The sequence below is a fragment of the Xiphophorus maculatus genome, chromosome 24 (assembly GCF_002775205.1).
Source record: "Xiphophorus maculatus strain JP 163 A chromosome 24, X_maculatus-5.0-male, whole genome shotgun sequence".
Classification (NCBI taxonomy): Eukaryota; Metazoa; Chordata; class Actinopteri; order Cyprinodontiformes; family Poeciliidae; genus Xiphophorus; species Xiphophorus maculatus.
This window is the reverse complement of record NC_036466.1, coordinates 12,211,931-12,326,925: the sequence shown is the minus strand read 5'-3', so window position 1 is coordinate 12,326,925 and position 114,995 is coordinate 12,211,931. Positions and strand designations below refer to the sequence as shown.

General features: G+C 41.5%; 1 protein-coding gene across 4 annotated transcripts; it reads right to left on the bottom strand.

Annotated features, from left to right (window-relative positions):
• Positions 1-25,886: 25,886 nt before the first annotated feature.
• zeb2 (zinc finger E-box binding homeobox 2) lies at positions 25,887-107,591 on the bottom strand. 4 transcript variants are annotated; one of them, XM_023329954.1, is made up of 10 exons: positions 107,296-107,591; positions 106,096-106,319; positions 47,999-48,253; positions 43,427-43,495; positions 40,701-40,889; positions 37,973-38,187; positions 35,816-35,924; positions 32,879-34,887; positions 29,499-29,679; positions 25,887-27,906 (listed from the first exon to the last, which is right to left on the bottom strand). In XM_023329954.1, the coding sequence occupies exons 2-10, from the start codon at positions 106,166-106,168 to the stop codon at positions 27,338-27,340; spliced, it is 3,669 nt and encodes a 1,222-aa protein (XP_023185722.1). In that variant the 5' UTR covers positions 106,169-106,319; positions 107,296-107,591; the 3' UTR covers positions 25,887-27,337. The 4 variants fall into 4 exon arrangements, with proteins under 4 accessions (XP_023185722.1, XP_023185724.1, XP_023185723.1 ...); XM_023329956.1 differs by having other exon boundaries at positions 29,577-29,679; XM_023329955.1 differs by having other exon boundaries at positions 47,999-48,250.
• Between the last annotated feature and the right edge of the window lie 7,404 nt (positions 107,592-114,995).

The following is a 114,995-nucleotide window of genomic DNA, read 5'->3' as shown; positions in this document are numbered from 1 at the left end:
TAGCTACCTTTACAGATTTCTTCGCTTTACCCAAGATTAAATAAGCATTTTTTTGTAATGTAGCTAACCTTAGCTTACCATTAGGATTTATTTAGTTTATCGTCTCCTACAAAGTATATAAACTCATTGGTTTCCATAGTTATGTATACTTTAGCATATCTTAGTTTTGCTAATGCTAACCTACATGCCCCTACTTTATTATAGCTTAGGTAATCTTAGTTAGCCCTACATTAGCTAAACTAAAATCAGGAACCTTTGGTTAACTTGCATCTGCACCAAGACAACTGTCTTCATGTGGTTGATGTGTATATAAGTGAACAACTGTTTGGTCTCTAAAGGCAAAACATTTTCTCATAATTCAGACACCAAAACATTGTGAGCTAACATGCCAACTCAGGTAAGTCTAGCAAATAAAAATGAAAAACAAAGAGTTAAGATCTCCCAGGTTTCTCTCTGCCAGGAGGCGGGTGGTTGGGATCCGTCAGTCAGCGTCATGAGTCCTCAACCCTTACTGAAGAGCCTGTTCCTCTGTGAGCTCGTCACGGGTGATTACAGGCCTCGCAAGAAAAATGAGATACTGGTTGACCTATTTCTGAGCACTTTGTTTCACACGCGCCCCCTCCAACCAAAGTTGCCTCTTCCTTTCATTTTTTATTTTATTTCAGCCTCTCTGCCCACCGGTCCTCTCAGAGTAGAGGTCAGGTCAGAGGCCACCTGGCTCTTCCACGTTGCTGAGCATGAGCAACCTGGCAACAAAGGCCTCCTCTTGTTGGGGGATCCGTCGCTCGGTGCCAAACTTTCACCTTCACCCCCTCCCCTTTAGCCCCTGTGTGAAGAAAACCCCTGCAGGGATGCTTCAATGGGGGCCTGTGAGTCCCCGTCCCCCCATGGCAGTGAAGTTTTAGACGCTGTCATGAGGCGAGTCACACTGAGATCTCATGAGTGAGGAAGAAAGGTGGGAAAAAAAGAGAGGTGACGCACCTCTGCTTTGACTCGAGGACAAAGACACCCGGAGGCGACGCCGCAAACTTTATGTCCTCCATCGGATGATGAACCGCCGCATTCGGCTGTCAGGATTTATTTTCTGAACGCGTTTAAATGCCACTTGAACAACTCCTTTTTCCTTATTTCAAAGCTGAATTAATAAAGAAAACGCCTAATTGAAACAATACGCTGTGTAAATAGATGAAAGGGTGTTCGTTTCCCGGCGCCACTGATGTCCTAAAAGAAGCCCGTTTGTTGAGTTTTGCAGATAAGAGTTAAAGAAACGGCGGCTGGCAGCGGGCCCTTCGCTTCTCAGATCCTCAGCAAAGCAACATGGGAGACCAGGGGTTTGCTCTTAAGAAGAAGTAAGTAGAGTTTGTTATTCCGCCGCCTTTGACTAAGGTCATATCAAATTAACAGACGGCTGACTGAATAAAAATAGCATACCATTAATTCATTTTTTTCCCCTCCACTGCTCATAAATCTTAAAGGTTGACCTGATTTTTACCATTAAACTGTGGAGAAATTAAAACAGACGAGCCACATGGACTAATTTTAACCAGCTCCGGTTTCACGTGGGAACTAAAACCCTTACAAACACAATACTCTGTTACTTGCATTTTCAATTATCCGCTGGCGTGGAATTTCAAACTTTATGGTGAGAATTATAATCAATTTTCAGGTGATAAAAAAAGAGAAAAATAAACAGCAGAATTGAGGCTGGACGACGCATTTAATTGCCACCACATTCGTTAACAAGCTTAACTCTTGTCTCGGCGCACTCAGCATTCAAATACATCCTAATTATTTCTAGTTGAAGGTCTTAAGATTGCCAACTCTCGTGTTGGCCGATGATAAAAAATGTCTCTTTTCAAACTTAATCATTACAAGTACATTCAGCGAGTGTAAATGGCTCAGAGGTTGGAGGGATGCATTAACTCTCGTGTCCATTTTTGGTTGAATGGCAAAGAAAGAAGAAGAAGGAGAAAGCAGATTACGGCCCTAAAATCCCACCCTAACTGATGATCGCGCTCATAAACAGTCAATTATAGAATGTTTACTGTGGCGTCTTTTTGTTTCTCTTCGCTTGATAACGTGCGAGAGTGGCTTTAGATTGACAAGGATTTATGGGAAAGGGGGAAAAAAGCCAATCATGTAAACAAGTCCGCAGAGGAGAATTAAAGCGGCTAAATCAAGATTTCTTTTTTCATTTTTTTTATGAAAACAGACAAAAAAGACGACGAGATGCCCGACGTTTAATGAGGAGAAGGGATGATGGGCAGTGCTCGCATTGTAATATGCAAATCAGAAATAGTGTCTGATGGCGCTCTGTACCACAGCCGATATGAATGAGGCCAGAAAACTGCGGCGGTAATTGAGTTTCAGGAGGAGCAGTCAAACTTGTGCCAAGAAGATCCCTCCATACTGATAGAAAATCATTTAGAATAAACGAAGGGTTGAGCAGACGGTACTGATAATTTAGGTTTTTCAGAGTAAAAGTACTGTTGGATGTGAACTTGCTTTTCTCCAAGTCACTTCAAAAATGTCCGGTCCAAACAACTTCCTCTTCGCAAAGGTGGAGACCCAGGATAGCTGGATCTTGTGTATTCATTCATTTCTAAGAATAAAAAAGACTCATTTCTGTTTCTTTTATTATTGTATTTATTATATCATGCAATATCTATATATAAAATAAGCATTGCCCATGAAGAGCCACCCTAAATTAACAGAAGATATTTCAGGTCAGGATTTACAAGAAAACTTGAAAAACCAGACTGGATTGGTGGAGAGACGGACAACTGAATGAGTGGGAGACCATAGAGAGGATGGATGGATGAACAGAGAGACAGACTGTTGGTTGGATGAACAATTGGTTGGACAGACGGACAATCAATTGGTTGGATGGACAGGCCGATGAAGGACGGACCATTAAAACATCAGATTTAATTCTAGAAATAAAAATTTTCAACACTGATCCAGACCTGGAACACACTTTAATCAAATTCCACACTTTCCAGACCACCAGTTAAATAATAAAAAAAAAAAAAACAGTTTGGGTTAAAATGCAGACGTCTCCAAGCCAATGATTTTTTATTCTTTTTAAGAATGCCAGATGTAGTGGAAAATGTGAGCATGGCGCTTTTATCAAGGTGGTAAAGAGTTTTAAATTAGATTAAAACAAAAGATGTCAAACAACCACAGGCAGTAAATCCTTCAACGGACTCCCTCCTCTTGTAATCAAGGTGTAATTTGCTGTGCAGCTTTGAAGACTCCTCTCATCCCGTCTCTACGCTGCCGTGATTGTGGAACAATGAAACCGGCTGAGAGCAGAAACTCTGGCGAATGCTATTAATAAAAGACACGTCTCGTCACTCTTAATATGGCAGGAAAACCTAAAGGCCTTTGAAGTCCTACCCTTTCACTTAACTTAACCCAGTCTCCACTCATCTCTCGCTCAAACTCTTGGCTTTAATGTGGCGAGCCAGCCGGCCTCCCCCGCACCGTCCCAACAGTCACGTCGCTGGACGCCTTCAGAACCGGGATTATTTGCATTTCCTGGTCCGTTTGAGCTTCAAATCACAAAAGAAGACGGGATGGCTCAGCATAAAATAAAAAAAAGGAGAGAGGGAGATCAGGGAAGAAACCACCCCTAAAGTAATGTGGTGCTGCTGAACTCAAACCAGATGAATCTTCTCTATTTTTACCTTTTCCTTTGCCAAGGAAACATCAGGCACATCCTGTACACTTTCCAAAGAGCAGAAGGAAGAAAGATGTTCAACCCCCCCTCCAAAACATTTCCCTTCCAGTGTTTGCCTGATCCTGTTGTGTATGATCTTAGAGAGGGGGATATTGAAAGTGATATGAACATACTCAGATGAATATGCCTCTCTCAGTGCAGAGCCAGGTACGAGACACTTCAACTCTCCATGTGGCATCAAAGCTTTACAACATGGTGAAAGACAAAAGGCAGAGATGTAGCAAGAGAAAAATTCCTCTCAATGAGTTTGTTCATCTAATTTTAGCTGTTTATTTAATGCCAAAAACATACAAGGACAACCAAGGGGCATTGGTCAGATCAGACCAAAACAACAATCAACACCATCTTTAAGGCCAAACATGGTGGTGGCACTGAAATGCTGTGGGGATGTTGAGGCCTTTATGGTACAGCTGATTAAATTACACCCAGAGAAGACGGTTCAATTCTGTACCTTCTTGGAGGAACACTACTATTGGGCAGAACTAGATGCCATAACCCAAATATTAGCTTGTACCAAGAGGTAATGCTTAAGCATTTTCTTTAAAAAATTGTAATTATTGTCATTTAACTCCCAAATTATAAAAAGGTACAAACGGTGTACCTACACTTAGTAAGTACCAAGGATATCTTGGTACTTTGGTACTTACAATGTGGCACCTTGCAAGTATTGAGGTGACACCTTGGCACTTAAATACCTTTAAGTACCATGTAAAAGGTATTCGCATGGTACTAAAGAGGTACTATCAGGGTAATTGAAGAGTACCAATGGGAGTACATCCAGGGTACCAACAAGACTACTTTGAGATACTTATTAGGATATCAACAGGATAAGACTTAAACTGTAATTTTCCAGAATAAACATTCAGTGAAAAATGCAAGAGCTCACTTTTTAAACTTTAGATTTTGGGTAAAATATCAAGTCTTTTCAAGAAAACAGTTCCAAGTCCTAAAACATTGGTGTAAAAGTTCAAGTCAAGTCAGAAATCTGGGTCATTTTATCCTGGTATTCTACAATAATCTCTACAATAATCTCTGTTGATGATTTAGATGGAATCATGTTCTTCATGACTATTTTTTAAACAATCTAAATGTTGCAATTAAACCAAGATTACATCAGATTCTGCACTATTATTAATGTTCTTGCATAAAATCAGGTTTTTCCAGCAGACTTTCCAGTATAAAGCATACAAACAGGTATCATACCGTCCTTTGTGTTGCAGAACTAATTACTGTAAATCTGACTTGCTTTTCACAATGTGTTGATTAGGAGATAAAATCCCCAGTAAATGCTTCTCCCCTCTTTTATAATTTGCACACCTATTATAACCTGAATTCCACTTTGTTCAACATGACTTTACTTGAAAGCTATGTTTGTGAGAACCTTCGTTAATATGGCCCTGTGTTTTACTGGCCTACAGCTCCGGTGATGTTCCCAAACAACAGTCGCAGCACAGATCTTCACCTCCGTCTCAGCCAATCAGATTGCATCTCCCTGCATAAAATGTTGGTGTAACTAAATCTCCAATCCGCTAATGGTCCCATAAAACGGCGTTTCAATCTAACAGAGGCTCGTGTTCGCTCTCCTTCTGCGCGCTGGGGATCAAAAAATATAAATAAAAACCACTCTGGGTATTTCTGCTCCATTCAAACAACGTAACACCTGTGACTATTCAGCGACGGCGCTTTCTGCTTGCTGTCATCGGTAAAAAGCTGCAATTTCTGCAGCCGCCATCATTGTAATCACACATGCACAGCAGGGTGAAATCAGCAGTTTATTATTGATTTACGTCATTCCTTTATCACATTTGGATTAAGCTGATTGTTTATCATCAATCTATGAAAACACTGGGTGAAGATTGTTTTATATCTGTGGACTTTTCTCCATTTCTCTAATTGCTTTTTCATATTTTGCTTCATAACGCCTCACATAACTCACTCAGCTCCATAAACGTGCAGCAGAGATTAATGCGATGTGTTTAAAGCTAACCTTTTCTGGGAGTCAAGCGGGTTATTTCTACTTTAAAACTGGAGCTGCACCCTCCCTTTACATCCTCATCCTTATTAAAGACATTCGAGGACGCGTTGTAGCCAGGAGCCACGGCTATGATATATATGATTCAGTGTCATTTGCAGGGGAAATCTGGGTTTTACAGCAGGCTTATTCTGCTGTTTCTGACTGCAGCGGAGCAAGATTTTCTTATTATGCATAGAAAACCTTCCAGAGCAATTAAAGAAAACAACCAGCAACACTGTCACATGAGAAGGTAGTGAAAAATACGTTTCTCCTGCCAATACGGGCGTCAGGCAACCTATTTTGTCATTTATTCTGGGAGGACACGCCGACTGTCGCAGTGACGGTCGGCTCCACAGCAAAGCGCGTCTTTCTAATTTATGTCCTGAGTTTTTTGCACACAACTGGCGAACATCCATCTGTGGCCGGGCCTCGCTTGCAAAAGCCTCATAATTTAAACTTCTGAGAGAATCAAAGGGGTGGAGTGTCTCTCGCTTCACTTCTCAAAATGTGATTTTTTTCCCCCTCTCTTTAGTGGTTGGAGGAGAGAAACTTTCCTCCTTTGCTGAACGCTGCAACACAAAAATGATGAATTATCAAATTACAGCCTCCACCTCAAATTATTGCTTATATGTGAGGTTCATTTGGTTAAAAGACGTCCAAACTAAATATGAGGGGTTTCTTTAGACGCTTTTTTGATTAATTGTAAACATTTGCCACCCAAATTTTTTTTAAAAGTGGCAAAAAAAATTTGACCCACTCTGCTTTGCAGAATAGTTTTCAGTTTCAGTTGAATAAAGTTCTGTGTTGAAGTTTTGGTTATTGACCGTTAATAATACTTCAAGTAGTTTGACATACTGTAGCAGCGCATTAGCACTAGCTTCTGCTAAATACCATGTTGATGTAGCTCCAATGTTTGTCAACTAACCTTTTAGCTAACTTTGTTTTTTATCTGTTGCTGAATTTCTTTAGATATGTTGGTGTTTGATACCTTTTTGTCTACTTCCTGTTGCCAGTTTGGTTCCAGTTTGAGTCATTTCTTGATTCTGGATGTCTAACCTACAGAGGAACTTGAAGTTTGATGTCAAGGTTAGCATAGCTGTGATAAAACAAAACGAAAAACAGAAGAAATTTGTTTGTGACCAGATCAGTACATAAATGGTGAAGCAGAGCCACAACTAGGTCTGTTGCAACAAACAATGAATCAATTAACTGAATGATAAATTAAAGCAGCTCAATCATTTCCATTTGGATGATTTATAGTTTTTGTCTTTTCTCTCTTCCTACCAAAAAACAGATGATAAAAATCTTCTGCTTGGTGCTTTGGACTTCATTTTTTATGTCGTTTTTATTGTTTAGTTTATTTGTTTTGGATATTTAAGATGTCTTCCAGTTACAGTGTTATATGAATTTAAAGTTTATTCATTCTTGAGAATGTGTTCCTGCATTACTATGCCATTATATTACCTGAAATTGGTATCAAAACAACAATATTATCATTTATCACAATAACTTCTGGGAGAATTTATCATCCAGAAAAATGTGTCATTGCAGCCGAACTTGCTACAACCAGAGTCCTGTAGAAAAACCTTAGGAAAAAGATATTTTTATCTCATTTTATTCATTTGCTGATATTATTTTAAGGCATTTTAAATATTTTTCCACTGTTCCTTTGATCACGTTCGCGGCCACTTAAAGCAAGAAGCCTCCTTGATGACAGAAAGAGGGACGTAAATTATTTACAGCTTTCCCTCCTCTGTGTTTGCTGTCCTACATCCTCGGTGTGTTTATTTGAAGTGAAAGGGTGTGGCAAGAGTCGGGTAAATGAAACCCAGCTGTCCGCCGCAGAGACACCGAGCGGCTTCCTCCGCCAGAGCGAGCCGAAGGTTGGGGGGAGTTCTCCGACATGTAACACAACACGAAAATCAGAAAACACAAACAAAACGAGTCATTCGCACACCAAAAAAGAGAAGGGTTGGTGTAAACAAGCGGCCGTGCTAAAACAATACAGCTGGGTCTCCTCTTGATATTCATCGCTCACTGTTTACCGCAGAGGAGAAAGGCTCCGGCCCCCAAACAGCCTCAGGTTCCTCAATAACACAAACCAAGCTGGATTCACTAAGTCCGGCTCTGTGTTGATGCATTTAGAGACTGCGACTTGGCACGCCGCGACCTGCTACTGTCCAAACACATCAGGAGAAATGGGAATCATGTGTCCTCTTACTGTGGAGATACAAGGAAAGTTTGGCTTCGCTGGATTCAACGAGAAATCACAACTTCCTCCCAACGACGACGAAATTCATCTACATTTTATTATCCAGGACACATTTTCCTCAGCAACATTTACTAAACTAATCATTCCTCTTTATGGAGGAAGAGCTTATCATATGCAAAGTGCTCAACATCAATGTCTTCATATCCTCGTTTGAGAAATTCATTGCGCGGTGAATTCCCTCGGGAACGCCGCTGCCAAGTTTCTGCCTCGCTTAAACTTTTTTTTTAATTCTTTTTATTTTAATTCTCTCACTTTAATTCAACTTGGCACGTTATTTCTCAGAAATACCGTCAGGCTCCGGGGAGGAACATAGACGTGGTCTCACTTGTTAGTGCGGGTTTTAGTGCTGAATAAGGATCAGACAATGGCTGAGGGGAGAAGGGGGCTGCAGTCTGGCGAGGTATTGACACAGGAGATATCGCTCCAACAAAGTGGATCCGTGAGAAAAAGAGATCCAGCGAGCGGAAAGAAAGAAAGAAAGATTATCTTAATTATCATTCAGGAGCTGCTTAGTGCAGCACCTGTGCATGAATAATGTCATTTATAGGCACATTGAGATGTGCATAATTCCCCCTTAAATCATGCACATTAGCGGCATAACAAGGGATGAACAAGTCGGCCTCTGCGCGGCTCAACGAGGAGCGAGGGGGCTCATTGTCAGCGCTTCAGTTCAACAATAAGAATGTATTTCTCTATTCAAAGACTCGTCTCCTTTAATACTTTCTGCTTGGTCCAGAGCAGATGTGAGGTTACATATGCTTCTTCATGTTACATATGTGGCTTTAACTGGGACACCTCTGTAGCATCAGGTTTTATGATCAGCAGTGGGATGTTTTCCTGGATAAGAAAGTTGTATGCAATTATTTTGATGGTTAACTGATAAACGGACCTTTCTGTTTTGCACCTTTTACTGTATATTTAAGAATTTTTTACTGAAAACAAACTCCTAAAAGTTGCTGAAAAATGACTTGTACGTTAGTTTTGTCTTATTTCAAATGTACTAAGATATTTGCTAAATACTTGCGATTTTGTGTTTTTGCAGTGTAAAATCAACTTTGTGTTTCAATATGGCCGCTCTCCTCAACAAAAGTAGGAAGATGTGCTGACTAGACATGTAAGAGTCTAAAATAAATGTTACGTGTAGCAAGTCTACTCTGAACCATTTTAAAATGGTGTTTGCTTATGGAAAGTAAAGCTTAAAGGCGAAATATTATGCAAAATTAACATTTTGTACGTTTTTATATTTCCATTTCGGTCTCTACTACTTCTAAAAACAGTCCAAGCACTTATATAAAAACATAATTTATTAATATATTTTGGTATCTAAAGAGTTTCAAAAACCTCCCAACTGTTAAGTCACATTCGACAGGCTCTGCGCTGTTACCTAGCAACCCCAGGGGAGTTCCACCCGTTACCTAGCAACCGAAGCAGGGTTCTAGAACGTCTGATCAGAGTTGCCACTTCCAATGTAACTGGAATGCAGCATTTACCTCAACTGATGGATAGAAAATGGCCGACACAGGACAATGAGGTTTGTTTTTACGGTTCGTCATAAAGCAGTGACGTGAAACAACGACTAACCAAAACTCTGTTCTAACCTGTGGAGAATTAGTTTGATCTATTATGCATTTTCATGTTTTTTTGTTTATATTCAGAGAAATTCAAAAGAGGGGAATCTTAATTTTAACTTTTCTGTCTTTTCAAAAAGGTCCAACCAAGAACTAAGTTTGCAAATTAGTCTGTGGCTATAAAACAAACCAATGGTTGCTCTGTTTTTAACATGAAATATTGTTTAATGTGCTGTCCTTTATGTGAGCAGAGCTGAAAAGGTGTGTTTGAGGAAAACTGGTCTAATAATTTGTGGTTTTAAAGTGAAAAATGTTTAATGTTTTGTAGCCGTTTTATTAATAAAAGCAGCAGCTATTAGCAGGTGCAGCTGTTACCACACAGTACGAATCTCATCGGCTGAATTTTACTTTCAGATGATTTCTGCTAAATGTCAGGCACTCTGAATAAGAGCTTTGTTGGCCTGCTTTGGACTCTGGGTTCATCTGAGGAAGGATTCCAGGTCACTAATCAGAACATCAGGAACATGAAGGGTTCTGCTCATGCACCACTTGCAGAAACTTAAAAGGAAAAACTTTCGATTCACGCCCGTCTTGTGTCAAACGGTTCATCTCCAGCTTTAATTTGAGAACACGGGGTGGAGTCTGCAGGAAACAGACGGCGCCGGAAAGGATTCGTCATCCAAATCGGATTCTGCGTTGCCACAGGAGATCGGGGCGGTGAAAGATGCGCGCTCCGGCATCAGGAGTAGTAACGAGGCTGTCATCACGGAGAAATGTCAAGTATTCCACCTCGCTGCCGACTCCTCAGCGCGGCCCGCTGCCATGGAGGCCCGGCCCACGCAGTCAAAAGTTCACAACAACAACAGAGGGCATTGTGGGTTCTCTCCAATCAGAGCACTTGTGAATGCTAACTATGCCAGCAGAAATATGCAGTAGGATTGAACTCGGAGTGTGCATGCTGGGGTCAAACTGCAATTTTAAAACCCTTTGAGCGTTCCCTTTCAGCCTGGGCGGAGGACCCTGTGGGCGGGCTTCGTCGTTTAGGGAAAAATGTCAGTCGGTCACAGAGAAGGGAGTGATTGGATCGACTCAACACATTCTGATGCTTTGTTTGTAAAACATAAAACATCTCTCAAGCCAAAACCTAGAAATGTTAGCGGCGAAGAAAAGGTGCTTTCACGCTGAGCATGATTTAAAGTGTCTGATGCTCCTTTTGACACCAAAAAAAACCATCAACATATTCATTTTCAGACATGAGTTAAAATATACAAAACCACAGAGGCAAACAAAAGCTGACCACAGCAGAGCTGGAAAAATAAAAACAGGATCAGAAGGCTCCTCCGGTTTCAGCAGAGATGGAAAATAAATGCCATGACTCTTCTGCTACATTTAAAGTCACAGTACAACCTTTTTGTCTTGAGAAATGAAAAACATGCTAAATGAGCATTTAAATTGGGAATTTGTTGCCTTTTGCCCACCTTTAAAAAACACAGAAGTAACTTTGATGTCAACAAATGTTAAATCTTGAGGGCTTACTGCTGTATAAAACTTTATACATAGAGTTACCATTAGGTTTGGCATTATTTTGTTATTAGTAGACACAAAGACCGGACTGAATTTTTAGTTTAGCACTTCTGCTAATTTTAAAAACATTTACCGCACTTCGGTAACCTTAAAAGTAACTTTTCCAGATAAACATTATCATTAGGTGAGATGTTTAACATCCTTAAATCAGGAAAGCCTGATAAATTGTTCCTTTCCGTGTTGGATGTTTTCCTTTCTGGGTTTTGTACCTGACGACATCCCAAGTCAGAGTTTCATCTCTTTGCTCTCCTCCTCAATCCCTCGATCCCCGACCTCAGAAGCAACATAATGATTCACATTCGGATCATTATTCTTAATACCTCTGAGTATTCTGCTAATATCTGATAATTGCACTGCAGTGACCTTAGGACAAACGTCATTATGAGTTTAAGAGATGACTGCTTTTCTGAGATTTTATTCCCTCTGAACGGTTGGAAGGGTCCCGTGTTTGAACTCAACTTATATTTATCAAGCGTTATTCCCGATATTTAAGATACTGCAATACAAATAAATTATTCATGTCAATTAGCTTTTCATCTTTCAAGATACAAACTTGTGTGATCTCCTTAACAACTATTTATTTCATACCAAAACACGGCTCTCCCTGGAAGCCCACTGCTATCGCCCGAGGACATGTCTTTTAAATAAAAGCATCAGAGCTTTGCATACCTACGATTTGCATATTAAAGGCGCCGGGAGACAGATGATAGAAGAATCAGGCGCAGCAGTTTAATCATCACTCAACTCTGACTGGAATCCTAAACTCTTTCTGGCTTCGGCCTTCAGAGACGGCAGGATGAGCCAAAACCTTTTCAAGTTGCTGTTGTTGCAGCTTGGTGGTTGCTCTTTGTGTTTGTGACGACTCCGGTGATGGAGCACAATAAAAAGCATGACGCCTATTTTTAAGATTATTCTTACACACCTTCTATTTACTCTGCTAAGCTTCAGGAAATGAACGGATGCAGGTCAAGTTTTTCTAAAAGAAGAAGCAGAACTTCCTCATCTCAGCTGTGCGTCACGCTGATCTCCTCTGATTGGCTGCTGCCCCGTGGCGACACATGCCCCGTTTAATCCGAGGAGACGCGGCAGCGACTTGCATCACGCCGTTAAACTTGCAGCGCTGCAGTTTTGGACTGAACTCGCAGAAAAAGTTTGTCCTCTTCAACTCATCACCAGACCCAATGAAAAGATGATTTAACCATGAAGGTCTTCAGGAAACTAAACCAGATTAGAAACAACCTGGATCTCTTCAGCAGAGTCGACCCCTCCTCCACGTATTGCTGCATCTGAATACACCAAACACAAACAGATGCCACAATGATTGGCAACCTGAACATTTTTAGAAAATAAGGCCAGATGGATGGAAAGACGGACGGACTGATGGACAGACAATCTGATGGATGTATGTCCGATACCACTACATAAAAAGCAACCAAAATTTGTTTTTCTAAATCTAAACTTCTTTCAAACGCCTCCTCAAAACATAAAAGACACCCCTGGCCTCCCAGGTCCAGGACGCCATGAGATTCATTCAGTTCAGCAGCATCAAACCAGGAAACACCTCAAACACCAAGGATCCTGTTGCTAAGCACGGTGGAGGATGTGTGATGCTTTGGGATCTACGACTACCACTCTTTGGAATAAAAAGACATTTTCAATAGAAATGAGTTCAACCAAAACAACCAACAGCTCCGTTCCAACATATCTCCATCTGTCTCCATGTTTGGGCGCTGCAGAGGAACTAGCTCACCTCTGACTCAACAGGAGCTACAAGCCGCAGCTCAGTTCCTTCAGCCGCCATCACCCTGACTTCCTGTGATGTTTGCCCCGTGGCGACCGCCGTCCTGGACAAGTCCGCTATCCGGTCGCATCACTCGCTTCGTACCTGACCCACTTCAGCCAGTGACCCGCCCCGTCCCCAGACCCTGACGCTGGAGTCTAATTAAAGCCTTCATGCCATTACACTCATTGGCACCGACAGCAGATTGATGCTTGGTGACATCATGCAAATGAGGCCGAGGCAACTTCTCCCACAAACTTCCCCGGACCGCAGCAGATCATTGAATATTTACGCTAAATCTTTCATATGCAGAATTAAATGTTCACAGGAGCTGGCTTCTTTTGAAAAAAACGGCTAGCCACTGAAGAATTCAAGATGGCGACCATTATTCAAGATAGTCATCAGGGAAAAAAATCTTTTTGCACTACATTTGTCAATATTTTGGTGTCAAATTATACACAAATGGAACGATCGGTACCATGTTTCCTCATCATTTTTTATTTTTCAAGATGGCCGCCATGGTTGTCATGGAAAGTTATTTTTGCACTAAAATTACCAGTTAAACAAGTTTGGTGTCAAATCTTACATATTTTCAATCATAGAAGTCATTTGATCTTGTGTTTCCTTTGGTTGTAATGGAGAATATATATTTTCACTAAAATGATTATTATGATTATTAGCCACAGCTAACCAAAACGTTGGGTTCAATAGCCAAATGTTAGCGCTGCAAACATTAAACCCGCACAAGTGGAAGGTTAAACCACTAAGCACATTTAAATATTAGCAGAAAATAATGCTAAGCACCTAAAAATAGCAGAAGCTAATGCTAAACACTGTAAAAAATTTGCAGAAGCCAACGCTAACGACTAAGTTGACTGTCTCAAGTTAGGTCCAATAACCACAATGTACAAAACAAGAATAACGTTAAGCTGCTTAACCTAACAGAAGCTAATGCTAACCACTAAACACAAAATTATTGAAAGCTAAACACAAATTAGCAAAAGCTAACACTAAACTGATAAAGAAATATTAGTAGAAGCTAACATTGAGCACAAAGAAAAAAGTAGAAGCAATTTTGAAACCGCTAAACACAATAAAACATTAGCGGAAGCTAACGCAAAACAAACATTTAACAGTAGCTAACGCTAAGCACAATAAGAAATTAGCAGATGCTAATGCTAACCATTAAGACAACTCTCAGTCTGTCAAACATCTTCATGTCCTTCAGTTTCTGATTTAGCAACATATTATAACTTTAAAGTTGGATTAAAACATTTGATGTGACAAATTTGCTTAAAATACCCCAAAACGGCGGCCATCTTGAAAAAAGGCCGTGATCCTGATATTTAAGTAGGATATCCAATAATGAATATACACATTTTTATGGTGGTATCCACACTTTTTACAGTATGCTGCGCTTTGCATGGACGCCTTGATCCAACATGGCCTCTCTCTTGGAAGGTGGCACCTCGCGTCGCCCCGGGGACGCCGCGCTCTCGCATCTCGCAGGCCGGCTGGACCCCCCTGATCGCTGTGGCTTCTGCAACACACACGAATTTACACCAGTGAGCTGCAAACTGCTCCAAGCTGCCCAAACAACACGCGGGCCTGAATGAGACGCGCAGGACGACGCCAAGAACACGGCGGTCCTCACAGGAACTGGACGTGACTGAAGAGTGGAGGTAGAGAGGAAGACGCAGGAGTTTCTCTGCGTGGTTTTATTCTGGCCAGGAGGTTTATGAGGAAGATGAGACGTCTTCTGAAATACCAGCAGATTTTACTGCACTGAACAGTTTAATCATTAAAACTGAACATTTCTCACTTAATTTGGGATTTAATTAGACGCCATAGCGATCGGTTTTCACTGATTATTGTTTAACATCAAGTTTTATCTCCAACCATCAAACTTGAGAAGCTGCTTCAGTAAGAGGGAGGTTACTGAAGCGGGCGCCGGTCCCGTCATCCTGATGATGTCGTCTTTTCTTTCCATAGAGTCCCACATGCATCCGTTTTTTAATCTAAGTTTTCTCTCAAGTTTGAAACTTTTAAGTTTCCAAATTCAAGTTTCATTAGTGAAGTTCACAAAGAGGAAAGGAAGGAATGATGGATGGATGGATGGATGGATGGATGGATGGATGGATGGATGGATGGATGGATGGATGGATGGATGGATGGACGGACGGACGGATGGATGGACAGAAAGAAAAATCAAACTCAGAAATTTCAAATCTGGAAACAATATTTTCCCACCTTGTGAAAAACTGATTTTTTCCTTCCAGTGAATTTTCTTGCCGTTTTATCAGTCATTGTTGATGTTTATTTTAAATCTGTTTTCAGATAGTTTTTTCTGCAGCGTCATACAGATTTTTAAACTCTGACTCCTCGTTTTGAGGTTTCCCCTTCCGGGCTGCCATAGTTTACACTGAAGTCTTCCGACTCTGTGCATCCTTTAAATTGATACTTGGCAGCCGCTCTTCCTGGTTCCCAGAGCCAATCAGAGCTCGGCGTCAGAAGGTGGTTTGGATCTGGGTAATCAGGAGTCGGCTTTTTGTACGAGGAAGAGAAGAAAAACACCCACACGGGTTGACACGGCGCTCCCCTTCCCCCTGCCTTCCTGTGCAAACTTGGACTCGGTTCCGAGTGAGAAAAGCCGAGGGGGGTCTGGCTTCACGGCGGAGATGGAGGATGCAGAGTCCATCCATGTGTGTGTGTGTGTTTTTTCTTTCTTGTGCACAAACAGAACAGACAGTCCCAGAAATGTGAATTTCCAACAAGAATTAATATGCAGAGTTGCACAAATGGCATGACTCGGAAAGCCTCCAAAAGTCTCTCAGAGGTAAAAAAAAAAAAAAAAAAGCTCCTGTAAGAGGTCCAACAACGTAGCGGCGCTGACTGAATAATACTTTTTGATCTGTAGAAACACAACACCAACCTAAACTCTGCAGATTTTCTCCACCTTGCAGTGAAAACCTGCTGGCCTTCGCTCTGAAAGCCCATGAAAAGTTAGAAATTCGCCTGATTACAAACGCTACAAACTCTGAGACAAAATGGCGGCGGACAGGCGGCGCTCAGCAAAGTGTTTCTGCAACCCAGAGATCCGAACCCGACATCTATCTGCAACTGAATATTCCCAATTTTATCCGCCATTACCCACAGAACCCCTAAAAGTTCCCGTCCACCATTACTCCTGTCCCACATGTTCATTTTCTTAAGATATTAGGCAATTTAATTACAGTTAAGAGCATTAAGGAGCAAATTTAAGTATAATTTGCAGTTCATGAACTGTTTTTGAAAATTACTCTTAATATAATTAACTTGTGTCATTAGGGCCTAATCCCTGCAGGCTACAGAGGGAAATGCTTCCTTTAAGAAATTACATACGTTCAGTTCCTGTTGGACTGCAGAGGTGGAGTAATTATCCGTTTCCACGGGAAACGGGCCGTTATTAGCTCTGCAGAAAACCACAGAGAGGCCCGGTTCTGACAGAACACACCGATCCAGGTGAAATAAATCTCTGTAAAGAATCCTGCAGATCAGATTGTAGCTAAACATATTCCTGGAAGATTTAGTGGAAGGAAAAGCTAAAATGATAGCGAAATGGACTCAGATTGTCTGCTGTATTTAAGTAGGTATGAGATGCTGAACTGCATCAGGGGTTCACAAACTTTTCAGCCTGTGATCCACAAAACAAAGTAAAAAATACATAATGAGGAAAACAAAATTTACTTTCTTTTCCTTTAGTGGCCCCAATATTCTTCCATACATTTCAAACTAAATACAGTCCAACAATTTTATGCATTTTAAATAATTTTCTTTGACAAAATTTTTTAAATGTATGTTATTTAATGTGACATGTATTTATTTCATGACATTTACGTAATTTTGTCCCTCTTGGCCTTCCATACGCCTCAGTGTTCAGCTCCCTATATATTTATCTTGTTCTGATTTGGTGACGATTCTTGCAACAGAAACATCAAACAGCTCAGTGAAAACGTCGCATTAAAGTCCGAGCTTTGTTACATTTGTGACGGTAGGACAGGAGAGGTTTGATAGCAGCGGTTAATTCAGGTGTCACATATTTTTACCTGAAGGAAAGAGAAAGTAACGAATGACCTAAAAATGACTAGAAATAATCAGTTCTGTTACTTTTGAATGAATAATTTAGTATTTAGTGTTTTTCTTATTTAATAAAGTTGAATTTTTTTCTCATCTAAATAAATATTCTCAGAGTAAACGTTGGATTTCTCCACCTCTTCACCAGGAGTCTAACGGCAGCCATGTTTCTTCAAACTTTTCTCCACCGAGGCAGAATAAAACTGGTTTTGGTTTCTGACTGGAGCAGCAAAAACGCCCCAGAGAAGAGGGGCAAAGGGCAAGACATCATGGATTTTTTATGAGCACATTAAAGCCAGCCTGTTCTTCCTCTGGTGAAGTACGCCGCTTAATTAGAGCAGATATTTCCTTGTCGAAAATCGTGGGGGCCAGTGTCTAATTAAATCAAGAGGACAGTGGCGATCTCAGCGATGGGAACGCCCAGGCAGCCATCCACCAGCTTCATAAAACATGCATGCAGAAGAAGCGCTCATTTAGCAGGAGCTGCAGCTCTCTGAGGCTCTCTGAGCGTCGCACCTTGACGGTTAGCGACGGTTTTCTCGACGTGTCGCTCCGTCTTTGGCCGGGCTTTAATCAGACTCCAGCCAGCTAACTGACCGCTGATTCAGAATGATATGATTACACCTCCACCGGCATGCTGAGCAGCTCTGAGTCAGCCCTCCACTCTCTAGAAAACGTGTAATGAGCGATGTTCCCTGCACCCAGCTGGGGCCTCGCACATCCAGCCATGATCCGGCATCCTAATCAGCCGTCAGCCAGGAAAACGCCGCCGCCGCTGCATCAGGATCTGTGTTTGTGCATATCAAAAGATTTCCACAAACGCATTGGCAAAACACATAATCACTCTTCCCTTGAAGGGGAGACGAGAGCCGGACAGACGGACAGATCGTTTCTTTTGAGTGCAGTGGGACACGTGACGCGCCGGCTGCCGCTTTAATCGAACAATTCCAGAAACTTCTGATCCGACAGCCAATCAAAGGAACAAGATGTTCCTCCAAAAGCAGCAAAAACAGTCTGCAAATGCAGTTAGAGAGAAAAACTTTCATATTCATAGACATGGGAGACGTTTACACGCAGACTGCAGGAGGGACTGGTGCGCTTCACGAAACAGACGCAAGGAACATGTAGACACATCTGACCAAAGTTAAACCAAATGCAGAGGAAACTTCTGAACGATTATTCTGGTATTTAGTAAGTAGAAATAATTGTAGTAACACTACCTGATCTAAAAACCAGGAAAGATTTGATTTCAACTTCTGGGATGAAAAGATCTTTATATCCTTTAATTAAAATTAAAAAAGATATATTAAAACGTTTCTTTAGCCATTTTTTTCCTCTTATTTAATCATTTTGTTTTTGTAGCCCTTTGAGATCTAGAGATATAAATAAAATCTATTACTATTCTTATAGTAACAGTGGAAGGTTTCTTCTTACCCGACTCAGCTGGATCTCTTGACAGGCTGCTCATCTGCCATCTGAAAGTACAAAATTATAATGAATCTCTGCTTTTTTAAAATAATTGGATACATTAACAAAAGTTAAACTAAATATTTAGAAACATAATTTTAAAAAAATGAATAAAAATAGCAAAACAATTTTGAAAACTTTATTTTTTTTAGAAAAAATAAAACAATAAAAAAAAATAATTAAAATTTAATTTTAGAAAATTTAAATAAAAATTACAGATCGACTCGCTGAGCCACGATGGCAAATACTTCCGGTTTTAGGGGTAGAAAAATACGAACTAAAATCTTTTAATCACACAAAGTTGTGTATTTATCCACTATTTTACCTCCAAAATATAGAGAAAAATTAAAGAGTGAAACGGGATCTAGTTCCAGCAGGTTTGTCATTTTACCAGAAGTCTACCACGCTGCTTTACTAAAACAATAATCCGATGTTTGTGAAGGAATGTTACACTGAACCACCTTTCACCTTTATCAACTACTGCAAAATAACAACTAATTATGAATTTATTGCTTACAGGATGGTTGGTTAAGGGGCCAGACGGAGTTAAGTTTGAGAACAAAATAGCTCTTATTTTGAAGGCTGCCGCTTCACACATTCCGCTAGCTACTCGCTAGCTTCAGTGAAGTACCGAGGCTTCCGGTATTTAAAGGCAGTTTAACGATCACTTCAGAGCAAAACGTTATGATGTGAAACGTGTTCTCACCAGAAACACAGAAATTCAACATGACTCTCCTTCCTCCTCTTCTTCCTCTTTAGTTTTATTGGCGCTTGGAAGGAGGATGGGGAAACAAAGTTAACCATTACCGCCACCTACTGGTATGGAGTGGTACATTCAGTTTATTCCTTTTACTCTTTAAGTTAGTTTCCCACATGGAGGTGCCTCCCAGTTCACAACATGAATAAGAGATGATTAGTGTAGACAAAGAGGCTAGCAGGTGGCTTCTTCTTCTTCTTCTTCTTCCTTTTTCTAGGAAAGCATCTCGTTTTAAAGGAAAATCAGCCTTTCTTTGACCTTTTTTCTAGCGTCCTGTTTGTCACTTTTCTCAGTGAACAGCTAAACTTCCCTTTGGGAGGATATTTCCAGCAGCAGAGTCCCAGATCTCAGCAGGGGTCCGGTTAGCTGCTGCCAAACAGGGTGTTTCAGTGACAGCAAGCTCATAAAACCATAAATGTAAATTAATAAAAATCCACGCGGGGGTGCTTACAGAGCTGTCCAACACCACCAAGGTGTAGCAAGCCCCCGCCTTCGTTCCCCCTTCGACAGGGACTGCATTGTTGTCTTTGTGGTGCTGTGCAGCTGCCGTATTCCCGGGAGGAGACGGAGACGTTTCTCACACCGTCTCGCCTCCAGAAATCCTGCTTACAGGGAAAATGTAGGAAACAATCTGTGAAAGAGGCCTGAGCCATGTTGGAGAACCAGCAGGTACTTTCTTTAGAGATGTTCCCTGGCAAGGCGCGCCGCAAAAACCTTACAAACACAAACGGCAAGGTTTTAATTAGGACTTCATGTGAGAGAAGTGGCACAAAACTGAGAAGGAAGGAGGAAAATAATTTATGGTTTTCATGATTTGAGAAAAATCTTTGCAGATTAAAGTTTGAAGCTCAGTTTAGCCTCTCCACTAACTCAGTGGAGATACGAGCTTTAGCATTAGCTTTGGCTAAATATTGTGTTGGGGTAGCATTTTAGCATTAGCTTCTGCTAAATACCATGTTAGTATTATTATCTAGCATTAGCTTCTGCTACATACTATCTTGGTGTAGCGATTTAGCATTAGCTTGTGTTCAACACCTTGTTGGTATCATTTAGCATTAGCTCCCGCTAAATACCATGTTGGTATAGCACTTAAGCAATGCCTTCTGCTAAATATTGTGTTGTTGTAGCGATTTAGCCTTAGCTTCTACATACCATGCTAGTCTAGCATGTTACTGTTGCCAGAACTAATGTTTCTGATTAGTGAGGCTAACGTATTAGCTAGCGGTGCCCACCACTGGGATCGCTGCAGATACAACTTCCTCCCTGACCCATCTGCATCGCTCCTTGACCTCCAGGTTGTCCAATGTTCTCCAACAATCCTCTGAGGCCTTTACAGAACCCAGAGGGTCGACGACGCCGGCTCTTTTTGTTCCTCTTCACCATCAAGCACCTCAAATCTCTATAAAATACGCTAAAAATCGAGAAACAAAGCTTGAGTGTAAGAGTGTAGCAGTAAAACACCCACTGTAAGTGTATTTTATGGTGCTCTCCTTGCCCTCTGTAGCACCGCTGGCACCGGGCTGCACCACCTGCTCCGAGCCTCTTTCCAGTCCAGCCAGAACCAACAGCTGGCTGCTCTTCTGACGCTCTGATTGGCTAATCCCTGCTGGTCAGTTGCACTTTCTTCCTCCTTGCGTGTCATTGAACTTTCTCCCAGCCAGTGCCAGGTCAGACGAGAGCGATCTCTGCCTCCTCCGCTCTTCGCCCAGCCTCGTCCTTCACCAGCCCCCCCGCCAATGGACCGGCCTGCACACGTGAATAATTTAATGAGGTCGAAAGTGAGAGTCTCCTCTGCTTTCTCCTTGTTCACACCCATCAGATGGGAAAACAAAGACCCCACATAAACCTGATGCTAACACCTAACAGCTCTTAGCTTTAATCAGGAACCAGCTTTTCATTAAATCCTTCCTCTTCTTCTTTATTCAACTAACATGGCTGTAAAAGGGAAATAAAATGTCGTAACTTCAGTGAATGGTGATGCTCTCCTGTAGCAGTCAGTCTTACACTCTGAAGAGGCCTCTGACTGAAGATAATTGCTGTATGACTGTATGAGATGCTACTTGCTCAAAATCTGGGCAGTTGTTGGTGAAAACTGTTTAAATAGAGATGTTGGGGTAGGGTATATTATCCTCACCCGTTATGATTGATGGAAGAGATGGGTTGAACTTTCTGGTTGGTCCTGTTCTACATCCAAGATTCCTCCTTTTCCGACTCCTCTGGGTCAAAGTTCAGATGTTATTTGAGATGCTAATCAAATTCACCTCATTTGCTTTTGCCACTCTGTCAGGCAGAGAGATGTTGGAGTAGGGGATATGATCTTAGCCTGTTATGATTGATGGAAGAGGTGGCTTATATTTCCTGATAGGTCCCGATCTGCATCCATCATCCCTCCTTTTCAACTCCACTGGGACTTGGGGTCAAAGGTCAGGTGTTATTTGAGCTTCCAGCTAAAGAAGCTGCTCCAAAACTGAACACCTTCTGGAGGGTATTTGAGCTTTATTGGTTGAAGGTACCTGTTTTTTTCTCTTTTCTGTGCCGCCTGGTCCTTTCTTCATCCGATTCAAAGCTGTTTTTTTATTTCAGGCACTAATCTGTTCTCCAGCAGAGCCCACCCTGACTTTAAGATGGAAAAAAACAAACATCGTTTCTCAACAAAACCTCAAACCTATTTTCATACACTGGCTTCCGTTGTGTTCTGTCATGCTCTTACTTTTCCTTCTTTTTTCAGTCTGTAGCTGAACTTCCTCCATTTTTCCATTCTGCAACACTTCTCCTTTTTCCCAATAAATGAGCAGAAATGTGGATTTTTCTCCTTTCGAGGACGAAGGGATGCAGGTGAAAAACCAAAGCTGGAAAAGATGAGTAAGAAACTGACAGATGAGTGTTTTTAAAGCGGGTCGGTTTCACTGCTTAGATAATCAGTGGAGGCAGAAGAGTAGCCTGAGGCAAAACGTACACTTAGCTTTGGTCTAAGCGCGGCCCGGCAGTGAATCATCAGAGCTCAGCTGTCTAAAACACACCACCAATCTGGACGGGGCATATGGCGGCATGACTCTGGTATGAATTACTACTACACTCCTGCTTGTTGTTTTTCCTGCCTTTTGCATGTTCTACGAGCTCCCAGCGCCGCCGCACATCACGGCCAATCAGCATCAGAGAGGGCCGGGCAAGATGGAGAGGATGAGAGCGGAGAGGGGGCGGAGCCAAGGAGCAGAGAGAGGAGAGGGGGCGGAGCCAAGCGGCAGACACCCTGCAGGACGTCAAGATGTCCTCTGAGGACTCAGTCCCAGACAGAAACACAAGACTGGACTTAACTCACATCCAACCATCAATCAATCAATCAATCAATCAATCAATCAATCAATCAATCAATCAATCAATCAATCAATCAATCAATCAATCAATCAATCCGTCCGTCCGTCCGTCCGTCCGTCCGTCCGTCCGTCCATCCGTCCGTCCATCCATCCATCCATCTATCCGTCCATCCATCCATCTGTATGGTTTCCTTCTCCATGTTTGTATTGAATGTAATGACTGTAATGAAAACTTTCCCAGAGTGAAGCATTCCCTCCATCACTGCAGTTCAAGTCATTATTCGTCTTTCCGTCTCCGGTCCAAGACGCTGGGATCCTTTGACCGTCCACTTGAGACGGTACCTTCCCCCCCCTCCAAACCCAGAGGGACCGGTCCACCTTTCTCCATCTGAGAACCTTCAGAAATGTTTTGCATGAAAAAGTCTCTTTCTTCCACACCTTTTTTTTCCTGCTTCTCCCTCTACGCCGCGCGGTCTAATGAATGTAAATTTCCTCTCCCCGTTTCCTAATTCAGCCTCTCCACCACTCTGGGGTTGCAGGAATGTTTCATCACATCCATCTCCCACCTTTGACCTCCCTATTAGTTGCCTGTGAAGTCAGAGAGTCGGAATCTAACAGATGTAAAATGTAAAAGCAGAGGAAGGTTGAAATTTCTCCCCTAATGATAGCGATGTACTCCAGAGGATTCCCTCTTTGCCCATCTCTACACGAGCTCTCACTCTCTCTTCTTTTTCTTTGCATTTCTAATTGTTCACAGCGCATCATCAAATTCATCAGCTAATCATTTAAGACACCCCCTTCCCTGCTTTTATCACAAATGACCCAACGGCAGGACGATCGATAGGAAAATCAGAATATGCAGAGCGTGTTCTGGTCTTTTGGCATCGCGCAACCTTTGGCGCTTTCATCTCTGCCTTTTGAAGTTGCTTTCGCTCCGCAGAGCGCGGCTCGAGTGGCTGATGGAGACGGGCATCTCCTCCACCGGAGAGGACCTCTCAGCTGGAATCCACCTGCCATCAGCAGGGGAGCATTTCAGGAGGAGATTTGCAAAACGAGGCACTCCTCTGAATCAGACACCTGAATTATCACCTCTGACCGTTTGGAACCAATGATGAACAATAAAAGCTGAAAATAAAAACTCTATAAAATCTCCTGTTTTGTTGGATTCACACACAAATTTAACAGATGTTCTGTTTAGGTTGATGTAAAGTCAAATATAAGGTTGAGAAACTTTATATTTCGGGAAAAACCCGTCTGGTTTTGCTTCTGAATAAAAACAAACGTTTCTAAAAAGAACATAAATTAGTTGTTGTTTTTGTTATTGTTATGTTATTGACTTGTGCATAACAGTTCAACTGTAAACAAAGTAAAAACTAAATTGCTATATTTAGTGTATTAAACCTCTAAAGTGTCCTCACCAATTATGCTTGTTTTAACCAACAAACTATTAAACAAATAGATTACTCCTTGAAAACTTTACAGTATAATAAACAAAAGTATGAACGACCACTGCGCAAACAAGAGCTAGCGTTAGCAGCTACTTGTGCTAAGTAGCGGCTAATGTAGCTACAGATTAACCCATGAAACTAGTATCATTTTATGAGATAAAAGTTAATTTAGAGGTGGAACAAACCAAACAAATCCTTTCACTGCTTATGACATTCAAAGTCAACCCATGACGTTGAGAAATACTCACACAAGCAACAAGAAGTAGTTTTAAAGCTAATTTAGCTCTCTTGCTTCAGCTGACGGCAGAACAAAATCACTTCCGGTTCGCCATGAAGTCACTTCCGATCCGCCGCCAAGTCTCTAAAACCAACATAGATCCAGCTAGTGGGAAAGGCGGACCAAAGCAAAAGTTCTTTCTAATGAAATTTAAAAGCATCACAAGAGTTTTAACTAATTCCAAAAACAAAGACTGAGGAATAATCTGAGAATGTTTAATCATTCCACTGTCACAAAATGTTAATTTTAGCCTCAAAGTACATACATATACTATATTATTATTATTATTATTATTATTATTTAATTTTACTGAATGATGAGGATTTCATGAGAACTAAACAGACTTTCTGGGCAGATTTGCAAGATTTTGGTCATTAGGTTTGTGTAGAAATAAAATAAGGTCTAATTTTCTTTAAATACTAAATTCAACTTGTTTATTAACATAAAGTAAAAGGTTTTCTGCATGTGTGTGTTGGCACAATGCTTGGACTAAGATATTAAGATTTACCAGCTAAATATAGTCAAATAAAACTATATGTTTACATTAACAAAAAAAATTAATTGACTTTCCAAAAAGAAAAGATGATCAACACAAAGTGTATCTTTGAATTTAAAGTTGTGCTTTAAAAATGTCTAAAAAGAAATATTTTTAAATTGATTCTCTGTTCTTGGTTTATTCATAATTTCTTGTAATTGGTGAAATAAATGCACCAAAATTTGTTCCCAATAGAAAACAAACATTCTCAATACATTTAAACATGTAGATATAGTAGCTTTAAAAAATCAAAATAAGTAAAACATTTATCATCTCTTCTTTTTAAACGTAAATTTTTTCTGTTTAAAGGAAAATTATAAAATTTTTTGGCAAAAAGAAATCCTTCACAAAATAAAATTAACTGAAGTTGACCCAATTTAAAAAATTTAAATAGAAAAATAAATAATTTTTTTAAAGTAAAGTATTTGGGCTATTTTTAAAATTTTGAACTTAAAAAATAATTTTCACCAAAAAAAGATTCTTGACACCAAAAATAAAATTTTCTCTAAATAGACATTTTGTAATAGTTATTTTTACAATATGAAAATAAGTGAAACGTACATTTTTTTTAAGTTACTCCTTTTTTATTATTTAAGACAAATTATGAAACGCAAACTAATTTTGCAACACCTGGAATGTAAAATGTTCTGGAAATAGAAGCTTTTATGAGGCACTATTTTCTGCAGCGGATTAAGACGTTTGTGTTCATTGCGTCTACAGAATCCTACTGACAGAGGGAAGCATATAAATTATTAAAAACTTGTTGATTATTATTGTTTAAAGCATAAACAGGTGGAAAAATCTGGAAACTATGTTTAGCTACATCTAAATGAGACGTAAGCCGCAGCACCGAGGTCAATTCGCTTTGATCCGCCTGAAAATGAGCACCGAAACTGTATCTAATTAGCATAATAATGAGCAGCAGACGCTTTATCCACTGCAGCTCTGGAATAATGTGGATATGAGAGCAGGAAGATGCTGCAAGTGAGGAAAAACGAAGCGCTGAAGGGTTCGGTACTCTGTAATTTGGCTACTTTTTATTCGAGCAGGGTCATCTTCAAGAGAAAATTACAAATTAAGAATTCATAATACTTTTACAAAGACATTTCAGGAAAGATTTCTTCTTCAGTCATCATATCATACATAGTATTTAACAGTCCCTCTTCATTGTTTTTTCAGCTTAAAAAAAGAAAACAAAGATGAAGAAAGTGGAATTTTTTTTCAGTCGAAAATACAGTGTTTTCACAATTGTATAAAAGTTCCCAAATTTTGGATTTTTTCTTCCAGTAACTGGAAAGTAAAAGAAAAACAAATAAAATAAGATTAAAACTTCACAATGTTTCAAAACACAATAAATGCTCTTTTTTTACGTAAAATTTGCCCCTATGATCGACAACATGTTCCTTTTTACTAAAATATATCTATATATTGAAGAACTATAGTACTGTACACAACAGTATGAAATAAATAAAATTAGGAAATATAAAATGGGCCACATAAATAATCAAAATAAAAGAAAAAAACGGTTTGGTTGTAATACTGAGAGAGTTTAAAAAGAAAAGAGCTGAGAAAACATTGCACAACATAATGTAAACTAAAGGAAAACGGCTGCCTATACGTCTTTAATACTGACACAGGTGCTTCGGAGAACAACGGTGAACCATCTCATCATAATACTGAAGCTGGTGAAGAAGAACAAAACAAAAAATAAGAAACCGAACCGTCCTTTTACACAATACGAGGGTGGCACTTGCAGAAAAACACACAGGTTAAAAGGTTTGCATATAAGGCTTCTTTTTTCTTATCAAAAAACACCTTACAAAGGCTTCGTCCTTCATCGTTTTCTTCTTTTTATCCCGTCCATAAAGTGTAATTTTCCCTTAAAACGAAAGTCTCTTTAAATCTTCTTTAAAAAAAAAAAAAAACACAGTTTAAATTCCTTCATTTGATTCAATTCAAGAGGCCTAAAACAGTGCGGCTGGAGATGTTTGGAGAAATAAAGACGACACCGAAAAACGCAGGTAGGTGGTAATACTGAAGGACTGCAGTGCAGGTAATACTGCTTTTCCAACACTGTATAAATATATACATAGGCAATACTTTTTATTATTTTTGTTCATGATTATAGAAGCGGAGTGCAATTTGTACAAGTCACTAGTTGTGCTATAAATACTATGGAACACAGGAGGTTAGCACCACACGTTGATTTAGGCCTTAGTACTGTACATTTTTATTCATTTATTCGTTGTTCGGTTTGCATAATGCAGCTTATTTCACAAACCCGCCACTGATTTTTGAGTCCTGCGTCCCGCTTCAGCAGACGTCGTCCCAAAGAGAGCTTCCCGGAAGCTTCAGGCACGTGCAGCTTAAAACGCGGCGGCGGCGTTTTAAACCGAGCAGGTGAGAATGCCGAACCGAAAGACAAACTGAAAACTGTAAGATGGGAAGCTTCCTGAAAACCGTCCGTTACATGCCGTCCTCCATGGCGTCCTCGTGATCCGATTTGGTTTCCGTTTTGCCGTCCAGCGAGCTGTCGTCCATCGAGTGCTCCCCGTTCTCCTCCTCGTCCCTCAACGTGTCCGGGTCCGTGTCCATGCTCTTGCTCTCCTCCTCCTCCTCCTCCTCGAACTCGTCCCTCCGTCCTATCTTCGCGTACGTTCCGTCCACCTCCTTCCGCCCCTCCGCCCTGATCCCTCCGTTCACGCCGTCGTGCCTCAGGATGGCCTCGTGCTCCGCTGGGTAGCCCTGAGGAGTCATGCCCTGCAAGTACGCCCTGCTCATCAGCAGCTCGGTGGGCTCCAGGTGGCCCTTCTCCCGGGCCTCCCTCTCCGCCGCCTCCCGCTCCTCGGCCTCCCGCTTGCAGTAGGAGTAGCGGTGGTTCATGTGCTGCGAGTAGGAGCCCGAGTGCGAGAAGCGCTTCCCGCATTTGTCGCACTGGTACGGCTTCTCTCCGGAGTGCAGCCGCGAGTGCTCGATGAGATGGTGTTTGTGTTTGAAGGCTTTCTTGCAGATCTGGCACTGGTGCGGCCGCTTGCCTGCGGAGACGCAGAAACAGAAAGCGGGACGTGAGCGAGGCGCCGGAATCGCAAAAAACAACTCAAACAAATCACAACAAAGCAAAAAAACGGATTTATTGAAGCTAACAAACTGCTGCATCCTGGATGCACAAAGGAGAGTTACAAGAGATCCTTCCTGTTTTTCATTTTTAAATAGTAAATGTCTTTTTCATTTTCTTAGTTCATCAGTAACAGATGCTCCATTTAGCTTTAAGCTACTTTCCAACAACATAAAACATAAAAACATCAGAAAGTCAACAACTGTGAAAACCTGTAACAGATATTTTTACATTTTGTAAACAGACATTGTTAAAATCATCAACACACATCAAATATGTTGGTCCGTGTTCCACTTATTATTAAACAAAGGCAAATCTAAACAGTCTTGGTTTATAGGAACTCAGTGTTTCAGCTGTTTTGCACTTTTATGGAAGAATATATGAATAAGTCTCCATATATTCTATATAAAATCTTTGTCTAAGGTCATAAAGTTACAGTATAAATAGTACTAAACGCCAAGATTACAGTTATTTTTCTGTTACTAACAGCTGTTTCCTGATATTACAAGAGAAGTCCTTTATTTTTACATTTTGTAATTAATAGTCCAGAAAAAATGTACATTTTACTTTATCTTGTATGTTATATTATTGTTAATTATTCTTGTTTTTTTTAATATACGTTTTTTAACACTTTTTGATTTTGTTTTCTGGACTTGCAATCATCGTTGATGCTGTTATGCATACATTTTCCCACAATATAGGATATTTCTATTCTATTCTGTTTTTTATAGTATTATTCATATTATATACATCAATTCAATAAAAGTGTCCCAAGAACACAGCCTTGAGGAACACCAGATGTAAACAAGAGATGTTCCACCATTTTAACATCAATTTATCTTTGTTTAGTTGTAAAAACAAAGATAAATTGAATATTAGTGTCCCGAGATCACAGCCTTGAGGAACACCACATGTAATTAAACCCTTTGCTTCCACTAGCTGCTGAATTTCTAGCTGCCGGTTCAACAGGAACCTAAAAAGCGGCAGAATTCAGAACCAAAATGGATCCTCTGTGCCTTTTCATGTCCGAGCCGATAACTAGTCGGCTCCATAAAGCTTTGAGAAAGTCTGAGCTGCTGATACTGGACAAAATAAATGATGCAACTTGGTGAAAGTAGGTCTCTGTATCTCATCAGGAAGCTCCTGCAGTTTGGTTGATATGATTTAATACCAATAAATAATTATATATCTAGGTAAATTAATGTCTTTTAAGATAACAAAATAGTTTTAACATGATATGATTTGCTCCCTCTTCTTTGGCTACCTGCATTAATTTAATTGCAAAAAGGAACACAAAGTTTTAAGACATCACATCCCTGTCAATGAAGAAGCAAGTTAGGTGTTGGGTTACATATACAACTTAAGGATTGAACAGAGAAGGAAAAAAAGGAGGAAAAAGGGAAATAAAACAAAATATATAAATATATACTTGGAGGATTTGGCAACACAAACATTTAAAACATAAAATAAAAAAGCATGGGGTTTAAAATAAGGGTCTAGAACAGTATATACCTGTGTGTTCATATTTGTGTCTTAGAAGGGAACTGCTCTTCTGGAATGTTTTGTCGCACAAGTCACACGCGTACATACCACTTTCGGTCTTCTTAATCTTCTTCCGCGACAGACAGGAGTCGGGGTCTGTCATGTCGTCCAGCCCTGACAAGTAATCTGGTGTACCGTCAAGCAGGTCCCCCTTAGAGACAAGAACAGAGAGACAAAAGGCGAGAAGTAATAAGCAACGCAGCACCTCACAAACCCTCAAACGCTTAAAAATGGTTTAAACTAAAAGTGAGAAAACTGGAGCTGTCATTTATTTCAGGAGCTGTAGCTAAAAAATGTATCTGTTCACATGCTAAATGTTTGTTTTGTCAAAATATATTCAATTGCAATGTGTAGATGGAAGGTAAATGTGCTAAAAATTTAAATTATACAATGTAGCTAAACCAAACAACAAAACATACGTGCTAATGAGCTAAGTGCTAAATGTGACAAAACACCAAACAGTCAAAAATCACTCCAACAATCTCAATTAAGCAGTTAATTGTATTAAAAATAAATGTGATGCTGATGTTTAACTGAAAAATGCTAACTGCTAATCATGCTAATATGATCAGTCAAAACCCACTTTATATATTAGACATTTTATTTTTTGTGTTGCTAAATTATGAATATGGAAAAGCTGAATGTAATCAAATTTTCCAATTATTTTATAAACTGCAGCTCTCAGAGAGTAAAAAAATTACTAACATGCTAACTGTTAGCTTTGCTAAGCTGATAAAGCATCTTTTTAAAAAAACGTTGAAAAGTTCAAGGTCAATTTTAAACTGGTCAATTTTAAAGGCAACAATTTTGAATTCAACTAATTATCCATCTAGTTTAGTTACTGTGATTTTCTTGTTCTACAGAATCAGCAACATTTGCTAATCGATGCTAACTGCTAAAGCTACTACTTTGATCAAGGGTGAAAAAAACAAAAAACCAACAAAATATCTTTTTAATAACGTAAAGTCTTAAAAAATAAGACATCTTGGAAAAGAGTTGATGGAATTATTATTTTTAAACATAATGCTATTGCTAATTTACATAAACACCAAACGTCATGATATAAAGTAGCTAATTGATTTTAAATACACTGTTGAAATAATTATTCATCAGGAAGTTTTAGTTAGCTGTTTTATGCTAATCTGACAACCTATAAAAAATAAAACATTTATATAAAAGACTAGAAAAGCTTATAGAACAAGAGCATTTTTCAGAATAAATATATTTTTATTGCAGATTTATTTTAGAATTTAAAATGTTTAATATTTTCTTGTAACTGGTTTGCTAAAATGGAAGCTAATATAATATAACACAATGTACAGATGAATATCTCATGTTTATGAAGACAAATTGTTTTACTGGACTTTTGCAAATACATGATTTAAAATGAATATAATGAATGTTAAATGGAATAAAAATGTGAGTTTTTATTACATTTTGGGAGCAGAAGCTTTGACCAGTTTAAAGTAAACAGATATTTGAAAAAATTCTGGCTACTTAACTTTTATTATTAACCAAAAAAAGAAAATATAGATTGACTTTTAATGTGCGTGTAGTTCTATTTCAAAAGTAGAAAATATGGGTTTTAGGAGCTATAATTTATTTAAGTTAATGTTATCTGTGACAATGTAAGTCCCAAAATAAGTTAAAACAACCAAAACTGTAAAGTTTTTTTAATAGAAGTATTATTATAGCCAACATATTACATATATGCTATATATATATAAATAGTGCAATATAATACTGAGTATTTACATAATTAACGTAATATCTTGTCTGAGAAGTTAAACAGAAACACATCTTTGCTAACATGCTAACTGCTAACTATGTACCAATTGCTAATTTGATGAATCCACTTAAAATGATCCATCAGCACACACACATACACAGATATATCTGCTCAACATAATGTCATAAAATACTAAAATGAAATAAATACATAATAAAAAAGAGGCAGACTCTTGATTTGAATAAAAGACATGCTAACATGCTAATATGCTAACTGCTAAACATGTACTTTCTTACAACTCTGAAAATGAAATAAATACCTACTTTAGGAGTTAAATTATTCTATTGTAAATTGATTAAGATTTTAAATCTGAGGTAAGTTGAGTTTTTTGTCTTTTTCAGCAGCTTTAAATTTGGAGCTAACAGACACACAGCTAAACTGCTACATTTAGTGCCAAGGAAACAAAAAGAAAAAAGACAAGCTAAAGAAATCAGAGATACTTTAGATGTAAATATTTTATTTTGCAATCTGCTGCTGAATGGCAATAAAAAAATTATCTGTGACACCATTTATAAAGCCCTAAACTCCACACAATGCTACAAGTTCATGCATTTTTGATTACCAGCACCCAGCAGCGTTTATTTCTTATAAAACTTTCAGCTCTGGAATAATATCTCCCATTTATAACTGACAGCTTCCTCATTATGAAGCGCAGCTAGCCCAGGCTAATTTTGAACTCGTGTTAATTCTGCACATTCCTTTAAAACCGTCCCCTTTTATAATGAAGATTACTCTTAAATTTAAATTAATGGAGAACAATATTACAACATTAGAGGAGACGCGGTGAGCCATTCTTGAAATTGCAAGCTCATATAATGATTATAATCAGAAGGTGCACCTTAATGGCCAATATTGAGTCACCAAAGCCTGCTTTAATGAATATGTGTGTGATAATGTGAGGACCGTGTTTTAAGAACGGACCACTATCACTCTGCAATCAATTTGAACTAAACGCCTGTAGCTGTATTTTTAAAATCTAATTTAATAACTTAGAATAGGAAACATTATTAATACTTTTTTTCATCAAAATGGTTCCCTCTATGTTAAACAGCCTTCAGCATTCGCTGGTAATGAACATGGAGACTGTGCATTATTAATCCACATGTAGTGAAGAAGCTCATTTTGGCGTTGGCTCGCTTTAAAATGCAGGCGAAACCCGCAGCAGGAAATTTTAGAGAAGTGCACTGCTCCGGGCTTCACCTTTGTCATTTTTACAAAGGCCTTTCACCCATATTTAATAACAAATATCCCAGCTCTGGACGATAAAATTTGATGCTCCTTTCTTTTCAGGCTGCAAGGAAAATACTGCTACGATTCAGAGAAAATCTCCTGCTCGTGTCATTATCATAAACCTTTACACTGCTAATGACTTCTCGGTTTGCTCCCACCTCAGGGTGGTGTCCCAGCTGTTTATCTCCGTTGCCTTTGCCAGTTCATCCTACCTCAGGTGAGCGTTTCTCTCTCCTGACTCTTTTAATTAGCACAGAAATTAGTTCAGCACATTTCAGAGAGTCTAAGAGAGCCTGGGGCTTTTCACGAAAATCACAGGTGGCTCATTTACCTGGAAACCCGGTTTTCGCTGGTACTTTCTCCTCTGCTGCATCTCGGCAAAGGTAGCCGCCCCTGCTGCGTAAGTGTAGGCCATGTGCGGTAGGAAGCCCATTTGATCCATGCCCGGGTATGGCCTGAGACCCGGTATGCTGGCCTGCATGGGGGGCATGAATGTGGCCGGGGGGAAAGCGCTCTGTGGTGGAAGTGACGTATACAAAGGTTTGGCAGCAAACGGATTAATGCCAAAGATGGGGCTAGTGCTTTTTTCAAGGTTCCCATTGCTGGTTGAGCCTGAGAAGTCCTTCTTGAGATAGGCCAAGTTCAGTGGCTCTTCAAAGTGCTCTCGGGGAGACGGGATGCTGCTGTGGTCGATGGTGATGCTGTTGACCTTCGGCCTGCTCTTGATGGTCAGTGCGTGCTTGGGTTCCTTCATGAGTCTGGGCAGAGAGAGGTCGAGCGGCTCGGCTTGCAGGTCCTCCGACGTCAGGCTGTTTGGAGTGTAGGAGCTGCTGTGGGAGTTTTTGGAAGATGTGGACGACAGGTTCAGAGGCGACGGAGTGTTGCTGCGGGAGTGGTCCAACTTATCGCCGGCGGACTTGCCGTTGCTGCCGAACTGGTGGTTCTTCAAATGTCTAAGCGAGTTGTCACAGTTGCTGACGTTGTTGTGGAGCTCCGCGATGGAGGGGGACGTGATGCGGTCGGCAGGCTTGATAAGAGACATGGGCGACCTAGCTGCCAAAGAGTCTTTTGGAGGAGTTTGGTGGTTATTTGTTCCGACAACCATTTCCGTGTTGTTCCTGTGCTCTAGTGGTGGGGTCCTGGTAGTGCTATACTCGTACATCTTTCGCTGCTCAAACCATTCCTTGACAAATTCCTGAGGAAGGCCGACTGCTATGGAAATTTTGAGCAGCTCCTCTGAGTTGGGCTCCATGTTCATGGCAAAGTAAGCTTTCAGCACAGACATGTGGTCCCTGTAGGGGTGGAGGGGGCCGGTGAGTCCCTTCTCAGACAAAATGGAGGAGTGGGAGTTCTTCTCCATGAATATCCCTGGTTTGTTAGCCATCAGATTCTCACTGGGCTGCAGCACAGCTTTGATCTCCTCGTTCATTTTGCACAGGTAGCGTTCATGTTGGTGCAAAGGTATTGGCCCTGGGAAGGTTTCTTTGCAATACTGACAAGCATACGGTGTAAACATGTTTTCCGGCACCTTCTCCTCCACACCTCCTTCGAGCATGTGGTTGGATTTCTCTCGTTTGATATTGCTAATCTGTCTCTTTGAGTCTGTCGTCAAGCTCTGGAGGCAGGCTTTGGCTTCGTTCACTTTCTCTAATGTGTAGTCGATGATGCTTTTGGTGGCGCCGTTGTGATTGACCAATGGAAGACCAACCTGAGGCCCCCCTGGCGACGTCAACCCCTGCTTCTGCTCCTCCATCTGGTTTCCCAGCTCCTTCATGTAGGCCTTGAGCTTGGAGAGCTCCTCTGGCTTGCAGTCCATTTTCTGCCTGCACACAGTGTTGTCCACGATCTGGAGGACCTTCTGCACCTCGCTAAGGTTGTTCGCCAACTGACCTGGGTAGCCGCCAAACTGCGACTCCAGGCTGGCCATGCTCAGATGCTGCAGAGGGCTCTGCGCCGTCGAGTTGTGGTGGTTGACGCCCAGCGGACTGTTCCCTCCCATCCCTCCGTTCATAAACGGAACAGGAGCGCCGAACCCGTGGGAAGCCATCATCAGCTTGTAGTCGTTGAAGTCTAGCGGCTCCGTTTTGATGCTCATGTGGCTCCCGTGATCGGCGAGGCCCAGTGACTTGCCGTTCTCGATCTTCTGGCGCAGCTGGGTGATGGCAGTGTTGGTGGGTGAGGCGGAGGCAGAGGTGGGGGAGGAGCCCGCCTTCAGGTTGGTGCGCATGCGGCCGTTGACGGCGATCAGACCGATGCACTTCTTGCTGCTGATGTGGGAGCTGTAGGAGCCCGAGTGGGAGAAGCGCTTCTTGCAGTTGGGACACTCGTAGGGTTTCTCACCTGAAATGACAAACAGGAACATTTAGAGGAGACTTTTCTTTCAGAAAACAGACTTTTCATCACTTCTTAAGGTTTTTTGAAGGTTTTCTTTAGATTTTGGCAGCTTTTTATCTGGAAATTTTAATCTAGGGAAGACTAAATGTTCTCAAACTTAGCAAAAATGCTAAAGTGCTGAACAAATCATGTTTGGCCAATACTTTTGGTGTCCTTTGTTTTTTCCTAAATATCCAAGAGAGTGATTTAGATTTTCTTTGGATATTTGGTCCCAATAGTTGACCAATGAATTACAAAGTCAAAAAATTAACAAGTGGCCAGCAGGTTTTTTGGAGATTTTATTTGGATTTTGGCAGCTTTTTCACTCTGTTTCAGTCAAGTAACTATGGAAGTCCATTTCTGCCATGAAAAAATAAAAACAAAACAGGAAGTCATAAATTTGAGTTCTAATTATGAGTTTTAATCATATTTACGAGAATAAAAGTCCTATTTACAAGTTCTAAAGTCCTACTCCTGACTTTTATTCTCATAATTGTGACTTTAAGGCTCATAATTATGACTTCCTGTTGGATTTTTATTTTTCGTTCATGGCAGAAATCTTAACAAAGTTGCTTTTTGGAAGTTGATGCATCTTTTAAATCCCACTTTATGGATTTGCTGCAGTTTTTTTTTCCAGTAAAACATTCAGAAAATATTAGTCAACTGGAGATATTTTGGCGTCTGAGAACATATTTAATATCCTGTCATTGTACAAAGAAACAAAGATTGCACAATACCACAAATTCCTGCTGCTACTAGAAGCTGTTTTCCCTAAATATCTTCAATAAAATGGACACTTTCTGTGATTTATTCATATTTTCTTTAGATATTTGGTCCCAATACTTAAGATGAACAAATCAATCGGACCTAAAGTCGTGTGGTGTGTAAATCTCACCGCTGTGAATCCGGAGGTGCTCCTTCAGATGGTGTTTGTACTTGAAGGCCTTGCCGCACTCCGTGCATTTAAACTTGCGGTTTCCGGCTGCTTGGTTGAGCAGTTGGTGCTGCGCGGAAAGACAGACGGAGGAACGATTTTAAACACAATATTTTATTTCATTCTTTTAAAGAAAAGAAGATGCACAAACATGGCGAGGGTGAGAGTTCAGCAAATATTCACAATTGGTCGGCATGACAACCGGCCAACGAGGCGTCTTGGCTTCCTGTTCCCACCTCGGCGATAGCGGAGAGAATCGCATACCTTTTAATTTCCTGGACGCTCGGCCAAAAGGAGGACTGCCTTTACAATCTGGCAGCCCAGAAAACAGAATAAATGAAAAGAGGCTTTTTTAGAGCCTTCATTAGGAGCGCCGATCTGATCTAGTTTTTCATTAATTTTGGCCTAATCAGCTCAGAAAGTATCACCTGTACGCTCGCAGTAATTGGGTCGGCTTGTGGGAACTTGATTCAAAGGTAACGCTTTATAGAACCAAACAGAATTAATTTCCGAGTGGGACAACGCCACCGACTCTGCCCACATTCCTGGGGAGACAGATGGCGGGACACTGGGAGGACCTGGTGGGTCCAAACCTTCAGAGATCCAGCGGGGTGGGGGGCGCGCGCTGCATAAACAAACAGCAACAGCTGCTTGGCCCCCCCCAGAGGGGCCCTACCCGGTAAAGTTTCATCTGCTGCTAATAGGACACAATTGCACCGTCAGGCTGCTGGTGGGCGGAGACTGGATGTTTGCATATGTATAAGCGCTAATTAGTCATATTCTAGCTAATTGGTTAAGAGAAGGAGGAGTATTAGCGCTTGTAAACACAGAAGACGGCGCGTCGCAGCGCCTGTTTACCTATCAGGACGTAATTCTTTATGTAAATCTGAATCACTCCTCCTCAGTTTGGCTGTTAATTACCAAATGTACGTTTAATACACATGCGTGTTGGTTGTGTCTTGACTAATCAGCTTGTAATGAGAACGAGCAGCAGCAGGAAGAAAGGACCTAAAGAAGACATTGTGAAATCGTCTGGCGGATAAATAATGGTTGGGTTTTGTTCAGGCTGCTGACCGGAGCGCGGCCCGGCCCGGCCCATCTGCTCACACCCAGCTGGTGGGTCAGGTGAAAGCGTTTGGATCAAACAGCCTGAGCACGTCGTCCTCGCTTCATAGGGCGCCATGACGACCGCAACGCAGCTTGGTACGCCGCATGATCTGGTAGAGCAAGAGCGTTGTCTCCTGCCTGGCAGACCACGCTCAGGGGAAAATCAGCCCACAGGACGGACTCTCTCATTGGTTTAAAGAGGAACGACTCTGAACAGAGTTCATAAGGGTTTTTAAAAACAACTTTCACAAATTTTTAGAGACGGCAGGACTTTATGTAATTTATAAAAACAAACATTTGGAATGAAGCTGAAGAAAATATTTCTGAGGTGGAAGAATGGATGGATGGATGGATGGATGGATGGATGGATGGATGGATGGATGGATGGATGGACAGATGGATGGATGGATACCCTGTAAATTCTCTCTCTCCCTCCCTCTCTCCTCCAGTCTTCATCTGCTCTCAGATTTACGGCTCTAATTTCCAAACTTATAATTACTGCCAATGTGCAGAAAGTGGAGTTAAACATCCGTGGCTGCCGGATGCTCGACTTTAAGGTGATTCATGCTAACTTCCAGCGGATCCGCGTCACATCCCGGCCGCGCGCGACATAAATCGCGGCAGAAGATCCGAGCGTACACAGATGTTGATGCGGTGCATGAAATTAGAAGTGGAGGGAGGGGGCTGAGTGATGGAGAGCCCCCCAATACCCCGCCGCCCCGCAGCACAGCAGCATTAAAGGCCAGGAGTGGAGCGAAGTTAAGGAGCTGATAAAAATTTCCAAATTGGAAATTAACACAATCATTCGATCGTGAACACGAGGCTGGAAAATCATATCAGAGAGGGCCATCAAAAAACCATTTAGGGCCTCAATTAAAGTTATTACCATTAAAGGATCTGCATCTTCAAAATGCCATGAAAAATTAATAATGATTGCCAATCAGAAAAAAAATGATCGGGGCGCGATGGGGATGAAATGAAACAGGCAAAATGGAGGAAGCTCCGCCTCACCTGATCCCTGGCGGGCTTGTGTGTGGCCATATGCCGCTCCAGCTGAGTGCGGTAGGCGAACGTGTAGTTGCACAGGGGGCAGGCGAAGTTCTCCTCGTTCTTCTCATGGCGGTACTTGATGTGCTCCTTGAGCGAAGTCAAACGCTTGTAGCCCCGGTCGCAGTAGGGGCAGGTCAACAGTTGGGCGAAGGCATCTGGCGTTCCAGGTGGCAGGTCTGTAAGAGAGACAGCAGGGGGGGTGAGGCAGGCCAAAAGGTCAGAGGATCAATGGCAGCTAATGGGCAGCGTGCCCACAGTGCTATCTGCTCCAAGGACAGCATCCGCTCAGAGCTGGCCCAAGGAATATATGAGCTAAGCGACTGCTTGGCACCTCCACACCATCAGGGGGCCCCCAAGAGCAAAAATCTACAGTTACAGACAAAAAGAATGTGTTCCTTTTGACCGGGTTGTTAAAATCTGGGCTCCTTTTCAAAATATTTGGTGAGTTTTTAGAAATATTGTATCAAAATAGATGTTAGAAATGCTCAAAACTTCTAGAAATGTAAATTTTAATTAATAATAAAACTTTCTTTAAATGTCTAAAAATCGGTCAAATGTGATTAATAGTCATTTCCTGATCAAGTCTCACTATGTAGTAGGAATCCCAGTACAACTTCATGGTTTAATAAAACAAAACGCCACAAAAACAACAACATGTCTCATTGTGTTTTAAAGTCAAAACCTTTGGGGTCCCAATGGGAACTGGTTCTGTTCAGGATGTAATTCAGGAGCCCAGGAGATGAAGGTATTATTAATTAGTGCTGTGCATCACAGCTAAGGGAAAATAACGCAGAAAAAACAGTGAAGAACAACTCAAAACCACTTTTTTCTCTTGCTCTTTTATGCTACACACAGACCCGTTGCCATAGCAACTGACTGACAACAGCTCCACTAGCTGCCAGAGCAGAAATTACATTCAAATTAACACACAAAGAACAGAATATTTAGCCTGTTTTCAGGCTTGACGTTTGTTGTGTGACTATTCTGCAGCATATTGAGTTTGTCAAAGTCAAGCTAGCATAGCATATTTTTGTTTTTAATTAAAACTTTACTGACCTGTAACACGTGACACCTTGGATCTTGTTTTCTAGTTGTCTTAGTGTTGACAATTAATAGGAAAACACTGTTTCACTTTTTCTTTTATATATCATTTGTACATTTAATATTTAGCGCATCATGTTGACAATGAGACAGCTGCAACCAATGGTAGTCATCGTCGTTTTTTTTTGTCAAACATTTAATGTCACATTGTGATGTAACATGTCTATATATATTTTTTAAACAACATTGAATAATATAAATGTTATTCTTATTTTTATAATTGCTACACTGTTGGAGAAATATATTAAAACTAAAACAAATACTGAAACTAAAAAGGCTGATTTCAAAATCACATTGTTTTGGTTTGCTACACCTGAAGATTAAAAATCAATATTCATATCAACACCAGTATGATGGGAGTTAATTACAAATGATGGTTTGTTACACACTTTGACTAGAACAGGAGTGCTGAGGCGTTTGGTGAGGACCTGTCGGTTTGGGGCCCACAAATGAAAATCTGCCGCAGCCCCCAAAAAGCCTTGGGTCGGCCCTGCATCGGCTGGACTTCACCCTCCTTTCCTTTATGACCAACCCGCCCATAAACTGACATTCTCCATCCACCCCTCCTGCCACAAGATGTCTGCCGCATGAATCACTGAGGCGTTCAAATCCCGCCTCAGAGGTGCTGCTATCTGATTTCAAGAGGCTGCCCAGCTGTTGCTGTGAGGCTGTAGGTAAACACCCAGGCATCCGGCGAATCTGTGGGACCAACAGCTGCCCGCTCGTGTCAGCGGGAAGAGCCGCTGCTCGCTTTTCCACAGATTCCAGCCGGACAATCTGTTACCGCGGGATTCACGCTTTCTCACGGATTACCGAAACGCTTCGTTTCGGGAGGTTTTAAACGATAAAACGCTGATTCTGGGGTTTCGCAGCTGCAGCTTTTCAAAACAAAACTGAGTAAATACGGAAATGTTGAAGCTTGAAAGACTAAACTATATTTTAAACATGCTTTACATTTACACTTATATTACTAAAACGTTAAATAATTTACATATTATGTTTTCAAGCCTTTATTTCTGTTAAATATGACGATTTTCTACTTACAGTTGACGAGAACGCAACATTTAAAACTACAATATTACATTAGATCCATTAAAAAGAACATTTTAATACAGAAACATAAACTTAATTTTTTCATTACCTGCTTAAAGATTGTTATTTTGTCTGGAATAACTCTATTAACCTCTTAATAGGTGTTTTAATGAAAGACACATCTAAGGACGAGCATTGCAAATTGCTAAAGTATAAAACATGTTAAATGTATATACTTTACTGTTTTTGGACAAAATATAAGTTTTCTTTCAATTAAAACCTTTAATAATCCAGTAAATCTTCCATCCTGATATTAATTCAGATCATTGTTAAAGTTTAGTAGAAAAAAAAAGTTTTTTAAAATATTTTTTGTAATAAACATTAGTAAAAATACTCCAAATTGTTCTGAGAGAAGATTTTATAAAGTTATCAACTTAAATATAAAAATAAAATGAATAAACATGCTCAGAAATATTTTTCCATCACATATTTAGAGTTTAAATGTCCAAAGTGATGCAGAAGTGACCATATTTCGGATGTTTGACCGGAGTCGTACCGTTTTCCTCGGGTCCCGTTGCCTCCGGCGTTCCCAGCCGGCTCAGCTCCTCCGGGGCTTCTGGGTAAATGATGGCGGTGTCGCCGCGCTGCAGGTACTCGGCGATGCTCACCACGTGGCTGTCGCCGTCGTCCAGCTTTCGCTTGGCGAAGAAGTCCTCCAGCTCTGAAGTGCAATCCATGCTTTTGACTGCAGACAGGAAGGAGGAAGAAGAAGAAGAAGGAGAGGCGGTGAGATAAATCGAATTCACTTTTTTTTTCCTCCTCAGAGAAATGTCTTACAGGAGAATATTGGGAACATTGGGGAGGAAATGCGATGAAGATAGCCACCCTGAAACATTGCAGCAGTGCTTTGGGAGGGATATATCTAAATTACCGGGTTTGCTTGTCATGCCATGTCTGCTAAAACAAGAACTGTAACTTAATCCGGGCAAAAATCAGAGATAAATGTGCCACTATGAGCTGCTGAGGAGAAAACTTCACTGACCTAATTTACCTCAGACAGAAAATCTGATTTTCATGTCAGGAAAATAAAAAAACAGCACCCTCATTCACGTATAACCCCACATATATACACAATCACGGCTTAATCAGCAGCAGTGCCACGTTTCTTTCTATCAGCTTTCACATAAAAGGTCAATCAAGAGGCCGTGGCTTTTGTTGGTTCTGTGTCGAACAGATTACCGAGGCCAAACCACAAGCCGGAGCACGAAAGGAGAAGAAAAGAGACACGCTCTGCCATGGCTGAGCCCAACGTGTCTTAAGCCAGCCAAAGTGCTGAGGCCACACAATGTGAAATTATTTCCCAGTCCCCTCTCTTCAGGGAAACTCTTAAGCTGCAGCCTGGAGATAGCTGCAAACAAACAAAAAACCCAAAAACCTGAGCAGAAAGGGAAACGGCAGCCTTCATTAGTCGAGCTGACTTTCAGAAACACACAAACATTCGACGTTTGCAACCTGCAGATTTTCTTTTTTCCGCTTTGGCGTCTCATCAGGCGTCCTCCCCTGTTAATGAGGCTTTTAAACCGCGAGCCAAGGTGAGGTTTAAAGAGCGGTTTGTTCGGCAGCCAATTTGCAAAAGGTCAAGGTAGTAGATATTTGGATGTCAAAAATGGCACTGAAATGTCACCGGTGCCAATGGATCACTTTGGAGACGTGTGACGGCAGGATTTACAGCATTCTGCTGAGCTAATTGAGATTGTTGCATTGACGATTGATCATTCAATCCAATCTAAGAGCAAACGCCACGTATCGCGTTTGGATGGAATACATAAGGGGAGAAACCTTTATTCCAGCAGCGCAGGAAATCACCTGGATCAGAGTGTGCTTTGGCACTGCGACGTGATCGAACTGCTCATGCCTTTAAACAGAATCACATGTGATCCAGTGGCGGAGAGCTCCGACTGCATCGTTTCCAGAGAAGAAAAACTCCTTTAAAGCGGTTGAAATGGAAAACATTTGCAGCATTTGGAGCGGGAGAGAGAAGAGAAAACACCACAACGAGCGGAGAGTAATCAAAGCTGAAGTTAAGGCTTTGAGGCGGGCCTGCGTGGCGTTCTGTGGGGTGAATTCGGTTCAGCAGAGCAGCGGTCCAGGCCAACTGTTGAGGTGGCCCGGATGAAATCATGGAACGGAGGGGCGCGTGGCGGCAAATCAGCCCCACACCTCAGAACGCGACATGGCAGCTCGGGTTCAGTTCACCAGAACAAACACTGTTTAATTAGTGGTTTGTTTTTTCTGTTTTTCAGGGGCCAACGTTAAGACATGACCGGCCTGTGGGTGGCACAACGTCTGACGTGTTGTTTTCTATTACAGGATGGTGACGTTTGGCTACGTCCCTCTCTGCTGCGCTACGGCTCAGCGACTAGCATTCGCTAAATATTTCTTAGTTCTGGTTGGTTGACACAGTCTTGTTTTTGGTGGTCTTTTCTTTGTTTGACTTGTCCAAATTTAAGCTAATGTTAGACTTCCGGTGTGTTCGGGTGTGACTCGGTTCAATTGGTGATCAAAGTTGCAACATTTGCTACTGTGCGGTTCACTTTCACACTGCACTGTGTCAAACAATCCAAACTAACTGAAAAACCTGTTCCCCTCCTGGCCTGTGGGGGCGCTGCAACAAGAACTACTGAAGGAAACAACACAAAAACCCCTGAAGACACTGAGGCAAACTACCTTCTTCACAAAATGGAAACAAAAATGGAGTAGCGTCAGATTTTAGCGGTTGAATGACTTCTACAATTGGCATTGCTCTTGTTAGCTCTAGGCTAATATGTTTGTTTTGGTTGAATTTACCCAGAATTCCCTGCACTGTAGTACACTTCCTGCTTTTGGAGCGGTTTCCGGTTCACATATACTTTCAAACCGAACCAGACTTCCCTTCAACTGAACCGAGACAGAGGTTTGTAGGCGGACCCGAGGTCATTTTTTGTTCCGCATCAGAGTTCACGCCTCCCCAAATGAACCAAACTTTCTAGCCAAACAAGCTGGAGGTTGATGAAAGTGGACTAAACAGGACTGGTGTGAATGTTGTATGACTGAAAGGTAGGGATTTCAGAAAATGTATCAAAAGATTGTAGAAATTGAACATTTTATGCTTCAAGTTAACAAAACACTTTTGTGCAGCAACACTTAATTGTTTTTCAGGTTATTGACGTTTGATTAGTCCTGATTGACCCAACATATCAGTGAGAGAAGATCAGAGGCCAAAGACAGGAGGTCTTAACTCACCTGTACCGTTTCCAACTGCCTGTAAGGTGGCTTCTGGCCCCAGGGCATCAAAATCATCTTTTATTTCATCTGCAAACACAGAAGAGACAGAATAGGTAGGGAGGGTGAGTGATGCTGACAACGAGGCCTTTAAGAAGAAGAAGAAGGTATGGAGAAAGCAATAAAAGCACCGCTGTGCATCGCAGCGTGCCGCTGCTTTGTTCAGCATGCCTAATGAATGCTATCAACGGGGCCAGACAGTGACTTATTTACCTTTAACATGACAACAAGCGGCAGGGGAGGCGAAGGAAGCTTCAGTCGCCAAACACGGCGATTAAATACAACACGGAGCACATCCACCTGAGCAATCACAGAGCTCCAGCCAACACGCCGGCTGAGCTTATTACTCCCCGGCTGTGACGCCGCTGCAGTCCTCTGCATGCACGATCACGCCTGCTTTATCGCTCGTCACGTGGTGGATGCCTCTCTATCCGAGCCATTGTGAAACGCGCTCGCATTTTTGTGATTCGCCGCAAAGCCCCGGCAGAGAGTCGGTGCCTCGCTCCTGGAACTAAAAAGAATACAAACCCTCGACCACAAATGAGTAGTTGTAGCTGCAGGAACATTTCTCGGCGGCAGAAATAACCTCATCGGTTCAGGGTAGACCTCAAGTGGGCGGGGCGAAGGAGTCGGTGTTTTCAAGCAACAAAATGGGCAGGCGAGGCCTTTAATTCTAACTTTTACATGCATGATACTGAAGGAGGACGTGAGTTTTTGACCATAAAGAGACAGAAAGACAACCAGACAACCTTTTTGATCCATCGCTAGGTCATAATTAAAGAGCAAACCTCTAGAAATCTGTGTTTTTGTGCCTGTGAGGCCACACGGAGCAGGCCTAATCAGGGTAATGGCAGCATGCCCGTGCAGACAGACTCATATTGTCCTGGCACAGGTGAGGCAGCTGTAAATAAACAGCGGTTTGAGAGAGGCTCATAAACAAACCCTCTCTTGACAAATTTTTCCTCCACACGAGGACACCGGGCGGACAATCAGCCTAAGAAGTCGCCGGTCCCTCCTTCCCGCCCTGCTGGTGCAAATCAAATCAAGGTGCTTCCGAGAACATGTGCTGCTCAAGCACAAGGGCAAGTTTCATATCCATACTAATGCATCCGTTTCTGGAGATCGGAGGAACCTGACGGGGATAATACAGGAAAGGGTTGTGGGAGTGCATGTTGATAATAATGTCGTCCTGCTTACATTACTGCACACAAAGGCCAGAAACAGCAGGAATTTTTATTTTCAGCCGAAAACAATGGGGCTTGATAGTTTGTGGAGCTTGCAATTCCAGGGTTTGCTCGGAATTAGAGGCCTGGCTTCGGCGGTGGGATGATAAATATCCTGGTCGAAGGGTTTACAGAATAATGACAGACTCTTCAGATGGGTAGGGTAACTTCTTGCTGTCTTTTTTCCCTTCCTGTACATGTATGGGAAACTAAACACATAAATAAAGGCAGTCAAAGCAGATTAAAATAACCCCACAGGTATCAGATATCTGCATGTATGAAAACCTCCCAACAGGGGCAAGAACTCCCCCGCATTTCCGCGTCCTCATAGGCACTGTGTTTGCTTTGGGTAATCAAATTTGCCTGCATGCTTTCGGGCTGACGTGGAGGGATGACCGGTGGGATTAACTGGCCCTTCACTCTCCCTCTGTTTACCTTGGAAAACTTTTGGTTATCTGCGGTTGTCTGAGAGCGGCTGCTTCCAGTAGGAGGTAGGCTAACACCGCGCACACCTCTCAGGCTGTGGCATACACACACACAGGCACAGATCTGTGGGCTGGATTCAGTGTCATTGTGGTGGAATCACCAGGAACTGCAAAAAGAAGCCAGAATTTCCACATCTATGCCGAATATATGCGCATGTTGTGTCTCTGGGAAGCATTTTTGGTGGTATTTTGTCAGCAGTAAATCACAGGCGACTCCAGACACCTCCTTGAAGAGTGATGTCGGGGTCTGAAGGGGCTCAGGAGGAGCCCAGACTACCTCAGTGGGGCCCGACTGTAATTCCACCTATTTTCATAGCGGCTCTGATGGTGTTTATTTTCAAAACATTCCTATTTTTACGGCCAGTCCCTGCAGTCGCAGGATCTTTTAAAGTCTACCCCCCCGACTTTAGTGCGTTTTAGCCTTGAGTATCCTGAATCTGTCAGGTTTGAGTAAATGGTTGTTGAACTGCAGGTTATATTCTGTGTTTTAAAAAGCAAATAACAGGGAATCTAACTCTTGGCGGGGTGGATTGACGTCTAAAACAGTACGTCTATTGTGAAATGCCTTACAGAGGTATCCATATCACTTTACTGTCCAGGTCTTGTCACGTTGCCAACTCAAATTTAGGTAAATTTCTGTACAATTTTACAGACCACCCCAAACTATAATAATTACTTAAGGGAAAAGGACAGAGTTTCTATTTCAATTTGTGTTTTTCTTTTTTCAAATAAACAGCTGAAAGTATTTCACATCTAGACACTGAAATGTAGGCGTTAACTGAGCCATTCAACACATCTTTCCTCCAGAATTGTACATCCATTTCAATCAGCTTCCCTGCTAGTTGTAGCAGGAGAAAATGAGAAGAAAAGCTAGGCACAGGAATATTTTTGTTGAATCAGGAAGGGATGCACCTTTTGTGGGAACAGAACATGCCCTCTTCCAGAAAACAACCAGCCAAACAGGCAGAAATCTTCCTGACCTTCTGGAGAACAGCTAGAAAAGAGCAGGTGATTTATTTGAGAACGTCTGTCAGTGATAATGATGTCATGCTTTCCAGCACATTGCGTCCAGCTTCGCTGTGGGATTGAGGAATGTCAAGGACAACGCCAGGCGTAAGATTGTACCCTGGAATCAGAGAGAGATCCTGATAAACTTTACTTTGCTGTCTTTATCGTCTTCTTTCACCAGAAGCTCAAAGAATATGTCAGGAAGGTTTCACCTGAAAGCAGACCCTCAGAGACCCAACAAACGTCTCTATCCTCTACACTCTGTCTTACTCGGAGACCTGTAGAACAACTCCTGATAGGGGAATGACAGCAGAATCGTGAAGCAAGGAGGGAGGGTGCCGACTTATCTCAGGCCCGAGCTATGTGCTGAGGTATCACTGTAGACACTAAGGCACCGTGGAGGAAGAAAAAAGAAAAAAGTCCGGCTGGGAAACACAGCAGCCGCAAGATTGGGAAAGAGACTCCCAAACGCTCTAATGAACTTGACTTGCTCTCCGAAATATGTCAGCCAGTTTATCACACAAGAAGCAGATTATCTGGAAATTGCAACATAGTTGAATTACAGACATTATGGCACCGCAGGTCTTTATCAAATAAACAATTACCGTATGCAATGACAGCTTGTTTATCCTTTATCTTGATTTATTTACCAAACCGTCTCCTCTTTCTTCCACCCCTTAAGGAGCCAACACAAAGCGTTATTTAGAAGAAGTTTTTTCTTTCTTCCGTCCCTAATAAATGCGCAACTCCACCCCCCACCTACACCCTCCGTATTAAAATTTAAGACTGGTGAATGTTCCCCCGTTTTTCGGCACCGTGCACAGCCAGTTCATTAGCAGAAATGAATAGCGAGGCCCGGCTCATTTAGATGGGCTGTCTTACATGACTTCTCGCCATACTCTGTTCCTGTCACATGCTTCCAAGAATCATTGACTCTTATTATACATGTAAATGGCTATCATAAAAATAAAAATTTCATTTAAGATTGTTAATGACCTTTTTTTGCAGCAGTCTGCCTTCCTTTAATGATTATACCCTGCCCCCTAATTAAAAGTATTTATCTTTCAAGCATCCGTGACTGGCACCCCCTGAAATGGGAGCTGCTCAACAAAAGACCATCACTCAGTCAGGTTTGGGGAGGTATCACCTGCCAACCTTTAATGTCTTGCATCTCCTGCAGAATCTGCAGATTTGACTCCTTCCTGCATTGTTTTTTCCCCACTCCTACATTACTGTAAATATTTTCTGCTGTTTGGCTCAGAGCGGGGTCTTTTCTCTAAGCGCTAACCAAATGGTCCGCCGCCGCTTGTGGAGAAACTGTTTATCACGTCTGTCTGCCGAGATGGAGGGGGGGCGTCGCCGTCAGACCTGGCTTTGATCGCTGTTTGCAAAATGCTCCGTGCCGTTTGCTTGAGTCTACACCAGCACCAGATGGGTGGGGTTTATGGCATAAGATAAGTTCCACAAGTGGCAGGATGTGCACACAAAGCGCCCAAGATTCAGCTTAAGGGGTAGTTTTAGGGGATTGGAAGCTCACCTGAACCTCAAACATCTGGTTTGAAACTAAGAAAAGCAAAAGAAAGAATTAGTTTTGTGGAATATCTTAGACGTTCCACCTGTCTCATCAGGGACAGGGCACCGCGCAATGGACTCTATAGAAGCTCACCATGCACCTGTTTCTTCATCAAATCCACCTTGTTTACCATCTACCATCAACCAAGCTCTTAAAATTGGTTTTCAAACAAACATATATGGTATAAATGAGACCATGTGCAACATGAGTTGCAGATTTCAGAGTTGAGGCTTCAGACACTCACCAGTACCATCGACCGAGGCACTCAGGATGTCGTTGTCAGGCCAGATGTGCTCCACGCCGCTGTCCCGCATCTCGTCGTCCTCTTCGTCCTTGGTCAGCAGGCCGTGGCTGTCGGCGCGCGGCGACACCTCGGGGTTGGTGAGGCTTGCTGGGCTGCCCGTGCCGTTGATCAGGGGGTCTTCCTCGGACACGGGCAGCTTGTCCTCCTCCTCCGTCTCTGAGCCCGTCTCCACCACATTCTCATAGTTAAGAGCTGCAAACAAGAAAGAGAGAGTGGACAGAGAAAAGCCGGTCAGTACTGGAAACTTATTTGGACTTCGGCTGGGGGGTTTACAACCCAATTACAGCATCTGCGACAGGAATTTGTAGCTGAACCGCAGCGGTGGGCAGACAGCTGTCCAGGAGATGCGGGCCAAAATAGCCGCTAATTTTCAGTCCTGCTCACATGCCTCAGATGCCGCTGAGCTGCACCTTTCAGAACGGCTCGGCTCTGAAACATACCACCCGGGCTTTAGATGCTCCACATAGCAGATAAGGTACCACAACAGGGTTAACTTGTAGTCATTTCGATTCTTTCATATGGTACTGTAAATCTAAATGCTTTTTGATCATAAACACAACACACACATGGCTGTTTCCACACAGGTCCCTGACATATGCCCAGCTTTCTTAAAATAGACAGCCTGTAAATAAGGGCTGTGAACTCAATCAAAGGTGGCTCTCGCGCAAATTTGTCACCACCGACGGCTGTTCTTCAGCGCATACACGCCTCGGCGTAAATCACTGCAGAAAACGGACGTCGGTGGGCTTATTGGAGCGGCGCAGATGCAGCACGAGGCGAGCCAGGAGCTCATGGCATCGCACTGAGACACACCTCGTTGGCAGAGCTTCAAAATTCTGCTGCAATCAATTCATTCATATAGAGTTAATACTACAGAATAACTATGCAGGACAGTGAACTTTGTGGCCTTTTTAGGACAACAAGGCTGATTAAAGTGTCTTTATGCAAAAGTAGGAGCTCTTGGGTCGTTTCAAAATAAGAGTGCCAACCAAACGATGTCCACGCATGACATTTCTGAAAACATCATGCATATGAAAAGATAAGCCTCCCCACCGCTCCTCCTAACACGTCTCCCTGCGACTGGCCGGTCTGCACTTGCCTCCAGCGAACAACTGCACAACAGGTGCAAATTAAAATGAAAACGGGGCTTTCAGACGGGGGAGCGAGGAGGGAGGAGGAGGAGCAGGAGGGTGGGAGAGCGGTGACCTGCCTCGAATACCAATCGGCGGAGGAAACAAAACCTTTTCAAGAGGTGTGATCACAAGGGTTTAGGCAAGTTCAGACTCAGTAATGCTCCTTACGGATGACAAAAAAGGCAACCCAGGCTGGAGATGCTGGGAGTTCCTGGGTGGTCCACATCCACCAAACAGCTCTGTACCTGTTCAAATGTTTCATCAAAAGTTTTCTCCTGTTATTTTAAAGTTTTGCATCCTTACAAATTTTCAAACCGTTCTCGACCATGTCTGTGCCATCAGCTCTGTATCTCTGTATCCCTCCCTCCCAGCTTCCAGAGGAACGAGGGGGGTTGCTGCTAGAACAAAAGGCGGAGAGGCTTGGGAAGCTATCAACCCATCCCTGTGAACCTGATCCCTGGATGCAGATTCAATGACGGCGGAGCAGGGGCCGGCTGAATGAAATTATCTAAGGCTGGACAGGTTTTAAAGGGCCCATTCTTCCCCAATAAAAGGAGTGAGGGAGCTTCTTTTTGTTTCCGCACACATCCAGACACAGCAAAGTGCACCGTTCCTGACTTCCCACATAAGGAATGAGGGGAACGCTGCCCTTGCCGATCCAACTAACTTCTCAGGACTTTCGGATATTTTTGTCCCAAGTTTCCAGCGTTATATGCTGCTTCCGAGCAAAATGGGGGTGGCGCTGAACTGTCTGAACGCAAAATCTTCTCCGAACGTCAGCTGTCAACGCGCACCTCCAAGAAGGCAAAATGACAGCGGGGCGCTCGTCAAGTCAAACGCGTAGTCTTAACACGGAGAAAGCTGCCCATTGTTGAGGTGCCACCGCTGACAGGAGCCGCTCCCTCTGCGAGCGCCAAGCATCTATTGGTATTGTGTCACGCAACAAAGTAATTCTAACCTACTAATATTTCGCAGGCAGCTTTTTCATCTCCCCCGAACATCGGTCTTAATCAGCCTTTTGTGTCTTTTGGGAGAGAAGAAGACAAAAAGGAGATAATGTTTACTCCTCAAAATGCCTCTTCTGTCCTTTTCTTACCTTAAGTGTCATCCTTGACAAAGGCAAATTATGGATGACGCTCGTTTTTTCTTCTGCTACCTGTTTCTTTCCTTCGAGTTGAGCTTTGCAGATAATTAAAATGACATGCTTTTAGAGTATCTGACATAACGTGGTATTATTCTGTCATTTAGTGGAGAAAGGGAACACAGCCAGGGCTAATATTTTGTATCGATTAGGGTGGTTGGAAGGGAATCTGACTGGAGAGACTTGGTAGAACGGCACAGACAGTTCAGCTATGACAAAGACGCAGGGGGAATTAATGTAACAAACCTCAGGTCTAAAATAATTGTGTTTATGAAGGGTTTGACAGCAAAAAAACATGCTGTCAATGGTGGAGTTATAATCAACTGCGGCTAAATGGTTGGAAGCATTCAGAGAAAAAGTAATTTAAGGAACAAACAGTGACCAATTCTGGTACTTCTTGCATTTCCAGCTGAAGGTTTGGCATCAAGGTTTCTACGACTGTCAATCCAGGACTGAACACCCAACAATCCACCATTAGCAGTAATAACTCCGACTGATGCAAAGACCGACTGATGCAACAGCATTTCAATCACTCTGAGGACTGGACTTTGATTAGGCCATTGGAACACCTTGATTTTTCTTTTATAGCCCGTCAGGCGGCGGACACGATGGACTCACATGGTCAACCGAATCCCTACAAAACAAACCCAAATCATGAGCCAGCCGCCACCGTGTAAGACAGTAGGGATGAGGTTTCCTCAAGAAAACCCTTCCAAATCTTTTTCTGATTGACCTGTAAAATTTAAACTGTTAACTAAGGCCAGTGGAGTCCAAGATGGTGGATTTTGAGCATTATCCAGTTTGATATCAGGGTGTTTTAGCTGCAATGTCGAATCAAGTTAAAAATGAGCATTAAAGCGTCCTTAAAATCTGATCCAGAAAGCTTTTCACACATTTACATTAAACTTTAGAGCAGCACAAACTCTTGGTATCCATACATTTGGAAACGTGGTGATGATTAGTCACTACAAGGCATTTGATTTGCTGCTACTTTACTCCTAAATCTTATGGTAGCAGGAGGAATGGACGTGTTACACCAGCCAAAACTTGAAATAAAACAGTTTTCAGCCTAAAAAACCTCAGCTCAGCTGTGTTTTACCTGCAGGGTGCTGGGGAAAATCATTTCACCAAACTAACAGGTATAATCAGATTTATTTAACAATCCCCAAGTAGCTAAACCAGAAGCCACAGGAGGCTGTGTTAAAAGGCCTTCCTGCTCGAGTGTCAGAGCCAGAGAGAAACAGAGCTCTGTGGAGGTGATCGCTGCAGGGAGAATGACTAACACCCACGTTGGCGCTCTCGCGCTCACCCCGGCTGACTTTTTTACCTCTTTTTTAAAGTCAAGTGTCGAGGCTTAGCTCCAGGTGACACGCTCGGCCTCCTACGCCGATAATGAGCCGGGACATTCTCCCTATTGGACGATAACTGCTCGCGCTCGCTCCCTGTCTCATGAATGTGAGCCAAGCGGATCACCTGGATGGCTGCGAGGGAGAGACGGGGATGCGGGAGCGCTCCGTTAGAGCGGGAGCCGAGTGTGTGTGTGGGAGGGCATTAAGGTGGAAGCAGGGTCGCTGCCTCGTGGCTACGGCCGGCGGTAGCGGATTCTCATGATGACCTTTTGTCTGCCATTGTTCGCGTCTGCAACAGTTTAAGCACTTCCTCGGGTAACTCTGATAGAAACCTCACACCGACCGAGGGCAGCAGCTTTCCTCCACATTTTTACACTTTCAGACAACCTTCATCCTGTTTTTTTTCTAAACTGGCCAAACCAGTAAGAATAATATATATATAAAAAAGAAATAAGCTGCCCGGTGACGTGAGCCGAGTCCAGACAAAAGAAAAGCAGACATGTTTGGATATTTTGTGCTATCTTGTCTCAGTATAATGGCGTGATCGAGCACAAGGGGCAAATCGGGGCCAAGTCGGTGAAAGGACGGTGGCAGAGGGCAAACAAAAGCTCTGAAAAGAGACAGCGAGAGTGAGGGGAGGCGGAGGGGAAGGGGCGACATGAGGGAGACGATGAATGGTGAAAACTCAGTGAAGTGTAAACGCAACCTGGGTGTGTGTGTGTGTGTGTGTGTGTGTGTGTGTGTGTGTGTGTGTGTCTGCAGAGTCGGGGGAGTGAAGTGAGTAAGTGTTTGTTTGACAGATAGAAGTTTCTTACAATTTGGGTGTTTAACAGATGTGTTTAACCTTTATTACACCCAGAACAAGCAAACGATTTCACTTTCCTTCAGGAAAAACAAAAAGTTTTCATCCACCAAAACGTAAATTCAGAGAATAAAAGCGTTTTAAAGCTTGTTGGAAGCAAAAAACACAAAAAACAAAGTTGAACTACATTAATAAAAACATATTTTTGATTCAGAAAAATAAAAGTTCAGGTAAACCTGAGCTTTTTTTATACTTCCATAACTTTCTAAAAATTATTTTTCTTATTTTTGAAATGTTCTCTGACTATTTTTATTTATTTTTAATATTTATTAAATTTCTTACGTAGTTTTTCTTTTTTTTACTACAACTTAATATTTCTAATCTTTTTTCCTGTAATATTTTATTTGATCTTACATTTTCCATTAATTCAGGCTCATATTTTATTTATTCTTATATATTTTCATATTGTAGTTTTTTTTTATTTTGTTATATTTTTTATGTGTAGTGTCTTTATCTTTTCATTTTATTTTTTTACATTATTTGGTTTCAGTTTTGACCAGAAAACACTAAAAATCCTTGAAGTCAGTAGAGAGAAATGTCATTTTTAAAAGTCTGTTTAACCTCTTAATTTTATTTTATTTTTCTCCCAGGTCATAATACATTAAAGTCAGGATTACATTTAAATCTTTATGGTTGGAAACTTACATAAACGCTTAGATTTTTGGGATTTTAAAAAGAAAAATTGTGTCTTAGCAGAAGTTTTTTGTAAACAAACACCAGATTTCCAGAAGAAAAACAATAAAAACCAGATATATTTTCTGTTTTGCATCATGCTGTCCGGTTTCTCCTGCTTCTCGCCTATAAGGAGACCTTCACTGCAGCACTGACTAATTCAATTAATGTGCCATTTATTTGCAGAGGAGGCCCAGGCAACAGGCTGGGGAGGGGAGGGGAAGCTCAGAGGTCCCACCTTCGCCGGGTCCTGCACGGATTCACCATCTGTGCCCCGTCCCCTCCGCCTCCTCCTCCCAGTTCACACATGTTCCTCCCTCCAACAAATGTTCCAAGTAGACCCTCCTCCCACCTCCCCTGTCACACAAGCCAAAGAAAAAGAATAAAAAAGACACACAAAAGCTTCCCCTGGCTGCCCCCAGGACTCCCAGGCCAGGAGAGGAGAGTGGGAGGAAGGAGAACAGAAAGGCTTACAGAGCTTATATCTTTTATCCCGACTCAGGTGAGCTTCCGGATGTTGCACACGTCAAGAAACGGGAAGAAGGGAGAGGAAAAAAACTGGTTAAAATTAGAAAATTTAATTTATTTGATAATTTCCCAGAATAATTAGAGTTAATATGGGTTAATTAATATGCAAATCTCTCAGCAGATGTTCAGCAGCGAGGCTGAGGAAAATACAGCCCCCTTCTACTTTCTCCTGCCTGGTTTTGGCTGTCAGTTATTGGGCCGTAATTACTGTAACTAACCAAACACACACACACGCACACACACACCGAAAGAATTAAAAAGAAACGTTTGCTGGATGAACCGCTTCCAGTTTTGGAGTCGTCGCCAGGCGAAGTGGGGGCTTCTTCACGTGCACATAAAAGGGAGACCATCACTAATTTCCCCTCCTTTATAAAAAAGCCCCATTTTTTCTGCTGCGAATGAGAGCAGCAAGTGCTTTAAAGTACGTGAAATCTGCGGGACTTTGTTTCTCAATGTGCGTGTAAACGGAGATTGTAAGGGGAGAAGAGGCACCTGCAGGTTAATAGTGTAGAAACACAGCTAATAAAACAGATGTGTGCAATCGATTTCGAGTCAAGACACGTGTTTATGTGTTAAAGCTGAATATGAAAGCATTAAAAGGCAAGATTTTCAAAATAAAACATTGCATGACTGCTTTTAGTGTCATAATTAGCATCTTAAGTAACTGATCAGGTGGCCTATAATCAGGGAAGTGATTAGGCTTTGAATATTTTCAACAAGCTTTAGCTGTGGACCGTTTTAGCACACATACAGAGACTGTTTACACTAAAATGAAACATCATCCTAGAAGCAGCATTAGCATGTACTGTCAGCTAAAGTTGTAGCGCTAATTTAGAGTAAAATCTACTGCTTTTTAAATGTTTTTCTGTCTAAAATGAATAATATTTTCCATTTTTTACTTCACAAATACTGTTAAAATCAGCGTGAGCTAAAACTGGCATTAGCAAATGACGTGACTGTTAGCATGCTAATGTTATTGTCACAATGTTAAATAATAAAATGTAATTTAAAATGAAAAAGTATCTGTCAGGGCTCTAAAATGTAATAAGTGTGTTAAAATTTCTTAAAATATACAGCTAGCTTGTTAAAATTAAAGCAGAAAACTGCTCTAAAATTACAATTAGCATGCTAACATCACTGCTAATATTTTAAAATTACAATCGACATGCTAATATTACTGTTAAGGCTCTAAAGGAATAAAAATTACAATCTGGATAATAAAACAACTATTACCATTTTACAGTTAATGTTAATCAAATCAGTTCAAATCCTAAAGAATTACTGTTAGCATCTTTAAACACCAAAAAAACAAAACAACAATATACCTTTAATGCTCAAACATTACAATTTGATAGTTTAACTATTTAAAAAGTCTTGTTGGTATGTTAGAAATAAGAACTAAAAGGCAAAACAGAAATAAGAAATTTTGTTTTAGCATGCTAAAATTTCAGTAAAGATATCTGAATTTGCTTACTTATGAATACAAAATGTATTAAAATGAGAGGTTTTAAAAATAAAGCAATACATAATTGGTTTTAAGACCAAATACAAGCCTCAAGTCACAACTTGAACCCATTTTATGTTTATATCGTTGAATATTTTCATCAAGATGTCTGACTTCGTTCATGGATTCCTCCCTGGAGAGGAGGGGAAAATATCCAGGCCTATCTCCGGACGACCCGGCGTTCTCCTGTGGTCGGCTCTCTCCAATAATAAGGAACAGTGTGTGTTTGTGTGTTATCTAAATCGCTTCTCTTCATCTCCTCCTCTGTCTCAGAGGGACACGGTGGCTCAATGCCACGGCGTCCACGCCCCACACCGACAGCAGCAACATGATAACATGGCATGTGGAGGATTTTTATTAATAGGAGCACACACTCAGGTGGTGGAATCTGCTGACTTGTAGTCAGGTTTTTGAGGTGGGGTATTATCAGCTCGGACTATTATAGAAACCCCACTTTGTGTGTGTGAGTGTGGCGGCCCTGTGAGCCCTCTGAGCCACCGCGATAACACATCTGCTTCGGGTTCATCTGTTTATGAATCACTCCTATCTGCCTTGGAAGTGCTACACCGATCCGGTGTGAGTGGGAGTGGACGTCTGTCTCTGTCTGTGATGTGTTGTACCTAACCTAACTGTGTGTTTACAAGGGAGGAGAGCACACAGATAAAAAGGAAGGTGGTGCAGGGGAAGATCTGCTTTGATCACAGGAAAAGATGGGAGCTAATAACAACAAAAATGCTAGAAAATCAGCTTGTAGTCCTGATGTTTTTAGAAATGAGGCTGGTACATCGGTAAAAGGTACAAAAATTATTATGTTCTTTACTCTTTAATTACTCTACTCAATAGTATTAGACAGGCTTAGCTCTCTGTGTTTCAAACACAAAGCAGTACTTCATCTTTTAATTAGGTAAAAGGAAGTGCTGGGTTGTTTTGGGCTAAAACACGTTCTAATAAATATACTTTCTTTTTAGCACCTGCATAAAATTTTATGAGCTGAATACAAATTTGCTAATGACATTTTTTCCATTTAATCTGTAGTGATGTTAATCTTCACAAATGAATAATTCATGGAGAACTAATACACTAAAAATATGTTTTGTTGCATTTCATAACACATTCTTACTGTTTTCAAAACTGAGTCTACTGAAATGTCTATCGAGTCAAAATATTAACATGTTAGCATGCTAAAGTTACAGTTAGCATGTTGAACTTACTGTGAAAGGACTAATAATTTTAGATAGAATATGAAATTACTTTTAATAAACCCAAATATGCTGTCAACGCACAACATACAGTTACTGTGCTATTCATTCTTGATATATTAAAACAAGCTATTGTTTGCATAACAAGATTATGATCAAAACATTTTTTAAAAGTGCTAAATTTAGCTAGCATGCCAAGAATTACTTTTAAAACACTGTAATCGTCGTGTACATGGCAAATCGGTGTTGAGATTAGCATTAGCATGATAAAAAAAACACTATTAGCTTTGTAAGAAAATAGTGTTAGCATGTTAAGGTGCTAAAATAAAAATATTAGAATGGTAAAATCACTTGTGTCAAAATGTTAATATGCTAAAATCACTGTTAGGAAACAACATTAAAATAACCTTCAGAGTGATAATGTTTCAGTTAGCATGCTACAATAACTTTTGGGATGTTAAATTACTGCTAGCATGCTAACATTAGCGTTATTGTGCTCCCTAAGCTGAAGTTATGCTACATAACTGACTGTTACAGAATATTACTTTTTGCACTGGATCTAGTTATACTCATTTATGGACTGAAAATTATTTTTATGACTTTATTTTTTTTTATTCAGAGCTAAATAATGAAAATTAGCAAACCAATGCTGGTAACAATGCATTGGATTGTACAGAGACTTTCAGAAAAAAAGAAACTGATGTTAAATTAGGACAGCCAGCCCAAAGTTTAAATCATTTGCTAAGTGGTACTGGGCAGTCGAAACGACCACAAACTAAGCTAAACACGACAGTACCAGAAACAAACTTTGGAGCCAGGTGGTGAAACACCTTAGCTTGCACCGATAAGAAAAATTGTCTCCCTTCCAGCAAAGAGAAGCAAAATCCAGCAATTTTTCATCTCTGACGGCCCCCGTGTGCCTCGATTTAATAAAAAAGGAATCTATAAAAATAAATTACTCGCACTAAGTATATGCAAATTCAAATGTAAGCAATCATTGCAAAATTAATTTTGCCAGAACTGATTAAAAGCTTTAATAAATCTATATACAGTATTCCCCGAATCTGATATTGTAAATTTATTACGCTGCCTGTAAGATTAATTAAAAAAGCGACGGTAACATATTGCACTGCCAGGCCAGATTACTGTACTTTTTTTTGCTAATAACGGCTAAGCAGAACCTGAGCTGTAATTACCAGCTAACAGAAGCTTTTGATGCTGATTTCCTTCATGGGGAGGGGAGAGAATAAGACGTAATGCATCTATTTGAGAAACAAAAAAGCTCCTCAGTGGCTGCAGAAAAAGATCCAACAAAATACACTTTGAACACCGTTTGCAGCTGGTAAAAGAACGTCATAGAGGTTACGCGCAGTCATCCCAAGCTCTTTAACCTTTCTTTATGTTCCAAGAGGCACAAACTATTGAGTGGGACGCAGATAGCTGAGAAAACAACCGGTTTGATCTGGCCAAGGTTGTTTTGCATTCTTGTCCACAGTGACGGGGCCATGGTCACGTTTATCTCAGCAAAACAGCACCTGAGAGCTAAAACAACCACTTCTCACTCTCCAAACTCCTCAACAGCAGAGTCCAAGAGTGACATTACTTTTGGTTAAAAAACAGGAATACTAAATGACAACAAAAACACCAGAGAATGGGACCTTGTGCTGTTATAAAAGTCTGCCGGTCACCAGCTGTTTAAAGGTCGATCTGTGTGTTTTAAGGAGGGGGAACCAACCCAGGACCTCAGATGGACTAAAGAGATCAGACAGGATGAACAGGAAGGGTGGGGGGTCCAGGTGAGGGGCCACAGGAGGGTGATGAGAAGAGCTGAATCCTTCTTCTGTGGTCTGAGCCAATCTGGGGGCCCGGGGCCTCATTCACATGTTAATGAGATTGTAAAATCACATCTGTTACCCCTGCAGACACACACACACACAGCGGATCTTTGTCACCTGAATGGCATCCCCACCAGGTATCAAACAGGCACCAGGAAATGGGGAATTGTGTGTGTGTTTGTGTCTTTGTATAGCTCCTCACCAGCAGGGAACCAGCTAACCGGCCTTCCCGGTCTACAAATCACACACACAAACGCACACACACACTCAGGAGATGAAGAGGGAGAGCCCTCTGGAGAGAGACAACTCTCCCTGACACTGTTACCAACTTCCCAATTAGCCACCAGCCAACCAGAGGAGGGGGAGTTTGGAGGCTGGAAGACAGAGAGGCCAAAGCTTATTGTCACAGCAACGCCCCAAGTGTCTCAAACCATCTTTTGGAAGCTCCTTAATTTCCCTCTCTTGGAGAATGATCTAAGAAATCCACCTTAGTTGCTTTTTAGTACCAAACACCCCCTTGAACCTGTGCTACAATCACCACTAGATTCAAAGTGATACCTTGTCTGTTTGTACTAAACAACCAGGGTTGAGTGGGTGGGTATTCAGCCACTAACTCTTCTTACGTGACCCTTTTGTTCTATGGTGTTAAGGCCAAACCACAAAGTGGTATCTGGTGTGCTCCAAAGGAAGTCAGTGCTGTCCTTTTCAATCATGCTCAACACTGGACCAAAACTACATCAAAACCACCAATTATGAAACAAGATGCACTGTGTAGCATTTCCCTTTAGCGCTCCCACTAATAAGGTAACTCTCTTTTTAGTAATAAAGGTTGCATGTTAGGTTTGTACATCCTCTCTTAGTCCTTAAAGTCACAAGTGGTAGACTGATAAATTTAAGAACAAGACTTGGGAATACTGATTGATATAGCATCCCACACCTTTATTAACAACACAAGAAGCTACAGATGCCTGAAATAAAAGCTTTTTATGTTTTCACACCTGATAGTCTGGTGGACTCGGTTCGATTGGGGACCAAAGTTGCAACATTTGTTAAATTTTTATCTGGTTTGGTTCACTTTCACACTGCACTCAAACAAACCAAATCCTTTTGGTCATCCGAACTGACCCCTAGGTTTCTAGGTTAGCTTTTTTTGGTCCAGATCAGAGTTCGGTAACGCATTCACACCTCCCCAAACAAACCAAACTCTCCAGAGTTTGATTAAACCGTTTGGTGTGAATGCACCCTGTTCTTATGTCCAACTAGTTGCTGAATGAGCTTGTGTACAACTTCTTATTTACAAAAACATCAGTGTGTATGTGTGCATGTTAGACCCAGCCAGCGGCAAGGTACGCCAGGTGTAAGACAGCAGCGAGATGACACAACTTAACCTCTTTCTCGATCTCTGTAAACGGCAGGAAGAGGCAGCTCTGCAGTCGGAGGCCCCAGAGCCCATGACTTATACATGACGTGGGAGGGAGTAAACAGGAGCAGACCGAGGCGTTTTGATTCTCTCTTTTTGTTCCTGTTGCCTTTCAGTTTTTATTTTTTATTTCTTTCACGTTGCACCTGTCTTTCTTGTCTCGCCGCAGGTGGGAGATGCTACACTTTTAATTACATGGAGGGAGTTGAGAGTCAGAGCAGGAGTGGAGGTGGAGGATGAGGATACCTGGGGCTTTTTACGCATCCCCTACACCTTAATAAGCATGCTAAGACCTTCACTTTAAAGTCCAACAGAGCAACCTCAGTGGTTCAAATTGTAGTTTAGCCTTTAACATCCTAATTGACAACACTTTTGCTACTTAAAATCACCTTGTAACACTATACTTTCCACAATAAGAAGCAAGATGATCTCTGTGATCATGGCCTACGTGGAGGAATGGCAGAAATTTCAAAGAAGTTCGCCATGAGCCACGTAGGAGACACATCAACATGTGGGAAAAGGTGCTATACTCCAAAACAAGCCCCCAAAAGAACCATTGTCATGGTAAAACATGGCAGTGGCTGCAGGGAAGCTAAAGTACAGTGCATTCGTGGAAGAAATTCCTCTCAACGTTTCTTTCTGACTCTAAAAATATAGCAAGAGATATAATCAAAGATATTAGATAGAGTGGCCTAGTCAAAGTCCATAACTAAATCTAATTAAACTGAGGCAAAGCTTGACAAGCAGGCTATATTGCAGAGAAGAATTGGAGAGTAAACCCAACAGACATGGAGCTGTCATTGCAAAAGTTGGGTCTATGAAGTGTACAATTTTGACAAATCGCGTAAAATCTAAATAAAATTCTCTTGCAAAAGACTGTATACATAGGCTTACATAATTGAGCCGCTCAGCTCAACATGAGCAAGAACACACACACCGATACACACACTCCGCCTCGTACTGTGAGTAAAAAGGAAATTTTGATCTAAGGCTTTCCCCCTACCTACCCTTGGGTTCTGCCTCCCCGTGTTTCTGTCAATCCTCTCCCCTTCCTTTTTTTTTATTTTTTTGATCAGTGGCTTGAAAGAGTCGAGCATGTGTGAGTGCTCAGGTACCTGGGGTATGCAGAGGTGCTAATTAGCTCAGCAGGATAATTGATGTGTAGATTACACCGTTGAACAAATGCTCTGACTTGTTTGTTCTTCGCACTTCTTCTAGGAAGGAGAAGAAAAAAACAAACTCCCACTGCCAGTTTACCTCGGCCCTAATGAACAATTTACCTGGCTTGTAAAGGAGGTGGTTAAGCCTGCCAAGGCAGAGGGAAAACAAAGGGGGTTGCACTGGAGTTCACTTCCCACAGGTGGAACCACGGCTCCTGCGTCTGCACCCTGGTGTTACTATGACTGGTTGTGAAAATTGAGTATGTGTGTATATCCACTCTGCCAAACCCTTAAGGAGAGGATGCCAAGCAATTCCAAAAGGGAAACAATTTTCAAAATGAAAGAGCATGCCATTAAGAGTGCCGGTAGGCTTTCATTGTTCTGACCCCCCCTTCCTATAATGCTATTTCCTCCATCTTTTGTCTTTGGGATGCTATTATTAGCCGAGTACGCACGCGAATAACCTCCCCCCTCCCACAGGCGTCCGTTCAATAGGGTTTGAATTTGCTCATTAACGGCTAAGAATCCACAAACACGTTCGCCGGAGCTTTTGCTACTGCTAATAAACTAATCATGCCCTCTCGTCTAATTGGGAAATAGAATGAGAGCTTCGCCTGAGGATTTTTTTTTTCTTGTGCGGCGCTGGGTTTCCATTGCACTGGCAGAGAAGTGGAGCCCATTAGCAGGACAGATGTAGAGGCAAAAGGTGAACGGCTGAGATGTCGGCGCTTCGCCACACTGCTGGACCGCCCGTAATCTGTCACCCGCGCTAGTTTACAAGTTAAACACATTATTGTGTTTATTGAGTCTCATTTCTAGGATGCATAGCCGCGGCTGCTTCTTGTTTTTTTTTTCTTCCCTCTCCCTCGTGGAGCGCTTACAAACCTGCCAGGGCACTGTCACTGCTTGAAAGCCATTAGCATTTTTCTTGCAGTCCTGATTAGTCAGGCTGGCAGGGCAGAGACAGAGCAGGAAAACAGAGAGATAGGCCAAGACATTTTACAGGGTTGCTTCCTGAAACAATGCCTCGTAAAAATATGGATACCTGCTGATTTTTCATGTTTATTTCATGGAATTTACAACAAATCAACAAAAATTTGAGCAAATGTTTGCCGTTGTCCATTCAACCCAATGAGTCAGTACTAGCAGAAGAAAAGTTTAGGTGGGTGGTCATGTCTTGGTGAGATTAAATCACTCACTAGTGGTCTGTGACCATTGAAGTTTATTGAACATAGAGAAAAGGGGGATGAATGCATAGAGGTAAAGCTACAAAATGTGTTGACATCTAATGGCTGCAAATGTTGGCTTTATGAAAGAGTGATCAGCAGAAATGCATGATTTAAAACACTTTGAAAACCACCAACATCCTAATAAAATACTCTAATGTTTGTGTTTATGACGTGACAGAAAGAAAAAATAGTTTAGGCCCCGTCTTCATGGATGGATCTCTTGGGTCTGCAATTCTCACCGTCCCCAGAAGTCCTATCATTTGTATTTTTCTTGTAAAGTGTAACAAAGAGACAGCCATGAGAAATGCACTCAATACAACACAGATAAGGAGGAAAAGAGATGAGTTTTCTGCTTTAGATCAACCCTGAGACAGATTGACGTGTCATCAGAAAACCTGCGGCGGCATGTTTGGGAGTCTTGCTGACTAACTGGCAGTTTCCGTCGCCAACCTGATAGCTCTGCTCCAACATCCCTCATCCCAGACCGGTGAGCCAGCCAGCCAGTCGGTCGGTCGGTCGGTCCGCCAGCCCACTAAGCAGGCAGGCACTTTCTTTTTTTGTTTTTCCTCCCTGCCTTTTTCCTGTCGCCATCTCGGTATTTAATCTAACACCGGCAGGCGGCAAGAAGGGTTTACTTTTCCCCCTCAAAGACAGCTTTGCGAGTCAGAGAAGGCAAAAGTGGGAGGAAGAGAGCCGAGCGTTCAGGCGGGGAGCGACAGGGGAGTCTAGGCAAAGGCACAGGAAACCTGGGCCAAGCGTCACTTTTAACAAAAGCCTTTCATCTTTCTCTCCGCTTTCCCCCCTCAAGACAGTGCGCTTCCAGCGGTGGGATTCTTTTAAGTACATACCTGATAAGGAAACTTTTTCCCTTCTCTTTTGAGAGTGCATGAAGGAAAGTACCCCCTCCCACACACATATGCACCCACCCTGGTGTGGTTAAAACCCTCTGATCGCTTTGAACACCAGATACTGTCCCTTTTATCCCCGGCAAACGGGTTTCCTATGGCTATTAGCTTATTCAAAACAGGTAATTACGGCTGGCAAACAGAGACGCCGCGGATCAGAGCGAGGCACTTAGGCCCACTCCACCTTTTGCAATCAGACCTTCACTAGGGCAGAGGTGGTGAAGGATCCATTTGCGGATAACTGCACCTAATCCATTTTAGTCAGGAGTTGCTGTGGCAGAGCCGGAGAGGGACCCAGGGGATGTATCTGATGGAGAGGTCGTAAATCATGAGGAAGAAGTTGAAAAAGTCGAGCTCCCACAGACTTGAGAGGTAGCAGAAGACAGGGTTGGGGGTGGGAAAGGAGAACGCCCCCTTCAGAGGAAAACAACCAAGGCTATCATCACCTTAGTTAAAATATCAGCGGCTCAGGCTGGGCAGGGCGGGGCTGACGAACAATGCCCTCTTCCTTGTGGTTGGAGGAAAGAGGGACTCAAGCAGAACCTCAGTGGGTGGATGTTATTACAGGACAATTCCCTCAAGTGTAGTTAACATAGCATGAGCCAGTTGGTGGGCATTTTTATCCAAAGACCTCTCACTGCATACATTTCTAGCTTGGCTGAACTCAGCAGGAGTTGGACCAGCCTGACAGGAGCGCTGGAAGGGGGAATTGAACCTCTAACCTTGGTGGAGTTGATCTCCAGTGCAAGCACTTCAAAGCAACCGTTAACACAGAGGTAAAGAGATTAAGCTTCTTGCATTGCTAAAATGTCACAGCAGAGATGACTAGGTGTGAGAAAAAAGGACAACCCAATCTCAGGATCTTCTCATCTGCACAGGAAGTAAATGGCGCCCCAGGGGAGCACTCTCTCTTTCCTTCCTCACCCCTTCTTTTTCCCTGTGCTGTTTGTTGTTTCAGGTAATGAAAACAGAGTGGCTGACAGAGACGTTTTCATGTTGTTTTCCTGACCCTGGACGACTTGCCCGAGCCTCCTGCGAGCTAACGCTCGTTCAGGCCAGAGGTGAAGTTTGACAAGATCCTTAAACATTCTCCCCCTCCTGTAGTCTCCATCCTCCCTTTGCTCGAATTTCGAAGCAAAGCCGTTGCGTAAGAAACTCTCTGTATCTATGGTAATGGGCAGCTAATTGATCCCGTGGGGATCCGTTGGCATGGGGAGAACTTATTTACCCCTGCGACAGACATTTTTCTCTCTCCTCTAATGCAACTCTAACTCTCAAATTCTCTTATCTGTTCAGGGCAAGACGAGGTCCAAAGGGAGGGCCAGTGTCTACACATTTTCCCATTTGGGAAACATGTGTTCCCTGTGTGACAATCAGCGGCCCGTCGCACCGCAGAGACCAACCAATCAGACTGCAACACCTTCACTCCTCTCTCCCTGAGTTGCTTCACCCACCTTGCTGTCAGTGCCACAATTTGGCCTCCAGCTGCAACCCTGGATGCCAAGGAGCCATTAGACGGACAAGGGCTTGAAGTCAACTCAGTGGTTAATGTGTCAAAATCCTCCTGAGTCACTTCTCTTTATTAGGAAGAAGCATATTTCCTCTCTATTGATATCCTTGATGGTTGTGGACAGCTACTCAAAAGTGGGCAAGCAGAGGACGAGTCCAAGGTGCATAAAGACACCTGTCCCTGCGCAACATCTCCAATCAAACAATGCCCTAATCTGCCCCTGACTGAGCGGATTAGGTATTGTACCGACTTCATTTCCTGCAAACACACCATACCTGAGTCAGCTCAAGCCGAGCACGGCCGGCTGACTTCCTCGCAGGAATCAAATCCCGTCCCAGATAACAGCTAATCATTTGTCACCCGGAGAAGCAATTCCCTCCAATCACCCGGGAAGAGAGCGGCGCTTTATCCTGAGCTGCTGTCAGAACGGCCAAGAAATTACACTCTGCCGAGATTCCCGTTTGGAATGACAGAACAACAGCTGACAAGGATGAGCGGGTGAGGAGGAGGAGAAGAGGAAGATTGTCCTCCTAACACTAGACACATGTTCCCATCACAGGGTTCTGACCCGACGCTGAGAGGTCTGGGAAAGTAGGGAATGTTTTCCAGGTCTGGATCAGGACAGAAAAAAAGAATAAGAGTTGGGAAAAATATTTATATTTCCAGACTTAATTCCTTTTGACATCCAGCCACTGATCCCTCCATCCATCCGTAAGTACTTTTGTATATTTTTAACAGGCTAAAATGAACTGAGAGCTCTGGGAATTTGATTTTTGGAACATAAAGGAATTTGACATGAAGTATTACAGGATCCCTGCCACCTCTACACCTGCCTGCATTTCCTGCCTCCCATCCCAAACGAGCCCAAACACCTGGGTCTTAAACACTTAGATGCCTGGGATATTTTATTTTTTTCCAAGCACATGTGGCCCAGAAACATAAGAACACATAATCACACAGAAGCTTTGGGAAAACACATGCTGGAAATATGCACACACACACACACACACCCCAACAGGCTGTCCATGCAGCTGTTTCCTTCTGGGATTCCTGGAGTTGCTACCCAGTGACTCTCATGGTTCTCCCAGTTAGAAAACCATTTGGAAAAAAGACCAAACCCTGCAGATTAAAATGCTCCAGGAGCCTGAACACATAATTAAACTTACAACCATGACTTCCAAGATATTACCACACCACACAGACAGAGGATCGAGGATCTCTGCTCATCACATCCTTGCAACAGGAAGCAGTTGTCAGGACTTCACTTTTCCCCCAGACAGACAGAAACACACACTCCTACTCTTAGGATGAACTTTAGCTTTGTTCCCTTTTTCTTGTCTTGAGCAAGAGGAGACATTTCTCCTGTAATCTTTGAACTTTATGTTCCTTTCTAGCTAAACAGAAAAAGAACAAACTGAGGTTAGATGTGAATAAATATGTTTGCCAGAAATCCAAGCCACAGCGCTACCGTTTCAGTTGAATTTTGCAAGCTTGTTGGGGCGTTTCTTCAGGTTTTATGTGTTGGGTTAGTTAACTGACTGGTTCTGGGACTGCTGCCCACATAGCATTGGTCATGCTTAATTACATTATGCACAGTGTGGGGATATTCATAGTAGACATGAGAATCAAATTAAAAGGCAAAAAAACACAGACAATATTGCCAGTGTGGAAAAGGACCTCTGACACCGAGCGAATTTGGTGATTTATTTAGAAAAAGACACCATCCTATTTGATTAGCGATGCTAAATTAACGTCAGTTTAGGAACCTGAGAGCGGCTTGGCGGCGTGGCGGCGGCGGCGTCAAGGAGACACCGGCTTGTTGAAGGCATAATGCAAAGTCTGCACGTTGCAGATAAGAGTGCTCATACAGTAGGCCCAAGGCCCAAAGCTGTTTGTGTTGCAGGAAAACGAAGAGGAGGAGGAGGCGGGTGCATGTGTGTTAGCATACAAGACAAACGAGGAAGGTGCTCAACGGTGTGGAGCGACTTATCTCTCATTATGTGGAACAGCAGATGAATAAAGCAGTCAATAGGAGATGGAGACAATTAGAGCTCCAATAAAAACAGAAGATTTTGCAGGTAAAGACATTAGATTTCACTTTGTGTCTCACAGAAACTTCAATGTATTTTATGTGATCCAGATTGTCTGTGAACATCAGCTTTCAGGACTTTGACTGGGCCATTTTTACTCAAGAATATGCTTTGATTTAAATTTCAGTCCCTGGAGGTTGGTGTCCTGCAACTTTTGGAGGTTTTCTACGACACACAGGATCGATTTTAAAGCTTTTGAGCAACAGGAGCTAATAGCATCACCACGAGCTCAAAGCAAGACAAAGTATTTTGTATGTCAGGATTTACTACGTGGATTTTTATGGTGAATATCTCATGTCAAAGCTACATTTCAGCAAATTTTTAAAATGCAAATTAGCCATGTTTTCATCTACTGCTTTGAAGCGAATCCACCAAAGCGTGATTTTGCCAGATATTGACATTATGCATGGTGTAATAAACCAGAAGTAAAAGTAGCAAACTAACACGGACCAACATCTCAGAAAATTGGACCTTTTCTGGGTTTTGTGCCTCTGGTAAGGCACAGATCCAGGACCAGCGGTTGGGAATGTTTGCTAAATCAAAAATGTTTCCATTTCCCCTTTAGCACAATAACTACTGGTTGGAAAAACAAACAAAAAAGACCTCAACTCAGCATAATTGGGGACATTATTTCAAATTTTGCCCTTTCCATCAGCATTTTCTAAAACAAAATGCCTGTAAAAAATTGATGGAAGCACAATTAATGTTGTAAAAGCATGAAAGGTCTGACTGAAGGTGACTGAATCCAATTTAGCATCACATATGGAAGTTGCAAAAACTAGACTTGTTTGCTGTTTGGGTCACACTTGCGTGGTGCAAACAGATTTTACTGCAAAACTGTTCTAGATTTACCTCAAACTAACTTCCTATCAACTCCAACCAGCTATATGCAGGTTCAAGCGTTAAAACGTGAAACATTTATTTCTCTTCACAATTTTTCTTCTTCTATGTTGTACATCTCATAAAATCCTGATAAAATATACCAGATTTAATTTTTTTGTAGGGTCAAAGAGGGAAAACTTGGGCATTTTGAAAACAAATCTGTCAGGTAGAGAAAAATAACGGATGCACAGTTTGGCTCGGGCCTGATGAAGCCGTTCTGGCCTTTAAACCTGCGATCCGCTTCCTGCAGGCCTGAATAATTCAAACCGCCAGGTGGAGAGTCTTAGTCTACTCCCTGCTTGTCTCCCTTTTTCTGGCAAGCTAATCCAAACGGCCTCATGAAAGATTAAAACAGGTGTGAGGACAGGAGGTGAGTTGTACTTCCTGTCACCTATATGGAAGCTAAAACGCAGGAAAATATCCTCACATTTCCTCACCTACATCCTCGGGTTCAGCCCGCCGCCGCTCCGCTCTTTGCGAGTCACCCCGGATAAGAGCGGCGGCTAAATGGCAAAAAAGTAAATGGAAGATGACAGGCCCTGGAGATTCCTCTCACTCCTGGATGTGTGTGTGTTCAGGTTCGTCCTTGATAAAAGGCGGGGGAAAATATATTTGTGGCGAAGAGGAGAAAAATTGAATAGAGGGATTTGGCATCACAAAAGTGTGTCTGACAGGTTGAAGGGCTGGAACCGTGAGCGATCGGACACCTTGGTGGCTTTTCCTGAAGCGGCGGCTCCTGAGCGGATATGACACTGGGAGCAGAAATCCCCCCACCTCCCACCCCGTCCTCCGCCGCTACCTGACAAACCGTGTTTTAAAAAAAAGTTCATACCGAAGCAAATGAGCCTTAACGGGGAAACTTACAGCTCGGATCTTCTCTATTTCAGCAACATAACATGTATTTATTGCATCCCTCCTTCTTGCTGACACTTAAATTTCCCTCTGGGATAAATAGACCCTGAATGTAGCAGAGGTCCTGCTGTTTTAACACACAGACACAGACTGAGCTGTCTGAGGGAGGAAAACAGGTACCAGTCCCTGCAGAACCTTTAAATTACCTCAGATCAATGCAGTAAAATAAAGCAAAACGCATAATAATGTGTTAGCTTTCCAGCGGGAGAGCAGAGAACAGAGAGGAGGCAAAGGTTTTCCAGGCCAGGCTACGCTTCTTTCCTTGAAACTCCACACACCCCACGCTGCTCGGTGGCCAAACAGAGACGAGGATGTTTGTCAGAAAAGTAACAAAAATCAATAAAAGGCAGGACCCCACCACCAACCACCTGGCCAAAGGCTCGCCGCGCTGTTTTCCTTCCTACGCTCGCAAGGAGGAGGAGGCCGGAGGAGCAGCTGGGCCTCTCCCACAGCGATGCCTGTTGGCTTTCCGCCTTAATGTGGAGTCCGGAAAATAATCGGACATCATTACGATGACCTGCGGCGAGAACTGAGGCGCTTAAAGTTTGATTTTAGCACATTTTGCAACCATTTTTACATCCTGGGATTCAGAGAGGCATTAAAATTTTGTTTCTAGTTTGGAGAAGGTCAGATTGTTTTTGTAGGTTTCTGAGATCATTTGAATTTGACAAAGTTTGAGTCACAAAATAATTTAAAACTGTTTTTTTGTACGTTTTGCATGAAAACATTTCTGAAAAAGAGAATTTACCGCATTTGATCAGCTTGCATAAGTTTGAGTCTAAATTTTTTTATTCATTTAACATTTTTTTAGATTAGTGACAACCTTGCTGCCTATACTGCCACCTACTGATGACGATTCACATCACAGCTTATTAAAACTGTGATGTGAATTTATAATACTCCAGTTGGAGTTTTCTTTATTTAAAAGTAAAAATATTTTCTGGTACAACACTACAGTAATTAAATTAGGGGTCCTTGAACAGCTAAATATGGGCTAAATAAATCTAATAAATTTTAGATAATGAAATTGCCTCCTTTGCGTTTCTTTCAGAATGCGCTGTCACTTTAAATTCAAAACAGCTTCTCACTCGATTTTTACACTTGTACATGAAAACAACTAAAAAAAATATGTGCAATTATTCAACTGAATGTCTTTGAATAGCACAAGTGGAGCCTCCTCCACAACCAACAAGAATGCAGCAAGTGGTTTCTGGATGGGAAGTCGACAACAAAATAGTTATTCTTTCCAGCAGCCATTGTACAGCAGTAAAACCAGCTGACCAAACATTTTGACATTCTGCTGGGGTTGCTAGGTAACGGGCTTAAGAAACATTAACTTATTGACAAAATAAAAAAAAATATGTCTGGGCTGTTTTTAGACCCAAATGGAAGCACAAAAATGTGTGAAATGTGAATTTTTCTACTATGTTCCCTTTTTGGTTCACCAGTGTTTCCTCCTTCACAAGCCGCTGCAGCCTGACATCATTCTCAAGGTCCCAACATCAGCTGAAATCAAAACATGACTCGACACTCGCCTCCCTTCCTCCATCGTTCTCACTCTGACACATTTTTCTGGCAAACATATGGCAAAACAACATAAAACTCCCCCTCCTAAAGTACTCCAACTACGACTGGTCCTAAAGCAGCGCTGCAGCCCACACAACGTGACCCGAACTCCTCTACACACAGAGGAACGAACGTTTGACCCCTGATTTCAATAAGCAGCAAGAACTAAGAGTACTGGAGCAGCAGAAAGGAGTAATGAAATTTTGTGGTTCCTTTCCCTTGTTAAAAAATAAGGAGTCCAATGTACAAACTCGAAGGTTTGGTGGTGAATACGTCACCATTATATCACTGCTACAAACTTTAATTAGACCAAAATCCATGCACAAACCGTACTTTAAAAGTTGGTCATGAAAAGTTATATGTAAGAGCTGTTTCAGAAATAGAACAACAGCATTTGATCCAAACAACTTTCTCCAAGCGACTTACAACAAACTCAGGCAGCTGAACGTTGCAGCAACCAGGAAGTGGGACGTTTTAGACTCAAGTTGCCATTTTGGTTGAGTTTCAACAAACCAGATGTTGGAGGTTTAAAGTAATCAGAACCTCCAGTTTCTGCCTAAATCAAAGCTTCAAAGTTGAGTGTTTTTTTTAACCTACATTTAAACAAAATGTTTTCACGTTTTTACAGGAAATATGCTGACGGAAAGAACCATGACAATTTTCTGCGAGATTTTTAGCAGCAGATTATGTTGAATTGTGGATGTAAGATTTATTTTAAATCTTTGAAATTTCAAGAATCTTAACTTTCTAATGATAATGTATGAATGCTAACGCGTTAAAATGTTTTCCTTTCAAAACAAAAGCCTGGAAGCCATTTCTTTCCCCAGATTTAAGAACATCCTGCATTTAGATTGTTGAGGATTAATTAAGAAAAACACATTTCTGTGAAATCTTAGCTCATTAAACCATCTTCACCCCCCACCAGCAGCCACTGAAGAGAGGAAACAAGTCGAGCATAGACCCTCTAATTGCAACCCGCTCTTACCTGCCTCCCCTCCTCCCCACATGAGGGGGGAGAGGACAAGGACAGGCGTGTGTTTTTTGTGTTTGAAATAAACATGACCCTTGTGGTTTCTCCCAAGGCGAGAGTTAAGAAAAGGGAAGAAACGCCTGAGTGATAGTAAAGAGGGAAGGGCTCTTGACGACAGCGATGATACTTTTGGCTGAACAAAAAGAGGCGAGAGGCGTTATCATGAGGAGGAGAGCCATTCACCGCCACTTGGATCTAAAAATAGTACGAGTGTTAACCTCCTGACTCACAGGAGGGGGGAAATTAAGAAAATAAAAGCCTCAACTCGTCTTTTTAAAGCCAACAGGTACTGTAAGTTTATTTAAAGGTGTAAACAGGCGGAACATTTTTAAATAAAATCTTCTGAAAAGTTTACAATTTTGTAAAAATGTAACTATTTTGTTTGGTTCAAGGATTTCGGGGCAGAAGTTGAGTTATTTTCTCGTGTACGGGATCCTCGCCATGCCGTAAATGCATTCAGCTTCACATGTGCCGGGTGTTAATTGTAAGAAAGGCGAAAGGGAAGGGAGGGGCTCAGTGACGAGAAACGGCTCTGCTTTGTAAAAATCTTCCAATAAGGGATTATGACACAGATCATAAATATACTCAACCTTATAAATATTTGAGCTTGGCTACTCCCCTTGCTTAATGTGCTGTACAGGCCCTAATTAAGCCTGTATCTGATAGATGCCACTGCATAATGATGTGCGGGTGTCTGGGGTGGGGGCGGCGGCGGCGGCGACTGGGGACAAAAGTATCATCCGAAGCACTCGCTCTGTAATAATGATAGCAATGTTAATGACGGCGCTGCTACTTCAATTAAAAGTACTCAGCTACGACGGCGGCTGTCGACGCGCTGACCCCGGCTCAGCCCGTGAGAGTGGAGAGGTAAGCCGGCTCTCTCCGGCAAGAAAATCCGCCTTTTATCAGGTCAGTTTGGACTGAAGCTGAGGCTAATTTTGTTAAACCAAGTGAGAATATCAACGTCCTGCAAGAAGAGTCGGATAAAGAGGCTAATTTAGCCTGATTCTAATGCTGTTATACCTGCTGAAAAGCTCATTTCAGTCGCAGTTAAAGCAGAAGCAGCAGCTGTTTTAAAAACAATAACCCAAAAATGTTTTGGTTTTATTCAATTTTAAGTTTTAGGATAAAAACGGGCAAAAAAATATCTTTTTTTTTAACCTACTTGACAATAAATTAAGCATAAATTATTTTAATTAGACAAATTATCAGATTTATTTGTAGAAACAGGACTGTAGATCAAAAACTTATTAAGTTAAATAAAAAGCATCCAATTAGCTCATTGTTATGGGCTTAATTGAATAAAACTATAGTTTTAATTTTTGACCAAAGTGTAATTTAAATAAGTTAAAATAAATAAACTACAAAGCTTGGATAAGATGATCACTTCCTATTGCATTCAACTTTTCTTATGTTGATTTTTTCCTCACTTATTCTTGAATTGTGGTCAGGGCCGCAAACAATCAGTCCAGGGACCACAAATGGCCCGCACTCCCCACTTTGAACATCCGTAATTCATTATGGTTAGCTAGTAAATAACGAGTTTAGGCTAAAAACTTCTGCAAAATGTGCAGATTGTCAATAATACCCCAAGTCGTCTTTATTCTCAGAAACATCTTGAGTAAAAATTGTGGATAATTTTTTTTTGAAAACCTCCAGTAACCTGAACACAGAAGGTTAAGGGTCAAGTTCAGGGTCCAAGTCACCAAAGATCCACTTCCTGTTTAACAAGCTGAGTTTTAACGCTTTGGAGCTCATTAAAATGCAAAAACAGCCTCGTTAGATTGTTGTTAGGGTCCCAGTTTCCCTCTTCCAGTTTTACACGCCGATCAGCGAGAAGTCTCATTTTACTCGACTTCACAAACTGTAACACTCCCTTCTGTCTTTGTTGCTTTAAAAAGAAACTGTTTCCAACTTCCTGCTAGCAGGAATTTGGATCATCAGCTAATACGGCCTGATTCTGATGCTTTCCTACCTGCTAAAAAGATAATTTGACACAATTGTACTCTAGAATATTTATTGTGCTGAAAACGATACGTTTTTAAGAAATAGTCAGTTCTATCTTCTTTTAATTAAGTCAAAAAAGTAAAATTGTGCCTTACTGGTTTTGAAAACACTAAAAGAAAAGAAGGTTTGGGCCAAATAAGATGTCAAATTCACCTAAAATCTTAATTTTGCTTCCATTTTTTGTTTCTTTCACTTCCAAATCTACCACAAACCGTCTCCTTTAAGTTGCAGCTTAAACTTTGCAGCGGTGAACGCAGCTCAGACTGGTTTCTGCTGATGAAGTCCCCTCGCCTTGCGCTGGATTTGCTTTGCCAAGCAGTATTTGAGCTGCGATTCACTCAGTAACTCGCAGGTTGACACCGAGAGGAAACGTCCAACTCCCCCGAACCAGTAAATTATTCTAATAAAAGAGCGATAAAAGGTTACGAGACAATATACATTGCCATTTTTGAGCTTTTACTGCACGTGGTGAAAGCTCAAAATAAAGAGAGGAAACCTGGCCTAGTTTTAGGTCTTGAGACAATTTATAAGAAGAAAATAGATGCAGAAAAGCTGCATTTTTCTTTTTACAATTCCCTACAGAGGAGTCCAGCCGGGACCGCGGCGATTCTTCTGAGCTTCCCCCGATTTAGGCGCTCAACTCATAACCCGAGTTCGAAAAGCCACCTCATTGTCTGGCGAACCCGTGCATCAATCAGCTCCGGCCACATTCAGATGATCAATGCAGATTAATTATGTAATAGCTGCTTGGCGGCGCGCCACGTGCAGCAGACACAGGATGAAGGAAAGGGAGACACACGGACTTGCTCAGGTAGCGAGGATTTATTCAATTACTGCACCGCAGAGCAGCAGGAGTATCTGGGTTTTCACCTCACACACAGGCTCCCCCTCTCTGCTCTGACAAGCTCTCATTACTGAGCAAACACGCTGCCAAGTAGCCATGAAGCAGAGCCTAATAAGCACATTATTGTATTTACCTTAGATAAGGTGCGACGCAGAGGCGATAAGAGACAGATAGCAGCGTGTTTGCATAGCGGATGGAGCTACAAATCAGGATCCTGGTTAGCAGGAAGTGACTGAGCTAAAGGTCGTAAGCTAGCTCCTTAAACTTGTCACATATTGAGTTCATAAATCTGAAAGTACCTGGACTTAGACTTTAAAACCTAACAATCATTTATTTTTAATGTCTTTTACTCACAATTTCTTCTCCGTTTATTATTAATTTACCTATATGTAGCGCTTTTAGCTAACGCTACGTGACTCAAATGTGGGAGCATTTGGTGACACTTTACAACTTTTTCCAAACCTTTCTAATGAATATTTAATATTTATTATATTTTTTTAGCATAAATGCTGCCTCACACCTTCTTATTTTAGTTTTTATGGTTGGTTTGGTCTTTTTATTGTGAAAAACATTTCCATTTTGTGCTTGCTATGCTAGCTAGAGAAGCTTGACAAATCAGAAATATGAGAATTTCAATACATTATTTTAAAATCACATTATAATTCAAAAGCTGGGATTTAAAAAAATATTTTTGAATTTTTTTTCTTTCTTTCCGAGGCCCCCTTAGGATCCCATTGTGGCCCCAAAGATGGCCGCGCCCCCCACTTTGAGAGACACTGCACAAAAAGTTGTTACAGTAAAGCTTTAAATGTCAGAATTATTTTTGTTTAATTTAAATGTTTTTTAATTTAAACTTTATATATATATAGTTAGCAGCAGGCAGATTTTGCTAATATTTCTTTTAGATTAAAAGATGGCAGATCTTTACTGCTAAAGAAAAAGATAAATTTTTAAAACAAAAACTTACAGATTAAATTTGATCTAGAAAACATGTGTGTGTGCTTATCTTTAACAGTTTAATCTAATCATTACTCTTTCTATATCAACCTTGGCAGCGATTTGAACTTTGACCGCCGTGTCACTCAAAATCTGCTGGATTCAAACCCAAACCAAGAACAAAAACACGGAAACGTGAGTTTTTTGGATTTTTCTTTCCCCCACTGCGCCAGATGCGTGTCCCCCCGATCTGCGACACCCATCATCCTCCGCCTGCATGTGACCCGAGACGGGCCCGCGGCACATTTCCGGGTAATTTCTCGCTCGCATCCCACACCGTCGATCGCGGCGCCGTTGTGAGGTGAGGGAAAGTGACAGCGCCGACTCTCCGGGGCAGAAGCTTCCCAGTCGAGTGGATCGGCGGACTGAAAATCGCTTATGAATAGTCATTAGGCCTTCATTACAAAGCCCCTCGCTACCCACTTCTTCCTGTGCAGCCAAATGCTTCTTGTCATCCACACAAGGTGTATCATTTAATTGCCAATTGATTTCTCTGCACCCCTCCCCCTTCTTCTCTATGTGACAACATGTCAGAGCAGAATGCTGCTTCGACCAGCCCTGGGCGGCCACGTTGTCTTGGCATCCCTGAATATTCTTCAAAAAAAGAGAGAGAGCTTATGTGCAATAATTAAAGACAGAAAGAGAGAGCGAGGAAGAGAGGGAGGAAATATTCTTTGTGTGACTGTTTGCAATTGTTTCTTTGTGACCCATTTTCTGATTCGGAGGCCTCAAAAGCTGGAAAAGCTTCTGGGTAAACAGTTCTGGTGGGTGTCTGCTCTATCTTACAGAGACATTCGCTGAGCCTGGTGCAACTATTCACAGCAGAAACCAACAACTTTAATACGTTTGATAAGATTTTACTGCTGCGTAACCTGTGGCTCTTTTTATTCCTATAAATCGGCTCTGATTCCTTTCATTTTGGCTGAAAGTTGGATGAAAAATTGATCTTATCCACAAACACAAAGATCTGAAAATCAGCTGTGAGGGAGAAACTGACTGACAGGCGTCTGCAGTGACTTTGTATTTATAAACTTTTACACAATAAAATTGACCAAAATCGGAAAACTGCAATCAGTGCACCTACAGTTTTAGATTTTAAGAAATAAACAAGTATTTTTTTATGCGACTAGTGGCTCTCGATACATTTAGCAGGGCTTTTTGGAGCATAAAGTTTGCTGATAGACAAACAAAAAGTGGTTAATACCTTTAAATCTGACCAAGTATTTTTGTATATTTTCTCGTGTAATTATTTTAGTACAAGAGAAAAACTTTTCAGCAAGAATTAGGAGCTTGTTCTAAGTGAAACAATCTGCCAATGAACAATGACTTTTATCTATTTTCAAGGAGCATTTCCTTCAAAAAGTTCCTATAGTTGCTGAAAAGTTACTTTTGTCTTATTTCAGTTTTAATCAGATATTAAACCAAAAACAGTTGGTTAGATTTTGTGTTTTCTCTAAATTTGTTGACGTTTCAGGGTAAACTTGTCCTCTTTAATCGTTATTATTAGTTCTACTGGCTGATTATTTCACTTGAAAATGTATTGAAAACCTCTGATCACTCCAAAAACACAAAATCTTACCAAGGTCCAATTTCTAGTGCAAATAAATTAGCACACTTGAAATAAGACAAAACAAAATTACAAGTAACTTTTCTGCAAATAAAGGACAATAATTCATTAATATTGAAGGAAACAGTAAAAATGTGACATTATAAGTGAAACAATCTGCCTAGCAGTTTTCCTAATCAATATTAGGGAATTATTGACTTAGAAAAAGCTCATATGTCTCATTTAAAGCATGCACTAGACCAGCAATATGTGGTAAAATTTGTTGTTTTGCAGTATAATTTGTAAAACAAATGTTGAGCAACAAGCTTTGACCACCTGAAGGTTGTGCAGTGAGAAACTTTCTGCATGTTTTCAGGTCATAAACGGTAAAATCAAACATTCCTGCAAAGTGTGTGTGTCCTCTCAGGTGTGCTCCGTCTCGCCTGTGTTTACAGTTTCCTCCCCGCCTGCGCCGCACGCGTGGAGGATGGAGCTCGCCGCCTCGTCTTTGCCTTACAAAATGCGGCAAATCAGCACCCTCGCCGGCCCCCCGCACCCGCCACCCCCTTTGACACGTAACGCGGCGCGATTATCGAGTTGGTGCAGCCTTAATAAGCTGAATAATGAGGGAATTTCAGAAATGCCCGAGCGCCATTATACCCCAACAATAAGAGCTAGGAGTGAGTAAACCAGTGCGGGGCAGAAGGTAGGCGTCGGGGATATAATGAGGCTACTGTGTCAGTAATGTAGTCTCTATTGTACACCCATGTAAAAGCCCATTTCTTCACATGCACATTAAGCCAGTCAGATTTCTGGAAGAATGGCACACACAGTTCTTCTTCTACTTCACCCCTCGCTCTGTTTTCCCTTTTTCTCTTGTCTGCCGTCTCAGTGGCAGCCGGTGACAGTGGCTGGCAGCCGCCTGGCTTCTTCAAGGCAAACATTACAGCGAAAGATGAGCTGCAGGTGTGCCAGGCTTGTAAACATGCGCTAATTACACTTTTTTTTTTCCAGCGGATGACAATGAGGTCACTGAAATAATTGTTGTTTTTTATGAGCTGCTCTGCTGCTTGTAATCCTAAATAATGCACACCAAAACAAACTCGCTGCATGCTAAATGCTTCACCTGCTAACCTGCTTTGCAACCAGATCCTTTAAACGGACAATCAGGGTTGCCATTAATTATATCTGCAGCTCACTCAATACCCGGATGGTAAATCAGGCCTCAAGAATCATCCTTCAGCTGGAAGATGTAGGGAACAGGGAGGTCTGTTCCAAGAAAACAATCTCTCCCATGTATTGTCAGATAGGAGGGAGGATACACAATGAATAGGCACATACATCAAAAGACCTGCCAAACAATTGTCTGGTTTTTATTAAGAAGCTCCGAACGTTGCTGCCGGACAAGGCCAGGAGAAGTGCCGGGTTTGCACTATTTTTTTTTTTTTCCCTGCAGTGCAATACAGGTGCACGATTTAACAGCCCCTCACTCGGTGTGTGTTTTCCTGCAGCATAAAGAGGCTTGTAAAGCACCCTAATCTGTCAGGGCTGCGCCATGGCTTGGCTCTACACAGACAGGAGATACGCCTTCGCCAGGGAGCCTGCTCCTTTTCAAGCCGAGGTCACAAAAATCCAGGTGGATCGCCAACACGAGCCAAGTTCCCCTCCTTCCCCCCAGCTGCTTTTATTCCCCCGACGCAGTTAAACCCATGAATACAGATCTCCCCAAGCCCTGCAAGGCCTGGCAAACCTCCAGAGTGAAGCTGAAGTGAGCATTTCCCATCTCAGCAACTCACTTCTCCCTAACATTTACTCCTGGGAGTCACCTCTTGTCTGTGAAAAGGTGAACAAATGTGCAAGTGTAGGAAAAGCAGCTACACGTATTTACAAAGTAAAGCAAAAGTTTCTGTTGACTGACAGTTTGTGTTTTTACAGGTCACTGCAGGATGCAACGTCACCATTTCAAACTCTGGTAGCTGATTGAAGGATCTAAACATGCTTCAGTCAGACTACCACTGCATCTACAACCCTTGTCCTCAAGATCTAATGTCAATTACTTTTGCCATCCTGAAGATGTAATCCAGTCATTTGATTCAGTTGTGTTGGAGCAGGAATCCATCTGAGGGTGTTTAGGCTTCTTACGATTGGGGACCAAAGTTGCACCAACAACCACTGAAGGAAACAACACAAAAGCACAACTTCCTTCTTCAGGAAACGCAAACGAAAATGGAGTAGCGTCACATTTTAGTGGTTAGTCATTGACTAAACCTCATGAGCCATTTCTCCCGCTAGCACTAGACTCTTGCTTTGGTTTTGGATGTTTGTACCCAGAATGCTCTGTGCTGTAGTCCACTTCTTGCTTTTGGTGTTGCCAAAGGCACCAGAGTTCACTGGAACCAAATTGAGAACCACATTTCTCTGCAGTCACCACCAAACTGAACTTCCACCGTCGTCAAACAACTTCAAATTTCTAAAATATTGCACCAGTTTATGCGAACGCTCTCTCATTAACCGTCATCGTCTTAGCTTTGGGCTGTCGTTCTCAAGAGGCTGACAAATATTAGCATAGAAATGAAAGCAGAAAAGTTTCACACAGGAAGATTATTAGTGACGCACAACATCCAAACCTGCTTTGGCCTTCACCGCTCTTGGACTAGCCGTTAGCTTTAGCCTCCAGAAGACGCCAAGAGAGTTCTCTGCTGCTAATTATTTTAAAACAAGTGCCAATTTAAACATTTTAGACTGTATGCACTATTAGCCACCGTAAACAACTCAAAGCAAAGAGTACAACTTGAAATATCCACCTGGAGCTTGTAGTCCTGCCTGCTGCACTCTGTTTAAGCATTTCTTTCCATTTATAGAGGGGAGGGGGGCAATCTTTTGCCGTACTTTTTACAAGCTGTTAATATTGATTGCTGCCGCGGCTGAGGGAGGAGGGCGGCTCAATCTCAATAATAGCATTCCATTATACGGCAGACGACAGCCGTGCCGAGTGTGCATCTTCCATGCAGCCACGCATTTAGAGTATTATCAAATTGATAGTGACTCAAATTGATTTGGATAATGAAGGTCGCTGCACCTTGAAATATAATGGCCACTTATTGTAATTACCGTCACAATTATCAAGGTCACCGCATCAAAAACAAAAGGGGCTGACATTGTGACCACTGCAATGGAGTCTGACGAGCCTTTACTACCGATTCTGATGCCGTTACGTTTTACGGTGGTGGGAGCAGATAAAGGGTTCGATGGAGGTCACGAATTTTCACGTCAGAAACTACAAATAAACAGAGATTGAAACCTTGACGAGTACTCCTGCCTGATTTTTTGACAACCGCTGCCCTTCACCCTCCTTTTTTCCTCCTCGCTGCCTCCGACGCCCATCAACATGTCGGGAAAAACAGGGAATGACATCCCTGTACGAGCAAACTGTCACGCTCGACACCTCGGATGAGACACTTGCGGGCATTGTGCACAAAATGACAGGGTCCCTACTTACTTTCAGATCTTTTTGGAGCAATTTTTAAGGAGAATTTGGGAGTGAAACCTTGGAATATCTAGAGTCAAATTTTATACCTTTCCCTGAAATGAAAACAAAACCACAATATCTTGTGGTAAACGGTCCTGTGGACTGTACCACTATCTCCGTATAATCAAACAATGTTGAAGTGTGTTTCCTTTCACACAGTTGAGCCCGCAATAAACCCTTGGCCTTTGTTTCGACTACACCGAGCAGAAGGATGACCTCAGCTTTGAAACAATAAAGTGCCTGTAATGGTCTCTCCAGAGGCCGGCTGCCTCAACTTTGTTTCTCCTGAAAGTGTGAGAAGAGGGCAGGAATGAGGGAAAAGGCAAAACTTTCCCTGCGTCTTACCCAGTTTGAAGGCATTGAAGGTGAAAGTTGAAGGAATGCTCCTGGTTGAGACAGGATGAAGGCCCAAAGGTGGACAAACAGTGAGTGAAAGTGTGCTAATAGTAGTAAGAGTGGTGGTGGAGGGCACTAAAGGGGCGGAGGCATGGCAAACTGCTAAGAGGATCAAATATTGAAGCACAACAAAAGCCGTGTCACAGGGGCGTTTGAGTCACAAGTCTCCCTCCTCCACCACCCCGTACCTCTAACCTCCTGTTACCACGACAGCGCTCTGCCACAAAGACAGCCCCCAATATGACAAAGAACAAAACGGCAGACAGATGTAGGTATTGTCATGCAGAATGTTCCCTCCCTCCTCCTCCTTCTTCTTCTTCTTCTCCTTCTGCACTCGCAGAGGAGGAAGGAAAATAAAAAGACCCAATAACCTGCGCTTGCGCCTCCAACACCTCTAAAAAAGAGCAACCGGGTCGCTGCCCTGTGGTTGAGACCGCTGACGGCCAAAAGAGCAAGCCAACCTTCTGGTCACAAGAGGTGAAGCCAGCTTCGAAACAACCCTGGAAGCAGAATTTGGACTTTCAAAGCCAAGTCTGCAAAGGTGGTAGTTTGGGTCGATATTTTTGTGCATAAAATGCGGCCAGTTTCGGAGCCAAAATAAATCCGAAGATTCTGGTTTGTGTTATTCTAAGAAAAAGAGCCACAGCCTCACTATCATGGCTCAAGACTGGGAGCCAGACTGAGGAGGAGATTGCAGTTTCTTGAGGCCAGCTGATGCATTGATCTAGTTTCAACATCAAACAGGTTTTATTTTTAGCTTCCTGGCAAACTGAGCGAGACCAAACTGTCGGGGTTTGCTTGTTCAACTGGTTAGGAGAGGATTTGTTCTTTAACGTAAGTTCTCGTCTGGGTCCGCTTTTCCCCCAGGTGTCGGGTCATCTATGTCGGGAGTGACCCGAAGTCCGAGGTGAGCTCTTTACGAAGCCGGGACGTATTATTACAGCTGGGGACCTGTGGAGACCTCTGGCATGGGGACGGGATCTGATTGATTCGGACCAGATGGGCGTCCGGACACGTTTGCAGCAGGGCGACTGAAAATAGCTGCACGCCGTCTCGCTGCATTCCTCGGGAACATTGTGCACGCTCTTAAACTACTTTGATTTAAAGGAATCAAAATGCAACTTGATGCCATGAAACATGCTCACAGTATGCTAACTGCAGCTCTAGCACATTAGATTATACATCAGTTCAAAACCACAAAGGAACTCCATTGCTATTGGTAAAATGTAACAATTAAGGCCAGATAATTCTAGCTTCATTTTTGCAAAAGAACTTTTGAAGACCAGTCCATTTGGTTGACCAAACTATAATGCTTATTTTGTTTAAATTTGTTTAATCAGTGAGCCCAGCTAGCTAAAATGTTCATGCTTGCAATACAGCAAATGAAGCAATTTATAGCTGTTTTCACTCTTCTTTTTGCAAAAGGATTGATTAAGATTTGCAAAATAGTTCACAAAGTTATCAAACCAAACTTAATTTTTTTACTAAATGTAAAGGTTTTGATAAATTCACCAATTTTAGGCTAAATTTGGGTCATTAGCTAAAACATTAGCCAAATTGAAGTGCTAAAACGAGATACTTCCCCTGATTTTTACCCACACAAAGCGTCCAATTAGCCCAGTAAGTCAAATGTCCAAATTTAAGACTAAATCCACAAATTATGGGTCAACATTTACCCGTCATCCTAGTTAGCCATAACCTTAGCAAAACATTAGCCAAGTGCAAATGCTAAGACAAGATACTTCTTCTGATTCTTACAAACGCAATTTGTCTTAGCCCAGTAAGTGATACGTTTTTAAAAAGTAAATAAAGTCTTGTATTTTGTCCAAATTTAAAACTAAATTCACAAATTTTAGACCAACATTGACCCATTATTCCAGTTAGCCAAAACATTAGCCAAATTCAAATGCTAAAACAAGAGATTTCTCCTGATTTTTACCAACACAACTGAACCAATTAACCCAATAAGACCCAATAAGTTTTTACAAACTAAATGAAGTCCTAAATTTTGTCCAAATTTACGAGTAAAATCATAAATTTTAACTCAACAATGTCCCAAAAACTGAATTAGCCTGAATGTTTGCTTCCAAAGACCCAAATCCACTAACTTAGAAAACATATTTCCAATCATTTTTAATCAGCTCAATAGTTATTAATGTTAAATTATCAGTGCTATGTGAAGCTGAAAGGTAAAGATTATACTGAAAGAGGGGCATGAATGCCAAAACAATCAAAGCCCATGTGGTTGGGGTCTCTACTGAGCATGTGCATCAAAATAACAAATTACTTAACACTGCAGGAGCTGATATGACCAGAGCGGTACCTTAAATTAGCCGGGGATTTAAGCTAATTGGTGAAAGTCATCTGCTCCAACCTTCAACATGCTAAATCCCCTGACCCCAGTCTAGACTGAATTCTTGACAGTCCTGCGCTGATGTCCCGGGACGACGGCAAAAGGGAGACAAATTCAGAGCGGCAGGCCAATCCGACACCAGGCCTGTCTCCGGGGTTTTAATGCCGGATGGCAGCGCAGGCCTCTGTTTGGGGAAATCAATTACGGTTTAAAAAGGTGATTCCTGGCTGCAGTTATTCCAGGGAGAGAGGGGAAAAGAAGCAAGGGGTGGTCCCATGGGGTTTACATAAAAAACACCCACACTCATATAATCCCACACCTCAATGGCACCATTGTCCTGAGAAACCGCATAAGAGCAAATTACCTGATTTAAAAGTTTACACGGTTGTTTTATAGCTGATTCACTCTTAGAACCTGTTGAAAGAATAATTCACAAACTCATCTCTCCATCTGTCTGGAGCTGATTTGGGTTTTACTAAATGGTCCCTACGTTTTTTTAAAGACACAGTGGCTCCAGGAGACGAGACAAACTCATTCTGAAACCAGAGATAATTCAAATCTCCTATTCACTTCTCCTCTAATTCCTGATGAACTTTGTTTCACTTTGCTTTTAGCTGTTCTCACCCTCTGGTTCGGTCCGCTTGTTCATTAAAACTCACATCTGATACCGCGCTATCATCCGCCACCAAAACCCTGAAACCTGTGAGAAAGGCTGGGAAGGGCTTTATCCTCGTTCTGCAACGTTTAGCGGTGAGCTTGTAGGATTTCACTCAGTTACAGCATGTATCAAAGGAAAGGAGTCTTAACACACACAAAGGTGCCTCTACACCTTAGCGTCGACTTTAATCTCTGCCCCAAGGCACCAGACAAACTATTCTTTCCCCAGCAAGGCACCTTGCATAAGATGTCGAAATCAGCTTACGACATGATCTTTTAAGAAAGCCCGCTCTTGTGTGCAGGTTTATAACTGAGTGGCATTGTGATCTGCTAAAAGATGAGCATCCACATCACCTCCGTATCGCAGCCTTCAGCGCTCAGATACACATAAACAAAACCAGGCAGCGAGGCCTGATGCATAACTCTTGTTTATGTCATTCAATTTAGCCCTGCTCACTTGGCAATTCATTTTCATGATCAATTACAAAACCTTTAGGCATCTGTAATGCATTTGCTTTGACAGGGTGAATTCACAGACGCCTGCTGAACAAACACACACACTGTAAACTAACCCGAGTGCCTGGAAGAGCAGGTTGGATAATTCTCCTGCTTTTCATGGCATATTTGTGGGGATTTTTCCCCTGGGAGCCAGCAGTTACCTCCACCTTTCAGGCTAATAGCAAGCGTTGTTTGTTTTTTTTCCTTTTATTGTTGTTTTCTCGCACATCTGCAGATGATTAACAGGATGCAAAAATGTAATGTGAGCAGAGAAGAGCGTTTTATTTTTTACACTAAGATCATTAATGAATCAAAGTACACACAAAACCATTTTTAAAAATCATTTGATCATAAATTACAGCTAAAATTACCTTTTGACAAAGCTTATTGGCTAAATTAGACTATTTTAATCTATTATTTGATCTAAAAAAACTCTTCTCAGATTTAACAGAACAGTAATTATCATAATCATTTACATATAATCATTTAGTCAGTTTTAAAATATTGATTTTCTACTTTCTACATTTAGAACAACAACATATTCTAGTACATTTAAGTTAAATAATAAAACTATTTAATAAAAAAGAGGGTTTTTAATATTAGTGAGATTTACTTAAAATATTTGACTCAAGTCAGTCTAGCTAATCCAGCTAAAACTAGCTAAACTAACATAACTAGCATGCTAAGCTAACTTGAGTCAAAGCTAAGCTAAAAATGATCAAGTACGTTAAAAATATATTTTAATTCCTACATAATTAAAAGTAAAACCAAAAAATCGAGGTCAAAAACTTGAGTTGGAGTATTTGGCTAAAACACACCAATCCAAAAAATTAGCTAAGCTAACTAGCTTCCAAATATTCAAAGTATTTTGTTTGTGCAAACTCTACCACATAAATGAGAAAACAATGTATAAAATTTAATAGAATTGAGTCAAACCCATTTTAGATCAAAAGCTTGGTTATGTTACAGTTTAATATATAATATGAGCTTTTAAGAATATAACAAAAATGCTGTTTGATTTATTCTTTTGAGGATTATACTCAAGCTAATCGAGATAAATATCTACCAAAAGTGAAATATCTGAGCTAAAACTGCTTAAAAGTGCTTAAATGCATCAGAATGAGTAAAAGAAACAATATTTTTATTATTAATTTACATCCTGATTGATGAAATCAACTATTTATTGCTTTGCTTTTGTAAAAGAAGGATTAGTAAGAACATAAACCTGTCAAAAATATTTTGTTCCATCTAAACTGACATGTAAAGGTATGGCAGGGGAAGGAAAATAAATGACAGGAGTCGTTTTCCTGTTAAATTACCATGTAGTGACAAAATAAAACAAGTTTATAGAATGAAAATGGGAAAAGGTTGCAGTATCTCCGCAGCAGATGCGGTGAAATAAACAAAGCATCTGAAAAAATCTGAAGTTTGTCCTCTGCTGCCTCCCTCTCCTCCCCTCACACCTCCTTCAAACAGGTTCGATTTTATGAATCACTGCTTGCCCCTCGAGGGAACACATTGTGCATTCCTACAGCCGTGGCCTCTGCTCATATACAGGGATAATTCATTTCAATATTTATCTCTATGAATATTTTGTTCTTGCTTCTTCTTTTCTTTTCTTGTGGGGTGAAAAATAAGGTGGAAATCACAAAACGGGTTTGGGGGGGAACGCACGGCGCCGGGCTGCAGCGTGGAGGTGGGAGGCTTGGAGGAGATCATCAGAAAGGGAAATTGTGCACAGCAGGAAGAAAAATCATTGTGTTACCCCAGGTGAAAAATATTGTTGCTTTGCTTAAAAGTGCATGCAAGGCGAGCTACATTATTAGAATGTTTAAATATTAATTCTTCTGCTGGGTAGTAAAGATGATGGAGTCGCCGAGTCAACTACTTTGTTTTTCCTCCCCCTGCTTGTAGGCCACAGCTGCATTATTTCTCTCTCATCTGAGCCTCGCTTTGTTCCCCGTTCCTGCAGAAAAACACTCCCCTTCTTGCACTCAGGGTCGCTCTCCAGATAATTTCTGATGTTTAAACAAAACATGTGATATAACTGGAAGGACGTGGAGGGTAAGATGTGGCAGCTTTGATCTGGGAATCAATACTCCTCGGTTTTGTCCTGACTGAAGGTGAGGTTGCATTTCAAGCCCTCTATGGAGTCGGCACTTAGAGGTACAACACGACGCAAAAACGAGGTTTTTCTATGAAGGTAGCAGAGTGGACAGGAGGAAGTTTCACTCCTAAAATGCTATGAATAAATTTGAGAATCTAATTATCACCTGATGCTCATTTCCCTGCTTCATGCAGAAGTCGTTTAGCGAAACGCGGCTGAATAAAAACGCTCAGAGCCGACTGGAGGAACGAGGCAGAGCGGCTGTTTGCCCAACAAAGCCAGGTGCGATTCACAAGGATTTTCAAGGTAAAGTGTGGATGAAAAGAGAAAGATTTCAAAGCCGCCGGCTTAAAGGTGAGCATTAAGCTGCTCAAATCTGAAACGCTTTAGAAAAGTGAAGAGGATAAAGACTCAAAACGCTGAAGGAGGAGAAACAAGACGGTGAGATTCAGGTAGTTTAGCAAATCAGTGCGACTATTTTGACCTTAGAAAGGAATTCACATTGACGTTATTGTACAATAAATAAAGATTTCACTTGAATTAGATTAGTTTGATACAAAATATTTAGATTTTTGAACCATTTAAATGTTTGAAGTTCCTTTTTTAAAATTAATTAGATAATAGATAAAGCTTTACGGTATAAAACACTAAATGTGGGGCCGATTTTGCAAAAAATAAATGTAAAACATAGAGAAATGTTCAAGATGAAACATTTCTCAAGATAAAATATAATAAGATAACATTTGACCAAGATCAAAAGAATTGTCAGTATTTTCTCTAAAAGAACATTAATTTGTTTAAGCCTGAAAGGTTGCATAATTTTTAACAGAATTGAAATTAAAACAGGGGTGTCCAAAGTGTGGTTCGGGGCCCATTCGTGGCCCTTGAAAAGATTCTGATCGGCCCCGGTCCACAAGTCAAGAATAGTAGAAAATTTGACCAACAAAACAGAAAACAACAAACGCCTGTTTTTCATCGATAAAGATTTCATTAAGGCTTTTGCAGTTTTGATTTGATAAAGTTTGTGCGCTAGCCAGTTTTGGCGACACAACAAATCCAAACGGAAAATCTTAATGTAACCTAAACGTCTTGATTTACTTCTTTTCATCCAGTGAGCTCACCTCCTGCAGCCTGAGGGCAGCCGACTGAGCAGACAGCAGAGACCTGCAGAGTGCTGCCTGTCACTCCCACTGCCTCCGCTCCGCTCCACCTGAGAGCGATTGCGGTGCATGTTCCAGTCACTCATGCGTAAGAAGCAATACACAAGTCCGGTGTACAGCCACTTTAAAAGCTCATCAGGCGCGTACTCTTGCTTGTAGGAAATACCTTATTCATGACGGAGCTGGCTGTAGCCTAGGTAATTACTCGAATCAAGGTGGCCTCGGAAATGTTTAAATCTACAAGGACTGGGAGGAGGCATGAATAATGCAAAATAATTTGCATCTAAATTTTTTAAGTGTGCTTTATTTGAAAAAGCTAAAACATGGGCTTGGATTAAACTTTGATGAGTGAAAGCTGAGGAAAACCGCCCATCTGAGGAGGCGAGGCAGACTGGAGGTAATGCTGATAAATAATAATTAAGAAAGAGGTATTGCAGTGGTGGGGAATCAGAAACAGGTTGCAACACTTACACCGCCTCTCAACATCTCGATCGGCGGGTTTCTCCCCCTCACACACACTTTTACAGCTCCAACTCCCTGAATATTTATGAGAATGTGTTGTTCACAAAGCAACGTTTGTAGCTTTCATCAGGTTTGAATGTACGCCACCCTGCTGATGATGAGTTGTGCATGTAAGGAGGCAACGCAGGTGATGTTTACACACTACAGCGTGCAGGAAGAGGCGGAGGTTAAGTGCTTACCTGCTTTGGAGTGAAGAGGCGCCGGCAGCCGGAGGAGAGGAACCGGGAAAAAGAAGAAAAGAACCCAGTTAGAACATGAAGAGCTTGATTTAAGACTTTTAGATTGGAAAAGTGTTTGAACAGCTGACCAACAAATTATCCACACAAGTTTGAAGGATACACTTTCAACAAATACTCTTAATTTAACATGAAATATCATGACATCATCAGCATATTGAATAACAGCCCATTTGGATAGTTTGAATAAAAACACAACTCATGAAAACAAGAAGAGACTTCTGCCTATTGTTTGGTAAAAAAGTACTAAAACCTTTGAATTGGAGTGAAAAATAATAATAATAATTAAAATAAACTCATTTTTATTCCTGTGATTTTCTCCTGGTAAAACCAGATTAGTAGAAGAAGTTTAGACAATTAACATAAAATATAATAATATTATCTACATATTTAGTAATTAATTACAGGAATATACAAGTTATGGAAAGAAGAAGGGAAACAGTAAACTATTACTTTAGTAATCAAGTAACTTATGGATTATTCTGATGATTAAATGAGAAATTGAGTTAAAAACTGATAAAGTAAAAATATTGGTAAATACAGCTTTAATATTAACGGCAAATTTTTAAGTTAACCTGGACAAAAACTGTACAAAAATATGAAAATATATTAAATTTAATAATAAAGTAGGCTAACTTAGACACTTCTAAAAAATGTCTTTACTTCACTTTTGAGTTTATGTTTTCATCTACTAATGAACTAATTTAATAGTTGAACTCTGACCTTTCCCAGTCATTTAGTTTTTCATACCTTCGTCACACACAAACACGTCTGCTATAACAGAAAAGAGAAATGTAACGTCTATTATGAATTTAGATTTATAAAACCTATGAATTATCCAGTGAAATGCTGCTAATTCTAACTAATAAAACCCAGAATCGTTTCTGTAATAACGCAGAAACGTCACCGCAGGTATAAAATGTATTTTTCCTGTAAAGCTAACCTTACGCTAAGCAGCTAGATTTAAAGAATGATTATTGATCCCCCGAAAAACAATAAAACCACAACCATTATCAATAATCAATTAAATCAACCAGGACAGAACTTGAACACTGACGATATGCTGCTAGCTGTTAGCATTCGTCGAACTCAAAACCGGAAGTGGGAGCGCTGCGCGACATAAACAATCTTCCGGCTGGAACACGGTGCGCTAAATAATAAAACATTAATTTAATTTAATTTAATTTAATTTACCTGGAGGAATTTTAATAATCTAATCATTTGAGAAATTGCTACAGCTTTAGATATTTCTGTTAAAGCTTTGGAACTGGAAATCAGAACAAAACGATTATCAATATCGATCGTTATGATTATTACACATCATCAACAGATTATTAACACTCATTTTCTAATCCTTTCTATTAGAACATCTAACATATAGAACATCTATCTAAACACCACATTTAATATATAATATGAGGATATCAGGTTATATATTAACTATGTGAGTCATATAAAATCTTGTTTTTCAAAATCGTTCAGCTCCAAAAAGGTTACAAATCAAAACATCTGGTTTGATATAGAACATTTTGCATTATTGACCACCAGGAGATCCTCAAGGCTGGGTGCTTGGACCCTGACACTGATCATAAAGACGTTTCTGTAAAAATAAACTCAATGTAAGAAATATTTTCACCCAGTTTAGGATCTGGATGGTTCCCAGTATGTACACACTGAACTCAATCTGTACTTTGTCGAAATTCAAAGCCAAATTATTACATTTTTTTGCCAATTTAACACCTGCTAAGAATGAGCAAAGACTGAGATGTAGATCTCTTAAACCAGATTTGTCTCTTCAGATGGTAAAAAAAAAAACAAAAACAAAGCGAACACACACACCAAAACACACACACCTCTCTCTTTGTTAAACAAACCATATATCTCTGCTTTTCTCTGCGGCTTGGCCTGGGCTGGGAGGGCAGGGGAGGTGATAGAGGAGAGGGGGATGAAGGAGGAGGAGGAGGAGGAGGAGGAGGAGGAGGAGGAGGAGGAGGAGGAGGAGGAGGAGGAGGAGGAGGAGGAGGAGGTGTATGTTGGGTATTTTTAAACGGAGGCTGGAAACAAAGGGCCCTCCTGAGGCCGGCCCCCTGCCCGCAGGATCACCTAGTCCCAGGCTACCCCGCTCCATTTTTCCCACGCTAACCTCCGGCCTCATTTGCATCCCCTGCTGCCCCTCGCAGCCATTATGTTCAGGTGAGCTGCTCTCTATGGAGGCTTAAGCGTGGTCGTCCCTGTTTATGTCTACGTGAATGTGTGTGTTTACGTGATTTTTATTCGCCAGTCCTGGTGTGTGCGTGTGCATGTCCACCCCCTGATCCTGCTCTTAATTACGACTGACTGGCACCAGACACAATCGCCCCCTTGATTCGCCACCCTCCCCTCCGAGCGGCCCGCGCTGACCCGAATCATCTCCCAGCAGCAGCTGGAGGAGGACGGCCTCGTCTGCGCGCGATGACGACCGCTACAGAGTTGCGCTGTCTTCCTCCTCCTGGAACACAGCTCAGACTATTATACCGCCGTTTCTATAGGCTACAACAGCTCTCTGTGCGCTACTGTATGAGTCCCGGCGCGGCGAGAGGCAGCAGCGTGTCCTATTCATTCATTAACACAGCTGTCGCACACGTTAACCAGACTCAACAGTCAACAGCGTGAGCACTACAGGCTACAACACAGCCATAAAGTGCACTAATGGCTTCTACAGCAGGAAGCAGGCACTATTCTACGGCACATTTATCACACGATACAAAGCAAAACATCCATGATACCAAACTACGCCGTAAAACCTTAATGTTCTGTCTCTCACCTTCACCAAGACGCGATTTAATCTGCTGCTTTTCCCCTGTTTTATTCAGGGTTTCTGCTTAAAATGTAACCTGAAATTCAAAGACAAAAACTAACTAGAAGATAACCTTTCAGCGAGATACAGCAGCTTGTTTTAAGTCAATAATTCATTAATATTGATGAAAAAGTTCTATTTCTATTGGCAGATTATTTCACCTATAACATGGGAAAAATGTCTTCTATCAGCCAGTTGAACTAGAACTTTTTAAAATCAATATTAAGGATTATTGACTTAAAACAAGCTCCAGTATCTCGCTGGAAAGTTACTTGTAAGTTAGTTTTGTCTTAAATCAAAAGTAGGCCAAAAATACTTGGTAAGGTTTTGGTTTTTTGCAGTGCAGGTTTTCTCCGAAGTCTGATACTGGAAAATTGAACGTTTTAGGACCAGAAATTCAGAATAAAATATATGTGGAGATGAGAAATTTAGCTTCAAAGTGGACATTTTCCAGAAAATGTTTTAATTATTGTCATTTTATTTGGAAAACTGGTCCAGTTTTGTCTTTCTGGTTTGCTGTTTATACTTTTAGACCAAATCCAAGTCTTCAAATTTTACTTGGGAAAAACTTGACGGTCATCTGAAACATTGTTGATTATTAGTGGAGCTAATGTTTTCTTTAGCCACTTAGCGCTTTTGCTAACTTTGAAAACGTTTAGCGCACTTAGCTTCTCCTAAAATTATTTTTCTGGATCAATTCTAAATCTCTAATTTACTTTGCTGTTTAAAGTTTTACATCCTTGTTTAAGTTTTGCTTTTATTTTGAAGTGTGTGAAGACAGCAGTTCTGTTTCCTGTCCACACATTCTACCTTTTCTTCCCCAGTAGGTTTATTTACCTACAATAATCTAAGCGAATTATGGAACATGTGAATTATAATATCAAAACTAAATTGGTGCGTGTTGGTTAGCGTGTTAGCATTAGCTCTTGCTAATGGTTTACAACTGGTCTGCAGTTGTAAACCTGATTGTAAAACTGAAACCTGTTGATTCTTTATGTGCAAAAGTTTCAGACCAGCTACAATTTCATAGAAACTTTAATCCAAGGAGCCCTGATGTGTTAACCTTTTAACGATAAAAGGTTTTCCAGACTTCATAAAGCATTTCAGATGAAAATGACGAGGAAAATAGGAGATTCACTGCAAATACTAAATAAAAAAATTGCAAATATCTTAGTACACTTGAAATAAGACAAAAATAACTTACAAGTAAGATATAGGAGCTTGTTTTAAGCCAATAATTATTGGATATTGATAAAAAATATATATACTGCCATGTGGTAGAGAACATGGTTGTAAGTGAAAAAGCTGTTGGTGGAACTTGTACTTTTCCTAAAATCAATATTAAAGAAATACTGACTTAAATCAAACTCTTATATCTTACTGAAAAGTTAGTTTTGTCTTATTTCAAGATATCCACACTAGAAATTAGACCAATAATACATGCTAAGATTTTGTTTTCCTCAGATTTTTTGCCAATTATCACCTGAAATGTATCAGAAATCAATCAAGATCAGGTGATGTTTCCTGCTCCACTGTGTTCGCTCCATGTAGACCAGACTATTTGATGATAAAAGCTCATTTATGACCTTGTGCTTGGCTGTTTGACACAAACACTTACAGTCAGGGTCGGAGCATTTATGTAAAAATGTTCACATTGTTCTCCCAAACAAACCTGAACTCCGTCACCCCGGCTGTGTCAGAGCCTTGTTCTTCCCACTGAGCGCCGCACGCAGAAGAAAAAATAAAATAAAGTAGCCCAGTGATGTCGGGCCTGAGCGCTTCTTCACAGCAACGGCAAACAGACAGAACCAATGTTTGTCCTGCTGCAGCCGGGAGCCGCGCTCATAACTGCACCTTATTATTTCGCATCATCATGAGCTGCAAAAGTCCACGGAGGAGAGAGAGGAGGGGGGAAAGGTAGCTACGAGGCAGGAGGAAGCAAACACACACATGCCTAATATAATTGTCAGCGTTCATCCCTCCCCCGGCTCAAAGTGAAGTCCCGGCGTTCACGGAGAAGGGTAATTATCGTGTATCCCGAATGGGAGGATGCAACCAACTCTGGCTCTGATTAAAGGGGACAGGAGAGGAGTGTTGCCTCCCTTCTGCAAGCCAGCATTTAGGGGAGGCGCACCTTTCACTGGCCAAACAATGTCTGTCAGCCGCTATCAATAGCTGCTGTGGGAGGAAAACCGCGCCAAGGTGCTTGGACTGGGTATAAATTGGGTGAGAAGTGGCTTAACTCTGAAAATGTTTCCGTGTGCGGATGGCTCTATCAGGTCCAGATTGGGTCGTACCTGCTGCTCTGATCCCTCACATGAGGAAAAAACGGAGAAGATCCTGTCAGAGTGGTTCTGGTCAGAGCGTTTTTAGTTGGCCTCCGTGTCACGCTACGCTCCCTTCACCTCGTTTCAGATCCCCAGAGGTTTCCATCTGCACACACACTTCCCTCCACAGCATTCACACATTTCCCTTAAAAATAATAAAACCGCGAGCACCTCTAGGATTCACCTCTCCAGATAAAATAAACCCAAAACTTAAAGCGCCTTTGAAGTTCAAAGGGAGGAAGTTTGCAGCCACTTGAGAGCTAATAGTCCATTGCAAATGTGAGTGAAATCAGATAATGAGTAAAAACATTTCAGGTTTCTGAAATGAGCTGAAAAAGCTGCAGATTTGTGGAGTTTGATCGTCTAGAGGAAGAAAAAAAACTTATCAGCAGCTCCTTGGTTTTATTTCATTTATGAATTACAAGGGAAGATGCCATTATATATTATTAATTCTCTGCTGTTGCCTTGGCTCTGGCTGCTGCAGCGGTGAGCTGCGGATGTCGGCGGCGGTGTAATTACGTTCTAGCCGGGCAGCCATCCGTTTCCTTTCAAAAATTTACAGGATTCTTAATCACGTTGCTCATTTGGGCGCGCGGTGGCGGGGACGGCGAAACACAAACAGGGGCACGTCTGTTTGCACGGGAACACCTGCTTAGCATTGATAGCAGATGTCAGTCAGTGAACTGAACAAGGAGGAAAAATAGAGAAAGTGCAGCGAGAGGGAGGAGGGGGTGGAATTAAAAATGCAAGCATCACCAACTTCTTATTATTTACTTACTCTGAAATGAACTAGTGGAATGGGAGAAGGAAAATCCTGGCGAGCGGCTCGAAGCTGGGCCTCATAATTGTGCCTCCCTCCTTTTTTCTTCTTCTTCTCCCTTAAATCCAGCTAACTACTGAGCATCAAGCTGCCGTTTTTATTTTTTTTAACCTTTTCCCTCTCAACGTACCGAGCTTTTTCATATTTCTATCCGTTTGCATCAGTCTTTGCTGCATTATTCATTTGCATTATGGTGCGGGGTGGTAATTAAATCTTGCCTGGGATGCTGTTGTATTTAAATGGAAAGTGAATATTTTAGCAGGGGGGGGAAACGCAGAATGCCTAATCTGCCCCCCCACAAACACACCCACTCTCTGTTTTCTGATTGTTTATTGAGCCGCCGCTTTCTAAACGGCTTTTTCTTAAAGAATAATACTGTTGAGTCAACAACTGCATTGACGAACGTATTTCAGCTGATGCCTTCGCCCGGGCAGGGATATTTGATACCTCAAAGCGCCACACACACACACACACACACACACCGCTTCTTTTTCTGCACACACCCACGTGGAGACGCAAACAGATACAAAATCTCGCCAACAAAATGGCCACCAAGGACCTCTGGCCGACAGAGGAGACCTTGATGACAAACTCAGCTGTGAGATTGTAAGACTGAGACAAGAAGAGAGTAAAACTGATAAAACATGTTCCTAAACACAACCACAGCGAACGAAAACTGAAATTAAATACTGAAACTGTGACTTGTAATGAAAGTTTTCTGATAAAACACAATTATCTGTATATTTTAATCATCAAAATCAACATTTTCTGCCAGTTTGGTAGTAATTATGAAAAAGGTATCGCCGAAAAAGCTCAAATTTATAAATACTATTTTGTGTTTGAATCTCCAACTCACTGTGAAAAGAGTTTTAACCTTCATCTGCTCATAATAATAGTTAAAATCAACATTATTTTGTAGGTTTCAGTTAAAAACACAGGAATTATGCAGCAGCTATCATCTAAAAAGTTCAATTTTTAAACAAGCAGGTAAAAAATCCACTATTTCTTTTCTAAAGCTCACATTAAATATCGATACAATAACTCATAATGAATGTTTTCGACAATCAAAATCCACACTTTCTTTGAGTTTTAGTTAAATAATAAAAGTAAAAATGTGATTATTTTGTTGGTAAATCTCAAATAAAATATTAATACACTAACTCATTATGAAATATTACATTTTAATATTATTAATAGTTATTAATAATAATAATTAGTTCAGTTTTACCATCTATACCTGTAAATGAAAATGTTTTTGTCGTCTTTTCTCCTCTGTTTCTTCCAGAACTCAAAATGTTTGTTTTTTCAAATCAACCCCAAAAACTAAACTCATTGACTCCAATTATCTTTAGAAATTGTAACTGAAAGATAATTTCTTACATATGTGACCAACAGAAATGGTTACAGAACTATTTTTGTTGTGTGAGTCGCTGGTTTTTATGGTTTTATCAGCTTTAAGTTTCCATTTCTGGTTGAAGGAAGCTAACCAGTTAGCTAGCTCCAAATCATATCTGACTTCTGCTTTGAATATTTTAAAGTTTGGCTTGTTTACCTTTTAAACTTTTAAACTTATTATTTCATGCACTAGTCAGTCCCTGGAATCAATAGACGCAAAATCAACACATTTCCACATAATTTTTCACAAATTCTTTGCAGATAAAATGTTGAAACGTTGTGTTTAAGCGACTGCAGCCTCAGTTTTACCTGATGACAAGTTGATTGATATGGTGGGTAATAAAACGGAGCTGCTTAAGTTCCAGTGTTTCATTCCTTTTCCACAACTTTCCCTTCGATTTTAGAAGGAAAAAATGCTGCAAATACGTCTAAGGTAGCAAAAAACTCACAAAATATTCATCAGATCCTGATCGACACCAGCAGATTTAACTTGGTGTATCTAAATGCAGTTGAGAGTCGGGTCAGTAAATCCAATATGGAGTCCAGTTGAAAAGATTTTGGGTGGAAATAAAGTTCTGTTTGACCCAGGGAGGAGTTGTTTGTGCCGCTCGTCGACAAGCGAGACAATAAAACAGAGGAAGCGAAAGGGGCAATAAACCTTTGCTCCATATTTGCAGATAGAGGAAGAGAAATAGCAGCAGAAGAAGAAAAAGAGGAAGGACGGGATGACAGAGCAGGGAGAGCGAGGTGGAGGCAGAGGGATGAGCCGTGCCTTTAATGCCCATCTGGCCCCGGAGATGTAATAAAATTGACATATTGATTCCTTTGAATTTACGAATGCCTGTTTCATAAACTCCCATTTCCAAAGCCGGGGCCTCTTTAGAGCCCTGTCATTTTTCCCCCAAATGGATCAATTATGTGCCCACGTAATCCTGTTACCTGAGGAACCCACGCATACTTCTCCCATTTGCGCCGCTTCACCGGGGCGCACAGACTCGCATTATGAGCACATAAACAAACTCAAGGTTTTTGTTTGTTTGTGTGTGTCAAAGTGTGTGTGTTCTCCACCCCCCTCTCTCCTTTCCTAATATTAGCAATTGTTTTCTCCCCCCTCCCTCGGGGTTGTCGTGTGAGTCTCTCCCGAAAGGCTTTAGGGAAGCTTTTTTCCCTTCTTGTTTCTTGTTTTTGAAGTCGTAGAAATCCCCTCCACCCCTGCCACCTTGACATCACCGTAAACAACCCTCTCTGAAAGGCGGATAAACACAGATTTCATTTCCATCAGGAGGAAAAAGTCAACTCTTTCTTTAAAACACACAAGAAGGAACAAGAAGAGAGGACGGTTTTTTGTTCTTGTGATAAACACACCTTCTGAGCCTCAGGGAGTTTGTGTCAATGCAAATAGTTTCATATTTAAACAAACTTTCATAGCTGGTCACCATTTGAAGTTGATTAAATAATCTACAGAAGATTAGAGCCACTGAAAAAAATCTCTTTAATCTGAGAATTCAAATTCTGCCTATTAAAATCCAAGTAAACAATTAAAAAAATTCTGATTCTTTGAAAAAAAGTCATAATTCTGAGATTAAAGTGAAAATTCTACAGAAAAAGTCAAAATTCTGCAATTATAATCAAAATTCTGAGATTAAGCTTGAATGCATGAGATTAAAGTGAAAATTTGAAGGAAAAAAAGTAAAAATTCTGCAACTAATGTCAAAACTTTGAGAGAATTTTGACATTTTGACATTAGAGAAGCTCTAATTATTGTCTCCTCAGAATCAGAACAGATGCGTCTATAAGTGGGTCAAACAGGAATGTTGGTGAACGATTCCTGGCTGGATGTCTCTGTTTCAGTTCTGCTGGGTCGTAACCAACAAGGAGCCATGAAGAGATGAAAAAGCAAAGAATCAATCCTACATCTTATTCTTTACACTTGGCTGAGCAACAAGCAGCTCGGTTACAACAAGGCTTCCACTGAAAACCTGATAAAATAATAAAATGCAGGTTTTTCCTGACATGAATGTTTGGAGTTTGCAGTTAGGATCTGGGTTCAGAGGAGCAGCATGTGTCACACAGCAGCTGAGGAAACGTCCCTGAGCTTTGAGGTGATTGTTAAAAAGTGAAGAGGAGGTTTGTGCTCACTGGACTTAAACTGGGAGAAAAAGGCCCCAGTTATGATGAAAGGTCGACAGAGTATGTCTCAGCAAATTGGCTTTTCTTTCTGCCTTTTTCATGCCGACTGATGCTTCAGCTCCACTGCAGCAGAACCTAATGACCTCCAGCCCGTTTTCTCTCTCTCTCTCTCTCTCTCTCTCTCTCGCTCCTCACCCGGCCCACCTCCTCTTGGATCCACTTTCTGGGGAAACGTTTGGTCTCCAGACCAACAAAGGCTGAATTCACACCAGTCCACTTTAATCAAACTCCAGTTCGTTTGCCTACAACTGGTTCATTTGGGGAGATGTGAACGACCAACCGGACTCCGGTCCACCGATACGCTAAAGTCTCTGTTTGGTTGAACAGAACAGACCAGAGGCTGTTCAACAAAGCAAGGCATTCTGGGTAAATAGAACCAAAACAAACACGTGAGTCTAACGTTAGCAGGAGAAATAGTTGGGAGTCTTTTACTAAAATCTGATGCTACTACATTTTTGGTTTTGTTTTGTGAAGAAGGAAGTGTCTTCTTCAGATGTTTTTGTGTCGTTTCCTTCAGTGATTCTTGGTGCAGCGCCCCCACAGGCGAGGAGGGGAACAGGTTTTCACCACAGCAGATGAAAATGCAACAACAAATGTTGCAACTTTGGTCGTCAACTGGACAATATGTCCTTCAGACATAAGTCAAGACAAATCCAGCTGCTATTGGAAGACCTGAATAAAGTTGTTGGGGAGGCGTTTCACCCTTTTGAGTGTGAAACACGAACAACGAGACTGCAACCATAACGGCAAACTCTTTCTGTGAAGTTTGAAGCCGCGCTCTCCGTTTTCGCCTCTTGATTAAAACGAGTAAATTCGTGTCATTATTTAGCATCCAAAAGCGATGCTAACTCCTGCAGAATACAAAGCAGCCTCAATGTTTCGCCAACATCTTCACCTGCATGCTGGCACAGCAGAGCTGCGGAGGTGGAGACGGGGGGTTGCAATCTCTCGCGTTGCACCGTCTCCCCCCAACCCCTCCTTTTATAAATTACCTCATCAGTGAGTGAAATTAACACCGATTCTTGCAGGCAATTTCTCAATTTCCAATGCTAATTAGCTTTCTCTCTTTACTTTTAAATTCTGTAGCACCTGTTTAGGGGGAAGACATCTTAGGCAGTGCAGGCGCATTTAATCACAATTTTAATTAACCGTCCCCGTAGATGTGAAAGAGAAGCAATTATAATGCAGATGAATGATGATTTTTCCACATTAAATTGTTTTGTTTCTTCGTTATGTTGATTGCATAAATACTGGCGCCGTTCACTTTTTATCTACTGTAATTTTTTGTAATTGTTTTGCACGAAAAAAAGAGAGAGAAAGCAGCAGAAAGGTTTTTTAACAGAGTTTGCTTTCTGACAAATTGTTTCATTTAGTTAACCAGTTAATCGCCAAAGACGCAGGCGCAGTTTTTCACACAAAAGCCTGCAGGCGTCGATTGTTTGACCTTAACAAACTATTAAACCAAATGAAAGTCATCTAGTGTCTTTACTCAGCCTCCATTTTAACTACAGAGCGTATAGTTGTGAGTGAAAGCACAGATGGGTGCTACCGGGATGGACTCATAATCTTTATGCGCTCGTGAAAATATCATTGCGTTCAATGAAGGCGCTTCCGACTGCGTTTATTGCTCCTCGTTCTCTGAAACTTTGCTTTTACTTAAACGTGAGTCGCAGCGTTCGTCGTCAGCAGAGGCAGGATTTCCTTCGACTCTGCTGCAAAAAGTTGAGGTTCTAAAAGTGCTACTGAGAAAAAGCTTGCTGCAAGACACAAAAACAGCTCCCAGAATCCCCTTGTGTTCACGTCCCTCCGCCCTTCACCACCCCCAGCAGCACTCAGCCCCTAATCCCACTGAGCGCTGCTTTCAGTTTGCCCAGAGACCATGCAGGACGACTCCAACGGCCCACACTCACACACACTCACACACACTCCCTGTTTGCTCCGTTTCGTCACATGGACACTCACTTCTGCAGCTCAGTCATGTTCTTCTACCTCAACCTGAGGTGCATCTAAGAGGAAAAAGCTCCTCTTTTGGACATTAGCTGGAGGTAAACAGAGCATTAAATCCTGCGGCGGGGGCCAAAACGGGCGAGGGACAATGAATTTGGCCCCGGCGTCTCCGAGCCTTTGTTCTCGGCTTAACGAAAACGCCGCCGTCACCGTTTTTACCTCAAACCAGGAGAGACCATAAAGGTGGGGAGGGAAGACTGAGACACAAAAGAGATGTAAAAGTGACAAGAAATGGATGGAAGCATCATAAAAACACTGGTGTTGTTTCTAAAACGCAGAGTGGCGTGAGGAAGGGGCTTCATGACGTAAAACAGCAGAACTGGAGCAGCCACTGAAAGTTTCATCACTAAAAGAGCAGATTAGCAGCGCTAATCTGGACCGAATCATCATCAACCATTCAAAGAAATCTCAATAATCCAACAACAAAACCTGCAGAATATTAATCAATTAATCTCCACAATCCAGAGCATCAAAATAACTAGTTCATAATAATATTTTCTTTAAAAAAGGTCAAGTTTCTTGTCCTTGAGGGAAGCTTGGTGGGAGGTGATCAAATCTAAACTATCTCCTCTAACATGTTTCAATTACCTGGTGAAAAAATAACATGTTGAGTTAATTAAAGGGGATTTATCACCACTTAACCCAAACAGGTTGACCTCAGATGATCCTGGAGCTGCTTATGCTGAGATTTGTTTCCTGGATGGATGGAACAATCTAAAGCACCAGGACTGAGAAACAACTTATTTTTTCAAGATTATGACAAGTATGAACAGAAAACCTCAGCTGTCAGGTGACCTCATCCTGATCTGGAGGAGATAAAATCCAAACAAACACTTTAAGGTGAATATCAAGAACATTACCACAAATATTTAGTCTAATTTCTGGTGCAAATATCTTTGTGGCCTTGAAATAAAAAAACTAACTTACAAGTAGCTTTAATTGAAAGATATAGGAGCTTGGTTTGAGTCAATAAATCCTTCATTTTGATGATATGAGTGAAATAATGTTGTTTTAATCAACATTAAGGAATTATTGACTTAAAACAAGCTAGTTTTGTAAGTTAGTTTTGTCTTATTTCAGGTGTTGCAGGAGGAAAATACTTGTGAAGATTTGTTGTTTTTGCATCTGTGGTTCACTTCCCCTCCCTCCTCTCTCCTCTTCCTGCTAATTTCCACTTGAAGCTCGACTGAAGCTCTGATTTGATGCAAACCACCAGGAGGGCGGCGCGCCGGTCGGCGGCGTCAGGTTGATTTTGCGAAAGGTAAAGGAGAAGACGGTGAGATAAAGGTAACAATAAACGGGGCAAAGAGGAGGGAAAGCTCGCCGCCTGACTGTCAGCGCCTGCTAATTGCAGATGTGCCATTCTGCCATCATAATAAAATCAGAGGCAGGGCGGACATTAAGCACGACTGGCTCATTTGTGAGACTGCTGAAAAGGTAGCACAAATGAATATTTCATTACCTTAATTACTAAGGAATACTCCTTTCCACCAGTCGCCGAATGAGTGTTGCTGTAACTAATTATGAAGCGTAATAACATTAGGGATACCGTGATTGCCAGTTTATAAGCTCGGCGCTGAGGTATAAACTGTGTTGGTAACATTCAGGAAGGAAGGAAGTGGCTGGTTTGTTGCTCCAGCGGTGATGCAAGCCGCTGCTACCTGAACGCTTTGACCAATCCGCTACGCCGCTTCATCACGCCGCAGCCTTCTCATGTCGTCGTTCACCTCTGCGTCTCCACGCCCGGCTGTAATGTATGACCGCCGATAAGGCCGTGAGAAAAAAACGGCAGAGTACAAGGTCTGCTTTGATGGCCATGCTAATTCCAATACCCCTAAGTAGTAAGAATAACAAAGTGGAGGGGAATTTATCTCAGGAATGCTGGAGCAAGACAGCCGAGCGATAAGGAAGTAGCTTCCCCTGGGTGGGGGAGAAGTAATTAGGCTGGGCTGACTTGTTAGATGACTGGCCTGGCTGGCAGGACGGCAGCAGAAAGGCTTCAGCCGCTGCAGTTTTAGCAAAAAGGAGAGGAAAGTGATACAAAGTCGTAAAGCCATGACCTAACTGGAGACAAAGCTGCGTGTCAGGGCTGAGTCACAAGCTTCAACTCATGTCTTCTGTTTCCTGAAACCGTTTCTAGGTCAGGAAATACCCGGCGAAGAACAAGCGCGGCCTCGATGGCGGCGGCGGCGGCGTTGGTTTTCCGCCGGCCACACAAACACAAACCCAAACTCTGTCAGACTCCAACCTTGTGCGTGTCGGAAAGGCAGAGGACAGCGCTGTCGGTGTGATTATCCCCCGCTACCTGAAGAGGTGTTTGTTTGACATTCCCGTCTGACAAGCGGCGGGACATGAAGCGTTCAGGAGAGGAGGGGGGGTCCCCTCTGCAGTCAGAACCCATTAACAGGGGCTCGACTTGGGCTACACATGTCCACCGACTGCAGCAGGATGACATTTAAAGGGGAAGATGTCTCAGCTCTCCTTGACTCACTCTTGCCAAAAGGTTAAACAGAACGTCAGAATAACAAGCAGGCCGCTGACCGCTCCCCTCGCTCGGCTGCAGCCTCCGCTTACCAAGGTGCTTGATCAGCGGCGAGATGAAAGCGGGAAGCGAGCGAAATCCGTGCAACCGCAAAACGACCTAATTTTGGGGCCTAATCTCGCCTGGCGATCGGCTGCAATTAAATCGAGATAAGAATTTGGGAGCACCGGGGAGAGCCAGACGAAGCCTCGTTAAAGACGGGAAAAGGAGCAAAAAGGAGTCACTTAGGTGGTACAGGAAGCAGGAAACCTCCTGAATAATGAAGTGCAGTTGGAAAGTGAGCGCTGATCAAATAGCATGTTCTATTATGTGGAATTAAAGGTGGGAACGGTGGGCGAGTCGGCCCAGATTTCCACATGTCACCCAGCCTTAATCTGCCGATCTGCTATTGATTCCTCCACGCGGCCCTGACCTTGCCAGGAGAGCTCTTCTGACAATCCGGCGTACATCAAGGAGTGTGTGAATTTCCCTAAATGCGTGTGCATGTGTGTGTAAGAGAGAGAGAGAGAGAGAGAGAACATCAGAGCGAGGAAAAACTGGAGGCTGCTTTCAACACTTGTTTGCACAAAGGTGTCATCTCTGAAAGCAGCTGCCGCGCAGAAACGGAGAAAAATGGGAAAATTATTTTAATGGCCAACACGACACACACACGCTTTTACACACAAAAAGCGTTCACACAAGCACGGACCAGCTGTGATGTGTTTGTTCTTTTCATTTAATCTACATTTAGGCTTTTGTTGCTCCATAATCCGGCTTGTTAAAAAGCTGGACCTGACAGGTTGGGATCGATGCTTCGGAGATAAATCGGAGCCGTTCTCCAAATGAAACACAAATACAACCGCTTGGTTTTGGCGGAACAGCTGCTATCCGAGCGAGCGCACATGTAGCATTGTTGGGAACAAGAAGGTGTTTGTAAAGTTGTTTTTCACCGTCATCAACATTTAATTATGAAATCTGAACGCTAGTTTACACCTGCTCAGCAACCTGTCGCCTGTCGCGCCCAGACTCGAGGAAAGTCGAGGAAAATGTCGGAGAAGAAAAAAAACAGGCGAGACGCGGCGGAATAAGTGCAAACAGCAGGACGAGGCCAAATAAAGACTTTACATTTTCACTCCAGAACGACTCAAATGAGGCATTTTTTTAGAAATATATATATATATTTTTTAGAAGATGCATCCTCCTCCTACGCAATGCATAAAACATGCTGGCTTAGGGGTAAGGAGTGGAAAAAAAGTCTGAATGCATGCAGTTATTTGCCAGACCAGTGAAGTTTCAATTTCTGTGTTTGCTTGTTTTTCTGGGGAAAAACAAGAGAAGCGAGAAGGCATGAAGAGATGTGGGCCTTCTCTCCGACTCATCCTGCAGAGTCTGGAGTCTCACACAAGTTCAGGAGGAAAACGCCGCCGCTGCGCTCGCTCCCCCCTCTCTGCCTCCACACAACCACAGCAGGGGTTAACATCACGGCTGCCTGGTAAGGCTTTATCCCGAACCGCTCCGAACAAAAGGCCCCTTTTGCAAACAGACTCCTACTTTTTTTTTTTCATCCCACAGTGTCCAAAGGTGTTTGCTGAAGTAAATCTGCCTAAATCCTGCCAGGAGGGGAGGGAAGGTGTTCCTATAATCCCTAAAAAGAAAGTTGTGGGTGAGAAACGGTGTCACATGACGGCTGGGAACGTCTCAATGTTCGTCCAGACAAGACACCTGCTCTCCTTATCTGCTCAAACCAGGATTTCTTTTGATTTCTTTTTTTTCCTGAGCGTCCGTGAATAGTGTGGGCATGCCATCTCGTAACACTATCTGCGTGTCAGGAGGGGCCGGGGGTCCCTGCTGGAGTACGGAGGCTATAAAAGGCTTGTAACCAGGGGACGAGCAACAAACAACCACAAACACCCTGGTTATTCCTCTCCAGCACCCACCCACCACTTTCTGCCTCCATTTTTCTCTTCCTCTTCTTCTTCTTCCCTCCTCCCCCTCCTCTTTTCATCTCGGGCCCTTTTCTGATGCTGAATGCAAATGTGTAGCCCTGCTGCTGGCGGCGAGAGGGGCTGAATTGTGATTAAGGAGAAGAAGAAGAAGGAAGAAGAAGAAGAAGAGGAGGCTCCTTTTTTTCTCTCTTCTTCTTTGTTCTCCCCCCGGGGGGATGTTTACCAGGAGAGACACGGCGGATCAGATATGAAAGGCATTCAGGTCAGCATTGATGTGAGCGAAAGTGAAATTGTACCTAAGGCATTCCAAAGAGAGCCGCGGTGTCAGGGGGTCCGGGGCCGCCGGTGCCTCCTGCGAGTGTGTGTTCAGAGGCCGGCAGGCACACAAATATCTGCACACAGGCAGGAGGACGGGCAGCCGTCACAACGCAGCGATGGTAACCAGAAAAATGTGTCAAGAAAGGAGAGAAACCAGGTCCGAATGGCCAACAATCGGCCCCACAGTCTGCTCCGCTTTTAAAAGCACAAAGTGATTCTGAAACTCTCACATTTTTATCCATCACAGGATAAAATCTCCCTAAATGTGACTTCAGTACAACAACTTTCATGTCTTCCTCAGAGTAAATAATCCCAGATTTCCTTCCACAGGAATCCAGCAGCTTCCTGCTGGGGTGCAGCCCCGTGTGGGAATGGCAGCCCGGACAACCCCCCGCCACTATTGACGGTATAAACATGTAAATGAAACACATTACCGCTGACAATCAATTGTCCGCGAGCGCCCTGCGAAACGCAGCCCTCCTCCTCCTTCCCCTCCTATTTTCTCCTCTTTTTCTCCCTGCGTGATGGAGGCAGGAGTTTAAAGGAAAGGTGTAAACTTTTAAAAAGCGACGGGTTTTTAAATATTCCTGCAGATTCCTGCTGCTTCAGGTTATGTAATCGGTGAGCGTTCCCAACGCTCCGGAGTCACGGGAGAAACACACCAACGCACATATTCTGTCATTTTCCTCCTTACATGTTGCTGTTTGATGCTCGTGCTGCTTGAGCGAGAAAAAAACAATCCCAGGTGTGTGTGTACGTGTGTGTGTGTGTGTGTGTGTTCCCGTTGGCCGCTCACAGCTGGATGTGACAGGCAACACCTGGCGGGGGCCAAACTCTCAAACAACTTCACGCTGCTCGGATCAAGTTTCGCACCAGGAAAAGGCGAAGAGCCTCTTCTGTTCTTCTTTTTCTTTTCGAGCAACAAAACAAGCAAAGTTTGGAGAAATCAAATAATCTGGGATGATTTATTTGACTCAAATGATCTGAGAGGCGTTTGGTGAAATGAGGCGATTTGGTTTGTGGATTTCAGATTAGAAATGAAGCAGTGAGGGTCTCAGCCGTCCCTCCATCCAGGCAGGAAGAGGGGAAGAGAGGGAGGACGAGGAGAGAGGGGCCAAGCCTCAGTGAGCCGCTGCATTCCCAAAAGGGGGGAAGAAGGAGGAGGACAAAACTGCTTTTTTTTTTTTTTTTTTTTAAAGAAATCGTTGGATTAAAAACTCCTGACACTCTGAGCCGCATCTCTACAGCTTCTTCAGTTTGGACATTTTAAAATTTGCATTTCAATAATAATTATAATAAGTAAAAAAGAAAGAAAGCAGGTTTAAATTCAGCACATAAATATATGAATAAATCCAATAAATCAGCTGTGGAGCAAAATGTTTCTGATATTGATTGTTGGAAATCAATAGATGAAATCTGATCTGGATAAATAACCAGTGCGGGCAGGAATTCAATTCAATGAAATAATAATAGTACTAATAATAACAATAATAATAATAAATGGTGGGACGCTGAGGAGGATCGGGACTGGGAATGTCAGCGTTTATTCCTGCACATTTCAAACGGAAAAACGCTTCAAAATGTGGATAATAAAAACAATAATATTAATTAAAATAAAGTGACGCTTTGTGGATTATTTCAGCTCTGACACGATTTCGAAAAAAAGTCATAAAATGTCACTTTTCTAATTCTTGTTGATTTTTTCAGCTGCAGACAGAAGCGGGACAGCAGCCCGGATAACGGAGCCCTTCATGGGAACCTCCAGCAGCCCGCAGCGGACTCCCGCTCCACCCGGAGCCGCCGCGGACGCCTCCAACCCCGGACACAACATCCACAGCTCCGGCTCCCCTCCACCCCACACCCCACGGACAACACACGCTCTCCCCGGGATCTCCTTACCGTTTTTCCGCCTCGGATTGGCTTGTTTTCGCCTCTTACACCTGGGGCCATCCGCCATGATCTCCTGCTTCATTGATAGGTGTGTGTGTGTGTGTGTGTGTGTGCGTGGGCGTGTAGGGGTGTGTGTGTGTGTGTGTGTGTGTGTGTGGAAAGTGGTGGAGGAGGTAGGGGGGATCAGATGGCAGCTCGCATGGACTCGATCCCTTGATTTTTCTGCGTGATATCTGCAGGGAAACAACAGACACGGAGCGTCAGAAGGGACATTTTTGGGGAAAATTGAAAAACGGAAATCTTCACTTTCATCCAACTTTACTTTTTTATCACCAGGAAATTTAATCAAATAATTTTTAAAAACTACAATCCTCTTCATTCTTGGATTTTTTTTAATTTATTTTATTTTTAAAAAGTAACACAAACCTGGTAAAATACAAAATAAAGTGACTCCAAACTCCTGCTGATAATTAAAACACCGGGAATAAATGTTCAAACGAGACAAAAACAGTGAAATAAAGACGCGATTTTGACCTAAAAACCCGGATCTGAGCCTCAGCGCCGAACAATTAACGCGAAAGCAGCAGAAATGAAACCAAACTGAGGAGAAACGCGCTTTATTCAGCTCCAAATGTCCCGAACCTCGAACCCGGATCGGAACACATTAAAGCTAAAATAAACTCCTTTTCGTTCTAATCCAAACTTTCTTTTTAACACCAAATCTGAGCCGCTGGCTTCTAGATTTCGCGCTGGGCGTCTTTAGACATTTTCGACGTTTGTTCCAATCAAAGAAATAAAACAGAAATTAAAGCTGAGCGGGATTTCTGTCGGCTCGGTTCGCCCGGATATTCACACATGATGTTGGTTCCGATGAGAACGCGGGGCTGGAAGAACCGGGATCGAGAGCGGCTCCGTGTCCGGAGAGAGAGCTCGCTTCCCCGGACTGTCAGATCCAAGCCGGGACGCCTCCTCTTCATCCTCCTCTTCATCCTCTTCCTTTGTTGGAATAAATAAGGAAAGGTGAACCAGCAGCGCACCTTTCCTTCCTTCCACCTGCGCAGGTAAGCCGAAGTTCAGCTCCAAGTTTTACGCGGACGCGCGCAAAGTTCAAATCCAAAGAAAATCCGGAGAAAAAAAAACTGGCATAAAAAAAAAAAAATCAATTAAATAATAATAAATAAAAAAAACAAGAAAGAAAGTCGCACCTACCTGCTTGTTTTTATTAAATGGAGGCGGTAAAGACGCGGCTCTCAGATGGGAGCAGCCGAGGAGGGATGATGGCGAGCGGATCCTTTTCCACCGGTGATAATAATAAAGCCTTAGAAATAAAAGCCTCAGAAATAGTTGGGAGGAGGGAGGGACCGCTATTCCTGCTAGGGCAGGTTTACAACTGATGTCTTACACCCACTCCAGGAAACAAACCTGGGTAGGGACTGACGTGTTACGCCTCTTCTAATGACATTTTTTTCTCTCTCCTCTCCTTCCACCTCCTTTTCTCTGCCGTGCGGAACACAGAGGAGGAAGAAGGAGAAGCCCCCTGAAACGCACGCCACCTATCTTCACGGGAGGGGATAATTGAGGAGAGTCAAACGTGAGCATCTTCTGGGTTGAAGTTGTTGTTTTTTTTCCCTTCTTGCTCTCCCTCTCCCTCTCTCTCTCTCTCCCTCTCTCTCTCTCTCTCCTCCTCCTCCTCCTCTCCGTTCTTTCTTGTTTTCTCGGCTTCGGCAGAAGAAATGCGGCTCTTTATTTTTGCAGAATCAGACGGGAAGCGGCTCGACTCGCGTAAGGATCTTTTTTTATTATTATTACAAATATGCATTCTGTGTATTTTAATTTATTTAAAATGTTTATTTACGTATCAGCGCACCTGCGTTGCGTCATCTGGATGCCAGGTGCGTCCAGGTGCGCCTCCAGGTATTTTACCGCATGCAGAAATTCAACCGGAATCTGTGCAAACTTTATTGATTTCTTGACGCAATTAATGCGGAGGAATTTGAGAAACTGTATAAAAAGTGGGTAAAATGTGGAAATGGAGCGTGTTGGTGCTGGTGTGAGTGAATAAGGCGCAGAGCGGAGCGGCGCAGAGCGCGGCGCAGGCTCCACCTTTGCGGCGTCCTGATTGGTTCTGTAAATAAAGCGTTATTGTGTCCTGTCCTCCTGCAGCTCGCCACTGTATGGCTAATTAAATCATCAATCAAAAGGGGGAACCAAGCAGATCGACCCTGAAAACCAAAAAAAAAAGAGAGAATTTATTCTGATTTTAACTTTTTAAAATATTTCACAATTAAGAGGAAGAGTGTCTCCAAAAGGAGGGAAGCTTCATTTAGTTTATTTTATTGATTTATTAAATGAATTAATGAATTAGTTTAATGTGTTTCTGCCTTTTTTTCTTTGTCTGTAGGTGTGAGCAGAGGCTCAAATAAGGGGAGGCGCGACGGGGCAGCAGAGGCCACCTTCTGCCCCCCAACCAGAAATAAATAATATTTGGATTTAAAAGAAGAAAATCAATTCTGCAACTTTCATGTATTTATTTGATCTTTTAGAGGAGTGGTGTCACTGAAATTGACTTCTTTTTTATTTATTTTAAAAAAAGCAAAGATGAGATGTGACATTTATTTATTTATTTATTAGTAATTATAATTTATGCTTTTTTTTTGTCATTCAGAGCAATTAGCAAGCTGCAACATTTATTTATTTACTTGGATGTATTTTTTTTCCTGCTGGGGTTTGATTTCACCAAACTAAAAATACCCTGAATGCATCATTTGAATATTTGCTCTACAGCAGGAGACTCAGAAGGATTTGCATCCTCAGTGTTTTGGGTAAGTTTGGATTTTATTTGAAATTTTCTTCTTTTTCCTTTTTAAATGTTTTCATCCAAAACAAAGAGGATGAAGAGGAGGAGCGTCTGTCCTGGCTGAATTATCGTCATGCGTAATTTACTGCCACGGAGCGCGCATGTAAACCAAGCACACACACACACACACACACACACACACACACACAGAGGCTGGAGTGGCCTCCTCTGTGGGGCCACATATTCACCGTGAAAACGGATTACAGTGGCTGTGTGACCTATAGGGCACCTTGTGCTTAATGAATATATGGCTGTAAATCAGGGGATTTGTTGACTTTGTTCATTTTAATAAAACATTCACATTTTGTTTTATTTCTGCAAAAAAAAAGAAAGATGATTTCTTGTCTTTTTCCTCTGAATAAAACCTGAAACCTTAAAAATGGCTTTTTTTTACTTGGATCCTGTAAATTTCCTCTGCGTGTTTCTGCCTCTCGTGTTTTGTGTTTTTTCCTCCGCAGCGTTGAACCTTCCAGGCGGCGCTGCAGAGAGGCAGCAGGGATGCTTCGCTGTCTTTTCGGTGGAGTTGCAGCTTCTGTTTGTGAGCTCGTGTTACACAGCTGCTGCTCCGCCACGGAGCGAGTCGGCAGCAGAAACTCAGAACGAGACGCAGCTTCAGGATTTAAATGGCGAGCCGCGTCGCAGCACCTGCTGCAAACAGCTTGGATTCCTCAAATTTCACCCATTTCTTGCCCCGGTTTGAGTCGGAACCGCTCTGGATTTGGACCCAGAGAGAGGATGCCGATGCAGAGCGAGCCTCGGGGTCTGAGCTCGGTTCTACACGTTGTGCATCCAGCATCTCAGCCGCCAGGCGTCCCTGATTATTGGCCTAATTTAGATCTGAGAGTCACGTGACGACGCAGAGCATCCAGCCATGAATTCAGGCTCCGTCCTGTCAGGAGAAATCAGACGCTTTTCCCAAACCTGTTGCGAGACGGAGAAGAGGATTTTGAATAAAAAAAATCCTCAGAAATGTAAAATATTTCCACTCACCTGAGGCTGAGCATCAACGTTTTGTCCAGATACATTTAGATCCTGGATCAGGATTTAGACGGGAAAATGTTTCTGGCTTCCAGATTCGTTTAAACACACATGAGCCAACGCTTCGCTCTCCAATCTGATCCGGTTCCAAGCAAAACAATGATTCAGCTTCTCCAAATTCAGAGTGGAGTCTGTGCTTCAGCCCAGATGGGATCTGACCAGTAGGTCAGCTGAGGTCAGGACCTTCTGGGTCATGACATCAAGAAAAAATGCTTCAAAAGTTACATTTGATTCACCTTTTTCTCTTCCTAAACAGACTTTACAGTAATTCAGGTCAACAATATGAAGATATTTCAGGTACATTTCTGTTTATTTAGAACAAAACCCTAAAATAAACAACTAACAAAAAGTGAATCATTTTTGATTTGCACAATTACAAAGAATAAAACTGAAGTAATAAATTATTTCCTCAATTTTCAGTTTGTAATCCTGGATTTAGTTTTTAGGAAGCACAATTAAAACCTTTTAATTGATTACACATTTTCAGTAACTCTGCAGATAAATGTAAACCTCTTACTTCTGTATAATTATTCATTTAACGTGACTTTATAAGTAAAAACAGAGGATAATTTTATCGTCATTTACCAAACGACAACTTTGAATTCCTTCATTTGCTGCAAACCGTTTCCTAACATATTAATGTCACCATAAAGTTAGTAAAATTGAGCTTAAGCAACAAACAGTGAACTATAAAAACAATAAAAACCGAATATTACAGGAAATTATCTCAACCGAATGCTGCAAATTCCTCATTTTAATTCTACAGTCAATAAATTTTGATTATATTCCAGAATATAAAGTCAGAGAAAGCAGTATGTTTTATCACTTTACATGAAGTGAATTAAACTTATCGACTTTTACGTGAATCTAAATTATGGAGCCAAAATGGAAACGTAAAAATTGAAAACATTCCTGCAGCTTTACGCTCAAATTATACAGGAAGTTGTATAATTTACTGAAAACCACTTAAAGGTGAGTGAATTTGTGGTTTAATCTACAAGAAGTCAGAATAATTATTGATAAATTTTATAAAACATTACAGGAAATTATTGAACAGTTTCAAAAGAAAACTGAAAACTGCATGAACTTCAGTTTCTCTTTACAGTTCAGTTCTTGTTTAATCTTTTAAAATCGATTAAAAAAGAAAATAATAGATTTTCAGAATCATTTGTGTAAACTCGGTTTTTAACTAATATTAAAAGATGTTGAATTCAACATGAACAAAGTTAAAGTAATCAAGTCAATGTCAATAAATCAATCAATATCACCATGTTTCACGACTAATTCACATTTATTTAGCACTAAACTGAGAAAAAACTAAATATTTAGTTTGATTTGTTGTTTTGACGCGCCGGTTCTCCTGCTCAGATTTCTTTAAAAGTTGATAATAAAAATAAAACTTGTAGTTTTTAAGCAAAGATAAAGTCAAAGCTCATTTCTATAGGAACTTTTAATGCTACATCAAGAACTTTAAAAGGTATAAGATCAATAAATCAGCAACAAAATTAACCATAAACTATTTAAAGATAACTTATTAGAACAAATATATTAATTAACTAGTGGTGGGCGATATGAACTTGATGTTTTATTATCATATTTTGCAGTAGTATTGTGAACACTGTAAAAATTATCATAAAAAACAATTTATTACTGATATATTTGGATAAGTGTGTGGATGTTATTGCCAATAAACACAAATAGAAACATTTCCAGTTGTAATGTGCTTCTTTAGGTCACAAGTCACATTAAAAATGTGATTTATGTCACCAAGCTTATTTTAATCATTTTTTCTATTTTATTAATATTTATAGATATTCTCAATAAACAAACTGTGGAGAAAACAGTAAAACTAATAATCCAGAGAATATGAAAAGTTTAAACATCATTAATTAGAATTCATCCACTGACAAGGAATTTATCACGATATTTGATAAACGATACGATAAATGACCATTCCTATAATTTTTATAAAACATTGAATGACTAACAGATAGTTTAAACGTCATTAATTTAAATTTATTGTGACGATGATAAATAAAAATTTCTGTCATGACAAAACTTTATCGCGATAAACGATAAACGATAAACGATAAATAATCACCCCTATAATTAATAATATAAACCATGGAACCAATTGTGGAGGAGACAGTAAAACTGTTAACACAGATAGCTAAAAGTCAATAATTTCAATTTATCACAATGATAAATCAAAATGTCTATCATGAAAAGAAATGTATCGCGATAAATGATAAACGGTAAATAATCACCCCAATAATTAATAATATAAAACATCTAAAAACAAAAATCAAATCAGTTATTTGAAGATATTTGCAAAAAGTCAAATTATGATTTAATTTGCAAATCAAATTCAAATTAAAAAAGCTCAAAGGGAGATTAAACGTCGGCCTATTCCAATCACATGTATTCAGTTCACATGTAGAACAGCAGACTTTTCAGTTTCTACACTTTATCATTTGGTTCTGGGAATAGGAGAAGTTATAAGGACTGAAAGTTTTCACGGAGTAAATACCAATTATCACGACTTTTTGTGATGTAGAAGCCAAACGCTGCCGATCTGACCGCAGATAAAACCGGCAGGGAGGGACAGTTTGAAAATCTACTCCTACGATTCAAAGCAGCTGTCAAGCGGCTGCAGCTCAGCCTCTCGAGCGTTAAACCCTCAGCAAACAGTTTGTGTGTTTCAGCCCTGAAAGCAACTTTTTTTTTGTTTTAATTAAAGTAACGGTTGTTGTTCAGACGGATCGCATCTCCTCCTCGCTCTTGTTTGGAACTCCTCGACATCAAAACTCGGCGTCTCTCGGCGGGGCTCGGCTCTGTGATGGCCACGCCACAAAAACACCAGAGAATGACGGACAATTAAAGAACGAGGCGAAGGCTGGACTCTGTGAAAACATGCAAAATGAATCTGGTTTACATTCGCCACCAGCGAGAGAGAGAGGCAGAGGGAGGCTCTCTCCTCTGAGCAGTTTTGATCTCACTCAGTTGGGGAAGAAAGCTCGCCAGGAGAACAAGAACGCTGCAGAAACAAATGATCACTGCAAAAAAATATTGATTTTCATGTTGTTCTTGTTAGCTGAAAACTGAGCTGAGGCTTCTACAAATGACCACTTATCCAACCGAGGCTCTTGTAAAACAGACAAACATACGATGTTGTTTCTTTCCTGTAAGATGGTCAGATGGTTTGTGGTTTCTAAAAGCATCAGGGTAGGAAACTCGACTGAATAAAACTCACTTTTTTAAAATACTTCTTTCATTGTGAGTACCTCAGATCCAGATGTTTGAGTTATTCTTGTCATCTCTTGTAGTATGATCAATCAATATTCAGAAAATAACCATCAAATTCAAACGCTTGTTTAGTTACGTGGAGGTCGTAGCTAATATCCCAAAATAAATGATTCCTGTTGCAATCGTTCATCATTCTCTGGCTTTTATTTCACGATTAAGTAAAGGTGACATTATGCTTCCTTGAACAGGTAAGGATACAAAACATGTTTATTAAATGTTTTGCACAAAATCATTCTTAGATAATGAGATTCCAGCCTATTTTGAGCTGTTTTAGGGCATCTTGTCACTTCAAATCCAAGTAATCTGCTGCAACGTTTGCACTCGGACGGGAATATGGCTGCAAACAGATGCACAATTATACAGCAGTACATCTTTGAAAAGCAGAAGTGGTGCCTCCTGCACAACCGACAAGAATTCAGCAAGTGGTTTCTGGATTCTAAGTCAACGACAAAACACTTTTACACTTTTTCCAGCAGCCATTGTACAGCGGTAAAACCAGCTCATCAAATGTGTTGGATAATATAACGAATATCAATATTTGTCAGAATTACTGTTTGGTTAAAATACAATAAGAATAAAAAGTTCAGTGAAGACGGAAACCAGCAGTAAAAATGAGCTGCCGGCAAAAAGCTACAATTTATGAGTATTTGACGTCCAGAAGTGATAATAACTGGCTATTTTAATCGTTTAAACACAAAGTATACTTTAAAATGCATTAACACGACAGGAAAAAAGTATTTAATCTCCAAACTGCTTTTCCTTTCAAACGTTTTACATAAAAATAATTTTAAAAAATCAGAGAAAAAACAGGTTTTCCAAAAATATTTTGGATTTATGTTCCACAAAAAAATCCAGTTGAATCTGCAAATAGATGGGCGAAAATTTAACATTATTATTATAATTAGTATTTTTATCATTAGTAGTAATGTATTTTTACCTGTTTAACAGTTGATTATAACTAAAAGATGTAACTTTTATATTTACACATGTATTTATCTTTTTCCCTCTTTTTAATTGATTTCTTATTTGATATTTTATTGTTTTTTTTTAATGTATTTTTAGCTGAATTTTATTTAATTTAACTTTACTTTATACCCTGAGTGTTGATTGTTTGTTGGGGTGATTGAACTTTTATCCTCTATGTTTTATATATACAAAAAAACACAATAAATATATTACAAAATAACTTATTTGTGGATTGGGTTTCCAAAAAATGAGTTCATTCAGATCCGTTGGAGTAGACAAAAGGTCTACTTGTTAAAAACTGAAGTTAAAGTTTTAGTTTTTGTCTCAGAAGATGACCGAAGCACTGGAGGTTGCTGCTCTGATTTAAAAGCAATAAAAACAATAACTAATAAGACTGAACATCATCTGCCTGGGCTGAGCTTGAATCAAAGTAAGTGGCTGGTTCTTTGGCTAAACAATCACAGGAAAGATCCAATCATGTTGGAAGCAGACACAAAGAGGCGTTTGCACATACAGAATACATAATGCGCGCCGTCTAACTGTCTGATCCCGTCACAGTCTCTGCATAAGTGCCACCAAAACAAATCCAGCACATTTACTGTACTCCACAAATAAAATGGTTCTGATTGGGATGCTGATAGATCCCTCAAGAAAACTTTTTACTCCAAGATGAAAAAAGGCGCCTTATCGCTCACTGAAATGAATAATTGACGGCGTCTCCGATGAATAATTAATCAAACAT

Excerpts from the sequence above, each read along its gene's own strand:
- zeb2 (XM_023329954.1), bottom strand. The coding sequence starts at position 106,168 with ATGAAGCAGGAGATCATGGCGGATGGCCCCAGGTGTAAGAGGCGAAAA. Across the intron at positions 40,890-43,426 it reads GGCAGTTGGAAACGGTACAG|TCAAAAGCATGGATTGCACT; the intron begins GTGAGTTAAGAC and ends TCCTGTCTGCAG. Across the intron at positions 27,907-29,498 it reads ACACAAATATGAACACACAG|GCAAGCGGCCGCACCAGTGC; the intron begins GTATATACTGTT and ends GCGTCTCCGCAG.